Below are 117,338 nucleotides of genomic sequence, written 5' to 3' on the forward strand. Positions count from 1 at the left end.
GGTGGGAAATTACATCTATATTATTAAAACTTGGCAATAACCATAGGTTCAGGCTGTGGCCAACAAAAAATTTTTTTACATAGTGAAAAATATCCTAATTTTCTAATATATTCAGTTAATCCAATATATTGAAAATATTATCATTCCAATATACCAATGTAAAAATTATGAATGAACTTTTATATTTTTTCACATGGAGTCTTCAAAATCTGGTGTGTATTTTATACTTACAGCATATCCAGCATACCTCAGTTGGGACTAGTCACATTTCAAGTGCTTGATAACCAAGTAGTAGTCTTTGTTTATGTGTCCCTCTTACTCAACTTTGTATCCCCAGGGTCTGATGTAGCACATAATACATGTCAATAAATGTTTGTTGAACTGAAAGACCTGAAGAAACGTTTTAAAAAAGTAGTTTTAAAATCATTTGGAAAGGAAGGATTGCCAAAGTCGGTTTGCTTACACAGCAAAAGTCAAATATTGGAATTGTAAGACATTAACTTTTTCAACTGATTTTTCCTCTTGGCTCTCAGCAATTGTAAGTATTGGACAATCTCTCCCTGGAAAAATACCACTTGTAGAAATAGCTCTGGAATGGATAATAAATGGGACTATATACTCTCAGAGTTTGAGTACCCAAGAAAATGATGAGAAATGCCAGTTTTCACACATAGCTTCTCTTCTTTCCTTCATTTGTACTTATTTGCTGTTTTGAATTTATGAATTCTAATGTCTTTTTGGTCATGAAAAACAAGAACAGCAACAAGCCCATTTATTTGTTTTTTTAATTTTTAAAATTTACACCCCCCCCGCCCCCCTCCCCCATTGTCTGCTCTCTGTGTCCATTCACTGTGTGTTTTGTGTCCACTTGCATTACCTGGCAGCACTGCGAAACTGTATCTCTCTTTTGTTGCATCATCTTGCTGCATCAGCTCTCCGTGTGTGCAGCACCACTCCTGAGCAGGCTGCCCTTTTTTCAATCGGGGCACACTCCTTGTGTGTGGGGTTCCCCTACATGGGTCACGGCACTCCTTGCGTGCAGCAGCACTGCACATGGGTCAGCTTACCGCATGGGTCAGGAGGCCCTGGGGATTGAACCCTGGACCCTCCATATGGTAGATGGACGCTCTATCAGTTGAGCCACATTCACTTCCCTTATTTGTTTTCTACAATAAAATTACTTGGTTCTAGGAACAACAAACTCCTAACCCCATCAAAGTTTTGTTCTGTTCCTTTTGGCAATTATGAATAATGCTGCTATAAACATTGGTGTTGCCCCATCCCCTTTTCTTATTTTATTTTTTGTCCATCCACGTTTGAAGATATATTTTCCTTTCCTTAAATTTCCTCCTCAGTGAGCAATCAATAGTCATCCAGTAAGTCAAAACTCCCTAGTGCTACATACAAGTTCTGAAGAGATATGAGTTATTTTAAATTAATCCTGGTTCCTGAGAGTGGATAGAAGAGTCAATGTTCATTATCAAGAATGATTTAGTTTCACTGTCTTTGTTGTTTCATGGCCAACAGTGTTAACACTAATCATACGCAAAAAGGAATAAAATTGGCCTGGAGATATTTTTCATGTATTAATAATACTGATAGTGCTTAATCTCTGTCCATCCATGGATGAATGGATAAACACAATGTGTTCTGCATATCCAACGGAATTATCCAGTGGTGAAAAGCAATGAAGTTTTAATTCATGCTGCGACATGGATGAGCCTTGAAGACATTATATTTTTTTTAAATATTTTTACTATTTTTTAAAAATACATAGATCACACAGATCATACTGAGTGAAATAAGACAGACATAAAAGAAAGTAGTGTATGATTTCACTTACATGAAGTTAGAATATGCAAATTCGTAGAGACAAAAAATAGATTAAAGGTTTCCAGGGTGGGTGGTAGGAGAATGGGGAGTTACTTTTGTTTGGGGTGGTGGAAGGTGGTGACGGTAGCACAACACTGTGAATGGAACTATACCAGTGAATTGTTACATTTGAAAGTATTAAAATGGGAAATTTTAGTGTATATATATGATAGTGAAAATTGAAGGAAAAAAGGGAACTGACAAAGCAGTGGGCCCCAAAATTCTCAAAGTAGACAACATCATTACATCTTTATCTCCCTTCCCTGCTCCTTCATTTACAAGCACAAACCAAATTCTCCCAACGGTTCAACCCACGTCTGGGAAGTTGGAAAGCGTGTCCTAGCCAGCTTAGATGGACATTATCAATAGTTCCAACTTTACCTGCCTCACCTGGGGAGCTTTTTTTTTTTAAGATTTATTTTTTTCCCTTCTCCTCCCCCCACCCTGCTGATTTTGCTGTCAGTGTCCACTCGCTGTGTGATCTTGTGTATCTGCTTCTCTTTTTTGTCTTCTCTTCTTTCTCTGTAAGATTCAGAGGGATTTGATCCTGGGAACCTCTGATGTGGAGAGAGGTGCCCTGTCAATTGCACCACCTCAGTTCCTGGTCTTTGCTGAGCTTTACTTTGACTCTCCCCTTTGTCTCTCTTTTTGTTGCATCATGATCTTGCTGTGTGACTCACTGGCAAGGGCACTGGTTCACTGCGCAGGCATGCTTTCTCTACTTCTTTTTCACCAGGAGGTCCCAGGGATCGAATCTAGTTCCTCCCATATGGTAGGCAGAAGCCTTATCACTTGAGCCACATCCACTTCCCTCACCTGGGGAGCTTTTGTAAAACTGGGATTACCAAGCTCCGAGGCTGGGTAGCAGGTTTCAGAAGGCCTTGGGTGGGGTGCTGCACATTGGTAATTTTTAATTTTTATTTTATTTTTTTTTAAGTTACAGAGATCACAAAAAATATTACATGAAAATTATGAGCAGTTCCCATATATCCCCGCCCCACTCCTCCCACATCAACAACCTCTTTAATCATTGTGGCACATTCATTGCATTTGGTGAATACACTTTGGAGCACCGCTGCACTGCATGGATTACAGTTTACATTGTAGTTTACACTCTCCCCAGTTCAAAAGCTTCCTAGCCGCGATGCTTGTGCTGCCAAAGTTGAGAACTAGACAGACGAACACTGGAGATGGCGGTCCCCAAATTGTCTTGGTGGGGGGTCAGCAGACAAGAGATGCAGTGCCTCAAGCAGATGTAATAAAGATGGTAGATCTTCTGTAGCGTCACACACAGTCCGTACTCTGGAGTCCTCGCCGGGCTCCTGGATGCCACCCCAGGCTCCGTTCTAGACCCTCTCCCCTCCAGATCCCGACGGGCTCTGGGCGCGCTTGCTAAAAGACCACTCCTCTGCAAGTCCCCTCCCCTACAGACTTCCTTTCCAGCATAGTTGAGCTTGCTCTCCGCAGCGCTCCCGGGCTCGTCCAGCCTGCGGCCTGCCCTGCACCGCCCTGCACCGCCCTGCACCGCCCTGCACCGCCCTGCACCGCCCTGCACCGCCCTGCACCGCCCTGTTCTGGACTCCGCCCCACGCCCGTCCCTCTAGGCCCCTCCTCCGCCCCGCCTCCACCCCGCCCCTAGCAGCTCCAGGCCCCTCCTCCACCCCACCCACGCCGCTTCAGGCCCCGCCTTGCCCCGTCCCACGCCCCTTCAGGCCCCTCCTCCACCCCACCCACGCCGCTTCAGGCCCCGCCTTGCCCCGTCCCACGCCCCTTCAGGCCCCTCCTCGCCCCGCCCCACGCCGCTTCAGGCCCCTCCTCGCCCCGCCCCACGCCGCTTCAGGCCCCTCCTCGCCCCGCCTCACGCCGCTTCAGGCCCCGCCTCGCCCCGCCTCACGCCGCTTCAGGCCCCTCCTCCGCCCCGCCTTCTAAGCAGGCCCTGCCTCCGCCCCGCCTCCGCCCCGCCTTCTAAGCAGGCCCCGCCCGAGCCTTACGCCATCGCTGTGCGCCGCCGTCCGAGATTGGGTTGTGTGAGGTGTTTTGAGTCGCTCGGTTTTGAGGTCGGGAGCAAAAAATGCTTTCCTCTCCATGGGCGTGAGATGACCAAGTTTTTCTGTTTGGCTCACAGAGTTATTTTAGCGTCTGTGGCCTGCAATCGCTGCTGTTTCGGGGGGTTCGGGATGTTTTACGCCGTGAGGAGGGGCCGCAAGACCGGAGTTTTTCTTTCGTGGTGAGTGACCGGCTGGTCGTAGCTGCTATCCTGTTCCTAGCCTTTCACTTCCCTACCGGAACGGCCGAGATCAGTTTTTCAGGGATGATGCTTTCTGAGCTTTGCCTCCCTGAGATGCAGCACAGTGGGCCGTCAGGCTGGAAGCCGTATGTACCGTTGGCCCTGGTATGTGTAGATCGAGTCAGTGAGGAGCCCCACTCTCTTATTGACATTCAGGACTTTTGGAAGACTGAAAGGTGCGCAGCTTTAGTCCTGACTCCTGCTAGTCTCTAGCTGACGTTGGATCACTAGTTTCACGGGGTAGGAGGTTTTCGACTAAATTCAGTTTTTGTTTGGATTATTAAAAACATCCTGTATAGGTCGAGAGTTGCCAATGGCCTCTAAATTCTTCCTCTGTTGCAATTAAGCATTTCCAAAAGCTAATACATAGACCAGAAATACCAACCAGCATTACCAGAAGATTTTTCGGTACCAAATAAAGTGGAACCGCAACTCCGGTGATGCCTAATCTAACCTTCTTTGTGTTTTTAAAAGAATTTATTTAGAAACTAATAATTTGCATCTAGTAACAATCCTTTGAGGTAGGTGTGACTCTTCTCATTTTTCAGGTTGTGGTTGCGGTGGTCAGAAAGTCACAGGGCTAGTAAGTGACAGGCGCAGGACTTGAACTCAAATTTTCTGATTCTAAACCAGGACTCTTCCCACTATCAAAGGTTTGTTATTAGTATGGGTGTATGTATGTTGCTTCCTTATGCTTATCAGGAATGGTATTGAGGAAGAAGCATTTCAGAAGCTGGTCTTTTTACTGTAATGAAATGATTTCTAGTTTTATTATTTTTGTTTTGTTTTGTTTTCAGAGAAAACTTTAGCATGCTTTTGCTTGGAGGAAAGCCTTATGGTGCTGGTGTACTGTCTGGCTAGCACACAGCATGACACAGGATGTAGGGTTGGACATAAAAGATAAAAGCTATAAATGATAAGACCCTGTGTCTCCAACTGACAGCCATATCCTTTTTTTTTCTTTTTAGATTATTACTCATTTAAGAAAAAAATCTTAATTAAAAATAGGATAAGTAAAAGAGAGAGCAAGGATGTAATGTATATTCTGTTCCAGGAATGAATGTAAAGCACAAGTGGACCGTTTTCCTGATGCCAGATTTAAGAAGTTTGCTACTGAAGATGATGCTTGGGCCTTTGTCAGGAACTCTTTGAGCCCTGATGATTCAGAAGGTAGTCACTATTTCATATTAGTGTAACATTTTAACCTATTCAGAGCCTTTCACATTGCAGATCTTATTTGATCTATATAGCTACCATCTAGGCAGATAGAGGAGATATGATTGTTCCCACTTTACAGTGGAAATCAGGAAATAGGGTCAGAGACAGAACAATAGTGTTTCATGCTAGTGATTGTATTAGACATAAGCCAGAATACAGATCTTCTGCCTCCATTCAGTGTCCTTACAATTACCCTAATTCCTTGTCTTTTAAAAAATACTTTTATTTGCTATTGAGTTAAATGGGCTATAATTTTAAAGTAATGAGTATAGTTCCTTTCCCTGCATAGGTCTGTGTGATGGTTCCTTTTCTGTTAAGGACACAGTCACAAAATCTGAATTTCTTCCAATTCCAATTGTTACAGAAAGTATAGTTATTTGAAGTTTAAGGGTGATTCTGCTTTAAAGCCAGAGATTTATTTAGGTCTTCTTTGATTTCTTTGGGCAGTGTTTCATAGTTTTCTGTGTATAAGTCCTTTATGTACTGGTTAAATTTATTCCTAGAAATTTGATTGTTTTAGTTGCTGTGTTAGTCAGCCAAAGGGGTGCTGATGCAAAATACCAGAAGTCTGTTGGCTCTCACAAAGGGTATTTATTTGGGTAGGAGCTTACAAATACCAGGCCATAAAGTGTAACTTACTTCCCTCACCAAAGTCTATTTTCTTGTGTTGGAGCACGGTGGCTGCCAACGTCTGCAAGGGTTAAGGCTTCTTGGGTTCCTCTCTTCCTGGGTCTTGCTTCTGTCTGGGCTCAGGGTTCTTCTCTTCTCGGGGCTTGCTTCTCTTTCCACTGTGTGTTTACTTCCTGGTCCTCCAGCTTAAGACTTGAGCATCAGACTCCAACATCAGAACTCCAACATCAAAAATCCTCAACTCTTTTTGTGTCATCTATGTATCTTTAAATTTAAAAAAAGATAATAAAAAAAGGAAAAAAACCCTCAACTCTGTCCTTTGCTACGCCTTTTATCTGTGAGTCCCTACTCACCAAGGGGCGGGACTTAACACCCTACTGATGTCGCTCAATCAAAGCCCTAATCATAATTTAATCATGCCTAGGTACAGGCCAATTTACAAACATAATCCAATATCTATTTTTGGAATTCATAACTATATCAAACTGCTACAGTTGCTATTGTAAATGGAATGTTTTTCTTGACTTTACCCTCACATTGCTCACTACTAGTGTATAAAAACATTGCTGATTTTTGTGTGTTGATATTGTACCTTGGCACTTTGCTGAATTTGTGTTTATTAGCTTAAGTAGCTTTGTTACGGATTGTTCAGGACTTTCTATGTGTAGGATCATGTCATCTGCAAGTATTAGAGGTTTTATTTCTTCCTTTCCAGTTTGAATCCTTTTCTTGCCTAACTGCTTTGACTAGAACTTCCAGTTTAAGGTTGTGAATAACTGGTGACAGTGGGCATCCTTGTTTTATCCCAGATTTTAGAGGGAAAACTTTCAGTCTTTCATCATTCGCCATGATGTTAGCTCTAGGTTTTTCGTATCTGCCCTTTATCATATTGAGGAAATTCCTTCTGTTCCTATTTTTCAAAGTGTTCTTTAATCAAGAAAGGATGCTGAATTTTATCAAATATCCTTTGCATCAATTGAGATGATCATGTGTTTTTCATTTTGTTAATGTGGTATATTGAACCACTCTTGCATATCTGTGATAAATCCCATTTAATCATGATGTATAATTCTTTTAATGTGCTATTGGATTTGATTTGTAAGTATTTTATTGAGGATTTTTGCATCTGTATTAGAGAAATTGGTCTGTAATTTTATTTTCTCTTAGTATCTTTATCTGGCTTTGGTATTAGGGTGATGTGGTCTCAGAATGAGTTAAGAACTTTTTCCTCTTCAATCTTTTGGAAGAGTTTGAGCAGGACTGGTCTTAATTTTTCTTGTAATAATTGGTAGAATTCACCTGTGAATCCATCTGATCCTGGGCTTTTCTTTTTTGGGACTTTTACATGACTAATTTCAATCTCTTTGCTTTTAATTGGTCTGTTGAGATCTTTCTTCTAGGATCAGTATAGGTTGTGCATGTGTTGCTAGGACTGTCCATTTCATCTAGGTTATCTAATTTGTTTGCATGCAGTTCATAGTATCTTTTTATGATCCTTTTAATTTCTGTGGGATTAGTAGTAATGTTCCCACTCATTTCTGATTTTATTTAATTGTGTCTTCTCTCTTTTTTTCTTTCTTTGTTTGAGTATGTTATTTAGCTTCCATATATTTGTGGATTTTCCAGGTTGATTAACAGTGGTGACAGTGGGTCTATTAGGATTTATTCTGTTTGGTATATGTTAAACTTCTTGGACATTTATATTTATGTCTTTCATAATAGTTGGGAAATTTTGGGCCATTATTTCCTCAAGTATTCTTTCTGTCTCTTCCCTTTTTTATTTTGGACACCCATGCACATTTGCTTGTGTGCTTTGTGCTGTTACTCATATAGCTGGGACACTGCTTAATTTTTTCTATTTTTTTCTCTATCTGTTCTTCTGACTGTATGATTGATTATCCTTTATTTGTTTGTTTGTTTATTTATTTATTTCCCCCCCACCTTGTCATCTGTGCTCACTATCTGTTCTTTGTAGCTCTTCATTGTGTGTTCTCTGTGTCTGCTTGTCTTCTTTTTTCCCCTCCCCCTCCCCCTTTGCCCTGCCCTGGTTTTTTTTGCTGTCTGTGTCCATTTGCTGTGTGATCTTCTGTATCTATTTCTCTTTTTGTTTTCTCTTCTTGTCTTTCTCCTCTAGGATTTCCTGGGATTCAATCCTGGAGTACTCTGATGTGGAGAGAGGTTCCCTGTCACTTGTGCCTCCTCAGTTCCTGTTTTTGTGTGCCTTGCCTTGACTCTCCCCTTCGTCTCTCTTTTGTTGCTTCATCATCTTGCTGCACAACTCACTTGCATAGGCTCTGGCTCGACACATGGGCATTTGGCTCACCTTGTGGGTGTGCCTTTTTTTTTTTTTTTTTTACCAGTAGGCCCCAGGGATTGAACCTGGGTCCTCCCATATGGTAGGTGGAAGCCCAATCACTTGAGCCACCTCTGTTTCCCTGCTTGTCTTCTTTTAGGAGGCACTGGAAACCAAACCTGGGACCTCCCATATTGGAGGGAGGTGCCCAAGAGCTTAAGCCACATCTGCTCCCTGCTTGTATCTCCTCATCGTTTCATCTCATTGCATCATTTTGCTGCGCCAGCCCATCACATCAGCTCTCTGTCTTGATTGTCATCTTTAGGAGGCACTTGGAACTGAAGTGGGACCTCTCGTGTGGGAGGCGGGCACCCAACTACTTGAACCACATCTGTTCCCCCTATTCTGTCTTATGGTTTGCTGAATTCTTTCTTCTGCCTGTTCAGATCTGCTGTTGTATGCCTCTAGCGTTTTTGTTGTTGTTGTTGTTTTTAAGGAGGTACCAGAGATCAGACCTGGGACCTTGTACCTGTGAAATAGGTACTCAGCCACTGAGCTATACCTGCTCCCCTCTAGTGTTTGTTTTTTTTTTGTTTTTTTTTTCTTTTTGAGGAACTGGGGCTGGGGATTGAACCTTGGACCTCTTATGTAGGAAGCTGGCTCTCAACCACTAAGCTACACAAGCTCCCCCACTAGTGTATTTTTAATCTCTACTATTGTACCTTTCATCCCCATAATTTCTTTTATGTTTCTTTTTATACTATCAAATTCTTTTTGTTGACACATTGGCTTCTTAATATTCTTTATCTCTTTATACATATTTTCCTTCATCTCCTTGAATTGATTTATGAGATTTGTTTGAACATTCTTGATACGTTTTTTAAAAATCCGTGTCTCCTTGGAAGCTTAATTTGTTCCCTTGAGTGAACCATATCTTCCTATTTCTTAGTATGGCTTGTAATTTTTTGCTGATAACTGGGCATCTTATTATTTTGATGCGTTAACTCTGAAGGTCAGTTTCTCCTTGTAGGGTTTTATTTTTGATTAGCTTAAGGCTCTTTGGCACTTGGTCTTATTCCAGACCTTTAAAATAGCCTGTGTTTAACCAATCTGATTTTTTCAGCTTTTCTTCATCTGATTCTTGCCCTAGATATGTGGTGCAGTTTGTAAGATTGCACTCTTTGTGTAATTGTTTCACCTCTAGGAGAAAACTTCCTTTCCTGTGTTCCTTTTCCAGGTATCTTGTTCTGTTTTGTGTTTGTGCAGAATTTTTTCCCCAGCTCCTGTGATTTGTTTGAATCCTGTCTCTCACTTAGTGCCCTGTTTCCTTTACTCTTCAGTTCTGGGGCCCTTCTTATAGTAGTTCAATTGAAAACCCCCTCCTTTTTGTTTGTTTGTTTCTTCTCTGTTAGGATATCCCACCTCAGGGAGTCAGATAAGGTCAATCTAGAAACGTAGACCCCTCCAGAAGTCTGTTTTGCACTTAAGTTGTCCAGTCAACAGAACCTGGGTTGAAAGAGTGCAGCACTTTCCAGCTGCAGTTTTACCATGGTCTCTCTCTGTCCCTCCTGGGGGTCCTTTTGTATGCAGCTCTCCTCAGTGGCTTGTGTTCCACTCTGGGTCTTTGCGGACTTGGGTCTCTTTGGGGTTCTATGGCTGCCATCCCTGGTGGGAGGGATCTAAGCCGCTGCCTCTGAGCAACTCCCCAAGCTGTGTGGGACCGACCAGGTGAGGGAGAAGGAATAGACCGGCAGGTCAAGGGGCTGACGTTTCCAACCTGGTATTTCCCTCTTTCTTTGATTCAGCATTTGTAGAGTCCTTCTCCACCCTCTTACCTTCCTCCAGAGTTCTGAGCAAATGGGAATTGTCCTTTTATTTGCTGGATCTTTGGCAGGGTTTTTTTCTGGGGATCTCCATGTTGATGATATCTCCTATATCTATGAGTCAGACTTCAGAGTTTACAGAGACCACCAAATACATGAAGTGACATGTATTTAAATGGGGATTTAACATTTTAAATATTCAGGACATCTACGAAAGCAAAAGTGTGAACCCTTTATCCAGTTTTTCTGTTCCTTAATAATACATTTATCCTTATTTTGGAATTATTGTTTGTTGTGTGTCTTATATAAGCTGATTTAGGGTTAATTTACTCAAAGAAAAATCTTAATTACTTTGTGAAATAAAGATTATCTGATACAGGTATTTTTATCTGTGAAATCTTTCCTTTGAAATCTTGTCTGTTCTTTAAAAACTTTCAGTTCAATTTAACTTTCTCTGTTTTTGTAAGACAGACACTTATATTAAGATTCTATAAAATTGTACATATGTTTGACTTCTGTAGAGTACCTAGAAAACAGTTTCAGAGTGAGTATAAGATAACACAAATATAATAGAGTGGAAATACCAAACATTGCTCCATGTATAATAACTGATTTCACTCAAGTTTTGCCTATTACCTTAACATTTTTCTGAAAGGTGCGGCTTGAGAAGGTTTTGGTTTATACCTATGTAGTAGTTGCTCAATAAATGTTAGTGCCCCATTTCTCCATCCTTGGTTTAGGGTTTTTAAAGCTTAAAGTGATGCTGCATTAAGATGGTTATTGTGGGGTTAAAGTTAGTTGCTCCTTATTTACCCCATTCCCACTCTATAAAATGATGATGTAGGAAAAGAAATTTCTGATCCAGTGTCTCATTTTCCAGAAGATGAGAGTGTTTAAGTGAATTGACCATGTTCACAGAGTTCAAATTGAAACTTTTTAAAAAAATGGATCTAATTCATCTTATACTTCAGCTGCCATAATAATGTTAAAGAGTGAGTGAGGGAAATGGACTTGGCCCAGTGGTTAGGGCGTCCTTCTACCACGTGGGAGGTCCGCGGTTCAAACCCCGGGCCTCCTTGACCCGTGTGGAGCTGGCCCATGTGCAGTGCTGATGCGTGCAAGGAGTGCCCTGCCACGCAGGGTGTCTCCCGCGTAGGGGAGCCCCACGCGCAAGGAGTGCGCCCTGTAAGGAGAGCCGCCCAGCGCGAAAGAAAGTGCAGCCTGCCCAGGAATGGCGCCGCCCACACTTCCCCTGCCGCTGAAGACAACAGAAGCAAGCGGACAAAGAAACAAGATACAGCAATAGACACAGAAAACAGACAACAGGGGAGGGGGGGGATTAAATAAATAAATCTTTAAAAAAAAAAAAAAAAAGAGTGAGTGAGGTCCTGCTTACTCCCAGAAAACTGTGAGATAGTAATTGAGAATCTCTTCGAGATTACCTGGCTGGGCTGCTGAAGAAATAGCTGCAGCATTATAGCCCCTGCAGGGACCCATTCTCTTCTAGCATTGTGGTTGCTATTTTGCTTTCTTAACTTGCTCCATTATGTGTTGATTTAATTGCTAGACTTCCACATGTCTTCCTAGTCTCCCTAGAGGTTCTCTATTTGACATGCATGCAGTTCTAGTATTTTGAGGTGGGATATGGTGGAAGTAGGGGCCTGAACCACGGATCCCACTAATACTATATACAAAATTTGGTACTTACAATTTTCTGGTTAAAAAGCCCCTCAGATTTTCAAAATGTCATTGGTCCCTAATGAGTGAAGAACTCTTCGCATATTTATTCCTTCACCAAAACCAGATTTTGTTTTTAGCAGAAGCCTTGCTGTTCTTCATATTGAACTTGCCAAGTTTATTATGGAAAATTTAGAATTATTTCACAGGGCATTATAGCTTGAGATGGTGTGCAATGTAGAGTATTTGAGTCTTATTTAGTGATGTAAAATAACTTACTACAGTTCTTGATTCTTAAATATTTTATGTAATGTTCATTGTTTCTGACTTACGAGTAGACTCTGTCTTTCAGAACAGAAAAATAAACATGTACCAGAATCACAGGTGAAAACAAACAAGCGACTGCATAAGTCATTGGATAAAGCTGAAGATGAAAATACAGAACCGTGTGCAAAGCATGTAAAACAAAATACAGAATCAATACCTTCAGTTGACAAAGACAGATTTTCTTACATGGGTATATCTTTCTTGGATTTAAAAAATTTTAATGTAATAATCATGAAAATATATACATAATTTTTTCCACTTTTTAAAAAATTTATTTTTAAAGAAGTTTTTGATTATAAAAAAGTTACATTGAAATATAGGAGATTCCCATATACCTTACCCCCTCCCCTCTCACATTTTCTTATTATTAAACCTTACATGAGTGTGGTACATGTGTTATAACTGATGAACAAATATTGTTGATGGACAAATATTGAAATGTTGCTATTAACCATGGACTATGTTACTTTGCACCATACAACTTTATAGGCTTTGACAAAATGTATAACGGCCTGTATCCATCACTGCAATATCATATAGAACAATTCCAGTGTCCTAAAAATGCCCTCTGTTCCACCTATTCATCCCTTCCTTCAGAACCTTGGTAACAATGTATAGGGCATTTCACATGGAGCCTATTTTTATAGCAGTGCTACAAGCTCTTCTTCAATAATAACAAGTCTGCTTTGGTCCGTGGTCGTATTTCCCCTTATGTTTGTTCATTCCTCAGCCTTGATTTTGGAATGACGATGCCCACTCTGCTTTAGATTGAAAGGGGGTTTTCCATTTTCTTAATGGAGACAATTTGAACTGATGTTTAATATCTTTATTCTTATTTGAAAAGGCTAATTAGAAATTTCTAAGGTCACAATTTTATACTTGATCAAGTGGTGCAGAATCATTAAAATTTTGGGCAGTCATAGGAGAAAAATTATATAGGTCACAAATGAAAAATATTGCATTCTTAAAATATCAGTATTCCAATGAACTCAGCATTTTAGGTCACTAATTAGAGAAAATGCAAAGACTTCATTCAGCCTCTTCAAATAAGACAGGCCCTAGAAAGAGCTGCTTTTTATAATTGATTAGCATCAGCATTTTAAACTTTGATATTCAGTCTTTGAAAACATTAAGACATCCTACCTTATCACGAGAAGCAAGATAGTAATGAACTTTCCCTTCTGCCTTTTACTCCAGGATCACTGTTTATAGTTAGTGCCTTCAGTCTATACATTTACTTTTTGTCTTTTATATGTGTGAAGGGAAAGTATAAATAACTTTTATTGTCACTAGCATATTTGTAGGTTCAAAGTTTTCTCCAAGAAGAAGCCATTTTATATTTTAATTAAGCCATTTTACAATATAATTTAAGGAAAACCAGTAGAAAATGTTGCATCTTTACATTAGCTTTGCAGTTATGTAAAAAAAGCAGGAGGCCTTGATTTGGCTTTTAACCAGTAGTAATTGGAACAAATACTTGTGGAGTAATTGGGAGAGGAACCATTTCCAATGAATAAACATTACTTGGGGCACAATGTATATGACATCTAAAATAGAGCCTGACAATATAGTAAGTAGTCACCGATGAAATAAAAATAAGTGAATGTAAACGACGTTTGCAATACTGTTGATTTCAAGTTCCATTTGGAACAAGGAAGCTTGTCCAACATCTGTATTCTAATGCATTACCTACCGATACTGCCAACCACACTCCTGTCATGAACGTATTCCTCCATCCCTTCTTCAACAGCTTGCCTCCTTTTCCCATTGCCTCTGCCATGTTCAATCTACCATGCTTTTGACAAACACCTCATACATGTTGCCTCTATTTGGTCCCATACCTTTGCTCTTTAACACTTAACAATATGACTTCTACTCCCACCACTCTGTTGAAAGTGTTCTGCTGGTCTTCAGTGACCTTGAGAGTGGCCTTATACCAGTCCTTTTACACTGTGTTCTTTACGGCAATGGTGAGTCAAACATATTATTGGTGAAAAGAAGCAAAGATGGAGACCAATTTTTACTAGTGGCATATACATTTAAAAAAACATTACACCAACGTTTGTCAGGGGACTTGAACTTCTGGTAGGCAAGGTCACCATCATACTGAGGCACACTGCCATTGTTTTTGTGGAAGCACAACATTCTGATAGTGAAAGTAATTATTTTGTAGAAAGGGGCAGTTTTATTATTTGGCCTCTTTAGATTGGGATGTAAGCAGCAGTTCTTATTGCAGTTTGTTCTAGTTTTACAAAGTGATTGCATTCTCCTTTAATTTACCTGGCTTGTGAGGGTACAGTGAGGCTGAAACATGAGTAGATTCCAAGCAAAAGTGTCAAATGTACTATGCAAGGAATTGATGTTTTCCTAGATAGAAATTTTCAACAGTTTTGCAAAATCTCCTCCTCTATGTTTAAAATGCTTATTCAACCTTAGTAAAGTTTTGAGGTGAACATCAGTTTTTAGTAATGTCAATCCAGCAGTACTTAATAAATTTTTGTTTTACAGGAGAATTTGTAGTTGTTTACACTGATGGCTGCTGCTCCTGTAATGGACGGATGAGGGCACGAGCAGGAATTGGTGTTTATTGGGGGCCAGGCCATCCCTTGTAAGTAAACAAATAAAGCTAAATTTTTAAACTTAAAATTTTACCAAATCATATTTCAAAACTTGGGAAAAGATGAGGCAAGAGCTCTGACTATTTGGGAGACCTACTAAACACCATTTCCAGGGAATAGTAGAAAAACAGCTTTGATTCTTGTTGATGCCAAACAGATTTGTTCTTCAGATTGTTAAAGTACCTTAGCATTGCTTTCCTAGCCCTAAAACTTGACAAATCTCTGTCTTACTGGTAAGATTTTTACATCACAAGTATATAATTGCCTCCTTTAAAAAGTCAAAAGGTACAATAGGAAATAGTGTTGGCAAGGTGCACAAGAGTGGAGGTCACTAGACTTGGAACCCATTATAACACTAGAGTTTTAGCCATCTTTTGAAAATATGTGAATCTAGAGATGATCTCCTTAATTTTCAGAAGACACAAAGCCAAGGTGATGTGAAATGCAACCATTCAAATAAATCTAACCTTTATGTATGACAAAACTTGAAAAGTAATGGACAGCCCTAAAATTAAATATAAAATAGGGATTCGACCCTTCTAAAGTTTCCATCTCTGGTCCTGAGCCTTTTTATTCAATATTTGCAGGTGCCAGCAAGCATTGTTAAGCATATTTAATGTGAAGTGTTCAGTTGTAATGCCTCGTGATGTTTATATTGAACTTTATGCTTTACAAAGTTCTTTCACCTTAATATCTTGTTAGCTTCAAACCCTGTAAGAGAGGGCAAGCTTGTGTTATTCCCATTTTATAGGTTGCAAAATGAGTGTCAAGGAATTTTAAGTGGTGAGACCAAGATGATAGAGCTAATACATTTCAAGTCCAGCACTTAAACCTAAGATTTTGAATTCTAGCCCAATGTTTCTTAAATCCATACCATGCCATCATGCCTTTTGATAAAATGTTAATATTACTGTTTTGATTGGTGTTTAAAGGCTCTATTTTTATATGATTTATATTTTATTTTTTATTTATTTATTTATTTTTAAAGATTTATTTATTTATTTAATTCCCCCCCCTCCCCTGGTTGTCTGTTCTTGGTGTCTGTTTGCTGCGTCTTGTTTCTTTGTCCGCTTCTGTTGTCGTCAGCGGCACGGGAAGTGTGGGCGGCGCCATTCCTGGGCAGGCTGCTCTTTCTTTTCACGCTGGGCGGCTTTCCTCACGGGCGCACTCCTTGCGCGTGGGGCTCCCCCACGCGGGGGACACCCTTGCGTGGCACGGCACTCCTTGCGCGCATCAGCACTGCGCATGGCCAGCTCCACACGGGTCAAGGAGGCCCGGGGTTTGAACCACGGACCTCCCATATGGTAGACGGACGCCCTAACCACTGGGCCAAAGTCCGTTTCCCGATTTATATTTTAAATAAGTGTACATTAGCCTGTTAATCACTAAAAGACTTAAGGAATCGCTTAGATAATTAGTCTTATAATTTTATTTTCTTTTGTACTGCTTCGAAACAGAAATGTAGGAATTAGACTTCCTGGACGACAAACAAACCAAAGAGCAGAAATTCATGTAAGTTACCAGATACATTTTTTCGCTCAGAATGTATCATTCTTCAATATTGGCTATGAAAATATCAGCAAACTTTATATTGTCTATGTATGGAAGATACTCAAAGTCCAGAGGAAACTTATTTTGAAGTTTGTTACTACTCTTAATGGTAGGGATTTACTAGAAAAGTTGGAAAACTTATTCCAAAGAGATACTTAAACAGGAGAATTGCATATATAGCATTATTTCACACAGAATAAAGTCATTACAGATAGTATAGAAAAAGAATGTTTTAAACTTTGAAGTCATTATGAACATTGACAATATTGAAAACTTAACACTTTCTGTAGTATGATTATTGATTTATTTCTTCAAGGCAGCCTGCAAAGCCATCGAACAAGCAAAGGCTCAGAATATCAATAAGTTGGTTCTATATACGGATAGCATGTTTACTATAAATGGTAAGTTTTCACATATTCTTAGAGTTGTTTTTTTTTAAAAAGTAATTTAAAGGGATATAGATATTTCTTTTCCCAGTAATAGGTATTATATGTAACAGGGCAAGGCCCAGATGGTAAGTGGGGATAGCAGTGGGTGTTAAAGTACAGAGGAAAGAGTGAGGATTTTGGAATCCTATGTCTGCTACATCAATATTTACTACAGATTTATTTCATAAATGTTTTGTGTAGGCATTTTGGTAGGTACTGAAGGTACAATAATAAGATAGCTATATCTCTGATCTCATGATATTTAAGAGTCTTAAGTGTGTATAAGTACTTAAGAACTGAACTGTGTGCTAAGTGCTCCTTTGGGAAACACAGTATATAGTACTACAGGGGAGGGATGCTTAGGAGGTCAAGCAAGATGCCACTTTCTGTAGAAAGGTTGAATACCAGTTAGAGAAAAGGGAAAGAAGGGGAGTATTTCAGGAATGTGCAAAAGACCTAAGCATGGAACAACTAAGGAAGTGAAAAGTTCAGAATGACTATTTAAAATTCAGACGGGAGCAATTATAAGAGATAAATCTAAGGAGGTTAAAAAAAAAAGACTAAAGGAAGTTGAGGTGGCTCAAGTGAGTGAGTGTCTCTTCCCCCAAATGCAAGGTCCCAGGTTTGGTTTCTGGTACCTCCTAAAGAGAAGATGAGCACACAGCAAATGGACACAGAGAGCAGACAGCAAGGGCAAACAACCTGGGTGGGGGGACAATAAGTAAATAAAAGAAATCTTTAAAAGAAAAAGACTACACATTTAAGATCTTTTCACCTTTGTAAACATAGGCAAGTTGCTTAATTTCCCAAAGCCTCATTTTTCTTATCTCTAAAATGGGAAATAAAACATAACTTCATAGGGCCATTGTGATAATTAAGAGGAATTAACAAGGGTTAATCTGTCACTCTGAACTGATTGACTTTCCTAGGGAATTTTGTTTAGTATTTTGGGTGTCTCCCATAGTCAAGGGTTCCATCTGAACAGTTCTGATGGGTTTGTATCATTTTGGTGCAGCAGAATGCTAGGTATGAAGCAAAAATGACATAGTCAGAGTAAAATTATTTTTCTTGGTTTATATGAGGGCATCTCTTTCAGCGACAGAATGGTTTATTAGCTCAACCAACCAACTGGGGTTTGAGACAACTGCATATCTCCTAGTAGAGTCTTAGAATGTATAGGATTAGAGAGGAAATTAGGAAGGATGTCAGCTATCCTTTGCAGGATTAAAACCTGTGTCAATTGCTCTGTAGAACATAGGATAGAAAATAGCCTCGTAGGGAGGGAGTAAGGAGGAGCAAATTTAAGAAGAGATAATAAATATAAGAATAAAGGCAAAAAAGAAAGTGAAGCTATTTGTGAAATAATGAAGTTCATCTGTATGTATTTCTTGTAGGTATAACTAATTGGGTTCAAGGTTGGAAGAAAAATGGATGGAAAACAAGCACAGGGAAAGACGTAATCAACAAAGAGGACTTTGTTGAGCTTGAGAGACTTACCCAGGGCATGGATATTCAGTGGGTGAGTAGTTTTTAAAATATTTGTCTTTTCGCTATTATGACCACATAATCTAAGTTAACCAGAGAGGTTAATGGTTTATGTAAATGATTTAATGGCTTAAGGTAAAATAACAGTTTCCATGAAATTAATAATGTATTTAGATATATTTGCATCTTTAGATGATTATATAATTGATACTATTTTTTTCTAAAACTAGAGGTTTATAGAAAAATCATGCATAAAATGCAGAATTCCCATATACCACTCTATTAATAAATTTCTGCATTAGTGTGATATAATTGTTACAGTTGACAAAAGCACATTTTTATAATTATATTATTAACTATAGTTCTTGGTTTTGACAAGAAGGTATTAAATATATGCAGAAAATACTGGCAGTAAAGTTTGAGGGCTATTCTATCCTCTTTACATTTTTTTAGTAATGCCTAGGACAGGCATACCTCTTTACTGTTAAAATGATATTTAAGAGTCAGACCTATTTATTTCTTTGGAATCAGACATAATGTTAAATAAAACTAATTTATAGACTTCTGAGAAGATGGCAGATTAGAGAGAATCAGGACTCACTTCTCCCAGAAAAATAGAGAAGACAGGTAAAAATGACCTGGAAAAAAATATCCTAGGGTTTAGGACACCAGGGAGGGCAGGACACTATGCAGGAGAAGCAAAGAAAAAGAATCTTTTTTTTTTTTTAAAGACTAGTCACTTGAAGCAGTGGAAGTGGAGAATGAGCAAAGTAATCTGTAACTGCCTGTAATCAATCTGTTGTAACTTGCAGTACATTCAGACCAGCCAGAAAAGAATCTTGATGGGAAAATGGGTTAAAATCTGCAGCTGCCGATTCCCTGTTCTCCCACCCTTGGAGCAGACAGCTTTGAATTCTCTAGCCTCAGGCCGGTAACTGTAAACATAGGGGGCCACAGGGGCCCACCTCCCCAGGAAACAGGAGAGGGAGGGATGGAGCCTAAGGCTGATTCAGATTTTGGCCAACAAAAATTTGGTCTGTTACAAGGGATTCACCTTAGACTCAAGGATACAAACTGGCTGAAAGTGAAAGGTTAGAAAAAGATACTCCACACAAACAGTAACCAAAAAAGAGCAAGGGTAGCTATACTAATATCAGACAAAACAGACTTTAGAAGCAAAAAATTCTTAAGAGATATAGAAGGCCATTATATATTAATATAAGGTACAATCCACCAGGAAAAAATAACAGTCATATATGTCTATAAACCTAACCAGGGTACCCCAGAATACATGATGCAAACTCTGGCAAACCTGAAGAGAGAAATAGACATCTCTACAAATAATAGTTGAAGTCTTCAACACCCCACTCATATCATTAGATAGAACAACTAGACAGAAGATCAACAAGGGAACAGAGAGCTTGAACAATATGATAAACGAGCTAGACCTAACACATATACAGAATGTTACATCCCAAATCAGTGGCTTATACATTCTTCTCAAGTGGTCATGGATCTTTCTCAAAGATAGACCACATTTTGGGTCACAAGGCAGTTCTCCATAAATATAAAAGGATTGAGATTATACAAAGCATTTCTCAGATCATAATGGAATGAAGCTGGAATTCAATATAGATGGGAAAGAGGAAAATTTGCATGTGTGTGGAGGCTAAATAACATACTCCTAAACAATCAGTGGATCAAAGAAGAAATTGTAAGAGAAATCAGTAACTATATTGAGACAAATGAAAACGAAAACATGGCTTATCAAATCATGGGATACAGTGAAGGCAGTGCTGAAAGGAAAGTTTATAGCCCTAAATGGCTATATTAAAAAGCAGAAAAAGGTAAACCCAAAGACCTAACTGAACACTTGGAGGAACTTGAAAAAGAACAGCAAAGCAATCCCAAAGCAAATAGAAAGGAAGTAATAATAAAGATTAGAGCAGAAGTAAATGAAATTGAGAACATTATAATAGAGAAAAAACAATAGAGAAAATCAACAAAACCAAAAGCTGATTCTTTGAGAAAATGAATAAAATTGACAAACCCTTAGCTAGACTAACAAAGAAAAGAAGAGAGAAGATGTAAATAAATAAAATCAGAAATGTAGAAGGGAAATTATGACTGATCCCACAGAAATAAAAAGGATCGTAAGAGGTTACTTTGAGAACCTGCATGCCAACAAATTAGACAACCTAGATGAAGTGAACAGATTCCTAGAAATGTACAACCTAATTGACTACAAGAAACGCAAGAACTAAACAATAATCACATTTAAAGAGATTGAATCAGTCATCAGAAATCTCCCAACAGAGAAAAGTCCAGGACCAGATGGCTTCACAGGTGAATTCTACCAAGCATTTTGAGAAGAATTAACACCAATCCTGTTTAAACTTTTCCAAAAAATTGAAGAAGAGGGAAAATTACCCAGCACATTTTATGAAGCCAACAATACCCTAATAGCAAAGCCAGCTAAAGGAAATAAAATAAAATTACAGACTAAACTCTCTAATGAATATTGATGCAAAAATTCTCAACAATATATTTGTAAATGGAATCCAACAGCATATCAAAAAAATTATACAGCACAACCAATTGGGACTTACTCCTGGTTTGCAGTGGTGGTTCAACATAAGAAAATCAGTTAACATAATATACCACATTAACTAATTGAAGGAAAAAAGCCACGTGATGATCTATATCGATGCAGAAAAGGCATTTGACAAAATTCAGCATCCTTTCTTGATAAAGACACTTCAAAAGATAGGAATAGAAGGAAAGTTCTCTACGATAAAGGGCATATATGAAAAACCCGTAGCTAACATCATACTCAATGGGGAAAGGTTGAAAGCTTTCCCTCTAAGATTGGAAACAAGACAAGAATGCCCTCTGTCACCACTGTTATTCAACATTGTGCTACGAGTTCTATTTAGAGCAATTGGACAAGAAAAATAAATTAATGAAAGACAAAATAGGAAAAGAGGAAGTAAAACTCTTAACTATTTGCAGATGACATGATCCTATGTTTAGAAAATTCTGAAAGATCTACTACAAAGCTACTCGACCTAATAAACAAGTTTAGCAGAGTGGTAGGATACAAGAGCAACATGTGGGAAGCAGATGTGGCTCAAGCAATAGGGCTCCCATCTACCATATGGGAGGCCAGGGATCGATTCCTGGGACCTCCTGATGAAGGCAAACGGGCCCATGCGGTAAGCTGGCCCACTCAGGAGTGCTGGCCCATGTGGCAAGCCCTAAGTGGACAGCTGGTGCAGCAAGATGAGGTGACAAAGAGAAGGGACAATAAGAGATGCAGCAGACCAGGGAGCTAAGGTGGCACAAGAGATTGAGCACCTCTCTCCCACTCTGGAAGGTCCCAGGATCAGTTCCCAGAGCCGCCAAGAGAGGAGACAAGCAGACACAAAAGAATACACAGCAAATGGACACAGAGAGCAGAGAATGAGAGGGGTGGGGAGAAATAAAAAAATAAATCTTAAAAAAAAAAAAAGGCAACTTGCAAAAATTAGTATTGTTTCTCTACACTAGTACTGAACAATCTAAGGAAGAAATCAGGAAAAAAATTCCATTTACAATAGCAACAAAAAGACTCAAATACCTAGGAATCAATTTAACCAAAGATGTGTAGAACCTATATTCAAAACTACCAAACATTGCTAAAAGAAATCAGAGAAGCCGTAAACAAATGGAAAGATATTCTGTGTCATAGATTTGAATACTAAATATTTGTGAAGATATCAGTCCTAACCAAATTGATTTATAGATTCGATGCAATACCAATAAAAATTCCAAAAGCTTACTTTACAGAAATAGAAAAGGCAATTACCAAATTTGTTTGGAAGGGAAAGTGCACCTGAAGAGCTAAAAAGCATACTAAAAAAGAAGAGTGATGTGGGGTATCTCACTGCCTGACCTTGAAACATTACAAAGCTACAGTGGTCAGAATGGCATGGAATTCACATAAAGATAAACCCATTGATCAGTAGAATAGAATTGAGAGTCCAGAAATAAACCCTCACCTCTGCGGCCAAATGGTTTTTGATAAACCTACCTATCAGAACAAAACAGTCTCTTCAATACATGTTGCTGGAAAAAGTGGATATCCATGACCAAAATAATGAAAGAGGACCCCTATTTCACTCCCTGTACAAGAATCAACTGAAAATGGATCAAGGACCTAACTATAAAAGCGACATCCATAAAACTCCTAGAAGAAAAGGTAGGGAAACATCTTCAACATCTTCTGATAGGTGATGGTTTCTTGGATCTTATACCTAAAGCACAAGCAGCAAAAGAAAAAAAATAGATAAATAGTACCTCCTCAAAATTAAATACTTTAGCACCTGAAAGAACTTTGTCAAAAGGATGAAAAGGCATTGACTTAATAGGAGAAATATTTGGAATTCACATACTGGTAAAGCTTTAATATCCATTATATATAAAGAAATGTTATAACAACAATAAAAAGACAAATCATCCATTTAAAAAATGGGCAAAAGACTTCAATAGACATTTATCCAAACAAGGCAAAAGACTTCAATAGACATTTATCCAAACAAGACATACAAATGGCAAAATATGAAAAAATGTTCAACATCACTAGCCATTAGGGAAATGCAAATCAAAGCTACAATGAGATTTCATTTCACACCTATTAGAATGGCCACTGTTAAAAAGATGAACAGCTACAAGTATTGGAGAGGATGTGGAGAGAGAGGAATGCTTACTCACTGTTGTTGGGAATGTCGAGTATTATAGTCCCTGTGGAGGTACTGTTTGGCAGTTCCTAAGGAAGTTGAATATAGATTTGCTACATGACCCAGTAATACCACTACTAGGTATATACGCAGAAGAATTGAGAGCAGTAACATGAACAGACATCTGCACACTGATGTTCATAGCAGTGTTATTGACAATTGGCAAAAGATGGAAGCAACCGAAAAATGAATAAACAAACTGATGTGTACACACGATGGACTTCATAGTGTTTGTAACTAGCAGTACTGTTATATGGGTATGACAGTGGTTAAAAGGGAAAGTCTAAGGCCATGTATATTCTAGAAGGAAAGCTAAAAAATGTAACATGGGGCTGTAGAGCATAGTGAGACCCCGTGTGTAATAGGAATATGAGTAATATTGCATATATAAGACTGTTTTCCTTTGAATCAGAACAAATGTACCTTAATTATATTACAAGATGTTAATATCAGGCAAAAATGCAACCAAAGCAAACTATTGACAGTAGTATATAGTAGTATATTAATAATTTTCCATTAAGGGTGAAAAAAAAAAAAGGAAGTAAACTAGGGGAAAGAAACTAGACACAAGGTACTACATCTTGGCTTAACTTCATTTATACAAACTATAAATACTAATAAACTATGGAGACAAATAGAATAGCAGCTATGTACAGCAGGGGAAGCATAGAGAGATTGAGAGGTGATGAGGTTCTTTTTTGTTTGTTTTTTGGTTATTATTGGAATAATGAAAATGCTCTATTAATGATTGAAGTGATGAATGTACAACTATATGATTATACCAGCTACCATTGATTATACACTTTGAATGAATTGTGTGCTTTATTAATATGTATCAATGAAATTGACTTGTTTAAAAAAATTCTGTATGAAAAAAAGTAATAAATTTGTATAAGACCTTAGTTATATGATTTTTTAAATAAAATGGAAGTATTTTTCTTATAATAGATGAGTTTTGTTAATTTTTTTCAAATGATACAAGTTAAACTGTAACCACTGTCTCATTTCTACCTTTCTCTCCTTCCCCTAGTGAGCTGACATTTAACTGTCTTTGAGCAACCAAGTATAAACAATGATTAAATCAAATAAATGCATAAATAAATAAAAAGAATAAAAGGTGTGTGTGTATATATTTTATACATATACATACATATAAACAAGCACGTTGCTTGGAAAGCTTCCAACTGTCATTGTTTTTTTGTGTTTAGGAGGTACTGGGGATTGAACCCAGGACCTTGTATGTGGGAAGCACGCACTCAACCACTGAGCTACAGCCACTCCCCAACTCTCATTGTTAAGTAGGGAAGAAAAAGTAGTACAAGCAGTAACATCCAATTTCTAGAGAAACAAAACAAATCTTTGTAAATTTATGTATTGCATAAGTGCATTGTAATAGGTCTGTAAGAATACACATCATACTGTTTAAAATTAGGTTTGGGAAGAGGACCTCTCAGTATATTCTGTAGTTAAAATTTTTGCCATAAGAATATAGCCATGTGTTGCTTGTGTAAAAATTAATAAAAATAAAAATTTATTTTAACAGATGCATGTTCCTGGTCATTCGGGATTTATAGGCAATGAAGAAGCTGATAGATTAGCAAGAGAAGGAGCTAAGCAATCTCAAGACTGAATTAATTCTAATACTTGGGAATATTCGAGTGAGTGGCTGTTCATTACTTTTACTTGTATGAAAAATGAGACTATGGGAAGGACTATTGTAATAGATGTGGCTGGCACAATTTTTAAATTAAATCACAAAGACAATATGGCATTCTGTGAAATACATTTTGATAAAAAGTGAATATTTATTTATAACAAATTGACCATCTTTTGAGATTTGAGTATTATTTTAGATTTCAGCATTATGCTTATTGGGCTTGATATCTGTTCTCATATGTTTTATTGCGGTCTAGCCCAGAATTATAGGACTTTGACTTTAATTATAATGAATAAAACAGTTCGTTTAAAAATTCAGAGAAGAAGTATAGATATATCCTAGAAGAGTTCGTTTGTTTTTTCAGTTTGCAGAATTGAGTCCTGTGATTTTAAAGTTGATTTGTGCCTTTGTGTAAATTAGAGGAAGCAACCCTTCCTTTGGGCAGGTGCAGCCCCATGTTAGGGCATAGCACTTGACAGACAGAATGTGAGCTCCATCTTGGTCCCACTTGCCTGTGTGGCGCTGTGCTTTTGTATAGAGCAAAACTTGCATGGAGGTAGCCCTGCCTACTAATCTGTAATATAGGAACAGTTACAACTTTTAAAGACTTTTAAATGTGTAAAATAAATCTTTAAAAAATTTCTCTGGATGTTTTGTTAAAAATACTGTGTAAATTTAAAAAATATATGATATGATCATGTATTTATTTTAAAACCATTTATTATAAAATAAAAACATAGAAAACTATACAAACAACTGTATAACTTATTGAATTATTACTATTATTATAAGGTGAATACCCTCGTAACCATCATCCAAGTCAACAACTAGAAATTTGTCAACCACCCTAGAACACTCTCTACATGCCCATTTAATCACAGCCCCCTCCCATCCTCCAAAGTAACCACTATCTTGAATTTTTTAATGATTTTTTAAATTAGAGAAGTTGTAAGTTTGTAGAAATATGCAGAAAATAGGATTCCCATATAATGTCCCCCACCATTATTAACACTTTACATTTGCATTAGTGTGGTACCTTTGTTAAAATTGATTAAAGAATATTATAATTATTTATTGTACAGTTTACAGTAGGGTTCACTCTGTTGTACAGTCCTATGTTTGTTTTTTTGTAATTTTCTAGTAATATACAACCTAAAATTTCCCCTTGTAATCACTCAAATATATAATTCAATGCTGTTAATTACATTTACAATGTTGTGCTATCATTACCACCACCATCCATTACCCAAACTTTTCCACCACTCAGACAGAAATTCTATACCAATTAAGTATTAACTCCCTGTTTCCTGCCCTCACTCCATCCTGTTAACCTGTATTCTAGTTTCTATGAACTTACTTTTTCTAAATATTTCATCATATGATACAATATTTGTTCTTTTGTGTCTGGTTTATTTCACTCAACATAATGTCTTCAAGGTTCATCCATGATGTCACGTGTGTCAGAACTTCATTTTCTCAGCTGAATAATATTCTGTTGTATAGATATACCATATTTTGCTTATCCATTCTTCTGTTGATCGACACTTAGGTTGCTTCCATCTTTTGGCAGTTGTGAATAATGTTGCAATGAACATTGGTGTGCCAGTATCTGTTGAAGTCTTTGCTTTCAGTTCTTTTGGGTATATACCTAGAAATGGGATTGCAAATTCTATCTATACTTTCTAAGAAAATGACAAACTGTTTTCCATGAGGCTGTACCATTTTACATTCCCACCAACAATGGAGTGTTCTATTTCTCCACATCATCACCCACTCTTGTTTTCCATTTGATGAATGGTAGACATTCTAGTGGGTGTGAAATGGTATCACATCTTAATTTGTATCTCCCTAATGGCTAATGAAGTTGAGTATATTTTCATGTGCTTTTTTGGCATATGTCTATGTCTTCTTTCTAGAAATGTCTATTCGGGTCTTTTGCCTAATTTTAAAATTGAATTATTTTACTTCTTGTTGAGTTGTAGGAATTTTAAAATATTCTGGATATTAAACTTTTATTGGAGATGTGATTTCCAAATATTTCCTCGCATAGTGTAGGTTGGATTTTTATATTCTTTTTTTTTTTTTAATTATTTATTTATTTTTTTAATTACATTATGAAAAATATGAGGTCCCATTCAACCCCACCGCCCCCGCCCCCCACTCCCCCCACAGCAACACTCCCTCCCATCATCATGACACATCCATTGCACCCGGTAAGTTCATCTCTGAGCATCACTGCACCCCATAGTCAATGGTTCACATCATATATATTCTTGATAAATATCTTATGTGCACAAATTTTTAAAAATTTTGATGCAGACCTATTTCTCTTTTTCCTTTGTTGCTCATGCTTTTGGTGTAAAGATTTAAGAAACTATTGCCTAACAACATTCTGAAGATGCTCCCTGATGTTGTTTTTCTTCTAAGAGTTTTATAGTGTTAGTTCTTATATTTAGGTCTTTCGTCCATTTTGAGTTGATTTTTATATATAATGTGAGGTAAAGGTCTACCATCATTTGTTTGCACTTGGATATACAGTTTATCCAGCATTATTTGTTTTGTGTTTTTTAAAGATTTATTTATTTATTTCTCTCCTCTTCTCCACTCCTCGCCCCCCCCCCAGTTGTCTGTTCTCCATGTCTATTTGCTGTGTGTTCTTTGTCTGCTTCTGTTGTTGTCAGCAGCACGGGAATCTGTGTTTCTTTTTGTTGTGTTATCTTGTTGTGTCAGCTCTCCGTGTGTGCGGCGCCATTCCTGGGCAGGCTGCACTTTCTTTCGTGCTGGGCGGCTCTCCTTACGGGGTGCACTCCTTGCGTGTGGGGCTCCCCTACGCGGGGACACCCCTGCGTGGCACGGCACTCCATGCGCACATCAGCACTGCGCATGGGCCAGTTCCACACGGGTCACGGAGGCCTGGGGTTTGAACCGCGGACCTCCCATGTGGTAGACGGACACCCTAACCACTGGGCCAAGTCCACTTCCCAGCCTTATTTGTTGAGGAGTCTATTCTTTCCCACTTGAGTAGGCTAGGTACCCTTGTCAAAAAACAGTAGGCTCTAGATGTGAGGGTTTATTTCTGAACCTCCAATTTGATTCCCATTGGGCTATATGTCTGTCCTTGTGCTGGTACCATGCAATTTTGATTTCTGTAGCTTTAAATAAGTTTAAAATCAGAAGTATGAGTCCTCAAGCTTCATTCTTCTTTTTCAAGATTGTTTTGGCTGTTTGGAGTACCTTACCTTTCCATTTAATTTGATGACTGATTTTTCCATTTCCTCAAAGAAGGCTCTTGGAATTTTGATTGATAACACTGAAACTGTAAATTACAAATGTATGCCTTTGTAAAATTCACATCATAACAATATTTAGTTTTCCAATCCATGAACATGTCCTTCCATTTATTTTAGTTCTTCTTTGAATACTTTCAGCAATGTTTTCTAGTTTTCCATGACAAGACCTTTATATCCTTGGGTAAATTTATTCCTAGTTATTGACTCTTAGTGACTATTGTAAATGGAATTTTTTTCCTTGATTTCCTCCTGAGATTGTTGATTGCTAGTGTATAGAAACACAAATGATTTTTGTGCATTGATCTTGTACCCCACCACATTGCTTAACTTGTTTATTAGTTCTGCTAGCTTTGGTGTGGATTTTTCTGCTAATATGATTATGTCATCTGGAAACAGTGAAAGTTTTACTTCTTCCTTTCCAGGTTAGATGCCTTTTATTTCCTTGTCTTTCCTAATTGCTCTGGCTAGAACTTCAGTACAGTGTTGAGTAACAGTGGTTACAGTGCGCATCCTTGTCTTCTTCCTGAGCTTCGAGAGAGAAAGCTTCCAGTCTTTCACCATTGAGTATGATGGTGGCTGGAGTTTTTTCATACATGTGCTTTCATGTTGAGGAAGTTTATTTCTATTATTGTTTTTCTAAATGTTTTTTAAAGAAGGGATGCTATATTTTGTCCAATTCCTTTTCTGAGTCAATTGACATGATCATATGGATTTTTTTTCTTTGTTCTGTTAATATGGTGTATTATATTAATTGATTTTTTTGTTCTGAGCCAGCGTCGTATACCTGTGATAAATCCCATTTGCTCATGGTGTATAATTTTTTTAATGTGCTGCTGAATTTGGATTGCAAATATTTTGTTGAGGATATTTGCACTATATTTAAGGGACATTGGTCTGTAATTTTTGTTGTAACTTTATCTGGCTTTGATATGAGGGCAAGGGACAGAGATGAAGAACCTGAAATGACAACTGTGAGTTACTACACCCCTTCAGTGCCAGGGAAAGTTACTCCCCCCACCCTCAATGCTCGCAGCCTGGTTAAAACCTGTAGATTACTGCAACCGACTGAGAGGGGAGCAGATGTCTTCCTCCCTGGGAAGAGGGAGGGTGTGGCGGAGGGTGGAGAGTGGTTTCTCTTCAGTGAATTTGGCCAGCAGAGTCCACTTTGAATCTCGCCTCTGGCCAGACTAGAAGCACAGGCTCCACCTCTCTGTGGAAAGGTTCACTAATGAGCACCATCTGCTGGCTGACCGAGAAACTCCAAGGAGAACAACTGCCTATATGTCTCTTAGCCCAAACCCGTGAGAGAAAAGATGCACCCCATTTGTGAGTCCCTGGCCCAATTTTAATAACTTAATCTGGGCAATTTTAAAGACTGAGAATAAGTTGAACAAAAAATCAAAGAAGAACCGTGAAGAAAACACTAGGAAGAGAGAGAAATTGACTGTGCAAGTAAATTCACCAATATATTTAGATGCCTAGACATCAGCAAAAAAATTACAAGCCATACTAGGAAACAGGACAAGATGGCCCAGCCAAGGGAACAAACCAAATATCCTGATGAGATACAGGATTTAAGACAATTAATCAGTGATAATCACAAATCTCCTAAATCAATTCAAACAGTTGAAGGAAAATATGACTAAAGAGATAAAGGATATTAAGAAGACACTGGATGTAGCAGTTTGATATAGTTATGAATTCCAAAATAGATATTGGATTATGTTTGTAATCTGGTCTATTACTGGGCATGATTGAGTTATGATTAGGGCTTTGATTGGGTCATGTCATTAGGGCGTTGAGTCCCCACCCCTTGGTGCATGTGGACCCTCAGGTAAAAGGAATGGCAAAGGACAGAGTTGGAGCTTTTGATGCGAGGGTTCTTCATATTGGAGTTTGATGCTGAAGTCTTAAACTGGAGCCCCAGAGAAAGAGACAGAACTGTTCGCCTGATAGTCTACAGCTGACCTTGTGGAGAGAGGCAAAGCCTAGTCTCTTAGTCTACAGCTGACCTTGTTGAGAAAACAAATTTGCTGAGCCAGTAGGAACCCAGGAAGCCTGAAACCTCGTAGAAGTCAGCAGCCATCTTGCTCCAACATGTGAAAATAGACTTTGGTTAGGAAAGTAGCTTATGCCTTATGGCCTGGTATCTGTAAGCTCCTACCCCAAATAAATACCCTTTATAAAAACCAACCAATTTCTGATATTTTGCATCAGCATCCATTTGACTGACTAATACACTGGTAAGCATAAAGAACAATTTGAAAGCCTGCAAAGAAAAGTAACAGTGTATGGGAATGAAAGACACAATAGATGAGATTAAAAAATACATTACAGGGAAGCAAACTTGGCCCAGCGATTAGGGCGTCCGTCTACCACATGGGAGGTCTGCGGTTCAAACCCCGGGCCTCCTTGACCTGTGTGGAGCTGGCCCATGCATAGTGCTGATGCGCGCAAGGAGTGCCGTGCCACGCAAGGGTGTCCCCTGTGTAGGGGAGCCCCACGTGCAAGGAGTGCGCCCCGTAAGGAGAACCACCCAGCGCCAAAGAAAGTGCAGCCTGCCTAAGAATGGCACCGCCCACATGGAGAAATGACATAACAAGATGACGCGGCAAAAAGAAACACAGATTCCTGTGCTGCTGACAACAACAGAAGCTGACAAAGAAGACGCAGCAAATAGACACAGAGAACAGACAACCAGGGTGGGGGGGAAGAGGAGAAAAATAAATAAATAAAAATATATCTTTAAAAAAATACATTACAGGCACATAACAGCAGATTTGAATTGCTTGAAGACAGAATTAGTGATTTCAAAGACATAATATCTGAACTGGAAAAGACAGAAGAAAAGAATAGAAAAAAATGAAATAGGTTTCAGGGAATTGAATGACAATGTGAAACACACAAACATACATGTTATTGTTGTCCCAGAAAAGAACAGAATGGAAAAGGGGCAGAAAGAATATTTGAGGAAATAATGACCAAAAACTTCCCAACCCTAATGAAAGACATAAATACCAATATCCAAGAAACACAACATACCCCAAGAGAATAAATCTGAATAGACCTACTCTGAGACACCTATTATACATGGAGATGAAACAACATACTCAGATAACCAGTGGGTCGAAGAACTTGCAAGAGAATTCAGTAAATATGACAAATGAAAACGAGAACACAACATATCAAAACTGGGGGGAGTGGGTATAGCTCAGTGGTTTGGGTATCTGCTTTCTATGTCCTGGGTTCAGTTCCTGGCACCTCCTGAAAAAACAAGCAAACAACAAATGAAGGTCTAACTGTACACTTGGAGGACCTAGAAAAAGAACAACAAACCAATCCTAAAGCAAAAAGAAGGAAAGTAATAATAACGATTAGAACTCAAATAAATGAAATTGAGAACAACAAAAAAATAGAATTAACAAAACCAAAAGTTGGTTCTTTGAGATCAGCTAGGACTGACAAGGAAAAAGAGAAGATGGAAATAAAATCAGAAATGAGAAGGGGAATATTTTCACTGATCTCAAAGAAATGTGAGATCATAAGAGGATACTATCAACAACTGTATGCCAAAAAACTGGACAATAGAGATGAAATGGACAAATTCCTAGAAGCACAAAAACAACCTACACTTATCCTAGAAGAAATAGAAGACCTCAACAAACCAATTACAAGTGAAGAGATTGAAATCAGTCATCAAAAACTTCCCAAAGATGAAAAGCCCAGGACCAGATGGCTTCAAAAGTGAATTCTACCAGTCATTCAAAGATGATCTAACACTAGTCTTGCTCAAACTCTTCCAAAAAATTGAACAGGAAAGAACACTACATAACTCATTCTATGGAGCCAGTATCACCCTAATACCAAAAGTTAAAGATACTGTGAAAAAAGAAAATTATAGGCCAATATCTCTAATGAATATAGATGGAAAAATTCTTAACAAAATACTGCAAACCAATTCCAAAAGCACACTGAAAGAATTATACACCATGATCAAGTTGGTTTTATCCCAGGTATGCAAGTATTTTTCAACATGAGATAACCAATTAGGGTAATTAGTCACATTAATAAATTGAAGGAAAAAAATCACAGGATCCTCTCGTTTGATGCAGAAAAGGCATTTGGCAAAATACAGCATCTTTTTTTATTATCTTTTTTTTAAAGATGCATAAATCACACAAAATGTTACATTAAAAATGTAAGAGGTTTCCATATACCCCACTCCACATACCCCACACTCCTCCCACATTGACAACTTCTTTCATTAGCGTGGTACATTCATTGCATTGATGAGTACATTTTGGAGCATTGCTACGCAGCATGAATTATAGTTTATGTGTTGTGTTTACACTCTCTTCCAGTCTATTCAGTGGATTATGGCAAGATATATAATGTCCTACATCTGTTCTTGCAGTATCACTGAGGACAACTTTCTTGATAAAAACAGTCTGAAAGATAGGAATAGAAGGAAACTATCTCAACATGGTTAAGTGCATACATGAAAAGCCTACACCTAGCATCACACTCAGTGGTGAAAGACTGAAAGCTTTCCTGCTGAGATCAGGAACAAGACGAGGATGCCCACTGTCACCACTGTTAAATTCAATATTGTGCTAGAAGTTCTAGCTAGAGAAGTTAGGCTAGGTATAAGAACTAAAATGTACCCAAATAGGTAAGGTAAAAGGAAGACTTCCACTATTCACTGATGATATCCTTATTTATAATATCCTGAAAAAAAATCCACAACAAAATTACTAGAACTAATAAACATGTTCAGCAAAGTGGTGGGATAGATTAATGTGCAAAAATCAGTAGCATTTCTATACATTACTGATTAACAATCTGAGGAGGAAACCAGAAAAAAAAATTCCTCTTATAATAGTGACTTAAAAATAAAAATATTTAGGAATAAACTCACCCAAGGACATAAAGGACCTGTATGCAGAAAACTGCAACGAAATAGTGTTAAAAAAAAAAAAAACTTAAATAAATGGAAGGACATCTGTGTTCATGGACTGGAAGACTAAATATCACTCAGATGTCAATGCTATCTCAATCTACATACAATATCAGGAGTTAAAAATGCTTTTTGACCTGAATAAAAGGGGGAAATGGAAAGGACAAATGAGTTTATATGGCTATGAGTCTCCAAAAAGAGCCGGGAGGTCATCAGAGAGGTTGCCCTTATGTACACCTCAGTAGAGTCCCAGAGACAGATAAAGTAGACACAACCCCAGGTATTGATTCTTCTGAGGGCTACAGAGACCCACAGGTTCTATGGTCATGGCAGATGGAGTTCAGGGCCATGTCAGTTGGCCCTACTTTGGAGTTTGTGTTTCTGTGTGATGGAGCTGGACTCAGATGTGATCTTTGTTCACAAGCCTCTCCTGTTACTTTTACCAGAACTGTAGTTGGTGCTAGGGCTTAATGTATACCCAGGGCACCTGAATCTCTGGACTGACCATGTGATAGCCAGGCCCTGAACCTCAACAGACTTCAGCTCCTACACTCTGGTTTATTGGACTTAACCTCACTCATTTAACATGGAGGTGAAGAAAGTCAACCACCACACCAGGGAGCCAAGAGTGCCTACAACTGAAAGCAGGAGGATTGCATCCAGCATCCATGTGAAATCTAAGCCCCTTCCTGATATAGATGTGGAGTGGACACAACCATTCCAAGGTCCACAGAATGGAGGAATAGAGTATGGATTAGAGTGGACTTACTGATAATCTATTCATGAACTATTGTGATTAGTAACCAAAGAAAATGTGGCATTAGTGTGGAGAAAGTGGCCATGGTGGCTGCTGGGGGTAGGGAGTGGGAGGAAGAGATGTGATGTGGGGGCATTTTCGGGACTTGGAGTTGTTCTGGGTGGTGCTGCAGGGACAGTTACCGGACATTGTATGTTCTCCCATGGCCCACTGGGTGGAATGTGGGAGAGTGTGGGCTATGGTGTGGACCACTGACCATGAGGTGCAGCGGTGCTCAGAGATGTATCCACCAAATGCAATGAATGTCTCATGATGATGGAGGAGATTGTTGTTATGGGGGGAGAAGTAGAGTGAGGGGGTAGGGGTTATACGGGGACCTCATATTTTTTTAATGTAATATTAAAAAAATAAAGACCAAAAAAAAGTAAAAAAAAAGATGTCAATTCTACCCAAAATGATTTATGGATTCAACACAATCCCAGTAAAAATCCCAACAGCCGTTTTGGCAGAAATGGAAAAACCAATTATCAAATATATTTGGGAAGGGTAAGGGGCTTTGAATAGCCAAAAATGTCTTTAAAAAGAATGAAGTTGGAGGACTCTTACTTCCTGACTTTGAAGACTATTACTTAACTACCGTGGTTAAAAAAAAAAAGAGTACTGGCATAAAAATAGATTGACCAATGGAACCAAATTGATGGCCCAGACATAGACCCTCACATCCATGGTCAAGGGATTTTTGACAAGGCTATGAAGCCCACCCACCTGGGCTGGAACAGTCTGTTCAACAAATGGTGCTGGAAGAACAAGATAGCCATACCCAAAAGAATGAAAGAAGACCCCTACCTTATACCTTATACGAAAATTAACTCAAAATGGATGAAGGACCTAAATATAAAAGCAACAATCATAAAACTCCTAGAAGAAAATGTAGCAAAACATCTTCAAGATCTTGTAGATGGTGGTTTCCTAAACCTTACACTGAAAGCCCAACCAACAAAAAAACAAATAGATAAATAGGACCTTCTCAAAATTAAACACTTTTGTTCTTCAAAAGTCTTTGTCAAGAAAGCAAAAAGGTAAATATTTTGAGTATGAGTTTTGGTTTGGGATGATGAAAATCGTCTGGAAATGGTGGTGAAAGTTACACAGTATTGACAATGTACTTAATGTCAAAGAGTTGTCCATTTAAAATGGTTAAAATAATTTTTATGTTATGTATATTTTACCACAAATGAAAAGAAATTATTTTAAAGAGAGAGAATTAAAGCAATAAAAAAAAACAACAAAAAACCCAGGTGAGTGACATGCCTCTGAGTTTCCAAATACTTCTGTCATGGCGTTTATTAAGATCAAATATAGATGCTGCTTTTCCCAAGGTCTTCCACCACTGCACTGTTCATCCCTCCAGGGCAAGGGTTATACTTTATTCACCTCTGTACTTAGTTCAGTGGCTGGCTGTAATAGGTGCTCAATAAATGTGTGTGTTTTTTGTTGTTGGTTTTTGTTTTTTTTTAAAGAAAACAAAATAGGGAACCCAGTCAATGGGAGAAAATATTTGGAAACCACGTATCTGATAAGGGTTTCATATCCATGTTATATAAAGAGATTGTACAACTCAGTGATAAAAGAAAAGTCACCCAATAAAAAAATGGGCAAAAGACTTGAATAGACATTTCTCCAAAGAGGAAATACAAATGGCCAAAAGGCACATGAAAAAATGCTCGACCTCACTAGCTATTAGGGAAATGCAGATCAAAACTATAATGAGATGGGAAGCAGACTTGGCCCAATGGATAGAGCATCTGCCTACCACATGGGAGGTCAATGGTTCAAACCCAGGGCCTCCTTAACCCATGTGGAGCTGGCCCATGTGCAGTGCTGATGCGTGCAAGGAGTGCCATGCCACACAGGGGTGTCCCCCGCGTAGGGGAGCCCCACACACGAGGAGTGCGCCCCGTAAGGAGAGCCACCCAGCGTGAAAGAAAGTTCAGCCTACCCAGGAGCACACCCCACACACGGAAAGCTGACACAGCAAGATGACGCAACAAAATGAAACACAGATTCCCCGTGCCGCTGACAAGGATAGAAGCAGTCACAGAAGAACACACAGCAAATGGACACCGAGACCAGACAGCTGGGGCAGGGGGGAAGGAGAGAGAAATAAATCTTTAAAAAACAAAAACAAAAATATATATATATATATATATGAGAGGCGAGCAGATGTAGCTCAAGTGGTTGAGCACCTCCTTTCCATGTATGAGATCATGGGTTCGATACTTGGTACCTCCTAAAAAAACCAACAAATGAATTAACCAACTCTTGTTGGGGAGTGGATGGAGCTCAGTGGTTGAGTGCCTGCTTCCCATGTACGAAGTCCTGTATTTAATCCCTGGTACCTCCTAAAAAACAAAACCAAACTACAGTGAGATACCATTTCAGCCCTTACAGAATGACCATTATTAAAAAAGAAAGCTACAAGTGCTGGAAAGGATGTGGGGAAACAGGAACACTCCTTTACTGTTGGTGGGAATGTAGAATGGGGCAGCCTCTGTGGAAGACAATTTGGCAGTACCTCAGAAGCTGAATATAGAACTGCCGTATAATCTGCCAATCCCTTACTAGGAATTTATTCAGAAGAACTGAAAGCAGGGACGCAAGCTGACATTTGCACACCGATATTCATAGTAGCAGCATTCACAATTGTTAAAATATGAACCAGCCCAAGTGTCCATCAACCAATGAATGGATAACAAAATGTGGTAAATACACACAATGAAATACTATTCAGCTGTAGGAAGAAATTAAATCGGCATGATTATGACAACATGGATGAATCTAAAGGATACTATGTTGAGTGAAATAAGCTAGACACGAACAAATATTGTATGGTGTCACTAATATAAACTAATATGATGAATAAACTCATGGAGTTAAACTCTAGGGTATAGGAACTAGAATGTGGGTTGAGAATGGGAGCTGATGCTTTATGTATGTAGCATTATTATTATTATTTTTTTAAAGATTTATTTATTTATTTAATTTCCCCCCCTCCCCTGGCTGTCTGTTCTTGGTGTCTATTTGCCGCGTCTTGTTTCTTTGTCCGCTTCTGTTGTCGTCAGCGGCACAGGAAGTGTGGGCGGCGCCATTCCTGGGCAGGCTGCTCCCTCCCTTCACACTGGGCGACTTTCCTCACGGGCGCACTCCTTGCGCGTGGGGCTCCCCCACGCGGGGGACACCCTTGCGTGGCACGGCACTCCTTGCGCGCATCAGCGCTGCGCACGGCCAGCTCCACACGGGTCAAGGAGGCCCGGGGTTTGAACCGCGGGCCTCCCATATGGTAGACGGACGCCCTAACCACTGGGCCAAAGTCCGTTTCCCTGTATGTAGCATTATTGATAAGTTTAATTGTAAATGAATAGAGTTGAGAGTAATATAGTGAATATAACTAATACTCTTGATTTATAAGTTAGATTGTGGGTGAAACAGGTAGTCTGTGGGCATAATTGTCCCTTGCAAGGAAACTAGACAATAATCTGGGGAATGTATAATAGTGATTTCAGTGGTACATGAAGAGTGTAGTTAATAGTATAAATATAAGAATGTTCTTCTTTTACAAAGTGCTAAGAATATGGTGATACACAGGAAAATTACAACTAATATAACTTATGGATGATAATTAACAGTGATATTGTAATATTTTACAGCTATGGCTGGAAGATATTATGTCAATAGGCAGGGACAACAGTAGGAGGTATAAGGGGGTATGGGATTTTTCCTTTTGGAGTAATGAAAACAGTCTAAAATTGAAATTATAACAGCACAATTCTGTGATGAAAATAGGAGCCACTGAGAATACACTTTGGATGTACTGTACAAAGGATGGGACTGTATAGCACAGAGAATCCAGTGGTGGATGATGAACTGTGGTTAACAGGACAAATATGAGAACATTTTCTCCTGAATGATAACAGATATATAATACTAACAGAAGGTGTTAATAATTGGGTGGGTTGGGGGAAAATACACCAAATGTAAGATAAGTTAGTAGTAGCATTTTTTTTAGCAGTAACATTTTGATGATCTTTTTTAAAAGTCAATTTTATTGATACATATTAATAAAGCATACAGTTCCTCCAGGGTATATGTGATGGTTAGGCTAGTGTGTGAACAGGTAATTGTGCCCAGTTGTTTGGTCAAGCAAGCACTGGGCTAACTAATACGAGAGCATTTATGGACTTTAGTCACCATTGACTTTACTGCAGTGGTAAATCATAGATAGCCAAATACAGTTACATCAGTCAGGGAGATTGCCATCAGCAATGTGTGCCGCTTAACCCAATCAGTTGAATGCCTTAAAGGGGAAGTGATTCCAGCACTGAGTGAGAATTTCCCAGCTTGTCTTTGGACAGCCAGCGTCTCCTAGAACTCGTCAAGAACCTTCATTGGACATTCATCGGAGCCCTGGTTGCAGCCTGCCTGCGGAACCTGGACTTGTGCATCCCCAGAGCTGCGTGAGAAACTCTTATAAAATCTCCTACTATTAACAGATATCTCTTGTTGATTCTGTTTCCCTAGAGAACCCTGACTAATACAGTGTACAATCACTGGTATTTGCTATAATCACGTAGTTGTGCATTCATCACTTCAGTCATTATTAGAGCATTTTCATTATTTCAATATTAGTAATAATAAACAAAAAAACAGACAAACACAAAAATTCCCCACCTCTCAATCTCTCTATGCTTTCTCCACTGTACATAGCTGCTGTTTCTGGCTAGTCTATCCAAAGTGTATCATCAAGGGTTTTTAGTATAATCCCAATGTTGCACAGTCATCATCCTAAAAATTCTAGAATAATTTCATTACTCCAAAAAGAAAGACTCCAAACCCCCTAGCATACCTTCCTCAGACCTACATAACAACTAATCTTTCATCTTTTTGAATGGATTCATTTTTACTTTTTATATAAATGGAATCATACAATATGTAGTACTCTGTATCTGGTCTCCTTCACTTATCATAATGTGGATTTTTTCCCCCTGAATTAACATTGTGTAATATTAAGTTACATTTGTTCATCTTCATGGAAAAATTGCATTATATATACAATTCTACCCATAATCATATTTGACATATTTATATTGCACTTTGTATTTAGTTCATAGTTGGACAATCATACAGTATTTTTCCTTTTGTCTGGCTTACTTCACGCAACATAATGTCCTCCAGGTTCATCCATGTTGTCATAGGTTTCACAACTTCATTTCTTTTGTTTTTTGTTTTTTACTTCATTTCTTCTTACTGCTGCTTAATATTCCATCATGTGTATACCCCACAATTTGTTTATCCATTAATGCTTTTTTATAGTTTGTAACAAATTGTCTCACAACAATGCAAGGTGGTGATGTGGAAAAGTGTGGGAGCCTTGCATAATGGTGTGCATGTTTATTTTGTAAACTCACAAATTTTACTATACACTTATTTTTTATGTTCATGTAGTGTAGCACTTTGATATGGTTATGAATTCCAAAAATAGATATTGGATTATGTTTGTGACCTGGTCTGTACCTAGGTGTAATTAATTTATGATTAGGGTTTTGACTGGGCCATGTCATTAGGGTGTTGAGTCCTCACCCACCAAGGGGTAAAAGGCATGGCAAAGGACAGAGTTGGGGGTTTTTGATGTTGGAGTTTGATGCTGGAGCCCCAGGAAGTAAGCTCGCAGAGGAAACAGAAGCAAGCCCCAGGAAGAGAGGAACCCTGAGCCCAGGAAGAAGCAAACCCTGGGAAGAGAGGAACCCTGAACCCAGAGAGAAGCAAGACCTTGGAAGGGAGGAACCCAGGAAGCCTGAACCCTCACAGACATTGGCAGCCATCTTGCTCCAACACGTGAAAACAGACTTTGGTGAGGGAAGTAATTTATGCTTTATGGCCTGGTATCTGTAAGCTCCTACCCTAAATAAATACCTTTTATGAAAACCAACCAATTTCTGATATTTTGCATCAGCACCCATTTGGCTAACTAATACAAGTAGGAATGGTATACTTCAATAAAATTTTATTTAAAAAAATAATTATAAAAGCTCTCAGCTGCAAAATAACAGATATTTTTGGTGTAGTCACCCAGTAGGTTCTTTTTTTAAAAATTTTTTTAAATTTAATTGCCTTTTTTTTTTTAAGATACATAGATCACAAAAAAAAATGTTACATTAACCCAGTAGGTTCTTTATAGACCACTGACGGTGTATTAGCCTCATTCAGAAGTATGCAGAATAGGATTTAGGGCTGCAACCTGTATCTGGGCCTCTTTGGGGTCCTACCAAGCCTTTGTGCCCACCCACATCTCTAAAGCACCACACTTGGAGCTGTGCTCCTTGCTCCTTGGCACCTGGAGTGTGAACTCCTCTGGCAGCCCCTGTGGTACAGTCTGTGAGGACACAACGCAGTCAGTTGCTGGCTGCTGAAGTAAAAGTCCACTAATGCTCCTTGGCATCCAGCCTCTGACTTTTAGGACCTCTCTCTTAACCCCTTGGCATTTCTCTGTGTCTGCTTTTTTCTGTGTTTGCGGCTTTTTAGATCTCCATTTGTAAAGGACTCCAGTAAGAAGGATTAAGACCCACTCTGGGGAAGCAGATGTGGCTCAAGCGATTGGGCTCCTGCCTACCACACGGGAGGTCCCTGGTTCAGTTCCTGGTGTCTCCTAAAGAAGACAGCAAGCTGGCGTGATGGGCAGGTGCGTACAGCAAGCGGACATAACAAGTTGATACAGCAAGAGACACAAGAAAAACATGATGAGAGACAACAAAGCAGGAAGCAGAGGTTCCCAGTACCTCCTAAAAAGGACTATCAGGACGGCGAGCTGATGAGACAGGCAGGCATGGCAAGCTGACGCAACAAGAAACACAAGAGGAAAAACAACAAGAGACTCGCAAAGCAGGGAATGGAGGTGGCTTATGTTATTAGGTGCCTCCCTTCCACATTAGAGGTCCCAGTTTTGGTTGCGGGTGCCTAAAGAAGCAAAGAAACAGACACAGCAAGTGAAAACAGTAAGGGGTTGAGGAGAGATAAATAAAATAAATCTTTAATTTTTTTAAGACCCACTCTGAGTTCCTCAATCCAATCAAAGGCCCTTACCTGCATCTATCTTATCAAAAGCTCCTTTAACTGAATCTAATCAAAAGGTTTCATCTGCAGTGGGTTTACAGACACAGGAATGGGTTTGCTTTAAGAACAGGATTATCTGGGATCCACAAAAGAGTAAAAACAGCACAGGTGCCCAGGCATTTTTTTCTCAATGGTGCTTCTTTGTTAAGAAATCCAAGCCCCCGCCTCTCTCTTTTTTTTCTTAAAGATAATTTACATGTACAGATGGCATGTTTCTTAGTTCATGCATAACATTACTTAAAAAAATTTAATAGGAAATTTTAAAATATACATAAAAATACGTTTAGTGAACTATATACTTCCAGCACCCAACTTCAATAATTATCAATATTTGATAACAAATTTGAATAATATTTTGTCAGTGTTGTTTTTTTCATATTTATTATTAGGCATGTCTGATACACAATCATATTAAAGTCTTTTGCCATTTTATATACTCTTCCATTAAACTTTACAGATTTTCCTTGACTTGTAGTATATGGGATAGTCTCACTCATTTTCAATATAAAGATCTTATGATAGTTCTTGTTTATTTATAGATGTACTCTTTTTAAAAAAGATTTATTTATTTATTTTTTCCCCCTTCCCCGCCCCTGCCCCACCCTGCTGTTTTTGCTGTCTATGTCCATTCGCAGTATGATCTTCTGTATCTATTTCTCTTTTGGTCTTCTCATTTTTTCTCCTCTAGGATTTACCAGGATTTGATCCTGGGGACCTCTGATGTGGAGAGAGGTTCCCGGTTAGCTGCGCCACCTCAGTTCCTGGTCTCAGCTGCGCTTCACCTTGACCCTTCCCCTTCGTCTCTCTTTTGTTGCATCTTCATCTTGCTGCGTGACTCACTTGCACGGGCACTCTGCTCACCACGGGGGTCCTTGGCTCACCACATGGGCACTCAGCTCGCCACACGGGCACTGGCTTGCTGCGCAGGCCTGCTTTCTGTTCTTTTTCACCAGGGTCATCGAACCTGGACGTCCCATATGGCAGGAGAAAGCCCTATCACTTGGGCCACATCCGCTTCCCTAGAGATGGACTCTTGTGTTCCACAGCAAACTTTCGTTTTTAGCTCTTTCTTTTACAATGCTCTTGAAACAGTACTTTTTATGCAGGTGCTTCTATTTAGCTTCTACCTATTACTATGTCTTTCATTATTTATTAGACTTCATTCTCCCTCAACATTATCTATATTTCGTAGAAAGCCCTCTAAGTTGTTTCATTTAGAAGACAGTAACTCATTTTTTACCTTAACAGAGAAAGTACTTTATATGCAGGGTCTTACATGGAATTGATTCTATTCTTGCATTGCACAAACTAAGTTTCTAGCACTGAAAAACTGTAGGGGTAAAGGACCTGAAGACACAAATGAGAATATTTAGTTTTATTTTCTGTTTATTAGAAACACTTGAAAATTAGATAATGAACATCTGTTTTAATGGTCTGCTCAGCACTCTTTTCTCTCCTATCTTGAGGATAGGGCGCTTTCCCTGTGCTGATCATGAGATGTGATGGGGCTGCCAAATAGCATATCTCCTCTGCTGGCTGCCAGGGCAGGCACCTTTACCTGACAGGAGCACCTGATACTTGGGGTTTCTGGTTCCAGTAGAGATCTAAGGGTAGACATATGACTCAAGCTGGACCATCTGGAAGTCTTCTCTGAGATTTGGTGTCATGAGAATTGCTTATAATTTAAGAAGAAAGAGCCGTTTTTTCTCGAATTATAAGCAATTATAGTGTTGGAGATATTTGTGGATATTTCCTGAAATATGCAGAACTCTATTATAGTAGATGAGAATTACACCAGGGCACAGAGAAAAGAGAATTGAGATATAGAGAGCTGATACATTCACTGAGTCCTCAATCTATCATGTTTGGGGGCAAAAACCCCTTTAACTCTTCTGTATCTGTGTGTCTGCTTGCCTATCTGTCTATCTATTATCTATGTATCTATGTATCTATCTGTATTTATTGATACTTTTAGTTAAACAACTTGTTGAATTTGTGTCACCTGCAACCTAAAGTTGACTGAACAATAAAGGTAAGTGCTGGAAAGCGGACTTGGCCCAATGGTTAGGGTGTCCGTCTACCACATGGGAGGTCCGCTGTTCAAACCCCGGGCCTCCTTGACCGTGTGGAGCTGGCCCATGTGCAGTGCTGATGCATGCAAGGAGTGCCCTGCCACGCAGGGGTGTCCCCGCACAGGGGAGCCCCACGCACAAGGAGTGTGCCCCATAAGGAGAGCCACCCAGCGCGAAAGAAAGTACATCCTGCCCAGGAATGGTGCCGCACACACGGAGAGCTGACACAACAAGATGACGCAACAAAAAGAAACACAGATTCCTGTGCCGCTGACAGCAACAGAAGCGGACAAAGAAGAACACGCAGCAAATAGACACAGAGAACAGTCAACCGGGGTGGGGGGGAGGGAAGGGGAGAGAAATAAATATAAATAAATAAATCTTTAAAAAAAATAGATAAGTGCTGTGGTTCTTATATGGAGGTGCATGAAGTCAAACTATTTTTTTAAACAATACTAGGATGTTATTTGCCTTTTTCACTATTCACTAATTGTGCAAAATCAATGATGCACAATGAACCCTAATGTAAAATACAGTTAATAGTATAATTATAATAATATTGTTTCATCAGTTGACATGAAGGTACCACTAATGTAAAGTGTTAATAAAAGGGAGAACTGCATGCATGATGGGACATTATATGATTTTCCTTTAAACCTACAATGTCCCTAAGGGGGGGTAAAATCAATGATGGGTACAAATGTTGCCACCTAAGCAATGAATAATACCATGACCCCAAACTGTACAGTAGTCCTGGTGTTCTTCACATACTTGCATTAAAAAAAAAAAGTCTCTTAAAAATATCCTGTATGAAGCAGTAAAAATTATAAATTTTATTAAATCTTGACTCTTGAGAAGACATCTTTTAATATACTCTTTGACAAATGGGAATTATATATACCAAAGAATGATGGTTGTCATGAAGAAGAGCATTTGTGCAATTGAGTCGTGAGCATAACTAGCCAGTGAATATGGTTATTCAGACTTGTGTATTTGGCAGACATTTTCTAAATAATGAACTAAGTGAGCCTTTCACTTTAGGAAAAACAGCTAAAAATATTTATGGCCAATGATGAAATCCATGCTTTCAAAAGAAAATCAGAATTTTGGAAAATTTGTATCTGGTTCAGGAGCTTGTCAACTCCTTAGACTTGACTGTTGCGACCTATGGTGATAGTAACAAATGCTGTTTTTAAAATATTATATAGCGAAATGTGTTAATGTTTAGAAGAGATGCATAACTCAGTGAATCAATACTTTCAAAATACCCAAGTGCAACAGCAAAGATCACCAAGGAAGGATGATCCAATAATGAGCCCTTGATAATGATGACTATGCTTAGAAGCCTGTGTGCCTGAAATATGACCTAGGCCTAGAGCTGTAGGGTGCCTAAGAGTTACTTCCTCAGAGCCTCCATGTTGCTCAAATGTGGCCACTCTCTAAGCCAAACTCAGTACGTAAATGCATTACCTTCCCCCCAGCATGTGACATGACTCCTGGGGATGAGCCTCCCTAGCGCCGAGGGATTACTACCAATCACTAACTGGAGAAGCAACTAGAAAGAGACCTCGAATAAAAGGGTCAACTCAGGCAAGCAGAATATCTCAGCCTACCTGTTGGATCAAGTGTTAAACACTGCTCTTTGACCTTGAATAAAAGGGGGCAATGGCAAAGACAAATGAGTTGATATGGCTAAGAGTTTTCCAAAAAGTCAGGAGGTCATCAGAGGGGTCGCACTTACGCATACCTCAGCAGGACCCCAGAAAAAGCCAAAGTAGATACAATCCTAGGTACTGGTTCTCCTGAAGGCTTCGGAGATCCACAGGGTATTTAGTCATGGCAGATGGATTTGCTATGTCAGAGGACCCTACTTTGGAATTTGTGCTCCTGAGTGTGATGGAGCTGGACTCAGATGTGACTTTTCTACACATGCCTCTTCTGTCACTTTTACTGAACCTGTGGTTGGCACTAGGGATGGTCTATACTCAGGAGACTTGAATCTCTGGACTGCCCATGTGCCAAATGGGCCCTGAGCCTCAGCAGAGTGGCGACTCCTACTCTCTGATTCGTTGGTGTTACCCAGGTCAGCTAACGGAGGTGAAGATGGTCAACCACCAAAGCAGGGAATCAAGAGTGCCTACAACTGTAAGCAGAGGAATTGCATCCATCATCCATGTGGAATCTAAGTCCCCTCTTGATCTAGAGGTGGAGGGGACATCACCATCCCAGGGTCCACAGAATGGAGGAATAAAATATGGACTAGAGTGGACTTACTGATATTCTACTCTAAAGCTATTGTGACGAGTAATAGAAGAAATAGAAGAGTAATAGAAGAAATAGATGAGTAATAGAAGAAATTTTAGCATCGAGGTGGAGAAAGTGGTCAAAGTAGTTGCTGAGGGCAGGGAGAAGGTAGAAGAGATGTGATGCGGGGGCATTTTTGGGATTTTGAGTAGTCCTTAATGATATTGCAGGGTCTGATGCGGGACCTTTTATATCCTGCCATAACCCACTGAATGTACTGGGGGAGAGTGTGAACTACAGGGTAAACTATTATCTGTGTAGTGCAGCAGTGCCCCAAAATGCATTCACTGAGTGTGATGAGTATGCCACAATGATGAGGGAGGTTGTTGGTATGGGAGGAGTGGGGTGGGGGGTGGGGGGTATTCAGGAACCTCTTATATTTTTTAGTGTAACCTTTTTTTTGTGATGTATATATCTTCAAAAAAATACAATTTACAAAAATGTGGTGGGGGTGGGGAGTGGGTTATATGGGAACCTCTTATGTTTCTTGTTTTTTTAGGTAACATTCCTTGTGATCTGTTAACTTTAATTAAAAACATTTTTAAAAAAATATCAAAATGGCTGATGCATGATATTACAAAATCATGCATGGGTTAAAGATTGACTCAATGTATAAGACAGACTTTTTTAAAACTTTATTTTGTATATTTATTAATTGAAATATAAACAATTAAAAACTAAAAACACAGTTGAAGAAAAACATACATTTCTCAATTAAATGTACTGGTTACCTATAAATTTTTTTTACTCATACAATATGTTACACAATATGTTTGATTCCTAGTAAAAGTATTTGTCCTTTTGTGTCTGGCTTGCTTCGCTCAACATAATGTCCTCCAGGTTCATCCATGTTGTCATATGCTTTTGCCACTTTATTTCTTCTTACAGCTGCGTAATATTCCATCATGTGAATGGACCATAAGTTTGTTTATCCATTCATCTGTTGATGGACACCTGGGTTGTTTCCATCTTTTGGCAATTGTGAATAATGTCGCTATGAATATCGGTGTACAGATGTCTGTTTGTGTCACTGCTCTAAGTTCTTGTGGGTGTACACCCAGTAGTGGTATTGCAGGGTCACAAGGCAAGGCTATATTCAACTTCTTTAGGAACTGCTGAACAGTCCTCCACAGTGGCTGTAGCATTCTACATCCCACCAACATTCCTATCTGTCCACATCTTCTCCAACACTTGTAGTTCTGTCTTTTCAATAGTGGCCATTCCGATAGGTGTGAAATGATATCTCATTGTAGTTTTGATTTGCATTTCCCTAATCATTAGTGATGTTGAGCATTTCTTCATGTGTTTTTTTGCCATTTGTCTTCCTTCTTTGGACAAATGTCTATTCGAGTCTTTTGCTCATTTTTTAATTGGGTCGTTTGCCTTTTTATTGTTGAGTTGTAACATCTCCTTATATATCCTGGATATAAAATCCTTATCGGACATATGATTTCCAAATATTTTCTCCCATTGAGTTGGCTGCATTTTCACCCTTCTGACAAAGTCCTGTGAGGTACAAAGTGGTTTAATTTTGAGGAGGTCCCATTTACCTATTTTTTCTTTTGTTGCACATGCTTTGGGTGTAAGGTCCAAGAAACCACCATCTACTACAAGGTCTTGAAGATGTTTCCCTACATTTTCTTCTAGTAGTTTTATGGTCCTGACTTTTATATTTATGTCTTTGATCCATTTTAAGGTGATTCTTATATAGGGAATGAGATAGGGGCCCTCTTTCATTCTTTTGGTTATGGATATCCAGTTGTCCCATGACAATGGATTTTAACGTAGCAGAGTATAATATTAATTAATGTTTTCAGATTCCATATTGCAATTAACCTTTAAATAAACTACCACATCATGTTTTGATGCCTGAATCTATAAAATTTCCTTTGCTTTGATGCCAACTTAATAGTTATACAAACTATGTTCTTACCACCCCTCTGTCTTCCACCTTTATGTAGTTCTTGTCACAGTCCACTAATTTATCATTACGTTTTTATGTATTTTCCTTTTAGATTCTGTAGGAAATAAAAAATGGAGTTACAAACCAAAAAAAATACAGGAATACTGGCATTTATAATTACCCCTGTCCTTACCCTTACCAGAGATTTCTATTTCTTCATGCGGCTTCAGTCTATTGTCCCTTCCTTTCAACCTGCAGAACTCTCTTAAGCATCTCTTGTAGGGCTGGTTTAGTGGTGACAGATTTCCTCAACTTTTATCTTGGAATGCCTTGAACTTACCCTCTTTCCTTTTTTTTTTAACCCTCATTTTTGAAAGACAGTTTTGCCAGCTATAGACTTCTTGGTTGGCAATTTTTTGCTTTCAGTACTTTTAATCTTAATGAGGCTTCCTTGTATGTTACATGTTGCTTCTCTCTTGCACCTTTCAGAAGTCTCTCTTTATCTCTGGCATTTAACAGTTTGATTATAACATGCTGCAGCATGGATCTTTTTTTGGTGTATCCTGTTTGGAGTATGCTGAGTGTCTTGGATGTGCATATTCATGTCTTTCATTAAATTTGGGACGTTTTCAGCCATTATTTCTTTGAATATTCTCTGCCCCTTTTTCTTCTACTTCTGGGACTCTCTTTTGTACATATTGGTATGCTTCATGGTGTCTGTGATGGTTAGACTATTGTGTCAACTCGGCCAGGTAATTGTGCCCAGTTATTTTGTAAAGCAAGCACTTGGCTAATTGTAACACAAGGACATTGATGGGCTTTAGTCACCATTGACTTTACTGCAGTGGTAAATCATAGATAGCTGGTTATAATTACATCAGTCAGGGAGCTTGCCATCAGCAATGAGTGCCGCTTAACCCAATCAGTTGAGTCCCTTAAAAGGGGAAGTGATTCCAGCATTGAGAGAGAATTTCCCAGTTTGTCTTTGGACAGTCAACATCTCCCAGAACTCGTCAAGAACCTTCATTGGACTTTTATTGCCTACCTGTGGAACAAGGACTTGTGCATCCCCATGGCTGCATGAGAGACAGATAGCCCTTGTTGGTTCTGTTTCCCTAGAGAACCCTGACAAGTACAGTGTCCCGTAGGCTTCTCAGGCTGTTTACTTTCCTGCATTCTTTGTTCCTTTCAGACTGGATGATTTCAGTTGTCTTATCTTCAGTTCACTGATTCTTTCAGTTCCAATCTGTTGAATCCCTCTAAGAATATATAATTTCTGTTACTGTGGTCTTTAGCTCTGTTTGGTTCCTTTTTGTAATTTCTATCTCTCTATTGAGATTCATTTTGTTTTCACCATTTGTTTTCCTGATATCCTTTAGTTCTTTGTCCATGTTTTCTTTTTAGCTCTTTGAGCATATTTAAGACCATTTTTAGAAGTCTTTGTCTGGTTGTTCCAAGTCTGGTCCTCCTCATTGCCTTTTCCTAATGCTTTAATTTTGTCTTTTGCCTGGGCCATCACTTCCTGTTTGTTTTGTAGTTTTTTGTTGAAACCTGGATATTTTGATAATCGAATGATGTGTTGTTGCTGGAATTTAGACCATGAGGCCTCTGTTCTTTGAGCTTGTATCTAGCTAGTGTTATAAAAAAGAAAACACCTTTCCTAGTCTTTGCAGATTGACACGGGCAAGTGTCCTTCAGGGTTTATCCAGACAATGAGTTGAGAGACTAGCTCAAAGGAGCCTCCCTGATCCTTTCTGTGCTTGCATTTTGTCTTGGGCTTGCTCACCTTGGCCTTAGGAATTCCCTCATTTACAGAGTTCTGCAGGTCTCCTCTTCCCTAAGGAAAGTTTCCTCACAGTCCCAGGCACTGCACTCTGTTCTCCAGCCAGCACTCCCTTGTCAAGTTAGCATGACTTGACTGCTCTCTCACAGTGTTCTGGGAGAGCACTCTGTAGCTGCCTTCTACATGCAGGGCAAGTTCCTCAGGCCACTACCAGACAGGCTGGGTCAGACATACATGATCCCAGTGTGTCCACAAGGGTTACTTTGCTCTCTCATGAACAGGACCATATGTCTTCACTGGGAGCATGGACCAGCTCCATGCTGAGCCAGTGAGCTGTGGGGCAGGGACTGTCCAGGGCACCACCTCATCCTACCATTTTTTTCCTTTTTTTTGGAGGTACTAAGGATTGAACCCAGGACCTTGTACATGGGAAGCTGGTGCTCAACCACTGAGCTACATCTGCTTCCCTACCACTTTTAAGTAGCTTTTTCCTTGATTTGAAACTCATCCTGTTACTGCAGTCCTTTAACTGTTTTTTGGAACTTTGAGAAAGATATTTCTGACAGTTCTTGCTGGTTGTTCAAAACTTCTGTAGGGAGACAGGGCCCTAAAGCATCTCATTCCACCATCTTCATCAGGACAGGGACGCATGGCTACAATTCGATGGTTGTTGTAGGCGATAAATGGATACATAGTGTTCATTATACTATTTTCTTTATTTTTATAAATGTTTGTAAGTTTCCACAGTAGTAAGTGAAAAAAAATTTAAGAGTTTATAGAAAAATATGCAGCAAAGAGGCTCATAACATTATGATTTTAGGATGGTTCATAAATTTTACAAGTAGTTCATGTTACCTTATAATATTACTATAATGTATTAAAGAGAATACACAGATAGATGAATTCTAAAAATTTACATACATCCACTGGTAAGTTCAACTTTTCAAATTCAATGCATCATTCCCAAGATAGGTTAAAAGGCATACATTTTAAACTCATGGTCTTAGAAATACACATACATTACACTAGAGACCACCTGCAAGCTTAAGAAATAAATTAAAAAATAAAACTAACCTTTTCTAGTGAGTTTTCTGCTTTGTTGGAGTTCATAATTCTTAGATCAACACCTTTCCCAGACACCTTTCTATGAGGTCGTTATTCACCTGTTAAATATATATATATTCAACAGATATTGAGTACCTATATTAAGTCGTAGGCCCTGTGTATACAAACCTTATCCTCAGGAAACTTTTGCTTATAAACAGGCCATTACAACAAAATGCCCTAAGAGTCTAAGTATATGTGTAAAAACTGTTATTTTAAAGAAAATTTTAAGGTTCAGAGGTCATCCTGAGACAGCAGATTACATTTGATTTGAAGAAATATCTTAGGTGCTCTCATTCTCAGTTCTGAATGCCTGAATTGTTATATCTCAGAGAATCTGGTTCAAATGTTAAATTTAATGCTAAGAGGAAAAAGAAAAACTGGAATTGGTGTGAGGTGCTACAGCTACATTTCAAAGCGTTTTCTGTGAAATGTAATCCTGAGAGTTTCTCTCATCCCAAACTAAAGTCACTTGTTTTACCATTACTAAACCACTTCTGACACAGCCATGAAGTTCGTACCTGGCATGGTGAAAAACACGCTGTGGACAGTATCTTCATGCCCGTAAATGATTCCCTAAGTCTGGCCATTCCACAGTGTATGTGTGTTGGCTTGTTTCCTAAACACCTTCCCGCCAACCACAGTACCTTCAGCACAGCACACGCCTTCAGCACAGGTTCATTCTATATTCAAAATGTTCAATTTTAGTGCTCATGCTGCCATTTTTGTACTATAACAGGTATGAATGATTCTCTTTCTATAGTCTAAAACCAACCACGTAAAGAAGAAAGTAGACCCAGATATAACAAAACGTTTCATGCTTAAATGCAAATGTATTCAGTTCCTTTCCATGTAACCTCTAACAATTTATCTATATGTTATTTCTTTTTCCAAATCAACAGTTTGGAGCAAACTTTGAGGTTTCATTCTTCCTCCATGGTGAGGCATCTTGCGATGTGTTCATATGTAGGGAGGAAAGAAGCATTCTTGCTGACCTATATGAGCCAAGTACAAGTGTACAGTAATGTCTGTTGTCTGTTCCGACACCATCAAGCTCAAATTAGGACCAGCAGTTAACCTGTACCAAAAATTACCTACAGAAAACTATTCAGATCTGCCACTGCAGGAAGGAAGGTATGAGAGAGGAGGAGAGACTCAATCTCCTGTGACGGATGATCTGTGATGGAGTGTGGAGGCTGCTGGCTGGAAAAACACAACTGACACTTGCCAATGAATGATGGAAGAAAAACAGACAGACAGGAACAAAGCAAATGAAGTCCTCCTTAGGATGCCATGCCAAGCAGAGAGCCTCCAGAAAATCCCCCAGTCACGAGAACGTTCTTCATAAATGATCCCACCTTCTCAGTCTTGCTTTTGCCTTCAGTAGGTATTTGGTTGCTCCTATGGATTTTCAGCTGCTGCTTGACTTCTTTGATATCCTTGTCTACTTGCTGCCAGTCAACTTTGATGAACCCAGTATGATTTGTAAACTGAAGGAGAGAAAATCCACCTCCCACAGCTGTTGGAGCCAACTTTCCAACCTTCTGGAATATGAAACCTGTGCACCATCCAGTGACACTGCCAGTTATCAGCTGGGTCGCCACACTATACTTTTCGGCAGAGGGTCCAGATTCCTGCCTGAACAGCTTATGCCACCATGGCTGCTTTTTAGCCACTTCTAAAAGGCCAAGTGATGCAAAATTTCAGTGTTTTCTTGACTGGACATGGCCATTTTGGTGAGCTTGTCTCACTCATTAACTTTTTCAGTTTGTAAAATATAATTATTTTTTTCATGAAATTATTATTTGTTAACATGCAATTGGTTTTTATTGATATTTTATTTTATTTTATTTTTTTAAAGATTTATTTATTTATTTAATTCCCCCCCTCCCCTGGTTGTCTGTTCTTGGTGTCTATTTGCTGCGTCTTGTTTCTTTGTCCGCTTCTGTTGTCGTCAGCGGCACGGGAAGTGTGGGCGGCGCCATTCCTCGGCAGGCTGCTCTTTCATTTCACGCTGGGTGGCTTTTCCTCACGGGCGCACTCCTTGCGCGTGGGGCTCCCCCATGCGGGGGACACCCTTGCGTGGCACTGCACTCCTTGCGTGCATCAGCACTGCGCATGGCCAGCTCCACACGGGTCAAGGAGGCCCGGGGTTTGAACCGCGGACCTCCCATATGGTAGACGGACGCCCTAACCACTGGGCCAAAGTCCGTTTCCCTTTATTGATATTTTAAATGAACTAATACATTTATATTTTTTCTCAGGTTCCATTTCTCATATATAAATATTAATAGTGAAAACTCATATAAACAAAAGCCCCTTGGGGTCCTCAAAATATTTAAGTGTAAAGGAATCCTGAGACCAACAAATTTGAGAACTGTGAAGGAGAGGACAGAAGCAATGAGAGGGAGTCCATGAATGAAGCCGTTTTAAGCAATTGGGTTTAGAAGGATCTGAAATACAATCGATTCATGTTTCCTTAACACATACTCTTTTGATCAGCACAAAATATCAGGGAGAAAGGATTACCAGTACTAGCAAGCACCTACCCCAATAGAGGGCTCAGGGAGGTTCAGGTTATTCTTTTAAACCCCCTATGTCACCCCAACCCCACCCTTTTTTTTAAAGATTTATTTATTTCTTCCCCCTCCCCTTGTCTGCTCTCTCTGTCCATTTGCTGCACGTTCTTCTGTGTCTGCTTGTATTCTCATTAGGCAGCTCTGGGAACTGATACTGGGAGTGGGAGAGAGGAGATCATTCTCTTGTGCCACCTCAGCTCCCTGTTCTGCTACTTCTCTCATTGTCTTTCCTCTGTGTCTCCTTCTGTTGCATCATCTTGCTGCGTCAGCTCTCCTGCATTGGCTGGCACTCCTGCATGGGGTGGCACTCCTGCGCAGGGCAGCACTCTGCATGGGCTGGCATTCCGTGTGGGCCAGCTCACTGCACGGGCCAGCTTGCCCACCAGGAGGCCCTGAGCATTGAACCCTGGACCTCCTGTTTGGTAGACAGGAACCCAATTGCTTGAGCCACATCCACTTCCCCCTACCTTTTCAAAAGACTGTTAGTCATGAACTGTAAAATGACTTCTTCCATTCCTGATTTCCAGAACTCAGAAAATATCCTCAAGTTACCTCAAGTTCTCATTAAATGGGATCCTGAATGAAAAGAGCTTAGCTTACAGTAAGCATTCAATAAATGCTATTTAGTATTATTGGTAATAGCTTATTATTATTATTATTATATTCTTAAAATTGTACTGGCTTTTTTTAAGAATCAAACTACAAGAAAAAACAGAAAACAAAACCTTTCCTCATTGCCACAAATTTAAATTGACACCAAAGAGCTAGTGGTTCCTTATTTTATCATAAGCAAAATTTAAAATATGGTCTCTGCCTTCCATACCAGTGAGTTACCACTTCTGTAATCATAAGAAGACGACTGAGTCAAAATATGGTGTCTGGTTAACTTGTACCATTTGACTTAGTACGCATCACCAGATTTTCTCATACCTTTCTTAGATACACTACAAAAAATATACATTTTCCCATGTTTATGGTTTTTAAGAAGGATCAGACTAGTGCTTGTGGATTCCTCATATTTTTCTGTCCACTACTCTCCCCTAACTTACACAATACGTTCACTCCCAACCCTAAAAATACACTTTTCTTCAACCTCTATGTGATGTTGTAAACTTGTAACTCTGAATGTTCATCCCTTTACAACTTCTTGAAAAAAGATGTATTTTGCTATTTTGCCTTCAGTTACATTTTTTTCAACCCAAGCTTTCACTTCCTTTTGTTTAATCTTATTCTCTCCTCACCTTGCTACTAAATTTCCAGGAGGAGAGAGCAGAAATTTTATCAAGGGAAGCTTATCCTGGTGTTCCAGGCAGTGTGATTAGCTGTTTGTTGAAAGTTTCTTCAAACAAAGTTTAACTCTACTTAGCTGCTATAACTGTAGCTGGGCTGCAGGACTGTTTGAACACAAATGGGAACCTTAAAGGAAGAGCTCTTACCAATGACATTGTTACTTTTGCTATCAAGTGTAGAATCTTCCCATCAAAAAAAAAAAAAGTGTGATTATTTTGTGTAGCTTGCTTACAAAGTTTGGTAAATTTTTTGTTTCAATAAAAATTTTGGTTATTCTACTTTGCCTTTGTAGAGTTTACTTGATTTAAAACTATTTTCCTAATTAACAATCTTTTAGAATTTTAACTCCAATGGAACATTTACATTGGTGTCATTGGAAAGTAATTGTATTACCTGCAATTGGAAGGTAATAAAATTAATATCCATTTAAAAATTATTTTAAAGAAACTTTAGATTACATAAATCTTACATAAAAAATATAGGGGATTCCCATATGCCCCGTTCCAACCCCTTCCCCAATTAGTGTCCATTTAATTTCCAAAGGACAGGACTGAAATGTGCAAATAGCAAGGAAAGAGTCCTGAAAGAATGTTGGGAGACAATTCTCTATGGGTTTCTCACATTTCTGTACATCTTCTGCAAGTGGCACTGTCTGTCCTTGGTTCCAAAGTATCTTTTCAAAGGTGCTAGTAAAGTGAACAGCTTTCAAGGATAGAGAGTCTCCTTCTGGAGCAAAGGGCAGGCATGCTCATAGCCCAGTATAATAAAGATTTCGGTTTCCTAAATTCAGGGTTCCTTTCCTATAATACAACCCACTGCGAATGTAGGTATTATCTGACCCTCTTAATGTTCCCGGATCATAATTGGTGTTTGGGGAACTAGTACAAAACTGCTGATACTCTGGCTACTGCTACTGCTATGAATAATAAACTATCCTTTGTCTCTGACCCAGGAATCTCTTGTCTTCTGTCAGCATTCATGAATCTGTGGAAGGTTAATTTGTTAGCTTGCAAGTAGGGTAAAAATCTCCAAACTTTCATTGTTCTTCCCACAGGCCAGAAGTAAAGCACACTTGATGGTCCAATAAAATTTAAATATTATTAGTGGTATAGAGCAGTGAACAGCAAATGCCAATCTGTGAGCCAAATATGGCCTGCTGCCTGTTTTTGTATGGTCCATGAGCTAATAATGTTTTTTATATTTAAAAATTATTGTTATATGTATATATTATCTTGATTTTGCTTTTGGCCAGCAAAGTCTTAAATATTTACTGTTTGACTCTTTACAGAAAAAGTTTCCTGAGCTCTGGAATAGAGTCTTGTCTATGTCCTTCTAAATGTTTTGGAAGCTTGCGTTTCTCTGGTCTTCCACTTCTCTGCTACATCCCTACATGTTTGCTAAGGGAACCTCTGGATTGGGAGAACTTCACAAGGCCTGGATGGATAACAGTATTTTGCAATGTTTTGAAAGACTGCCTGTCTTTCAAAACATTGAACAGTTTTTACCAAGTTGCCTTTAGAGTGATAAATTCTGATCGTGAAACATTTTTGAGCTGCTGCTGGGTGTTCTTCTGGAAGAAATAGTTCAAGTTCAAAAGAATTCCCTTCAAAAGGACAAGCCCAGGAGCTAGCAGCGTCCGTATGTAAATAATGAATGCTGTTCTCTTCTGATTCTGCCTGCTTGAACTAGTTCTGACAGCAATGCTGGGTTTTCTTGATAATTCTTCATGGAATCCTGCTTAACTTGCTTTTCCAAAGGTTTGTTTTATTTATTGCATAAAACAGCTCCCCTCCCTGCCCCAATAGAAAAAAAAAAGAAGACATCTGCTTAAGAGACACCAACAAATGGTAGTGTTGTGGAAGCAGAGAGATTCAGTGATGGTGTATGGAAGGCCAGGACTCAGGAATGTTCTTGGGAAGGAAAATTTATTAACGACTGGCCAGGCTCAGGGACTCCTGTTCAGACTCAGGGACCTTAGAATGGTTGTGTCCACTCCACATCTATATCAAGAGGGGGCTTAGATTCCACATGGATGCTGGATGCAATTCTCCTGCTTTCAGTTGTAGGCACTCTTGGCTCCATGGTGTGGTGGTTGACCTTCACCTCCATGTTAGCTGAGTGGGGTAAGTCCAATAAACCAGAGTGTAGGAGTTGCAAGTCTGTTGAGGCTCAGGGCCTGGCTATCACATGTTCAGTCCAGAGATTCAGGTCCCCTGGGTATACATTAAACCCCAGCACCAACTTCAATTCTGGTAAAAGTTTAACAGGAGAGACTTGTGGACAAAGATCACATCTGAGTCCAGCTCCATCACACAGAAACACAAACTCCAAAGCTGGGCCAACTGAGATGGCACTGAATTCCATCTGCCATGACCATAGAACCTGTGGGTCTCTGTAGCCCTCAGAAGAACCAATACCTGGGGTTGTATCTACTCTATCTGTCTCTGGGATAATAGTATTATTAACCACCCTTAAGGCTATTAAAAGGTTTAAATTGGGGAACCACAGGACAAACTGATTTTTAATTCTACAGCCTAGATGATTGTTTTAATCTGCCACACCTAGCCTGAAAAAAGGATATTTAAGTCAAAATCAGAAGTACGTATAGGAAAAAAGGATTTGGGGGGAAAGCATTGCTGGTGAAAAAACCGCATGGGTAAAGGCCTGAGGCAAGTAATGGGCTATCAAAGACCCTGATGGCTAGTGTCTGGAGAGCTGAGAACAAGCTGGGAAGGTGGTCAGGGCCAGACCTCACATGACCTTGGAAGCCAGGGGAAAACACGAATTAAGTTCAAAGGAAAGCCCCTGGAGGGTTAAAGCAGAGAAGTGACATGATCTGAGCTGTATTTGTACAAGGTCACTCTGGCTGCTCTAGATAGAATGGATTGCAGTTGTGGCAAATAGAAGCAGGGAGGTGATTTCAGTAATCAATTTCATCAGTCAAAGGGATGGTGGCTTGGACTAGGGTGGAAAGAGTTGGGATGGCGAGAAGTAAAAGGATTTGTGATGTTTTGAAGGTTAAAAAACAGGACTTGCTGATAGATTTGATACTGAGCAAACGGATTAATGAAACGGATGCGTTTCATTAATGACCAATTCCTGAGTTTCAGTTGGGTTTCAAAGAGAGAAAGAGCTTATTCACTTGCCTATAGCAAAGGAGGACAGTGGCCTAAGGGCCCCCAAACTGCCTCCCAGAACTGCAGTAATCCTGGTAGTTTTGTAATATCCAGGCTTAATAATTGGGTGGGGCTGGCTCAGGTTCCTTCAGTCATAACCATCAAGGGGCTGAAGGGGATGGGGGTGGGCGAGAAGCAGGGGTGAGCCACGGGGTTATTAACAAACACAGAACAATCGTTATCAGAGATTAAGGCATCTGGCGATAGTGAGCTACAGAACAGGGATCAGTTACAAGGTTTTCTTAGGGATTTCAAATGGGAGGGCAGAGTGGTTACCATTTCAATAGAAATGTTCATATACAGGCGTACAGTCCTTCTGGAATAATCATCTCAATGGTAGGTTTTAGTTGGGAATGACCATATACAAAGTGTGAAGTTAGTCTAGCCAGTTAAGTAATTTCATATGTTAACCTTTGGCTTTTATTATATACTCAAAGTAAAAGGCTATAAAATGATTCCATAATCATAATTATTTTTGTTAATTCTTAACCCTCAGTTGCAGATTGGATTGGCGGTTGAGGGTGAGGGAGAGGGGAGATAGGAAAGTTTCTAAACTTTTGGATTACATCACTGAGTAGCTGCTGCTACTTTTTTACAGAGATGGGAAAGGTCAAGGGGAAACATGTTTGGGTGTGTGTGAAGAATCTAGAATTCCGTTTTGGCTATGTTAAGTATGAGATATTTGTTGGCCATCTTTGTGGTAATACCAAGTTAGATAACCAAGTCTGAAGTTGAGTAAAGAGGTGCAGGCTGGAGACACACATGTGGCAGTCATCAGCATACCAAGGACTAAACAAGGTCACTGAGAGTATGTGTACATGGAAAACAGGACAAGGAGAGGGGCCTGGAATGCTCCAGCATAGAGAGATCAGACAGGAAAGAAGGAGCCAGAAAAGGAATGGAGAGGGAGTAACCAGAGAATTGAAGGAAATATGAGAAAAAATGTTTTTTTTCAAAAACGGGTGTTGGCAACTGTGATGAATGTTGCTGATAAGAACATAAATGTAAAGATTGGATTTGGCATTAATGAACATTAAAAGTCTTTCAGAGTGGTGAGAACTAGTACTGGGGTAAGGAGAGAATGTGACAGAGGAGAGACTGCCTTCAGAGACAACACGCATGAAACTCTGCTACGAAGTGCAGCAGAAAATGGGGCAGGAGTGTCTAAAGTGGAATTCTGAGGGATGAGTAGTAAATGGTCGTAAAGAGGGGGAGGGGTAGGCTCCAGGATGTGGGTGTGATATCTGCAAAACCAGTGGCGCAAGAGAGAAGTGCATACATGCATTCTGCATATTTCCGAAAGTTCTAGACTAGATTGTATGCTTTGGGGGATACGTTCCCCTAGAGAAGTCTCATTTATATCCTATAGGTTTTCCAGTTACTGTTACTGAGCAAGGACTCGTTACCCAACGTTCAGGGCACAGAAGTCAATGCCGTGATATGCGGATTTTGAGAAAAAGAGCTTTCATGCAAGGTCAACCTGTTAACGGATTTTGTTTAGGTTCTTGGCTATGCTGCTGAAATGAATTTCAAGAGCACGCCGGGTGAGTTAGGTCAGTAATTTATTCAGGTAGGGAGAGAAAAGAAATGGGAGAAAATAACAGAGCAGGGGTCCCAGGTAGAGAGGAAGGGGGCAAAAAGGGATAAAGAGGACTGACTTACAAGCTACAATTCCCCATTATAGATTATAAATGCCCAGGTTTACTTGCATGGCCACATGGTGGAGGAAAAATGGTGACAGTGATGCACAGAGGGGAGGAACGGGTCCAGAGGCAAGAGAGAGCACTCAGGCCTCACGGTCTGTTTTATAAACTATTAATTATTCCACCTCTTTGTTAATGGCAGGGGAAGGGTTCCAGCTATTTGGTGTTTTGATTGATTACCCCACCCATCAATCCCCCAGTAAGGACCCAATGATACTTTTCCTTGCTCCCAGAAGAAGTCTTTGTTCTGGATAGCAGAATCCCGGGGGAGGAGTCCTCCGGCAGCCATCCTGGGGGTTACTGATGTCCACGTGGACTCTTTGCCAGGTTCCAGGTCCGTTGATTTATTCCCTATCTTATTAGTCTGCTTCAAACTGAGAGACAGGACCCCACTCCCCCACCCCCAAATCTGCCTTTCCAAGTTTAAAGAGCTTAGAGTTTTTATGATATTCAAATACAGGAAGGTAGGAGATAGTGACGTTATTTAAACTGGCACATACTGATTTTGTTTCAGTTAATAGGGAGTGTGCAAGTGTGGGCTGGGAAGCCCTTGAACACTGACAAAAGCCAGCTGGGGTAAATAGTGTCCGTAAAGGAAGACAAGCATTTGGTTAAGGTTAAAACAGTTGGAAATAGCCGGGTTAGCATAAGATAACAAGTAAAGGAATGGAAATAAGCTAAACAAACTGGCTATAAGTGAGGCACCAAAAAAACATCTGGGTACAGCAATGTTTTAAATCCCTCAGTTAACATAAATTAGTAGTCAGTTACAATATCTCCACAAATCGGTTTTTCAATACTTCGTGTTTGAGATTGTCTTCCATTTATTCCACGTTTAAGAAATTTCAATAATCTGATTTTCTTTTGTTCATTACTTTGAGAAAACCAATTTCGGCTGATAGTGCAGTTGTCTTCTTTTTCCTGTTCTTATCTGTTAAATCGATATTCAGTATTGAGAAAGCTTGATTTTATTCTAAAATGTAACACATTATATGGGGAAGGGCAATGGAAAGAAAAAGGGGAAAAGGGAGCAGCTTGAAATTAGTAGGGCAGACTGTTGATATTGCCAAAATCTGGGGAGTGCGAAGGGGCAGCACAGTGTCCTACCCTGAGCTATAACCGAGGGAAACACCCGTGGTGACCCAAGCTGGCTGCAAGTCACAGCTGTACCCCGTATTGGCCGAGTTCAACAAAATCCCTGAACTTCGTTAGCATTTGCGTTCCTTGCCGTGAGACAAACAAATTGCTTAACCCCGCTCTGTTCACAAGATTGTTCTGAAGGTCAAATGAGATAGTAGCCAAAGAATTTAACTTAGCCGCCTCGCCAGAGACGACCACGCCGCCGAAGAAAGGGCCATCCGTTACCCGAAAGCGCACCTGGGGCGCTGCCAACACTACCCGGCACGTGGGCGGCCCCGGCGCGGGGGCGCTCTGGGGTTGGGGGCGGGGCCGCCGCGGGGGCGGAGCCACAGCCCCACGTGGGGGGCCGGGCGGTCTGTGGCCGTCCCTCAGAGAGCCACTCGCGCAGTCCCTGCGTCCTGCGGCCTCCAAGCGACCAGGCCGGCAAGATGGTGGAGGCGTGGTACATGGACCAGTGCCCGGAAGACCAGAGGAAACCCCACCGACAGGACCCCGGCCACGCCGTCCCCCTGGAGCAGCTGCGCCAGCTCGGGGTCTTTTACTGGAAAGTACGTTGGGAGGAGAGGAAGGCGGCAGAGTTCAGGGAACGGGGCTCGAGGCAGAGTTCGACTACTCAGCCTCCTGCAGCTGCTCCAGGAGCGGTGCCCAGAGCGAACGGGGGGTGCGCGGAGAGGCGTGTTCCCCGGGTTTCCTCCATCCCAGTCCGGTTTTTCCTCATCCACCGCGCACACCCGCAGCCAGGCGCAAGGACTGGGTGCAGCGGCCATCACGGCGCAGGCGCGGGACTGGGACGCTCGCGGCCCCGCCTCTGGCACCCTGGGCGCGCTGCGCATGCTCCACAGCGGGGCTGGGCCCCTCGGCCGGCGCGGGTTGGCTGGGACCGGGGCCGGGGGCGGAGCGAGCCGAGCGTCGGAGGCTTCTGGGCCTGTGGGGTCCTTCCGGCGGTGTGATGTCTTCGCCTGCCCCGTGCTTCCTCCTTCAGGGCTCCGCGGTCTCTGTCGAGATGCGTGGGGTTTATCCGGAGTGGAGGACGTGCTTGTTCTGGAGTTGCCCTCAAAGGGAGTGAGGAGGCGAACCACCCCCCAAAACGAGACACTCAGGCCGAGGGCGTGCAGGGGATGTTGAGGGGGAAGGAAATCAAGAGAGTCTGGACAGACACAGTAACTTTGGGGTTTGGGGTGGAAGGAGGCAGGTGGTTTTAGGCAATAAGAAATAAAGGAAAGAAGAGTTTGTGAAGTGCCTTTTCTTCCTTCAGTACCCATTTTATGCTTTTGAGCCTTAAACTTTTACAGACGCATTATTCTGAGTAATTCACTATCAAATGCGGTGGACTAGCCGGATAGAAGATCATAATCTGAAAGAATTTTTTTTTTTCCACAAAAGAACGTTGTATGAATGTAATGAAGAAGCTGGATTTATTCTCCATTCTGTGCGGATCAGTGGTGCTCCTGCACTGATCTACCCTTCTGTAGAAATGCTCTTTAATTTTGGCTTTAGAAAAGCTTTGCATTTAAGCATTCTTAAATCTTCAGTGCTTACATAATACTCTTCCTGATCGTCCCAGTTTGTTTACTTTTAAATGGTTATGTGATACCAGGGTTTAGTGCACCTGGGAGGATTATGTAAGAGGCTAGGTTGAGAGGTGACTCTAGATCAAATCTTTGGGTGTGTTTTGTTTTTTTAGGAGATATGGGAGATTGAACCCAGGACCTCCTATAAGGGAAGCAGGCACTGGAACACTTGAGCCACATCCGCTCCCTTTGGGTATATTTTTGATTGCTAATCTGCATCTTGCATGATCAAAATAAATTTCAAACAGACTCCCCGCCCCCCCCCCCAACGTGGGTAAGGGTCATAGAATATTCCAGCATAAAATATCTTTAGAGATCATCTGGACCATTTTCGCACATCCTGTTAAGTAGAAGAATTTAACTCTGGGATACCAATGCCAAGACTAGTGTTCTTTCCATTATAAAGTGACTCCTCTCTAAGGTAAATATTTTGGTATTGTGTGTATGTTGATTTTTACCTAGCATTTATCTTTTACTGGGTTAAAATGTAACAACCTATTGGAAACAAAGTTTCTATTGTAAGAAAAAGTTTTGTTTTATAATGCAGTCCAATTTTCCCACAATCCAAACAACCAGAAGGGTCAAATTATTGCTTTTCGGAGGTTTCATTTGCATTTGCCAAAAGAACAGAATGAAATTACAAGTCAAGGCTGACATGTGCCCAAAGAATAAAAGCATCTTTTGGGTTGTCACAAACCCACTTTCTTTTGCCTTTCAGTTCTGTTCTGGGTGATAACTTAAAAGACTCATAACTAAGTTTTTTTAGTTTGTGGTTTTAATGTCCTGTGTGTTTTATTCCCATTCTTTGAAAATTGGTAGTATATATGTTTTCTTGAGGAAAATAACCATTCTAGATCAGTGGGGACATTTTTTGCCCGTGGTATTACTGACATGGCAGAGTAATAGAAAGCTCTTACAGGTCCTCACACAATTAGAAGTTAAATTGTCTAAAGGTTGGAATAGTATCGTGTTTGATTTGCTGATTTTTTGAGTCATCTTAGTGGAATGTATTGATGACTAGTACTTTGAATTATTGGAGCTTGCTGTTTAGTAATAATGATAAAATGTGTATTTTACTGCAACAAAAAGAAAAGTTTGTTAAGTGGCTAAGTGTGTTACAAATAGTTCTAAGTAGGGGTTAAGCTTAATTCTGATGGAGGAATGTCTGAAGAAGCTGACAGTAAAATTGGACCTTAAAGAACGTCAAATAGAAATGGTGAAAGCGCATTCTAAGCCTAGGAACTGGCATGAGCAAGGGTGTGGGGATGTGAAGCGTGAAATAACTTTGAGGACTACCAAATAATCCTATTTGATTTAGAATATAGATTTTTTTTTTTTTTTTTTTTTTTTTTTGCGGTACCGGAACTAGGGATTGAACCTGGGACTTTGTATGTGGGATGCTGGTGCTCAAGCACTGAGCCACCTCGGCTCCTCTGAGTTGGCTCTTTCATTTGTTTGCTGGTTGTTTGTTTTTAGGAGGCACCAGGAACTCAACCATGGACCTCCCATGTGGGAGGAGGGCACTCAACTGCTTGAGCCACATCCACTCCCAGAATGTAGACTTTTTAAAAATAGGAAAATTAGAGGAGTAGAAAAGACAACTGGGGCCCCATCATATAAGGCCTCTCGTGTTAGCCTAATGAACTTGGCTTTTATTTGGAGGCAGTGAGGAACACCACATGTTTTGTCTCAGGGAAAAAAACTACCAAAAAAGTTACCCTAGTTCAGTTTGGCTTGTAGGGCAGTTTTGTGGTAGAGAAGGAGAATGCTGGTGAGGGAAGTGTGTCATTAGATAGGTTTGAGACAACGAGAAGTTGAATAAGGCTTGTGGCAGTGGAACTAGAAATATGAAAAAAATCTCCCAGGCTGGACTTTTGGAGGAAATGGAAGTAGGGATCAAACATAACTCCATTATTTGTAGCTGTGTTTCTTGGAAATGGAAAAAAAGAAACAGAGAAAATAGGTGGGGGAGAATAAGTTTAGGACTGAGAAAGGAATAGATGATGACATTAGATAAAATCATATTGGAGATCCAGAAAGATAATTCTTTTATCTCTCTGAATTATTGTGACCTCCTTTTTGTTGTTGTTTACACTCTTTTAGCTGGATGCTGACAAATATGAGAATGATCCAGAATTAGAAAAGATCCGGAAAGAGAGAAACTATTCCTGGATGGACATAATAACCATATGCAAAGATAAACTTCCAAATTATGAAGAAAAGGTAAGGGAGTCTGTTTTAGTTTCCTGGGCTGTTTAAGTGAAGACCATGCAATGGGTTGGTTAAAATAATGGGAAATTATTATTTGGTCACAGTTTCGAGGCTAAGTGAAAGTACCAATCAAAGTACAACATCAAGGCATTTCTTTCTTCCTCAAGACTGGCCAGATCTGGGACTGGCTGCTGGAAATTCTTGGTGCTGGGCTACCCCTTGGCAATGCACTTGGCTGCCTCTCCTAGCCTATTTGTTCTCTTCCTTGAATTTCAGCTTCTTGCTTCCTGTGGCTTTCTCTCTTGTCTTGTCTGATTTTTACTCTGCTTATAAAGGTCTACAGTGGGTTAAGACCAGTCCTGAATGAGATGGCACACCTTAACTGAAGTAAGCTCATCAAAAAGTCCTAGTTACAATGGGTTCACACCCACAGCAATGGCTTAAGGTCAGGGACATGTTCTTCTGAGGTACACCACAGAGTCTTTTAAACTATTTGGAAAGGGGAAATTATTAAATCTACTACCAACGCAGGAGTTTTCTTTCTTTTTTTTTTTAATGCCTTTGTCTGGACTTTGCATTTGGATAATGGTGCCTCATAGACTGAGTTGAGAAGTGTTCCCTCCTTTTCAATATTTTGGAAGTCGTGTGTGCAGAATTGCTGTTGTTTCTTCCTGTAATGTGGGTAGGATTCACCAGTGAAACCATCTGGGCCTGGTGCTTTCTGTTTTGGAAAGTTAAGAATGATTCAATCAATTTCTTCAAAAGATAAAAGCCTCTTCAGATGAACTATTTCTCCTTGTGTGAGTTTTGGTAGTTTGTGTCTTCATTTCATCTAAGGTATCAAATTTGTGTACTTAAGAGTTCATAATATTTATTATCCTTTTAATAGTCATGGCATTCCTAGTGATGGCCCTTCTTACATTTTAGGTATTAGTAATTTGTCTCCTCTCTTTTCTTTTGTTAGCCTGGCTAGAGGTATATCGATTTTATTGATCTTTTCAAAGAACCTTTTGGTTTCATTCATTTTTCTCTATTTAATTTCCTGTTTTCAATTTCAGTGATTTTTGTTTTCATTTATGCCCCACCCCCCATGCCCCAGATGGCTCCCTCATCTGTTTGCTCATTGTTTTGCTCATTGTCTGTTACTTTTCTTTTTTTTCCCCCTTCTTTTCTTTTCTTAAGCTCTGAATCACTGGGAACCAAACCCAGTGGTTAATTTTTAATTTATTAATTAAATAATTTTTAATTAATAAATTTTTCTTGCAATTCTCCTTTGACCCATATGTTATTTAGAAGTGTGTTATTTAATTTTCCAGATATTTGAGGATTTTCCAGCCATCTTTGTTACTGATTTCTAGTTTAATTCCATTGTGATCTGAGAACATAATTTGTATGATTTCTAAATTTTTTAAATTGTCAAGGTATGTTTTATGGCCCAGAATTTGGTCTATCTTGGTGTATGTTCAACATGAACCTGAGAAGCTTGTGTACTCTGCTGTTGTTGGGTGAAATGTTCTAAAAATGTCAATTAGATGGAGTTGATTGATTGATGCTGCTGTGCAAATTAACTACATCCTTACTGATTTTCTTCCTGCTGGATCTGTCAGCTACTTGTAAGACAAGTGTCAAAGTCTCTAACTCTTAAGAGTTGTTTTGTCTATTTCTCCTTGCAGTTCTGTCAGTTTTTCCTCATATGTTTTGACACTCTTATTAGGGGCATACATGTTCAGGATTCTTGTGTTTTCTCGAAGAAGTGATCCCTTTATCATCATGTAATGCTCTTCTTTTTCCCTCATGATTTTCCTGGTTCCAAAGTCTGCTTTATCTGAAATTGATATAGCTATTCCTACTTTCTTTTGATTAGTGTTAGCCTCCACCCTTTTACTTTTAACCTATTGTTATCTTTATATTTAAAATGGATTTCTTGTAGACAGCATAGAGGTTGGGTTTTGTTTTCTATCCTTTCTGACAGTTTCTGCATTGTAATTGGTATACTTAGGCCATTCACATTTAAATTGTGTATTGATATAGTTGGATTAATATCTACCATATTTGTAAATGTTTCTTTTCATTGCATTTTTTTAACTCCCCTCTTTTTCTACCTTCTCTGGTTTTAATTGAGTGTTTTATAGGATTCTATTTTCTCACCTCTCATAGCTTATTAATTATACTTTTAAAACATTTTTAGCATTTGCTGTAGAATTCACAATATAAATTTACAACTAATCTTAAGTTCACTTTCAAATAACACTATACCACTTCATGAGTGGTACAGGTGTCTTATAAAACAGTACTCCTAATTCCTTCCTCTCATCTCTTATTACATTTCTATCATTCATTTCACTTACCATATGCTATAATAATCCTAAACACTTTTAATATTATTACTCTGAGCAAGTATTTTATCTGTTATATCAATTAAGAATAAGACAAATAAAAGATTCAATTTTACCTTCATTTATTCTTTCTCTGACATACTTCCTTTCTTTGTATAGATCTGTATTTCAGATCTGTGTAAAATGCTTCATCTCTGAAGAACTTTATAACATTTTTTGCAGAACAGGTCTGTTGGCAACAGATTCTCTGTTTTGTTTTGTTTTTTTAAAGATTTATTTTATTGATTTATTTCTCCCCACCCCTTTGTTGTTTTTCACTTGCTGAGTCTGTTTGTCTTCTTTTTTCTTTAGGAGGCACTGGGAGCTGAACCTTGGACCTCCGATATGGGAGGAGGTGTCTAATCGCTTGAGCCATCTCTGCTCCCTGCTTTGTTGTGTCTCTCATTCTGTTTTTCCTCCCTGCATCTCTTGTTACATCATCTTGTTGCATCAGCTTGCCACATCTGCCCGTTGTGTCAGCTAGTGAACCTCTACTCCTACTTTGTTGTATCTCTCATTATGTTCTTTTCTTTTTGTGTCTCTTGTTGTGTCAGCTTGCTGCACCTGCCCATCGCACCAGCTCACTGTCTTCTTTAGGAGGCACTGGGATCTGAAACAGTGGTAGGCAGGAGCCCAGTCACCTGAGCCACATCTGCTTCCTACCTTGTTTTTGTCTGAGAAAGTCTTTACTTCTCCTTTACATTTGAAGGATAATTTCCCTGGATAAAGAATTTTAGGTTGGTGAGTTTTTTCCTTTCAACACATTAAATATTTCATCCCATTCTTTTGTTGCTTGCATGATTTGTGATGAGAAGTTTGATGTAATTCTCTATAGGTAAGCTCTTCTCCACCCCTGCCCTGATGTCTTTCAAGATTTCTCTTTGTATTGGTTTTCTGCAGTTTCAAAATGATGTGTCTGGGTGTAGTAATTTTGTGTGTGTATGTTTTACTCTACCCTAATTGGTATTCTTGAACTTCTTGGGTCTCTGGTTTGGTGTTTGATATTAATTTTGGAAAATTCTTAGCCATTGTTATTTCAAACATTTCTTCTCTTTCTTTTCTCTTCTGCTGGTGTTTCAGTTATGCATATGTTGCACCTTTTATAATTGTCTCACAATTTCTGGATATTCTGCTTTTTTCCCTATTTTCTCTTTGCGTTTCAGTTTAGGAGATTTCTACTGACATATTTTCAAGGTCACTAATTCTTTCCTTGGCTATATCCAATCTCAGCCTGCCAAAGTCACTCTTTCTTTCTGTTATGGTATTTTTAATTTCTAGCATTTTAAAAAATTCTTTAAGTTTTCATCTCTGCTTACATTACCCATCTGTTCTTATAGCATGTTGTCTATTTTCTCCATGAGATGCCTTAACATATTAATAATTGTTATTTTAAGTTCCTATCTGATAATTTCATAATAGTTTCATATTTGAGTATGATTCTGATGCTTTGTCTCTTTAGACTGGTTTTCATGTCTTTTAGCATGCTTTATAATTTTTTTCTTGAAAGCTCGGGACAATGTATTGGTTAACAGGAATTGAGATAAATCAGCCATTAGATGGAGAGTTTATGTTCATCTGGCTAGAAGCTGGGCTCTGTTTAATGTTTTTGCTGTAGCTGTCAAGTCTTTAGTTTCCTCTAGTGTCCTTGGTTTGTGTTTCTTCTGTTGTCTTTGGGTTTCTCTAAGAACTTCTTAAACAGGTTAAGAACATCTTTCTTGCAGATCTGTCTTGCAGATCTTTCAGTTGTAATTCACATCACTTGTTAAAGTGATGGTAAGATATGGGGGATGAGAAGTATTCTATAATTTTTTGATTAAATCTTAGTCTTATTGGGCCTGGGTCCTTGGGCTGTGATCTTTAGAATTGTTTCTGGTGAACAGTATATTGTCATCTTTTGCTTTGTATTTCTTATATAATGTGTCCTTTTTCTCTTGCTGCTTTTAAGATTTTCTCTTTATTACTGGTTTTGAGCAATTTCATTATAATGTACCTTTGTATAATTTTCTTCACATTTCTTCTGCTTGGTGTTTGTTGAGCTACTTGGATGTTGGTGTATAGTTTTCATTAAATCTGGAAAATTTTCATCCGTTATTTCTCCAGATATTTTTTTCTCCCTCACCCTGCTTTTGGGGACTACATTTACAAATATAGTAGCCTACTTGAAATCCCACAGCACACTGATGCTATATGTTTTTGTTTTTTTTTCCCCCATTCTCTTTCTGTACTTTTTTTTTTTAAGATTTTTATTTTTTATTTATTTCTCTCCCCTTCCCCTCCCCTCCAGTTGTCTGCTCTTTGTGTCCATTCACTGTGTGTTCTTCTGCGACTGCTTTTATCCTTATCAGTGGCACTGGGGATCTGTGTTTCTTTTTGTTGTGTCATCTTGTTGTGTCACCTCTCCCTGTACTTCATTTTGATTAGTATCTCTTTCTAGGTCATCAAGTTCACTGATCTTTTCTTCTGTCTTTAACTTCTTGATCAGGAAAACATTACCCATAATGAGGAGATAAATCACTTAACCCAAACAACCCAGAACTGGCACAAATGTGCCAGAATAAGATGCTAAAACAATTATAACGGTATTCCATGTGATCAAGAAGTTAAAGACATGGAAGATCAAAAAAGATCCAATCAAACTTTTACATAAAACTATATCTGCAATTAAAAAAAAAATAGTGGATGGAATAAATGACAGATTAGACATTGCCACTACTGAGGCAAGATTAATCGGTATGCAGTACACAAAACTCATGAATTTTGAGTTTTCCAGTCCAATTGGTGGGTGCTATTCCTGGCCCTGCATGGTTGCCAAGCACTGTTACCTCTAATTCTTTTGGGTAGTTCTTTGCAGATCTCTGAAGTTTTCTTTCTGTGCAGCTCTCTAGTACTCTGTCTTGCAAACTCTAGCTGCCTTGGTCTCCTCAGACTCTCAGGTCCCTCTTCTCAACTCTAGTTGTCTGCTAGGCTCTGTCTGGGTTTCTCTTCCTTGCAGTATGCTCTGGAAATTTTCAAAGTGATAAGCTGGAGCAGTTGTAGAACTTAATTCATTTGTTTCCTGTCTTTCAGGAACTTTCTCTCATTTCCTTATGTGCGGTGTCTTGCAAACTTTATTTCATATATCTTGTCTGTTTTTTGGATGTTTCAGGCAGGAGGGTAAATCCAATCTTACTCCATTTTGGTGGAATTTGGGATTTTTTTTAGCTGTAATTTTTATGGGGATTCTTGAATTCCTATTAACAAAGAAACTTTCACTGATCTATGGCAAAATGAGAAAAGATCTAGAGTATGGAAATTTTTTAATAGAGCTAAATTTTTTTTCAATATAAAGGGCTGCTTTTATTTCAGAGTTGTCTACTTTCTTGGGAATAAGTTGACTCTTTTGAAATGATATTGACAGTATTAGTTGTTTTGCCAAAATTAGGCAGCTGTGTCAAATTTAAATGAAAATCAGACTTAGTTATGAAATATTAAATTACTGCATTAGGTCACTTAGTTTCAACTTCTTAATTCTATACTTAAAAACTTGAAGAGGGTGAAGGACTCTCCCCAAGGTCACATTGGTAAAGCAAGGCCTAGAACATAGGTCCTCCTTGATCCCATGGTCCTTCTACTGAATCCACTTTGAGGGCTGCCCCTGCCCAGACAATTCTTCCATTAGCTTGAATTTCCTCTGTTTGTACTTCTAAAAGGGCAAACATTAGTAGATGGACCAAGAATGACAAGTTAAACTAAGAACAAAAGTACAGGGGAGTGGATGTGGCTCAAGCAGTTGAGTGCCCGCCTCCTACATGGGAGTTCCTGGGTTCCATTCCTGGTGCCTCCTAAAGAAAAAAACAAGGAGCAGACAATGAGCAAAACCAAACAAGTAAACAATGAGCGAACAGATGAGGGAGCCAACTCACGGGAGCCGATGTGGCTCAGTGGTTGAGCACTAGGCACCCACATATGAGGTCCTGGGTTTAATCCCTGGTCCCAGTTCCTCAAAAAAAAAGCAGAATACGGAAATTATTTAAATATAGATGTTTTGTGTGATTAGCTCTTATTTTGTTTTAAATCTCTTTTTGTCTAATTATCCTTGCCAGTCAGAGTCCAAATGTTGTAATATTTTACAGAATTACTTTAATTCTCACTAAGTGACGTCATGATTCATTAAATTCTCTTGGATTTAAATGGCATGATTCTTACTTGGAATTTTAGAATATCCAACCTCTTCTTAGCAGTTGTTTTATCTTATGTAGAAGATATTACCTGTTATTAGTGTTAGTAGGTAGTTATATTATTTTCTTCATCTAGACGCAAATATAGTCTAGAAGCTTCTCTTCTATTGCCACTACCATGTTGTTAGGTTTCATAAAATACTCTAGCTCCTGAACTCCTTTACGTATTATAATAATATCTGGTCTATTTAAGATTTAGGCTGGTGGGTGGGTCTGGGTGAATTTGTATGATATTGTCTCTAGCAGACTTATAGAAATTTCCCTCTTACTCTAGATTAAAATGTTTTATGAAGAACATTTACACTTGGATGATGAAATTCGATATATCTTGGATGGAAGTGGGTATTTTGATGTAAGGGATAAAGAGGACAAGTGGATCCGGATTTTCATGGAGAAAGGAGACATGATAACACTTCCTGCAGGAATTTATCACCGTTTCACACTGGATGAAAAGGTAGGGTTCATTGTTTATTACCTTTTTTTTTTTTTTTTAAGGTGCTGGGACCTGGGGTTGAACCCAGGACCTTGTATGTGGTATGCTATATATGAGCTGCACTAGCTCCCTGTTTATTACTTTTAATTCTGGGAAATATATAGATTCCAGAAGCTTGTAACACTGCTATTAAAAGCAGTGTTCTCACCAGCTCTAGTCCCTAAGAAATGGTTGACTATTAAAGTATGAATGGTCATAGCTAATGACTTGCATAGCTTTTTGCTTTAAGAAATCCAGTTGGAGGCTCTAACATGGGACTCCTGAGCTGTGTATTTTATGTTAATAGTCTACTGGTTAATTATCTCCATTTGTTCTCCACATATTGTTCTTAGTGAACAGTAATACACAGTTTAAAAATACATACCACTGGCCAAACAGAGCCTAAGCAGTTAACAGGAAAATGGTAGTGCTCCTTTAATTGAGAGAGATTCTCCCACCTGTATTTTGTTATTAATTCTGAGGGTACCTAACTGTGAGGCATCTCTAGGGTTGTTACTTTGTCATTTTTAAGAGCATTACAATTCTGGAATTTAGCAATAGTGCAAAACAGTCATTAGGATTAGCAGTAAAAACAAGGTTTTTCTTATGTTTGGTAGATGTGATTTAGATTAAATCTGAGACTAGAGGAGAGTCTTTGCAGAGACTATTTCTAAATATTATTTTCTAGGTAATAGTGGTGAAATATTTTTAAAGAGGTACTAAGAGGGAAGATGGAGAATTACGTCATCTCTTTAAATACTGGATACATTTTATTCTTACTGACTGCATTTAAAATAGTTTACATATACGCTTTATGGCAACCTTGCCTACATTTAATGGTACCACCTTCCCTTGTCACTCACCCTAAATCCTGTAGCCCTCCTTATCAGGAGGCTTAGAAAATACAAACATCTATACTCACAACCACAGTGTTCATAATTCCCTTAATTACACAGATATGTTTATTTTCATATATATTTTAAACTGATTTTTAAACAGATAGTCAATTCTTATAATTGCAAAAATTTAGATATGAAAAGTCTTCATCTCACCTTTGTTAGCAGTCATCATGTTTCTCTCCCTGGAGGGTAAATAGTATTACATTAAAAAATAATACTTTCCTGGCAGGGGAGATACCAGGATCACGAAGGTGGTTTTCCCAGGGCCAGGCTTATCCATTGCACTCTGATATGCTGACCCCTGTGATTTCCCCAAATGTGGGAAACTTGACTACATAATTTGTGGTAGTTGGGGACTGTATTCACGACCTCCCTTATTAAAAAAAGAAAAAAAGAGTTTTTTTACATGGATGTTAGCAGACTAAATACATAGTTCTAAATTTTACATTTTTCACATAATATATTTTGGAGATTGTTTCATATCACTATATAAAAAGCCTCATCTCTTACTTATAGGTTCATACTATTCTATTGTTGAATGGACTCTAATTTATTTAAGCATTAATTTATTCCACTGAGTGGTGATGAATGATGATCATTTCCAATATTTTGCTATCGTAAAAACAGTGTTGTAATAAATAGCCTTATGCATTTGCCACTTAGCACTCATGTGAGTTTATCTGTAGAATAAATTCCTAAAAATGAAAATTCACTTAAAAGCTATGTGCATTTTTAATTCTTTTCCCTTGGCCACCAGCACGGGTCTCAAGACTAATTCTTAGGAAAACTCTCCCCAAAGGAAATAGAATAGAGGGGTGGAACAAACTCATTAGGCATCTTGCCTGAGTTTCATCAGTCACTAGGCTCCTGGGTCAGTGCTTGTTTTCAAAATTGATATGTTTATAATGAGACATGAAGTTAAACACTGAGCTTTAGCTGCAGATGCTTTTGCTTGTGTGAGTATAACTTATTAATTAGCCATACCCCATCTGATACTAATTTTTGTTCAGATGATAAAATGTAACCTAATAGTATTAAGTCACAAGAATAAAAACAGCAGAAAAATTTATCTTGATGGTTAAAATAGGAATAAGTAAAAGAGTCCTCTGGTTTAAAAAGTTGCTGGACTTGTTTGTTTGTTTTCTAGAACTATGTAAAGGCAATGCGGCTTTTTGTTGGAGAACCAGTGTGGACAGCATACAACCGACCATCTGACCATTTTGAGGCTCGAAGACAGTATGTGAAATTTTTGACGCAGACAGCATAGTGAGGCTCTCTGGAAAATAATACACAACTTATAATGGTCTCTTTTTTTTTTCACATTTAGTAATTGGAAATATAGACAATTAAAAACTAAAAACACAGTTGAATAAAAACATACATTTTTCAATTAAATATACTAGATACATATACATTTTTTAAAAACCATACTATATGTTACACAGTATATTTGGTTCATAGTAATGCAATCATAGTATTTGTCCTTTTGTGTCTGACTTGCTTCGCTCAATGTAATGTCCTCCAGGTTCAATCATGTTGTCATGTGCTTTACAACTTCATTTCTTCTTATAGGTGTATGATATTCCATCATGTTTGTAATGGTCTTAAACATGATAATTGAGCAGCAAGTCAGTCGTTTTCTTTTTGCTTTTATATTGTAGACTTGAGGCTAGGTTGTCTTTCCTTTGTAAGATTATTAATAAGAATATTTTTAATGAAAATAATACAACATTTTTACATGGAAGGAACTGTAAACAAGTGGATATATCACATTCATTTTCCTTAACTAAATTAAAAATAGTGGTTTTGTAGTCATGTGTTAGTATAAGCAATCAACTTTAAACCAAATGAAAGTTAATCTCTTAAAATGTAACTCTGTAGCATATTCTATCTGGATATGATTCTTAGATTTTAAACCAGATATCAGTCACTGCCATGCCTGTCTTATAAGAAGAAGGTATAATAATAGATAATATAACTAATCAACTAAAAGATACGTCCCAGCCCCTCCCTCCCCAGCCCCCCAGTTTATACTTGGGTTAGACAGTAGAATAGGGAAGAGCCTCTCCTATTATGGCTATACTCTTAGGAGCTTATACCACTTTCTTGTAAAATAACTGTCTTAATTGCATGCTTATGGCTTGCAGTTACCTAATATTCAGGTATATAGGGTATTTTTGCCTGGTTTGTTAAAATCACTCTTGTTTAGTGTCTTTGTTATGATATTAACATAATTTATATAATTTATCTAATAAATATATCACTTTTATGTATGTGTAACATATATAATATAAATGTATATATAACATTTATAATGCATACTAATAGTAGTGTTTTTCCAGTTTGGATTTCTAAATTAAACCTGCCTACTATACCTTTTTCACAATCAAGCCTTGGAATTTTAATAAGAAAACTAGTATACTGTTTTTCTACTGAACAATTCTGTGATACAGTTATACCTAATGTATTATAATCATAGGAAAAAACACAAATCAGCCTAAGTTTTTGAAGGGCAGATTGTTTCTAAATATTTTTTAAAAACTGGTTTAAAAATTTTCATTTAAAAAGTAGTCTTTCATCACCTCCACATTGGTCTTGGGGATTAGTTTCCCCCTGAATAGAGAAAATTCATCTATTAGATATTGAACTGACTGCTTTCTGAATTTTAGGAATAAAATGTACACAGGCAGCATGGTAAGTACATAAATATCCCAGGACTTTCTTCTGTCAAAAATTACTTTCTCTTGGGAAACGGACTTTGGCCCAGTGGTTAGGGCGTCCGTCTACCATATGGGAGGTCCGCGGTTCAAACCCCGGGCCTCCTTGACCCGTGTGGAGCTGGCCATGCGCAGCGCTGATGCGCGCAAGGAGTGCCGTGCCACGCAGGGGTGTCCCCCGCGTGGGGGAGCCCCACGCGCAAGGAGTGCGCCCATGAGGAAAGCCGCCCAGCGTGAAAAGAAAGTGCAGCCTGCCCAGGAATGGCGCCGCTGACGACAACAGAAGCGGACAAAGAAACAAGACGCAGCAAACAGACACCAAGAACAGACAACCAGGGGAGGGGGGGAAATTAAATAAATAAATAAATCTTTAAAAAAAAAAAATTACTTTCTCTTAATAATTAAATTAACTGCATGTGTACTGATTTTTAAAATGGCTTATATTATAAATGATGATTGTAAATGGAACTTGTTCATTTTAAGATTTAAACATTAAAAAGAGACCATCACTTTTTATGCCTTTTTGCTTAAAACAGTTTTTCCTATTACGGTTCGCAGAACTTTTTAACTCCATTTCCTGCTCCAAGCGCACCGGGTCGGCTTCTCGGTGACTCACGTTCTCTTTCCGTGAGGGGCTTCTCGGGTTTCTTCATGCTTGAGCTATTTTCACAGGCAATGGTTAAGACTTGGGCAGTTAGGTAACACAATTCTGTCAAAACACTCAAGGTGAAATAGCATTTTGTTAGTTTCCTCAGAGCACCGTTCAGATCTTTTGGTTTATTTTAAAATTAACTCTGAGGTATAATTTACTTACAATTAAAATGCACCTATTTTAGGCACATTTATATTTGACAAATATATTCGATTATGTAATACCACCTCAGTCAGTATGTAGAACATGTCTGTTATCCCAGAACCTTTCTTGTGCCCCTGCTCAGGTCTCCCACACCCACCCGCGGCCCAAAGCAACCACTATAGATTAGTTTTGTCTTCTCTAGCATTTCATATAATTGGAATCATACAGTATGTTCTCTTTAGTATCTGGATTCTTTTGCTTCTGCTTCTATCTTCTAATCCTGTAGTGTTACAATTTCTTTTGTGTTCACTCATTCTCTTCTTATTAGTATCTTAAACACTGGAATGGTTTTTAAAGAGCTTAAGAGTTTACAACCCCATTTAAGCAAGGTGAAATCAACTGTAGTGACAAAACAACCCTAGAAAAGTAGAGAAAATCTGTGAGGCAGGGATTTGTGGTAATAAAGGGTTATTCTTTCTGAAAAAGATATCACTTTTAAAGAGTTGAGGTCTTTAGTTCAAGGTCAATATTAAAGAAGATGGATCATTTACAAACAAATTCATTAATATTCTAAGTCATGTAATTTTCCCAAAGAACACAAGTGTTGGTCTTCCAAGTAGAACAGCTGCCAGTTTTCACTTTCTCCAAATTTGTGTAAATTGTCAATTTAGAGCATGTCTATTAAGTAAGATATATTTAAACACATTTGTATTATTTTTCAACTGTGTCCTTTTTTTTTTAAGATTTATTTATTTCTCCCTGCCCTGTCGTTGTTTGCATTTGCTGTGTCTGTTGTATGCTCATCTTCTCTTTTTCGGAGGGACTAGGAACTGAACCTGGGGACCTCCCATGTGGGAGGGAGGCCCTAATCGCCTGAGCCACCTCCACTCTGCTTTGTTGCATCTCTCATTGTGTTTCCTTGCTGTCCCTTGGTTGCGTCATCTCACTGCGTCATCTTGTGGTGTCAGCATGCTGCACCAGCAGTAGTTGTCAGTTCGTTGTCTTGCTCGTCGTCTCCAGGAGGCACTGGGAATCGAACCTGGACCTCCCATGTGGTAGGTGGGAACTCAGTTGCCTGAGCCCCATCCGCTTCCTTGTCCTGGTTTTTTAAGGTATATTGACTGTATGAATCAGTATGAATGACTGCATTTTGGTATACGTTTCAAACTCGTTTATGTGTTGGCATTTTAATAAAATTTCCTTTTTTTCCTAAATGGGTTGCTGCAGAAGAGAAACCCACACCTTTAGGAGCACAGACCAGTCAGTGAAAGGGGCCAGCCTAGTGTCATGGCCTCCATTACTGTTTCTCACTGAGAGGAAGACTTGGCTCATGTAAGAAATTTTCAGCCTTGTTCCATTTTATCCAGATTAAACATTTTATTCCAATGAAATTTTAGCCTAGGATACTTTCACTTGTTTGAAATCTAGCTTTTTAAGACTCCATTTCTAGGTTTCACTTTTTTTTTTCCCCCCGAGGTACCAGGGACCTCATACCTGGGAAGCAGGTGCTCAACCACTTGAGCTACATTCACTCCTCGCTTACTTGGTTTTGTCCACATTTCCTAAGTGAGAAGGATCATCTCCACTGATTTTTATTCCCCTTCCTCTTATGCATTTTTCTTTGTCCTTATCATTTTTGTCTAGAAGAGAGTTGGTAAATGAGTAGAGAGCTCTGCTGTCTACTTAAAAGCTATTATTAGATGCATCTTATCAGCCAGATGCTTCAGTAATTGCTACTGTGTATGATCAAATTAAAAATGGTTAGAGCTTTGCATATATTTTGTTATTTCTGCCCTTCAAATAAGGAATTCTCATCTATCAATTTATAATCCTGAATTCTTAATTTAAAAAATCCTAAATTGACCTATTATAGAACAAAGGAAGCATGGTAGACTCAACAGAATTGGAATAAAGATAAAAATACAGGTAACAGCTAAAGTTGTAATTATTGCATATCTCAGTTTATTTTTTCAGTTTATTTTTTATAGTCTCTATTCTGGTCATTTCTTTGTGCCATACACGAATAGACCATGTATCCTAACTTTTGGCAATTTGGTACAATTTTTGTGCAAAATAGTAGCTTTAAAATATAAAAATTTGATTCTGATCTTATCAGAAATGAATAAAGTTTTTTCAGGGGTTCTTTTACATTTGTGGCCTCTCACCAGTTAGCACCTCTAATCTCCTACCTGTACCTTTTTTTTTTTTTAAGATTGTATTTATTTATTTCTTACCCCCCTCATTTGTGCTCACTGTCTGTTCTTTGTGTCTGTTTGATGTGTGCTTGTCTTCTTTTTTTTTTTTTTTTTTGAGGCACCAGGAACCAAACCCAGGAACTCCCACGTAGGAGGGAGGCACGCAATGGTTAGAGCCACCTCTGCTTCCCGCTTGTATCTTTCATTGTGTTTCCCCGTTGTGTCTCGTTGTTGCATCATCTCACCATGCCAGCCTATTGTGCCAGCTTGCTTTCTTGCTTGTCTTCTGCAGGAAGCACTGGAAACCGAACCCGGGACCTCCCATATGGTACTCAGATGCCCATCTGCTTGAGCTACATTCTCTTCCCACCTAAACTACCTTTTTAACTATGGTTTAGAGAATATCCCCCCACTCTCCTGTTGGTTTACCACTGATAAGGAAATCCAGAAATTTACACTACGGAAGCTTGTGTAGTTAGTTCATAGGTGAATTTGGAGGAAGTATTCATTGTTTAAGTGTTGATAAGCCAGGCAACTTTTCACCTTCCTTCAAAGTAGTTATCTTGAGGGGAATGTTGGGTTTAAACTTTAAGAAACTAGAAAATTTGACAGTAGAAATGGAAACAAGGGACATTTTTATTTACTGATTTGCAAGAAATAAAACCAATTCATAAATAGATTGATTTTGGTTTTGATGCCCAGATAAGTGCCTGTGTGTGCATGTGCTTTGGCCCTCCAGAGTCAGCCCTGGGGGCCCTCTAGGGAGCCTGACGAGCTAAAAATTCAGGTTTTCTTTGAACTTTACTGCCTTTTCCTTCCAAGGAAGTGGCAGATAGTGTAATCATTTCACAAGTTCTATACTGTTTCTCTTGTGAGGAGATAATGTAGTTCTGTTGATGGGTGTTTTTGCCTAATTACACAGGGACGTTTGCAGTTTCAGAATTTTCATTTTCATAACACAGTTTTGGCAACTAAAATGACACCCTTGTGCTTATACTTGGCTTAGTGCATTTGCGAAGAGCGGGACCTCAGGGGGCTGAGAGCTATTGATGTGTTGTTGGATTATGAAATTTGATGAAAGCAAAACATTTTACCTGTGATGGATATAAAGAAATGCAAGTGACTTAACTATAGGAATTTTGAGTAATTTGCCAGTGTAAGGGTCTTGTGTCTTCCAGTGCTTGGGTTATGGTAGAATTCAGTAAACTTTGGTTGGAGGATGGATAACTGATGAATCTGATTCTAGTCATACAGATAAAAAATGTTAAATACCAATGAGATCTAAAAATAGTCATTTTTAAAAGCTGTTTTTCATTGGAAAGTATATTGTGCAAAGGTTTTTAGAAACCTCAAATGTTTTAAGTTATACAATAACAAATTAATTACTCCAGCATTCTAAAGATTTCAAGATGAAAAAAGGAATGAAGTAGAAGTGTTTTGTCTGATATTATTACTATTGCATTTCGAAGGGATAACACACTTGGAAATCTTTCAACAAGTCTTGAAGAACTGTAAAATGTCAGTGTGGAAGTGGACTTAGTATTTCCTGGTGAAACTGGAGTTAGTGTTTTCCTGTTTTAGAACAGACAAGATAGGGGGGAAACAACACCAAATTTGAGAACAAATTATGCCTGTGGCTATTGTGCCTGTTTGGGGAGACTCATATCTCAGTTAAAATTTGACCTGTGATTTCCCGAGCAGCTGATTAGCCTCCAGCCTCTTCTGTTCCACAGTTCCCAGGGTGCTGACAGACAGGCTTCCGTACCCCACATCACCCATTGTTTCACTGCTTTTAGCTTTAAGAATTAAAAGCCTCTGGCTGGTGTAGACTGACTTGAAGTTAGTGGCTTTGTACATTGATGAGTATGTGCATTTATAATCAAGACTATCTGAAAAAAATGTTAAGATCAGCACATGATAGGAAATTAGATCAAAATGACAAAGGACATAGCTTCCTTTGTCCCAAATCTAGTGAAATGTCAAGTAATATATATATATATATTTAAAGATTTATTTTATTTATTTCTCTCCCCTCCCCCCGTTGTCTGCTCTCTGTCCATTCACTATGTGTTCTTCTGTGTCTGCTGGCATTCTCAGCGGCACCGGGAATCTGTGCCTCTTTTGGTTGTATCATTTTGCTGTGTCAGCTCTCTGTCTGTGTGCTCTACTCCTGGGTGGGCTGTGCTTTATTTTTTTCATGCAGGGCAGCTCAGTGCGGGGCACACACCTTGCATGTGGGGCTCCCTTATGTGGGGGACACCCCTGTGTGGCACTCCTTGAGTGCAGCAGTGCCACGCGTGGGCCAGCTCACCACATGGCCAGGAGACCCAGGGTTTGAACCCTGGACCTCCTATTTGATAGGCAGATGTTCTATCAGATGAGCCACATCCACGTCCCACAAGTAATATATTTTTAATTAAATAGTGGTTTTAAAAATATGTGCATAAATTCTTCGACAGCCTTCCCCTCAGAAGATGGAGCCTAATCCTTCTCTTGAGCATGGGCTGGACTTAGTGACTCACTCCTAATGACTAGAGTCGGGTAGGAGTGACCCAGACTAGGTCTTCAAAGGCATTGTGGCTTCCTGCTTGCTCTCTTGGATTACTCACTCTAGGGGTAGCCATCTGTCTTGTCATGAGGATACTCAAACAGCTGTAAGGTGAGGTCTGAAGCTTTCTGCCAACAGCTAATTCTAACTTGTCGCGTCTCTGAGTGAGCCATCTTAGAGATGAAGCCTTCAGATGAGTGCAGTGCCAGCCAGCATCTTCATTACAACTTCAGGAGAAACACAGAATCCCAGAAACTGCAGGCCATGATACATGTTTATTGTTTTAGATCATTAAATTTCACATTAATTTGGTTATGCAACATTGAAAACTATACATTAAGTATAAATCCTTAACAACAGTGCTCCTCCTCCACCCAAAAAAAGGTGTTGCTGGTGAAGTAGAAAAAAGGTAACTTCCCATCATATAAACTACCCTCCCAAGATGGCTCCCTTGTCTGCTTGTTTTTGCTTGTTGTTTTTGATCACTTTTTGTACTCTTTGTCTGCTTGTTGTCTGTGTTTGTTTTTATTTTTCTTCAGGAGGCATCTGGAACTGAACCCAGGACCTCCCATGTGGGAGGTGGGCACTCAATACTTTAGCCACATCCACTCCTTGCTCATTAGTTTTTGCTCATTGTTTGCTCATTGTCTTTGCTCATTGATTTGTTCATTGTCTCCTTGTTGTTTTTGCTCATTGTCCATTATTTGTCTTCTTTAGGAAGCACTAGGAACTGAACCTGGGGCCTCCCATATGGGAGGTGGGTGCTCAACTGCTTGAGCTGCTTCCCTTGTCATAGAAATTAAAAAAAAAAATTGATTGATTTCCCCCACACCTCACTGTTTTGCACTTGCTGTCTGCTTTCTGTGTGTTCTTCTGTGTCTGCTTGTCTTTTCTTTAGGTGGCACTGGGAACTGATCCTGGAACCTTCTGGAGTGGAAGAGAGGTACTCAATCTCTTATGCCACCTCAGCTCCCTGGTCTACTGCATCTCTTATTGTCTCTCTCTGTCTCTTTTTGTTGTGTCATCTTGCTGTGCCAGCTTTTCCCATAGGCCAGCCCTCTGCATGGGCCTGCTTTCCATGCGGGCCAGCCTACCATGCAGGTCAGCCTGCCCCCCTGGGAATCAAACCCTGAACCCCCTAGATGATAGATGGGAGCCCAGTTGATTGAGCCACATCTGTTCCTCTCCATCATATAAATTTTGATGAGGTCCCATTAATATATTTTTTCTTTTGTTGGCTGTGTTCTGGGTGTAAAATCTTATAAAGTATTGCCTAATACAAAGAAGGTCCTGAAGATGCTTCCTTTTATTTTCTTCTAGGAGGTTTATAGTTTTGTTCTTATCTTTAGGTTTTTTATCCATTTTGAGTTGATTTTTGTATATGGTGTGAGGTAGGGATTCATCTTCATTTTTTTGCACATGGACATCCCATTTACCCAGCACCACTTGTTGAAGACATCATTCTTTCCCCACTGAGTGGACCTGGCACCCTTATCAACAATTGGCCATAGATGTGTGGGTGGATTTCTGAATTCTTAATTCAATTCCATTGATCTATATGTCAGTCCTTAAGCCACTACCATGTAGTTTTGATTATTACGGCTTTGTAATATGTTTTAAGATCAAGAAGTGTGGGTCCTCCAACTTGGTTCTTTTTTTTCAGGTTGCTTTCACCATTTGGGGCCCCTTATCGAACCATATAAATTTTATGATTAGTTTTTCCATTTCTGAAAGAAGGCTCTTAGAATTTTGACTGATTATGTTGAATTTGGGTAGAATTGACATTTGACAATATTTAATCTTGTAATCCATGAACACAAAATGTCCTTTCATTTATTTCGGTCTTTGATTTCTGTCTAGTGTTCTATCCATTTTGAAATCCCCTATTATTGATATAGAGCTACCGATTTTCCCATCAAATCTGTCAGTATTTGCTTAATATATTTGGGAGCTCTGCTGTGTTAAGTGCATATATATTATAATTGTTATGTCTTCTTGTAAATTAGCCCCTTTATCAGTATATAATGATCTTCTTTGTTCCTAGTAACAGTTTTTGACTTAAAGTCTGTTTTATCTGATAATAGTATAGCTACCCCCACTCTTTTTGGGTTGCTACTTGCATGGTATTTTTCCATTTTTCACCTTCAGCCTATTTATGTCTATGAATTAAGGTGACTCTCTTGTAAACAGCATATAGTTGGGACATGTCTTTTTTCCAATCCATTCTACCAATCTTTGCCTTATAACTGTAGAGTTTATTCGACTTAACCAATAACTAGTAATAAGTGCAGTACTTTCTTCTGCTATTTTACTATTTTGTCTTTGTAAGTTTATACCTTTTTGACCCTTAATTCTTCTATTAAGCCAATTTCCCTATATGTATTTTATTTATTTATTTACTTTTTGGTATTGTACTATTATGAGTCCCTTCTCATTTCTTTCTGAATACATTTTTCATTTTCTTTTTGGTTACTGTGGGGTTAAATTTTAATATCCTAATTCTCTAACGATCATATTTGATTTGATACCAACTTATATTCAATAGAATATACACTGTTCCTTTACCCCTCCACCTCCCTACCTTTTTATTAAGGACTTTTTCTTTTTAAGACTTATTTTATTTCTCTATCCCCCTCACCCTCATTGTTTGCAGTTTCTGTCTGCTCTCCGTGTCTGTTTGCTGTGTGCTTTCTGTGTCTGCTTGTCTTCTCTTTAGGAGGCACCAGGAACTGAACCTGGGACCATCCATTTGGGAGAGAGGCGCTCAGTCGCTTGAGCCACCTCAGCTCCCTTGGTTTGTTGTGTCTCTCATTGTCTTTCCTTTTTGTCTCTCTTTGTTGCATCATCTTGTTGCATTAGCTTACCATGCCTGCCCGTCACACCAACTTGCCTTCTCCAGAAGGCACTGGGAACTGAACCCAGGACCTCTCATATTGTAGGCAGAAGCCCAATCGCTTGAGTCACATCTGCTTCTCCCCCTTTCTTTTTATTTGTAGTTGTTATAAATTATGTCTTGGTATATTGTATTTCCAAAACCATTAATTTACCATTATTTTTTAGACATTTTAACACGTGTAGCAGTTTGATATTATTGATGAATTCCAAAAAGAAATATTGGATTATGTTTGTAAACTGATCTTTTCCTTTGGGCATATTAGATTATATTGGATTCAGAGATTTGCTTTATTAATTAATCATGTAAACCTCCTGAGCCAGTATGGCATTGAGTCCCCACCCCTTAGCATGGCAAAAGACAGAGTTGAGGGCTTTTAATGTTGGAGGTTTTTTTTCTTCTTTATTTTTTTAATGTTACATTAAAAAAATATGAGGTCCCCATATACCCCCCCACCCCCCTCACTCCATTCCTCCCCCCATAACAACAACCTCCTCAATCATCATGAGACATTCCTTGCATTTGGTGAATACATCTCTAAGCACTGCTGCACCTCATGGTCAATGGTCCACGTCATAGCCCACACTCTCCCACAGTCCACCCAGTGGGCCACGGGAGGACATACAATGTCCAGTAACTGTCCTTGCAGCACCACCCAGGACAACTCCATGTCCCGAAAACGCCACCACATCACACCTCTTCCTCCCACTCCCTACCCCCAGCAGCCACCATGGCCACTTTCTCCACACCAATGCCACATTTTCTTCGATTTCTAATCACAATAGTTCATGAATAGGATATCAGTAAGTCCACTCTAATCCATACCTATTCCTCCATCCTGTGGACCTTAGAATGGTTGTGTCCACTCCACATCTATATCAAGAGGGGGCTTAGATTCCACATGGATGCTGGATGCAGTTCTCCTGCTTTCAGTTGTAGGCACTCTTGGCTCCCTGGTGTGGTGGTTGACCTTCTTTACCTCCATGTTAGCTGAGTGGGGTAAGTCCAATAAGCCACAGTGTAGGAGTTGCAAGTCTATTGAGGCTCAGGGCCTCGCTATCACATGGTCAGTCCAGAGGTTCAGGTCCCCTGGGTATACATTAAACCCCAGCAACAACTACAGTTCCGGTAAAAGTAACAGGAGAGACTTGTGGACAAAGATCACATCTAAGTCCAGTTCCATTACACAGAAACACAAACTCCAAAGTAGGGCCAACTGATATGGCACTAAACTCCATCTGCCATGACCATAGAACCTGTGGGTCTCTGCAGCCCTCAGAAGAACCAGTACCTGGAGTTGTATCTACTTTATCTGTCTCTGGGACTCTGCTGAGCTATGCATAAGGGCAACCCCTCTGATAACCTCCTGGTTCTTTTTGGAGACTCATAGCCATATAAACTCATTTGTCCTTTCCATTTCCCCCTTTTATTCAGGTCAAAAAGCATTTTTAACTTCTGGTATTATATATAGACTAAGATATTCTGCTGGTTTGAGTTGACCCTTTTATTCAAGGTCATTTTCTAGTTACATCATCAGCTGGTACTTGGTAGTAATCCCTCGGCACCAGGGAGGCTCATCCCTGGGAGTCATGTCCCACGCTGGGAGGAAGGCAATATATTTACATACTGAGTTTGGCTTCAAGACTGGCCACATTTGAGCAACACAGAGGCTCTCAGGAGGTAACTCTTAGGCACTCTGCAGCTTTAGGCCTTGTTCTTATTTCAGGGGCACAGGCTCACATGCATAGTCTTTAGTATCAAGGGCTCATTGTTGGACCTTCCTTCTTTTTTGGTCTTTGCTGTTGCACTTGGGGGATTGTTGCTGAAATGTTGGGAGTTTTGATGTTGGAGTTTGATGCTGAAGCTCTAGCCCCGGGGAGAGAGAGAGACAGAGAGACAGAGGCATTCGCCTGATAGTCTACAGCTGACCTTGTGGAGAAAACAGAGTATCTGAGCCCAGAGGAACCCAGGAAGCCTGAACCCTCGCACATGTCAGCAGCCATCTTGCTCCAACATGTGAAAATAGACATTTTTTAAAAAGATTTATTTTATTTATTTACTCCACACCCCCCACCCCTGCCACTTGCTTGCTGTTTGCTGTCTGTGTACATTCGCTGTGCGTTCTTCTTTGTCTGCTTTTCTCTCTTTGTTGGGTCATCTTGCTGCACCAGCTCTCCGCAGCGCAGGCCATCAGTTTTCCGCAGGCGCGGGCCAGCTTGCCTTCACAAGGAGGCCCCGGGACACGAAGCCAGGGTCTCCTATATGGTAGACGGGAGCCCAGTTGGTTGATCCACATCCGCTTCCCATGAAGATAGACTTTGGTGAGGGAAGTAACTTATGCTTTATGGCCTGGTATCTGTAAGCTCCTATCCCAAATAAATACCCTTTATAAAAACCATCCAATTTCTGCTTTTTTATAACAGCACCCCTTTGGCTGACTAATACAACAGTTATAAGAAATACGAAGTGGATTTACATAAAAAAATATGGTACAGTAGTATTGGCATTTATAATTACTCGTGTGGTTGCCACAGGTGTTTTAAAATTTCTCCTCACAAACCTGGAGATAATGGTTTTCAGACAGAATTTGGAGAGGGAATGAAATAATCTGGTTTAGAAGAGTACATCTTTTAAAAAAAAATTCCCCCTAGGGTTTCTCATCTTGTTGTTTACTGAGTAGGAGAGTGTTTATTTATTTATCCTTCCCACCACCATCCCCTGCCCCATTGTCTGCTCTCTGTGTCCATTGGCTGTGTCTGTGCAATTTTATGTAATTCAGGATAAATAAGAATTCTTAATCTTGGTAGAACATAGTTGAGTTCTCTCTGAGTTTAGTTATGCCTTAGTTAAATTGGATCACTGAAATGCCACACAATAGAAAAACTGGTATTATTCAGTTCCATTGGAAATCAGGTGCTAGTTATAGCTCTCAATATTGTGACAATATGAAGACTTTAAAGTGGAACTGTTTTTTTCCTTTCTTTACGGTAGGTTGGTATTTTCCTCGCCTTTATAAGTGAGCACATTGGTTGGGAATGTTTGGGATAACGGACAAATGAGGAGTCAGATTTCTAATTTGTGTTCTCACTAACCCCCTCCTCTCACCAACAAAGTGGGGGCAACAACGCCATGTGTGCCATGCACAGAAGACTCTACCAGCCTAGTAAATTGACTTTGGCTTGCAAGAAGAAATTAAATGCAGTTCAAAATAAAAAAGCAGCAGGAAAGTAGGACTTACAGCAAAATAAATAATAATCATGAGCCAGAGTGGTACATTTCTTTGGGCTATCGCTTCTGAGGCCCTTTGCGTACCTCTGTGTTCTGGCTAACACAATTGAGGGCCATTGCCCATTTGAGCAGGTGCGAGCATTATCTGGAAATTACAAAAAGAAACACAAAGGCTGCCCTTGTGGAGCAGGAGTCCCAGGGTGAAAGGGGAGTTTGAGGAGGGAGACACCCAATAGGGCCAGTGCAAGGCCCTGGGGCTCCAGGAAAGGCCCTGGGGCCCCAGGAAAACCAGAATTGAAGTTGTTGCCGCATGGTGGGACCTTAGGGGTAATATCCACTTTACAAATTATGAGTTAAATGAGATTATACATAATGCTGTGCTCTCATTAGCCACCTCTAGAACTGGCAAGGGTGGAAGTGGCAACCTAGAGAGTGGAACTCAGTGGCAGCTTCTGAGTCAGGGCAGCACACAAAATGGCAGCCACTGCCACTTTCAGAGGAAGAACTGCTCCTAGGGATTCATTCCTCATTCTCTTCAGAGGGACTGTGTCTCTGCCACGCGGGGACAGTTTGAGATTGGGGCAAGCCAAAGAAAGGAGAAACTGGAGAACTTTCCTTGGGAAAACTGCAATTGAAGTTCTTTCTGTTGGTTGTAAACACAAAGCCCTTTCTGGCTTGCCCTCACACCTCCTGATAGAATACTTATTGGGTGAGGATAAAATTATGAAGCTGATGAACAAGAGGGCTTGAGAAGCTGGGAAAGGAAGGCTTCCAACTGGCTGCTGGAGGAGGAAATGATTTATGCTCTTAATTAGAAAAGGGAGCTGTGCTGTTTCCTCGTGTTTGACAGACAACATATCCGCCTGTGCTTATCAAGCAGCCCTTAATCCTGCTGACTAAAACTTGAGAAAGAAAATCTCCATTTTGAAAAAACATTAGCGTGATTATGTGTGGGTGGGGAGCTTGTTTGCAGCCCAGGGCCTGGCCACGGAAGCTGGAGAACTTTCCAGTCACTGGCTGTACATCCTGGTCAGCCCAGAAAGAATCCTCTCACCCCTCACCTGCCTCCACAAACAGCCAGTCCCATGCACGGACGAAATGGATCTGTGAGGTACGGGTGAGGGACTCCCAAATGCTTCTCTCCCGTCCCTGACCAGTCTGCGGTGTCGTCTGAAAGCCGCCGCCACTTACCAGGCCTTCCATTAAATTTCGTCGGTGAACATCCATGGAGAGCTCGGAGTTACCTGCTCTGTGAATAAGCTGAATAAGAAGATGGCAGCTCTGAGCCGCAGGAAGCCCAGGCTAGAGAGGAAAACAGACAGAATGAAGCAGCAATTCCAGTGCAGGGTGGCACGTGCTAAGTGAGCAGTGAGAAGGAACCCTTAGCTCTGAGGAGAGGGGCCTGGGAGGGCGATGAGGGGGTGGGGGGGGGGGGGGTGGGGGATGTGGGAGGAGAGAGGGGGCGTCGTCGGGGCAGTCACTGCAGGCCCGAGTCTTTACACGAGGAAATGACTGGGCAGTTGGGGGAGGGTGCAGATTCAGGGGTCTTTACCTGAGCGTTTTAGCCTCCATCCTTGATCACAGTTGCGAGCTGCGCCTCAGGCCGGAAGAAAAGCTTGTCTGAAGGCAAGGGGCTGCACGCCAGGGCACTGGGTGGTGGGGGAGGACAGGCCCCAGCTAATGGGGGAGAATGCTCTGAGCAGCTTCTAGGAGTAGGTGTGCCCCGTTTTCTGGTGGGCCTCCCTTTTCTGAATTGCTGTGTTTTCTACTCTCAGCCTTAGGAAGTGAATTTTTTAAAGATTTATTTGTTTATTCCCCCCCCTACCCGTCTGCTCTCTGTGACCATTCGTGTATGTTCTGTGTTTGTTGTAGTCTCATTAGGTGACTCTGGAAACTGATCCTGGGACCTTCTGGAGTGGAAGAGAGGCGACCATTCTCTTGCACTACCTCAGCTCCCTGCTCTGCATCTCATCTCTCTCCTCTGTGTCTCTTTTTGTTGCGTCCTCTTGCTGCACCAGCTCTCCGCGTGGGCCAGCACTCCTGCGCCAGGCAGCACTCTGCACAGGCCAGCACTCCACATGGGCCCGCTCTCCACACGGGCCAGCTTGCCTTCACCAGGAGGCCCTGGGAATCGAACCCTGGACCTCCCATGTGGTAGATGGGAGCCCAATTGTTTAAGCTACATCCACTTCCCGGGAGTGAATATTTTTCAAAACATTCCCTTAAATGCCGCGGGGTGCCGAGGCACTTGCAAACAATCTAGGCCGGAAGACGAAACCCCAGGTTTAGTTATTCACGCGGGGCGCGGGGTGGCTGGGAGCTGGCAGAGGGCCCCGCCAGGTCCGGGAATCCAGTGGATTCGGAGGCCGCGGTCCCGTCAGCAGCTGGTCCCTGCCGCTCAGCCGCCTCCACGGGGCGGCCGTTTCCCCTGCACGCCCGCCTCGCCTCCTGAGGCATTTGTTCTTACTGTCCTGGAAAGGAGTGGGCCTTCCCTTTTATCCACCAGGACCCCTCTCCTTTGCCTTGTCTGCCATTATGTTTTATTTTCTGTGTTTAAAATGCTTGATTTTATTTTGCACAAACCTTAAAAAAAAAGAAATCAGCCATTCTAAAATCCAAGTAGAATTTCATCTTGAGTGATATAACAGCCTGGCAAAGAACAAATCAATGAAATCAATATGATTTGCTTTAACATCTATATATTTTTCGGGCCTGCCCCATCATTAATTAATCCTTATAGCTCTCTGGTGAGGCAGGATGCTTGTGTCGCCCCAAGATTATTGATTGCCCCTGCAGGACACGGAGGGGGAGTGCCTCACCCAAGGACACGAGGACGTGACTGCAGAGCCGGGAGAGACGCATGCTCTCCTGCAGAGCCGCTGCCTTCTGACCCGGGCCCACAGATTCTAGTCACTCTCTCGGCTGGGGGGGACCTTTCAGTGCACACCTCCCCCCCCAGAATTCCTAGAAGAGGGGTCCTAGCAACCCAGCACGACCTCCCTTTATTTCCAGAGACTTCCCTGTTATCTTTAGGGGTGGAGCGTAGATGAGGAAAGGGGCATTTAAAACTCAAAGACCTCACAGAGACTGGGTAGAGATGAGAGTGGGTAAGAGCACGGGTGCTGGAGCCATTGTTTGAAGACCCTTTAATAGCTGGGGGACCTTGGTCTAAATACTTAAACCTCTGTGCCTCCATTTTCTCATCCGTGAAAGGGAATGAATAAAAATGAATAGAGCTGAGGGGAGGATTACACAAGGTCACATCTGAAGAACACCTAGAGATTGTGGCACAACTCCCCAGGATGGGGACTGGATATTCCGTCAGTTATTGTTTGGGTCTCCACCCACCATGACAATGCCCCATGAACACCTGAATTCATTCATGTGCCTTGCAGGTATGCCCCAGGTGAGCCTCCTCCCATGCGTCTCCCATCTCTGACACCCAGCACCAATGATCCTCCCCTGCCACTGTTGTAACCCTTCTGTGATTCAAAACTTGTTCAAAAAGGAAGCCAACAAAATATCTAAGTAAAATAAATAGGAAAATGAAATAATGATAGTTTTAAAAATGACAAAATACAAAAATTAAAAAATTTTTTGAAATAAAAAAAGAAGCTTTTGGTTACAGAAGTCATGGACAGAATATAGGGGATTCCCATATACCCAACATCCTCCCCCTTTTCCCCTTTCCCTATTAACATTTTACATGTGGATGGTACATATGTTACAATTGATGTACACGTAGTGAAACATTGCTACAAACCATGGTCAATGATTTATATTATGGTTTACATTTTGGACCATACACTTTTATAAATTTTGACGAAATTTAACATGGCCTGTATCCGGCATTGCAAGATCACGTAGACCAATTCCAATGCCCCAAATGCCCCATGTTCCATCTATTCTATTCCTCCTTCCTCCTCCCCTCAGGACCCAGAGCAACCACCAAGCTTCACTCCTGGACGAACAAGATTCACAGTTACTTGCAACAACATTAAGAGCTTGACCTACTGGCCTGTGCTCCCCTATTAGGCACTGCCTATGCTCTTGAGAGACTCCTGCCCCTCTATTTGAGAACGTAGCAGGGAGTCCAATACTTTCCTGCTCATTGTGTGTGTCTCCACCCACCAATACAATGCATTTTGACAGGATGAACACTCACACACTCCCTAAAAGCCTGCCCCAGGTGTCCCCTGGACATCATAGTTTCAACCACATAACTGCATATCCCCTGATTTGGGGCAGTGACTAGTGAAGGAGGATGGACCATTGATGGGCCCTTGATATTGATGACTGTACTTATGAACCTTTTCTTTTGAAATTGAAACTTAACCTAGTATTATAAGGTCCCTAAAAGTTACCTCCTGAGAGCCTCCTTGTTGCTAAAATGTGACCTCTCTGTAAGCCAAATTCAGCATATAAATACATTTCCTACCCGCTCCCCCCACCGCCCTGGTGTGGGGCATGACTCCTGGGGATGAGCCTCCCTGGCACTGAGGGATTGCTAACAAACACCAACTAGCAAAGCAACTAGAAAAAGACCTTGGCCAAAAGGGGGAAAGGGTAAAGACAAATGAGCTTATATGGCTAAGAGACTTCAAAGCGAGTCAGGAGTTCATTCCAGAGATTACCCTTATGCATGTCTCAGCAGGATCTCATTGACTCCCACAGTAAATATTGCCTCAAATAGCAGCACTCCTGAGGGCTCTGGAGACATCCAGACAGTATAGGGAGGGCAAACAGCTAAGGAGTTTGGTGCCCTACCAGTTGGCCTTACCTTGGAATTTATGCTCTCCAGAGTGACAGAATTGGACTTCTTTGTGGTTTCCCTACACATGGTTCCTTCTCCCCTTCTTTTTGAACCTATAGCAGAGTTGGTAGGTGTATGTCCAAGAGACTTAAATCTTTGGGCTGTTCTGAATCTCAACAGAATTGGGCCCTGAATCTCAACAGTGTTCCAACACCTACTCTCCAGTTCACTGGACTCATCCAGGACAATTAACAAGGAAATGATGATGGACAATGACCATCCCAAGGAACAGAGAGAGTCTACAACTGTAAGCAAAAGAATCCCATCCATCTGCCCCATGGGGTCTAAGGCCTCTCTCAATTAGAGGTGGCATGGGCATTACCTTCCCAGAACCCTCAGGATTGGTGAATGAATGATGGACTAGAGTAGACTTACTATTATTCTAGACTTATTGTGATTTTAGCAATGGAAGAACTTTTATCATTGATGTGGAGGTAGTGGAGTTTCTGAGGGGAGGGAAAGGGGAAAAATAGATGTAATATGGGGGCATTTTTGGCACATTGGAATTGTTCTGAATGATGTTGCGGTGACAGATACAGGCCATTATGTATCTTGTTGTAACTTACAAAATTATGCAGGAGCGAGTTTAAACTATAATGTAAACTATAATCCACACTTAGTGGCAATGCTCCAATATGTGTTCACATTGTAAAAAATGTACCACACTAATGAAGGATGTCGTTAATGTGGGAAGGTGTGAGTGGGGAGGGAGTGGGGCATATGGGGATCCCCTACTATTTTTATGTATCATTTATGTAATCTAAGTATCTTTGGGAAAAAAACCCTTGATAGCCACCACACCACCAAAAAAATAAAGAAATAAAAATAAAAATCCCTTTTAACCATGTGAGTAGCACATGGTAAGCATGCTACAACTGTTCTCTACTATTTTTTTAAGATTTCTTTTATTTATTTATTCCCCCCTTGTTGTCTTGTGCTCGTTGTCTGCTTGTCTTCTCTTTAGGAGGTCCTAGGAACCCATCCTGGGGCCTCTGATGTAGGAGAGAGGCACCCAATTGCTTCATCCACCTCCGCTCCCTGGCTTGTGTTTCCCATTGTCTTTCCTCTGTGTCTCTTTGTTATGTCATCTTGCTGCATTAGCTCACTGCACCTGTCCAACATGCCAACTTGTCTTCACCAGGAGGCCCCGGGAACCGAACTTAGGACCTCCAATGTGGTAAACGGGTGCTCAGTCGCTTGAGCCAGATTCTCTTCCCTCTGTTGTTATTTTTTAAATCTTACTGAATCCTCAGGACTCTCTGAGGTAGGTATTTGTGCTGGGCTAATGAGGGCTCCCAGAGATATACAGTCCTAGTCCCAGGATGCCGTAGATGTGATCTTCGGAGAAAGTGTCTCTGCTATTGGGATTAAGAGGATTTTGAGATAGGATTATCTTGGGTTATTCAGGTCAGCCCTACATGCCACCACACGTGTCTCACATGAAAGAGAGAGAGAGATTCGAGATAGAAGACAAGGCGATGTAAGGACAGAGCAGAGAGAAATGTGGCCACAAGCTGAAGGCTGCTGGCAGCCACCAGAAGGTGGAAGAGGCAAGAAACAGATGCCCCCTCAGCCTCCAGACCCAGTGGGCTTTGCAGACGCCTCGGCTCGGACTTCAGAATTCCGGCCTCCAGAGCTGTGAGAGAAAAAACTGTCTTAAGCCACCTGGTTTGTGATACTTTCTTAGAGCAGTGCTGGGAAATGAATACAGCGTTGTTTCTCCGTCTTTCAGACGAGGAGCCCGAAGTTCAGCAAAGTTCAGTTATCAGTCGCCAGAGCAGGGGGAGGACTCGGGGCCCAGCCGCTGGCCTCTGCCCCAGCCCGTCCTCTCCCGCTTGCCTCTCAGCAGTGCCTCCTGAAAAGCGTGGTGAGGAGCCCTGACCCCTGACTCAAAGACAAATGAGCCCTGCCCTTTTTTTTTTTTTTTTTAAGATTTATTTTCCATTTATTTCTCCCCCCTTCATTCCCCACCTCCCCTTGTTGTCTGCTCTCTGTGTCCATTCAATGTGTGTTCTGTGTCTGCTTGGATTCTTGTCAGCGGCTCCAGGAATCTGTGTCTCTTTTTGTTGTGTTATCTTGCTGCATCAGCTCTCTGTGCATGCAGTGCCACTCCTCGGCAGGCTGCGCTTTTTTCACATGGGCAGCTCTCCATGTGAGGCGCACTCCTTGTGCATGGGGCTCTCCTACGTGGGGATGCCCCTGCGTGGCAGGGCACTCCTTGCGCGCATCAGCGCTGCACATGGGCCAGCTCACCACACGGGTCAGGAGGCCCGGGGTTTGAACCCTGGACCTCCCATATGGTAGGTGGATGCTCTATCAGTTGAGCCAAATCCACTTCTCTGCTCATTGTTTTTGCATTTTTTTTGAGACGCTGGGGATCGAACCCGGGACCTCGTACACGTGAAGCAGGCACTCAGCCATTGAGCTACGCCCTCTCCATCCTCTGAGTATTACTATTAATTAAACCTGACATCCTGATGAATAACTGGGAGCAGTAGACACCGCCTTCTTTGCTACATGGTGGGGGAAGCTGAACTGAGCACGCCTTGATGCCAGAGAGAAGGTGGCAAGACTGGAGTGGAACAGAAGTGTAAGCCCAGCTGTGTTGCTTGAAGGAGTTGGTAATTAAATTCTCTTGGGGACGGAGGGGGAAGCATTGGAGCATGCTTCAGAGAGAAGACAATCTAGCCCCTTCCTGTCAGACAAATAGGTTTAGGGGCATTTGAGGTGGAGAGAGGAATGACTATCAAGATGGACCAGAAGTAACTGGGAGTCGAGGTAATGATGGGTCATCCAGAGTGGATGACTTGGCTTCTCAGGGTCAGAGAGCAGGACCGAGCAAAGCCTCATGAGCAGGTGCTACTGCATGGATGCACTGTGACCAGACCACATGGACCGTGATTTCAGACTTTTCCTATAGATGAGAATTTGGGGCAGGACAGATATGGAGGTGAAGTTAAAAAAAAAAAAAAAAAAAAGATAAACCTATGAATATACCCCAAATAAAATGAAAGTATAGTCCCAGAGCTAGAAAAGAATTAGTAAGAATTTAGTGCAGGCCTCTGAACCAAGGGGTTTCCTCCAAAGTCACACATTTTGTTGGGGGTGGGGGTGAGGTGCATCGAGATTGGAAGAAGAATCCAGTTTCTTTTTTTCTTTTTTTAAATTTATTTCTCTCCCCTTTCCCCTCCCCCACCAGTTGTCTGCTCTCTGTGTCCATTTGCTGTGTGTTCTTCTGTGTCCGCTTGTATTCTTGTCAGTGCACCAGGAATCTGTGTCTCTTTTTGTTGCATCATCTTGCTGTGTCAGCTCTCCGTGTGTGCGGCACCATTCCTGGGCAGGCTGCACTCTCCTTCGCGCTGGGTGGCTCTCCTTATGGGCACACTCCTTGCGCGTGGGGCTCCCCTATGCGGAGACACCCCTGTGTGGCAGGGCACTCCTTGCGCGCATCAGCACTGCGCATGGGCCAGCTGCACATGGGTCAGAAGGCCCGGGTTTTGAAGTGCGGACCTCCCATGTGGACCTCCCATGTGGTAGGCAGATGCTCTATCCGTTGAGCCAAATCCGTTTCCCAGAATCCAGTTGCTTGATTTCCCCACCCTGTGGACTTCCCACACCAGGCCACTGCCCTAGAAAAAGCACGGGCTTCAGGAGTGGCACATCTGATAAATACATGGGAGCTAATGCCTCTGCTCTGAAGAGGAGCACAAAGATGGAGAAAAGCTTGATGAGCATTAATCCAATTAAGACACAATCTGATTCCACCCTACACTCCCCCCCACTCCCCCCCCCCGCCATGCTGGGCTGTCATTTTAGGGAAAAGAAGCCCCCCACCAAAGTCCCTAGCAAAGGTCTTCCTTACCAAGGATCTCACATATTTCTTTTTTTTTTTTTTTAAGATTTATTATTTTATTTATTTCTCTCCCCTTTCCCCCTGTTGTCTGCTTTCCATGTCCATTTGCTATGTGTTCTTCTGTGTCTGCTTGCATTGTCAGGTGGCACTGGGAAACTGCATCTCTTTTTTGTTGCGTCATCTTGCTGCGTCAGCTCTCCGTGTGTGTGGTGCCACTCCTGGGCAGGATGCGCTTTTTTCATGCAGGGCAGCTGTCCTTGTGGGGTGCACTCCTTGCATGTGGGACAACCCTACGTGGGGGACACCCTTCCATGGCATGGGACTCCTTGCGTGCGGCAGCACTGCACGTGGGCCAGCTCACCACTCGGGTCAGGAGGCCCTGGGTATCGAGCCCTGGACCCTCCAGATGGTAGGCGGATGCTCTATCAGTTGAGCCACGTCCACTTCCTCTCACATAAGATTTCAAGAACTCACACCTACTACCCTCTACCTTCTGGCCTCTGGTGCTGACTGTGCAAACCAGTCTGCTCCTGTCCCATTTCATCGCAGTGACCTGGGATGATCCCACATATTAACAGTCCTCTGGTCGAATGCTGAGCAGGATCATCTTATGTCTTTTCTCCCTGCCTAACTTCTCTTCTTTCTCCTGAAAAAAAAAAACCCCCAAAAACCAAAGGCTGCTCATAGTGTTTTCCTGTTCGCTCTTGTGTCAGAACAGGCTCCCGTCCTGCCTTGACTTAGGGGGTCTTTTCTGGAAGCAAGGACTCCTCTTCCCTGCCCCTCCCCCTGCTGCAAAGGACGAGTGTGTGCGTTCAGCCACAGTGGAGGTCTGCGGAGGAGGAGAGCTGCGCCAGCCGCCTCTGCTGATTTAGAAGGGCTCTGGGGCGCGCTGGGAGTTCTCGGAGCCCTTCGAGGTCCCCTCGGGAGCAGGCGTCCCGCATGGCAGCTGAAGGGGGGAGCAGACTCTTAGGGGCCGGGGTGGCGCCGCTGCACCGTGGCGAGAGGCTGGCATCTGAGCCCGACGCGCCAGGCTTGCGTCCTCTCCCTGCCACCATTTGGCCTCGGGTAAGTGACTCACCATCCTTGGGCCTGGCTTCCTCTTCTGGAAAATGGGGGTAATAAGTGCCTGCCTCGTCGCGCAGCTGTGAAGACTGAAGGAGTGAATTCCTGTGACGCTGCTGGACAGGCGCTCGGCCCGCGGTCAGCCCTGCGGATCGGCAACGGCGGCGGGTGTGTCTGACGTTGAGCCCCCGCCTCCCCACCTAGGGGAGTCACCGGGCTTTGGGGGCCGAAGATTTTCTCCTATCTCAGAGGAGAATTAATAAGACTCGACTCGCAGGCAATAGGACAGATCGCCCAAATTTGGGGGACCAGGCCCCGGGAGTTGGGGGAGTGGGGAGCCACTTGACCCCCCAGTTTGGGTTTTCAGAGAGAGGCCGAGAGATGCGCCCACTGGGACACTCTGCGCCGGTGTCGGGGCGGGTGGGGGCCGCCTGGGGACCTTCTCTGGGAACCCCAGCTTGGTCGGGAGGATCACATCGCCCCCAACCTTGGCCAGTGAGGAGACAAGCCGTTCATTTGACTTAGGAAAATCCGCGAGGCTGGGTCATTTATTGAACAGGTACTTGTTGCCTGGTTCTGGCTGCCTTTTTCCTTTTTCCGGACAGGAGCCTCCGGCCTGTGGGAGTTTACTCTGTTAATGCGGCCACCCCAACCCTAATCCTCCCCTAAAAGCCCTTCCCCTTGCCTCCCCCTGGGCTTCCAGTTCCTGCCCCAGTTCAAATCTGGATCTGGCAGGTATGCCCACCGTCCCTCTTTCTTCACTTGCCAACCCCAGCTCGTCCCCTTGCCCCCCGCCGAGCCCACGCAGCCTGCCCACCCCTGGAGGGGACAAAGCGGAGAGAAAGAAACACACAAGTTCAGCCCCTGCAGGAGGCTGGGGGGTATGAGGCAGAAACTGCTTGCCACCTCCCAGTTGTAGGAAACCAAGCTCCTCTGGGGGATTTTTCTAGAAAGGAAGGAAGAGACAGCCCCATTCAGAAAAGGGGTCATTGGTTTTACGCCCTGGCGCTACCCGGGGAGGTGGCCAGACCTCGGGGACACGTGGCAGAAGCTGCGGCCGAGGCTCCGGGCAGCCTTGGCCTGGCAATGACTCCGAGGCCGGCCTCGGCAGCAGGAGCCTGCCGCGCTTTGCCTGCCGCGCTTTGCCTGCCGCGCTGGCGGTCAAGGCCTCGCAGCCCAGGGCTCTCCCCCTTTATGGGGACCACAAGGGCACCCCAGAATGAATACAGCCCCACAGGATGTCCCCTTGGAGTCAGATTTGAGCTGAATTAGAGACGCCAGAGAAATCAGATGTTTCTTGTGCACGACGCCTCATCCCTGCTGCGGGACAGTCTGCCCTTTCCGGCACTTAGCGGTTATGAAGCGCCTGCGTGTTTGTGGCAGGTCGTTCGCAGGTGCTAGCATTCCGGTTCTGTTGCTCCAACGAAAGGAGATGAGGGATGAGAACACTTGGCTCAGGGTTTAGCACAAGGCAAGTGCTCAATGTTAGCCTTTGTTACTTGTGCTTTAGATTACTCTAAAGGCCATGTTGTATTTTGCAGTCCAGCAATACTTTCATATTTTCCAAAGTACTATGCATTGCATTTTTACACACTAAAAAAAAAAAGCTTATTGTTTCCATATTTCCTTCTATTTCCTGCTGTCTGCTGTAGCAGCAGCTTCTGGCATTTAAGCAAGCCAAGGACCAATAAACCACCAAACCACCAAATAGAAATGAGAGAGACCCTTGTCAGCTCTGCCTCCCAAAGCACCTGTTGCTTTGCTTCCCCAATTCTTTTCTCAGCACCAAACACACCAGCTTCATTTCTTGCATCTTTTTTTTTTTCTTGTTTTTTTAAAAGATTTATTTATTCCTGTCATCCCCTCCTCAATTGTCTGCTTTCTGTGTCCATCCACTGTGTGTTCTGTGTCTGCTGTCTTCTCTTTAGGCAGCCCTGGGAACCTATCCTGGTACGTTCTGGAGTGGGAGAGAGGTGCTCGATTCCTTGCACCACCTCAGCTCCCTGGTCTGCTGCTTCTCTTATTGTCTCTCCTCTGTGTTTCTTCTTTTTGTTGCGCCATCTTGCTGCACCAGCTCTCTGCTCAGGCCAGCTCGCCTTCAGGAGGAGGCCCTGGGAATCGAACCCTGGAGCTCCCATATGGTAGACGGGAGCCCAGTGGCTTGAGTCACATCTGCCTCCCTTCTTGTTGTTTTTTCATTTATTTTTTCTTAATTTCTTGTATCTTGAACTTCCCCACCTCCAAAGCGGAAAGAGTGGAGGACAGGAGAAGCTGTCAGTCGATTTTTGCACGCCTGTGCCATGCCAGGCACTGTTTAGAGGAGTGGTGTGGCAGTCTGATATGGTTATGAATTCCAAAAATAGATATTGGGTTGTTTGTAATCTGGGCTGTACTTGGGCGTGATTAAGTTTGATTGGGCCATGTCATTAGGGCCTTGAGTCCACACCCCTTGCTGGGTGGGGACTCACAGATAAAAGGCATGGCGAAGAACAGAGTTGAGGGTTTTTGATGTTGGGGTTGGATGCTGAAGCCTTAAGCTGGAGCCCTGGAAAGTAAGCTCACAGAGGAAAGAGAAGCCAGCCCTGGGAAGAGAGGAACCCTGAACCCAGAGAGAAGCAAGCCCTGGGAAGGAAAGAACCTTGAACCCAGGGAGAAGCAAGACCCTGGAAGGGAGGAACCCAGGAAGCCTGAGCCCTCGCAGAGGTCAGCAGCCGTCTTGCTCCAACACGTGAAAATAGACTTTGATGAGGGAAGTAACTTATGCTTGTGGCCTGGTATCTGTAAGCTCCTACCCCAAATAAATACTCTTTATAAAAACCAACCAATTTCTGGCATTTTGCGTCAGCACCCCTTTGGCTGACTAACACAAGTGGTTTTCAAAATGTGGTTGCTGACTACTCGCATCAGCTTCACTTGGGACTTGTTAGAACTGCAAATTCTCGGCCCCACCCCAGACCTAATGAGTCAGATCCTCTGGGGACAGGGCCCTGCGGGGGACCCTGATGCACACTCAAGTGTGGGAGCCCCTGGTTTGGAAGCAAGGGATCCAGCCTCGAACATGTCAGACAAGGTCCCTGCTCCCCTGAGTTTACGTAAAGAGGCAAGAAAACAAACCTGCACATAAATAAGCCCGATCACCGGAGATGGTAGTAAAAACTACGGAGGAAAGAAAACAAAGTAACTGGTGGGGAACGGGCTGGTCCTGCTTTGAGCAGATGAGGCAGGCTTTCTTGAACACGTGGCCTCTGGCTGTGCGTAGGTGTGTGTGGGGGGGGCACATTTCAGACCAGAGCGACCGTGAACGTGGAAGGCGATACCTGGGCTGGGGCTTCCTGGAGCCAGCACTACCCTCCCGTCGCTTTCTTGTTCTGTGAGGCCGCGTCCTGGCAGTCCCAGTTGGCAGAGCTAACCAAGAAAAGAAGCCACAGGGCGGGGTCTGACTCCTGAGTCGTTTATCAGCTGGGCGACCCGAGGCGGGTCATCACATCTCTTGGCTGTAATGCTGGAGACCCAATCCTCGGGCTGCCTCAAGAATTCCTGGCAAGTTTGACCTAAAGTAAGGGGGAAATGGAAAGGAGAAATGAGTTTATATGGCTACGAGTTTCTAAAAAAGAGTCTGGAGGCTGGCAGAAGGTTTGCCCTCATGCACAACTGAGCAGAGTCAGAGAGACAGATAAAGCAGATACAACCCCCAGATATTGGTTCCTTTGAGGGCTAAAGAGACCCATGGGAGTTATGGTCATGGCCGATGGGGTTAACTACCAGGGCAGATGGCCCCTCTTTGGAAATGGTGTTTATGTGTGATGAATCTGGACTCAGATGGGATCTCCCTTCATAAGACTTTCATGCTAATGTGCTGGAGGTGCAGTTAATGTTGGGGTTTAAGATATATTTAGGGGATTTGAATCTCTGGACTGACAATGTGATAGCCAGATCCTGAGCCTCAACAGACTCCAGCACCTACAATCTGATTTATTGGACTTACCACACTCAGCTAAGATGGAGGTGAAGAAGGACAACCACCACACCATGGAGCCTAGAGTGATTACAACTGAAAATGGGAGGATTGCCTCCAGCATCCAGGTGGAATCTGAGCCTCCTCTTGACATAAAGGTGCAATGGACACAACCAATCCAGTGTCCACATAGAAGAGGTGGCATTGGATTGGGAAAAGTGGACATAATGGACAAAGGGTATGGGGAAAGGCAGGAAGAGATGAGAGGTGGAGGCGTCTTCGGGACATGGAGCTGCCCTGGATGGTGCTTCAGAGGTAATCACCGGACATTGTAAATCCTCACAGGGCCTACATGATGGAATAGAGGAGAGTATGGGCCATGATGTGAACCAATGTATATGAGGTGCAGAGGTGCCCAAAGATGTACTTACCAAATCCAATGGATGTGTCATGATGATGGGAACGAGTGTTGTTGGGGGGGGGGGGGAGAGGGGGGGTGGGGGGGTGGGGTTGAATGGGACCTCACATATATATTTTTAATGTAATATTATTACAAAGTCAAAAAAAAATAAAAAAATTAATAAAAAAAAAAAAAGAATTCCTGGCAAGGGAGCGGGTGTAGCTCAGCGGTTGAGCACCTGCTTCCCATGTACTGGGTTCAATCCCCAGGACCTCCTAAAAAAAGAGAATTCATGGGAAGATCAAGGTCAATTTAGACGAAAAAAATTTTGTAAAAATTATCAATTTAGAAGACAAGCGAAATGTGCCTTTTTTTTTTTTTACATGTTTATGTTAGTAGGTACATTAAAATCTGTTCTTTCTCTCCTTCCTAATCTCACGCTAAAAGCTTTCCTTTAAGAAGTCTTTACCAACAAAGCAGTCTTTAATGAATTTTCCCACTCGTAAAGATATCTGGAAGGGGTTTCCTGTGAGTCACTTTGGTCCAGAAAAGAGAGGAGTAATGGTCAATTCTCACATTAGGATCCTTGTACTTTTCTTTCTAAAGTGGACCATTTGGGTTTTAAGTCAGATATTTCTTCACCCAGGTCATTAGAGTCCCAGAATAGGTAGCAATGTGTTTGAATGATTCAAAGAAGGTTTGAATTCTTCACATCCTCCAGAATTGTATTTTTATTCCTCTAGCACTTGTGATCAAAGTATACAGTTCTTAAACCTGCAAATCGTTGTTGCCTCCCATTAGAAGCACATTTGTAAATGCCTAATTATTCTTCTAAGCTATATGGCTTTAACAGCTTGCTTGATCTTAAATGACAACATTTGAATCTTTGATATGAAGGGTTCAAAATAGGCCCCACCAACCCTGAGAAGGGGAAAGTCTGTCTCTGTTATGTTTGCTGTAGACACAGGAAACACCAGGTAACCAAGTGGCCAAGCACCTTTTCCCAATCACAGAAAAATAGCCAACCCTCCTCTGGCTCCATCCCATATGCCACCCGCTGAACGGTCTTCTTTCTGTGAGAGGTGGTGTACTGAGTGGGTTGGCAATAACAAATGCTCAATAAAATTAATGATAGGTGCCCAATAAACCTTACATTCCTTTTCTCTCTCTGTTTCTCTTTCCTTGTCTGTCAAAGGAAAATAATAATGGAAAAAAAGTGAAAAGACATAAATTCAAGTGCCGTACTAGTATAAGGTATATTTTTTTGCTCATTGTCTGCTCATTGTTTTTTGCTCGTTGCCTGCTCATTGTTTTTTGCTCATTGTCTGCTCGTCTTGCTCACTGCCTGCCTATTTTCTGTTCATTGTTTTTTCTTGTTGTCTGCTTGTTGTTTTTGCTTGATGTCTGCTCATTGTCTGCTTGTTGTTTGTTTGTCTTCTTTAGGAAGCACTGGGAACCAAACTCAGGACCTCCCATGTGGGAGGCCGGTGCTCAACTGCTTGAGCCACATCTGCTCCCTCTGTAAATGCTTTTTAAAAATTAAAAAAAATTTTTTCCCTGCAAATGTCTCTTGTCCCCAGTGATGGTACTGCCTGGGTTTTAGGAAGGTGCAGAGAAGATAGTATGATAGAAAAAGCAATGTACTAATTGCCAATAATGCTGAACTCTAGACTTTCTTCTTCCCCTAACTAGTTCTATGACCCAGGGCAAATCCCTCAACCTCTGTGGCAAAGGTGAGTGCTAATCGTCCACCAACTCCCACTTCCGCTTGTGTAATAGGAGACTTCCTGAGTGTCAGCTGGCACATGACTGCTCAGCTAGAGACCACCTCTCCAAACTCTTTGTAGCTGGGTGTGGCCATGTGATTGAACCTGGCCCATAGCATGTGGGAGGAAGACACCTTATGATGATGGGAATCTCACCCCATAAAGCTGAGCACCTGTGAACTGCCTGCGCCTTCCCTCTTCCCATTGGCTTGGAAAACAGGAGAACTGGGAAGGGGTCATGGCTCAACTGATAGAGCATCTGCCTACCCTATGGAGGGTCCAGGGTTCTACACCCAGGGCCTCCTGACCCGTGTGATGAGCTGGCCCACGTGCAGTGCTGATGCGCGCCAGGAGTGCTGTGCCACGCAGGGGTGTCCCCCACGTAGGGGAGCCCCACGCGCAAGGAGTTATGTGCCCCACAAGAAGAGCCGCCCCGTGTGAAAAAAGGCGCAGCCCACCCAGGAGTGGTGCTGCACACATGGAGAGCTGATGCAGCAAGATGACACAACCAAAAAAAGGAAAGACGCAGTTTCCCAGTGCTGCCTGATAATACAAGTGGACGCAGAAGAACACACAGCGAATGGACAGAGAGAGCAGACATTGGGGGGGGGGGGGGGGGGAGGGGGGAGAGGGAGAGAAGTAAATAAAATAAATCTTTAAAAAAAAAAAAAAGAAAATATGAGAATTGTAACTGGCATGTTGGCTCCAGAGGTGGAAGCTGTGTGTTGAGAAGGCAGAGTTGTCCTACCAGCCTTCAACTGCCTGTTATTGAACTGTTACGTGAAATAGAAATAAACTCTCGTTTAAGTCACTGTATTTTTATGCCTCTTTTTTAAAAAAATCACAGCTTTGCCTGTACCTAACTAATGCATACTATTTGTGCCTCAGTTTTTTTCATTCAACAACGTATTGAATGTTGAGATTCCAGTCTTCTTTCTCTCACTGTGTTTCCAGATGGCTGGCAGCCAGCCTAATTAATAACTTCCAGGCAGGAGACTGGGAGATCCTTCTCTTGGGAATGTGTCTAGACTATAAAAAAAACAAAAACAAAAAAGCCAACCAAACAAACAAAATCCACCTAAAGGCACTGATATAAGAGATTCCCCAAAGAAAGGACCCTAAAGAAAACAGTCTTTGGATGTACAGGGTGGAGGACGGTTTGGGAGTCTAATTGCTTCTTTTTAAAAAAGTTTTATTATATTTTTATTTATTCTCCCCCTCCCCCTGCCACCAGTGCTTGCTATCTGCTCTCTGTGTCCATTCGCTGTGCGTTCTTCTGTGTCTGCTTATCTTCTCATCTTCTCTTTAGGAGGCACCAGGAACCAATCCTGGGACCTCTGACGTGGGAGAGAGGCACCCAATTGCTTGAGCCATGTTGGCTCCCTGGTGTGCTACATCTCTCACTGTGTCTCCTCTCTGCCTCCCTTTGCTGTGTCATCCTTCTGCGCCAGCTCTCCGCGGCGCAGGCCATCAGCTCTCCACAGCACAGGCCAGCTTGCCTTCACCAGGATGCCCTGGAAATAGAACCTAGGGCCTCCCATATGGTAGACGGGAGCCCAATTGCTTGAGCCACGTCAGCTTCCCTAATTGCTTTTTTTTTTTTTTCTCTCTCCCCTTCCCCCTGTTGTCTGCTCTCTGTGTCCCTTCACTGTGTGTTCTTCTGCATCCGCTTGCATTCTCAGCGGCACTGGCAAACTGTGTCTCTTTTTTGTTGCGTCATCTTGTTGTGTCAGCTCTCCATGTGTGCGGCACTATTCCTGGGCAGGCTGCGCTTTCTTTCCCGCTGTGCGGCTCTCCTTGCGGGGCACACTCCTTGCACGTGGGGCTCCCCTACGCGGTGGACACCCCTGCGTGACACGGCACTCCTTGCGCGCATCAGCACTGCACATAGGCCAGCTTCACACAGGTCAAGGAGGCCCGGGGTTTGAACCGTGGACCTCCCATGTGGTAGACGGACGCCCTAACCACTGGGCCAAGTCCGCCACTAGAAGTGTGTTTAGAGATAGCACTTCATTTAGTCATTCCCTCATCAAATATTGATTGCATCCTCACTATAGGAGGGGTGTGATGGGGCACATAAAAATGTGTAAGACACGACTCTGGCATGCAAGTAGGTTATGGCTTAGCAGGCGAATAAGTATATCATACACAAAAAGCTACGTTACTAGGCAGGATAAGTTCTATTAAGTTCAGAGCTGTGTGAGCAAAATTCAGGGGCAAAATGTCAGAACAGTTTTGAGATGTGTTTTAAGATGATTTCAGAAAAGCTTTGTGGAGGAGGCAAAAGTTGAGCTGGGCATTAGAAAGAGCCAGGATTTCAAGGTTAAGTAGTGCTGCTTAGAAGAAGAATCTACTGCACTGAAGGAGAAATTATAGCTTTAGAAATAAAATGTGTTGTCAGTGAATTCAACAAGGTAAGACTAGACTAAGATAACAAGGAATAGACCATAGAAGGTTTACAGTCTCAAGACCACGAGAGCGAGGGGAGACCTAAGGACACAGGGGAGGGCTAAGCGACACTGAAAAGAGCCTGCCCCGCTGGCACCCACCGCAGGGAGGAGACCTTGCCGTATGTGCTGCTACAGTGATATTCTAACGAGGCAAACCGTATGCAAATAAGGCAGATGGGGATCTCAAGGACGGAGAAAACCCGTAGTCGAGCTAATGCCCTCTCGGCAGGAAGAGGTCACGTTTGGGAGGTGAATGTGCAGCAGGAAAGAACGAGATGACAAGGCTTGGTCTTGAATTTAGATGCCGGGGTCTTCGCTGGCCCGTGGACTGGGGAAGCCCGTAGGGTCGCCTCTGACTTGTCAGCCCAGGAGGCCTCAGCTGTTCTTTTGTGTTTTTTGCCTGCGTTTTAGGAAGGCAACCCTGTAGGGGCAGAGCAGCGGAGTGACTTGGAGATGGTGGTCAAGGGCATTTCCACGGAAGGGACCATCCTGAGCACAAGCCCCGAAGAGGGAGGCCTGGGAGCAGAGGAAGGCCGACGTGTTGGGTGGTGGAAAAGGCATTTGGAGGAGGGAGAAAAGCCAGGTCAGGGCCGGGTTATGGGGGTCTTGAATTGGCTTCAGTCACTAAGTAATAGGACCCTGTAGCAGCGTGCTGTTATTTATGGAGTCCAGAAAGAAGTCGAGGTTATGTTTGCAAAGTGGTCGGTGCCTCTGGCGTGGCAGCCCTTTGGCTGTAATAGATTCAGCTGAGACGTCTGATTAAAATATGTTAAGATTAGGGCTCTGTCCAACCACGTCATTAGAGTGGGACTCAGAGTCGAGCCCTGGCCCCCTTGGGGTAATGAAGCAGACTCACAGGGAAGCAGACGCGCAGCAGCAGATGCGCAGGAAGAGGTGCTCCATAGTCGCAGCCCGGGAGAAAGATGAGCCTGCGCCTACAGCTGACCCCGTGGAGACACCGGAGGCACCGAGCCCGGAAAGGAACAAGCCCCAAGGCGAGAGACGAGGCTTGCGCAGCTGGGATGGGAAGAAGCTGGGACCACGGAGCCGTAAGAGGAAGAGGAAGGCTGAGCCCTTGCCGGATCGCCCGCCATCTGGCGTCAACGTGTGGGAACAGACTTTGGGTGAGAAAGTTCCTCCTATGGTACCTTGAGTGGGACTCTTTAGAGCCTGGTAAGTGTAAGCTTCTACCCCAAATAAATACCCTTTCAAAAAGCTGACAGAGTTCTGGTACTTTGCATCAACACCCCTTGGGCGGACTAAGATAGACCCTTCACAGCGTGGGGCGGGGAAGGGAGGCAATGCGAGTTGGGGTGGGCGGGGTCCAATGCCCCAGCAGCACTCGGTCACCAGCTCTAGGGGGCAAATCTGCGCCTCGACCTCAGGGCCGACCTCAGGGCCCGGCTCCGCGGAGGGTGGTTGGCAGTGCTGGTCAGCTGTGACGGGAAGACTCAGCTCAAAGGCAGCTCTCCATGGCCTGCCCTAACATGGACCTGTGAAGACATTTGTGCCCACAGGCCTCTTCTCACCCGAGGATAGAAAGAACAACCCTGACTCCACATCTCCGCCATCCTTTTTCTTTTTTTTATTTCTCTCCCCCCAGTTGTCTGCTCTCTGTGTCCATTCGCTGTGCCTTCTTCTGTGACTGCTTCTAACCTTATCAGCGGCACCGGGAATCTGAGTTTCTTTTTGTTGTGTCATCTTGTTGTGTCAGCTCTCCATGTGTGCGGCACCATTCCTGTCGCACTGGGCAGCTTTCTTTGGGCTTCCCCTATGCAGGGACACCACGTGGCACGGCACTCCTTGCGCGCATCAGCACTGCGCAAGGGCCAGCTCCACACGGGTCAAGGAGGCCCGGGGCTTGAACCGCGGGCCTCCTGGGGTAGACGGACGCCCTAACCACTGGGCCAAGTCCGCTTTCCTTGCCATCCCTTTTCAGTCGGCTGAAGATGCATTTGAGAGCACTCGGTGGCCTCCCTCAGAGGGAGCCTCCTCGACGCGAGGGCACCAGGATTTGGGGGAGTATCGCCCCCTGGTGGCTCTTCCCCAGAGTGGCAGGAGACGGCCTCGAGGGCAGCACCAGGTAGGATAACTTGAGTCTGCAAAGCCACTCCCCAGAGAGCTAGAAGGAGACCCTACCCAACAGTGAGCTCAGCTCTGACCACCTTTTACGCTACAATAATGTTTTTATCTTCTAGCACCCTCAATTACACCAAGGGGCTCTGAATCCAGGGGCACACTAGAATTTAGGGAAAAGCGTCACAGCCCTAGTTAGAATACTTCTCACAAGGCTTATCAGCTGGAGGGCAGCAATTTCCTTCCCTTCGGGGCCCTGAGTCCGTGAGTCTACGTTGTCTGGAAGACAAGATGTGAAATAAGCACGTGAAGGACTGGAGTGACAGTGACAGACAGAAAAATCAGTGTATTTCACTCACAGGTGGCCCGTTCAGGTTCTCACTGCGAGTTGACTCACCAAATCAGATAATCAACAATAATCATTATTTGATTTTGTATGGCATTTTACATTCTCTTACAAAACCCTGTGAGGTAAATAAGTATTATTGTTCCCACTTTACAGAGGAGGAAATTGAGTCTCAGGCAGTAATGTGATTATGTCTGAGTTGACTCAGCAAATAAATGCTAAAGCTAAAATACTGATTTATCTATTTATTTATTTAATTAAATCGGTGTTGCAACTTACTCCATTAATACAAGATAGTAACTACAATAACAATAAAACTGCTTTGGCCTGTGGCTTCCTCAATCTTCAAAGATTTGGGATGATGTCCGCCCTGAGTGTAAAGCTAAAATCTTAACCCTTATGAAACGAATCCCTAAAATCGGTTATTTGTGAAAGAGAACTGGAAACTATTTGCAGGTGTGCCTATAGTCACGCATCTGTATACACAGGTGAAGTAATGTCATTTTACAAACAACTCCAGGAATTTAAAAAAAAAAAGATTTATTTATTTTTTCATTCCCCCCTTCCCCTCTTCCTGCCCTGCTGTTTTTGCTGTCTGTGTTGTCTTCTCATTTTCTCTCCTCTAGGATTCACCGGGATTTGATCCTAGAGACCTCTGATGGGGAGAGAGGTTCCCTGTCAATTGCGCCACCTCAGTTCCTGGTTTCTGTGGTGCTTCGCCTTGACTCTCTCCTTGTCTCTCTTTTAATGCGTCATCATCTTGCTGCAGGACTTACTTGCGCGGGCACTGGCTCACCACATGGGCACTCGTGTGGACACGCTTTCTCTTCTTCTTTTTCACCAGGAGGCCCCAGGGATCGAACCCAGGTCCTCCCTATGGTAGGCGGAAGCTCTATCACTTGAGCCACATCCGCTTCCCTCCAACCATCTTGATGGTCTAATTCCTAGTCCACAGCCAACCAGACAGGAAAAAGGGGCAAGGTAAATGGCAGGCTATAGGCATGCATGATCCCAATAGCCAAAAGTCATAATTTACACCTAAAATTCAAGGAAAAATGAAAGCGGAAAAACAACCAAAAATTTAGTGGTCATTTAATTTAGGGATAAACAGTTCTAAAACTCCAGCAAGCCTCACAGCCATATTACATAAAAAATAAAATAAAACAATTCATGTCACAATCACCGTCGAATTATGAAAAAAGGTCAATTGTGTTGTGAGTAGTCTATTTGGGAAGGCAAGGGAAGATGGCCAACTGCATTGCGCACTGCCGGGAGAAGACCCCTTTCTGAGAAGGCTTTCCAGAGGACAAAAACAATCGACCTGCAGGGGTTTTTCTGAGAAAATGGAACAAACCCTACAGGGTGGCTGATAAGCAACATACCACAAGGTGATAAAACTAGTTTAGGGCCAGTAGAGATAAGTTATCAGAATGGACAAACACAACATACTAGTCGATGTGTCTCTCCTTCTCACTTGCTAAGATCCCCCTGCTTAAAATGGAAACTTCATGCCAGCCCATCAGAACATTTCCCCACTTGCTAGGGCGTTCGCCCACACGAGCTTCTCTTCACCCCCTCGTGGAGCTTCCTTCTGCATTCCAGTGGGGTGCTGCCCAATTCACGAATCGCTCGGGAAAGACGTGAGCTCCTAAATTGCATGAAAAGTTTTTCTTTTATCCACATTTTAGGAAAGTCTCCTCTAAAATGATTAACATGGTATGATTTGGTGTTTAAAAGCCATCTAGCAATGTTAGTTTCCAAAATGACTTTCCCAGTGGGATCGGGCCACATGAGAGTTTATTTTTCTTTTGAATCAAATTTTTCCTGTCATCTTTCCATTAAGCCCTAGAGTACAACCAGGGAGCTGTGACAGCTGTCAGGCAGTGAGGGGCGGGTAAGAGGCAAGGGGAGGTAGAATCAGGAGATTAAGAAGGAGGCTGTACAGAGTTTCTATTTCGGATGATGGAAAAGTTTTGGAAATGAATGGTGGTGATGGCAGCACAGTATCGTGTACCGAATGTACAGCAATGAATTGAATATGGCTAAAAAGGGAAATTTTATGTGACTACAATACAATTTTTAAAACCACAACAGAACTGTAAAAACAAACAAGAAACAAAAAAGACAAGAAAAAAGAAAGACGCTGCCACAAAGTTAAAAAAAAAGAAGCAACTGCTGGTTTGGTTCAGCCACCAGGTGCCTGTCAGTGTGGGGGCAAGCAGTGGGGCACGTGCCCCCTGGGAGAATTCCTTAAAGAAAGAGGCAAGAGGCAATGGATGGACCAGCCAGTTCAGTTAAAGTAAAAGCCGAGCCCTAAGTATTCCCAGAGGGAATCACTGTATAGCAAGTGGTGCTTCCATCAGAAGGAAAAGGTTAATTTACGTCAGTGTACTCTGTTTATTGACCTAACTCGGTTACTAAAAAAAAACATCAAAACACAACCTGGTGCATCCCTTGGCCAAGAGGAAAGTTGTCACCTGGAAATGTCTTTCCCAACAGCACTAAATAAAAGAAATTATTTTATATGCAAAAGAAATAGAGTGGGGGAGTTGTAACTCTACGAGAAGAAACCCAGGTTCTGTTTCCAAAATGCAAACCATTTCTCAGGAATAGAACAATGAGTCTATCCCAGGATAGGTGATTTCCGGTCATGACCTAACTAGAGCACACTCGGGTACCAGCAGTGTCCCAGGCATTCAGCAGAAGCTCAGATCACACCCACATCATTTACAGGCTCAGGCAGCGCCCTAATGACTCTCACTCAACTCCCAGCTCCACTTCCCGGAAGCCACACTGCACGTCTGTATTTTTGAATAAAATTTGGGAATGGGGGCTTGATTTTACTGAGCCGGGCGCTCTGCTAAGTGCTTTCAATATGTTATATCCTTGTTCCTTTCATCAACCCTCTGTGATAGGGATCATACTCTCATTTTTAAAAAAGGGGGTACAGAGGCTTAGAGTGATTATGAAAATTGACGAAAATGAGAAAACTAGTAAATGGCAGGCTGTGGTTTAACTACCAGTCTGCTCTTTCCTGGGTGCGCTTCAGGGAATCATGGGGCAGAAGCAGAATGTGTCATCAAGTGTGGTCTAGAAAAATCTGGGACAGGAGATTCCCATAATCTGAGCCTTTGTCCGCAGCTAGGGCTGGGCACGGTCTCCCTTGGGCACCGTCTCCATTGCTCTCCAAAGCGCTTCCCCTTTCAGCATCCCGGACTTACCTTTGCAGTTCTTATTATACAAAATTCAGGCCTAACTCGGGGTACGCCAGGGCTGGAGGGAGCTCCTAGTGGGGGTACATCTGCCGCCCCACGCTGCCAAAACCAGGTGCCCTAAACCCTTCTCGAGGGTTCTCTCTCGTTTAGGGAAACCTTCGGAATAAAATGCATTTAAATCCATTTCCATTTTAAACACACCCAAAATAATATCAAGCAGCCACGCCAGCCGCCCAGCGCCCGCGGCCTGCGGAAGGCGGGGGTCAGGCCCCGGGGCGGGAAAGGGCCGAGGCTTCCGGGCTGCCCGGGCACGTCCCGGCGGCGGCGCCGCCCCAGGGGCGCGAGCGGGGAGCCCCGGGCCCCACCCCGGCCCCCACCGCGGCCCCCACCCCGGCCCGCCCCGGCGCCGCCGCCCCCCGCGCTCGGCGGCGCTGTCTCCCCGCGCACAGCGAGGCTGCCGGCGGGAGCGAGCCGGGCTGTGGAGCGCGGGAGGGTGGGAGGTCCCCGCTCACCCCGATTCCGCTCGGACGAGGCCGGAACCTCCCCGGCTTCTCCCTCGCCCGGGGCCGCGGCGCCCCCCGGAAGGGGCCTCCCCGGGGTCCGCGCGGCCGGCGGCGCAGTCCCGGCCTCGCCCACCAGGGGGCGCGGCAGCCCCGCGCGGGGAGGCCGGCGGGGGGTTTTGACACTTTTTTTTTCTTTCGGAGAAGAAGGAGAGAGAGACGCTTCTCCAGTGCGTCTGCATCTCCCCCGCTCGCGGCTCTCTCCTCCCAGCCGCCTCGGATAGCTGGAGGAGGAGGCGTGAGTAAGGCAGGGGACACCGAGCCGGGCAGGGCAGGAGGCGGCAGGAGAGCCCCAGAGCGCCCCCGCCAGCCCCGCGCGCCCCTTCGGCACCCCTCCTTCCCGAGGCTGACACGTTGACACGACTGTGGGGGGCGGCCAGCGTGTTCGGCCAGGATGGGAAGAGTGGGCGCTTCCTTCCCTTGAGCTTTTTATTTTAGGAGGTGCCGGGGATTGAGCCCAGGAGAAGCAGGCGCTCAACCACTGCGCTACGTCCGCCCCCCTCTCCCCCCAGCTTCTTACCCTCCTCCCCGTCTTACCCCGGCGGGAAGCTGAGCCAGGGCAGGCGGGTAACCCCGGCAGGCCTGTGTGCCGGCAGCGGAAGGCCAGCTCAGGCCCCTCGGCCGTGGCGGCCTCGGCGAGGCTCCGGGAAAGCAGGCTGTGGGGCAGAGAGAGGCCAGGGGCGCTGGGACAGCGGCCTGACGGGCCTCAGGGGGCAGCGCTGTCGCCTGCTGGCCCGGGCCTGGCCCTGCCCGGCTGCCCCTGGCCGGCGGGAGCCAGGCGGAAGGTGTGCCAGGGTTGTGCCACCTCTGCGCCACAGGCACTGCCCCAGCAGGGCTGCGTTCAGCTCCTTTCTCCTCCTCGGCCTCCAGCCCCCGTGCCCACTCCCGGGGGCAGAGGTTTGGTTTAGTTTCCTCTCACGTGATGGTGTGAGAAACCTGCAGGAAGGTTTCCTCCCAGTGTGGAAGCTGCTTCTCTCTCTCTTTTAAAGATTTATTTTATGTATTTATTTCTCCCCCATTATTCATGGTTTGCACATTCTATGTCTGCTCCTCTTTTCTTGTGTCTTTAGGAGGCCCCAGGAACTGAACCTGGGATCTCCGATGTGGGAGGGAGGCAACTCATTGCTGGAGCCACCTCCATTCCCTGCTTTGTTGTGTCTCTCATTATCTTTTTCTTCTTGTGTCCCTTGTTGCATCATCTGTTGTGTCAGCTTGACGCCCATCGTGCTAGCTTGTTGTCTTTTTTTTTTAAGATTAATTTTTTTGAAATTTCTCTCGCCTTCCCTGCCCACACCGCCCCCCACCAGTTGTTTGCTCTCTGTGTCCATTCACTGTGTGTTCTGTGTCAGGTTGTATTCTTGTCAGCGGCACCCGGAATCTGTATCTCGTTTTCTTGCGTCATCTTATTGTGTCAGCTCTCCGTGTGTGCGGTGCCATTCCTGGGCAGGCTGCACTTTCTTTCACGCTGGGCGGCTCTCCTTACGGGGTGCACTCCTTGCGCGTGGGGCTCCCCTACGCGGGGGACACCCCTGCGTGGCAAGGCACTCCTTGCGCGCATCAGCACTGCGCATGGCCAGCTCCACGCGGGTCAAGGAGGCCCGGGGTTTGAACCGCGGACCTCCCATGTGGTAGACGGACGCCCTAACCACTGGGCCAAGTCTGCTTCCCTCGTTGTGTTCTTTAGGAGGCACCGGGAACCGAACCAGGGACCTCCCATGTGGCAGGCGGGAGCCCGATCGCTTGAGCCACATCCGTTTCCTGCTTATCTCTCATGACTAGACGTGTGTGTGTGGAGGACCTGCTTCGGGCTCAGCACTGGGCGAAGTCCCAGGGGTGCAGAAACAAAGGACACGTCCCCGTCCTTGAAGCTCGTGGGCTCGGCGGCCTCTGAAGTGACCATGCTGAGGCCCACGGGGCCCTATCAGGCAGGGGCACGGGACAGTGGGGCCACCCCCTGGTTTCCCTGGACCGAGGAGGGCCTGGGCTGCGGCACTTTCAGCGCTGACACCAGGCGGGTCCTGGGCAAACGTGGGTGAGCGGGTCGCCCCGGTGGAGCCTCGAGGCGGAGGCCGGTGGTCGGCCCTGCTTGGGAGGTCGCGGCCAGCTTCCGCGGGGCGGGGGGACGGAGCCCAACTGGTCAGCATAGCAGAAGTGGGCAAAGGCCTGGAGCTGGGGGGGACCTGGGCGCCGGAGGGGCAGGTGAGGGGCTGGGGAGAGAGGGACCGTGGGGCCTCTGTGGTGGCCGTGGCCGGGACGGCGCAGGGCTTGTGGTCTTGGGGCACGTCCAGGGCCTCAGCCCCGGGGTCCTTGTGACCCTGACCGTGGGGCCCTCTCGGGGCATCGGCAGGGACTTGTGTCTCACGTCCGCTCCTGCTGGCTGCTGGAGGCAGGTGTTGGCGTGTTCTGTGCCAGGGAATCCCAAGTGGGTGCAAAGAGCAAAAAACTGGTTTTGTGTGATCTATGTATCTTTAAAAATAAAAATATTAAAAAAAAAACAACAGAACACGGGGCTGCCTGGTGGCAGGTCTCGGCACGGTACTCCTTCCAGAAGAAGCACATGCCCGCACGCATCCCCAGCGCCCTGAAAAAGCGACAGGGGCCTTTCCTGAAGTCTCTCGAAGAGGAGGCCGAGGGCACAGAAGAGAGCCAGTGGAGTGACAGCACACAAGGCAAAACGTGTGCAAGTCTTTATGCAGCTCTCCCTGTGCACCCCACGCCTTCTGGTGGCTGCTTCCCTAACTGGAGTTTTTTCCAGAAACTTCCCCACCCAGCAAGGGCTGTCTTCAACCCTCCTTGCCCCTGATACTTGCCCCTGCCTGGAGCAGGACTGGATATTTAGGGAGGCGCTCCCTCTCAGGGGCCAGCCCCACACGCAGACCCCGAGAGCAAGGGCCTCGGTAAAGTTTGCCCCCAGGGAAGCGGATGTGGCTCAAGCAGTTGGGCTCCCGTCTACCAGAGAGGAGGTCCCGGGTTCGATGCCCAGGGCGTCCTGGTGAGGGCAAGCTGGCCCGTGCAGTGAGCTGGCCCATGCGGAGGAATGGTCTGTGCAGGAGTGCTGGCCCACATGGACAGCTGGCACAGCAAATTATCATTATTTTTAAAAGATTTATTTATTTATTTTTATTTCTCTCCCCTTCCCCGCCCTACCCCCTCACCCCCATTTGTCTCCTCTCTGGGTCCATTTGCTGTGTGTTCTTCTGTGTCTGCTTGTATTCTTGTCAGCGGCACCAGGAATCTGTGTCTCTTTTTGTTGCATCATCTTGCTGTGTCAGCTCTCTGTGTGTGCGGTACCATTCCTGGGCAGGCTGCCCTTTTTTTCACCCTGGGCGGCTCTCCTTACGGGGTGCACTCCTTGCGCGTGGGGCTCCCCCACGCGGGGGACACACCTGCATGGCAGGGCACTCCTTGCACGCATCAGCACTGCGCATGGGCCAGCTCATCATGCGAGTCAGGAGACCCAGGATTTGAACCCTGGACCTCCCATGTGGTAGGCCGACGCTCTATCCGCTGAGCCAAATCTGCTTCCAAGCAAACTGGCACAACCAAAAGAGACCCAGAGAAGAGACGCAGCAGACCAGGGAGCTGAGGTGGCGCAAGAGAATGATCGCCTCTCTCCCACTCCAGACATCCCAGGGTGGGTTCCCGGTGCCGCCTGATGAGAAGGCAAGCAGACACAGAAAAACACACAGCGAATGGACACAGCGAGCAGACAATGGAGGAGAAATAAATAAATAAATCTTAAAAAGCTTGCCCCTAGCCACCGGGCTCGCCTCCCCCTCGTCGTAGCACCGGCTTTCTGGGCTGACTCTGCTCTTCCCAAGCAGCCTCATGCTTCTGCCAAGTCTCCCTCCAGCTCTTACCCCAACCCCCACGACGAAGGCGCAGGAGGACAGTGGGGCCAGCAGGGACTTCCCCGAGCAGCACAGGGGCCTGGACCGTGCTAACACTTTTGGGCTCTCGCACACACACGGATCTCGTCCTGGCCGGCATGCGCAGATGTGGACAACCTGGTCCCGCCTGTGAGGACTTCCCAGGTAAGCCAGGAAGCTTTAGGTGAGCACGTGTGCAGCCGAAGGGAAGTGAATAGGTTCTCACCGTGTGGCGCAAGCGTCAGGTTCCGGAGGTGCAGACGCCCTGGCGCCGAGCAGCTGGAGAAGGCCCCAGGGAGCAGCTGGAGAAGCGAAAGGAGCGCTGAGACCTCCTCGGGGACCTGCCGCCGTGACTGCTGGGGCCTCCGCTGCCTCGGAGGCGCAGGGCAGTGATCTCTAACGTTCAAAATGAGGGCTCCGAGCCCGCCAGGTCCTCAGTCGCCAGCCAGAGAGTCACTTATGTGCATGCGCCCCCACCGCGAAATGCAGTCTGCGGGCCACATCGTCCAGCCCATCTTCCCCAGCTTTGTGGAGATGACGACTCACCCACAGCTCTGGGAGAGCCAGGGGTGTCTGCAAAAGTGCCCCCCAGCTGAATCTGTATTTTCCTGAAGGACTGCAGAGAACAGGCCATACTGCTGCGGAGAGCAGTGGCATCGCAGCATGAGCCTAACAGTTTGGCCACCGCGGGAAGATCAGGAGCAGATTATTTAAGGATTAGCCTGGTTTTGAAAGGCTGGGTTCACGGTTGAGCAATGGGCCTTCCTTAAGCAGCAGCAAGAGTCAGAGTCCAGGGAGGCGGACGTGGCTCAACAGATAGAGCATCTGCCTACCACATGGGAGGTCCGCGGTTCAAACCCCGGGCCTCCTTGACCCGTGTGGAGCTGGCCCATGCGCAGTGCTGATGCATGCGAGGAGTGCCCTGCCATGCAGGGGTGTCCCCCGCGTAGGGGAGCCCCACGTGCAAGGAGTGTGTCCCATAAGGAGAGCCGCCCAGTGCAAAAGAAAGTGCAGCCTGCCCAGGAATGGCGCCGCCCACACGGAGAGCTGACACAGCAAGATGACACAACAGAAAGAGACACAGATTCCCGTGCCGATGACAAGAATAGAAGTGGACAAAGAAGAACACACAGCAAATAGACACAGAATGCAGACAACTAGGGTGGGGTGGTGGTGGAGAGAAATTTTAAAAAAAAGTCTAAAAAAAAAAAGGCAGGCTCCATAGCGTTCTGTCCGCAGCCCAGAGATTCCTCCAGGGCTGTGCTTTGGGTTGAGAACCCAGAGGCCCTTTGCGCCCCTGTTGGGTTCTCCTGGCGTGACCTGGGAGGCCGTGAAGCCAAACTGGAGCTTAAGGCCAAGGGCTACCCCAGCTTGCAGATAGACTGTAATTAAAGGGCAAGGTTTTTTCCACTGCCATCTTAGACACACTGGGTTCATAGAGTTTTATTAATGTCTTCCCAGCTGGAAGTCCGGCTTCGCCTGCTGTACGAGGGTGGTTAGGGCGCCGTGTGGGAGTGGGGCTGCTGGGGACTTGCGAGGGCTGGGTGGAGAATGAAGGCAAGAGTGCCCTCTACCGATGGGGGTAAAGAAAACGGGAGCAGGGGACACGTGGTTCACGAGGTTGAGTGCCTGCTTCCCACATGGGAGGTCCTGGGTTCAATCCCTGGGGCCTCCTAAATACAACAATAAAAAGCAAAACAGCAAGCAAACAAAATGGAAAAAACCAACTCGGGAGCCGTTGTGGCTCAGTGGTTGAGCACTGGCTGTCCACATAGGAGGTCCTGGGCTCATCCCCCGCCCTGGTAATGGGAGGGGTGTGGGGTGTGGGGTGTTCCCGTTGTCTCAAACCCCTCATCAGGGGAATGTTTTGGACCCTAAGGTGTGCGGAACGGGGGGAGGAGCCAACACTCTGCTTCCTCACCCTCCTCCAACCAGCTCCCCCCCCAGCCCACGCCCAGGGCTTGACAGGGTCTCCTTCCCTCCAACAAGCCGGAAGCCGAACACGGCACCTTCCCTTCCACTCCCTGCGTCTTGGGGTCGTCGTCTTGGTAGATGGCACCCCTTCTCTCAGACACCCAGACCAGACACCTCAGGATTGTCTCCCACACTTTCTTCCTCACTGCCTGAGTCCCCGTGCTCTACCTCAAAGAGGTGTCTGGTGTCTGTGAACGCTTTTATGTTTTCACACTCTTGGTAAGATTTCTTTTTTTTAAAGATTTATTTCTCTTCCTCCCCCTGTCGGCTCTCTTGTGTCCATTTGCTGTGTGTTCTTCTGTGTCTGCTTGCATTCTTGGTGGCACCAGGAATCTGTGTTTCTTTTTGTTGCGTCATCTTGCTGTGTTAGCTCTCCGTGTGTGCTTTTTCAGGTGGGGCAGCTCTGTTTGTGGGGCGCACTCCTTGTGTGTGGGGCTCCCCTACGTGGGGGACACCCCTGCATGGCACAGCACTCCTTGCGCACATTAGCACTGTGCGTGGGCCAGCTGCACATGGGTCAAGGAGGCCCTGGGTTTGAACTCCAGACCTCCCATGTGGTAGGTGGATGCTCTATCCGTTGAGCCATGTCCGCTTCCCTCAATAGGATTTTCCCAGCCTCCAGTGCCTCTCTGTCTTCAACACAGCCGCACAGTTTTTAAGACTTAGGTAGACCCATGTCATTCCCTTCCTAAAACACTCTTAAGGATGCCCACTGGTTATATACAATAAATTTCAAAGGTATGAGTTTGGCGTTCGGGTTGTCTGTGACCCTGCGCCAAGACTGCTTTCCTGCCCGAGGTCCTGCTCCATCTCTCCAGCCTGCTCCACTGAGCTGCCCAGTGTCCCCAAACCTGACATCCACTTTCTCACCTCTAGGCGTTCCTTATGTCATTTTCTCAACCTGGAACACATATTCCTCAATTCTCTACTCTGAAAAATTGTGTTTTTCTTTCTCTTTTTAGCCTAGAAAGGAAAAGAGGATTGACTTGCTGGCAGGAGACCAGAGAT

General features: G+C 42.5%; 2 protein-coding genes, 1 long non-coding RNA gene, 1 other non-coding gene and 1 pseudogene across 6 annotated transcripts; 3 read left to right on the plus strand and 2 right to left on the minus strand.

Moving 5' to 3' along the window:
- The first annotated feature begins 3,860 nt into the window (after nucleotides 1-3,860).
- On the plus strand, nucleotides 3,861-54,128 carry RNASEH1 (ribonuclease H1). 3 transcript variants are annotated; one of them, XM_071211845.1, is made up of 9 exons: nucleotides 3,861-4,099; nucleotides 5,214-5,329; nucleotides 12,153-12,317; nucleotides 14,636-14,735; nucleotides 16,203-16,257; nucleotides 16,613-16,697; nucleotides 18,119-18,243; nucleotides 24,531-24,645; nucleotides 50,884-54,128. In XM_071211845.1, exons 1-8 carry the CDS (start codon nucleotides 3,969-3,971, stop codon nucleotides 24,615-24,617), a joined length of 864 nt encoding a protein of 287 aa, XP_071067946.1. In that variant the 5' UTR covers nucleotides 3,861-3,968; the 3' UTR covers nucleotides 24,618-24,645; nucleotides 50,884-54,128.
- LOC101441632 (FUN14 domain-containing protein 2 pseudogene) lies at nucleotides 51,231-59,018 on the minus strand (annotated as a pseudogene).
- A 1,138-nt stretch (nucleotides 59,019-60,156) lies between these two features.
- On the plus strand, nucleotides 60,157-74,847 carry ADI1 (acireductone dioxygenase 1). The gene is made up of 4 exons (XM_004480929.4): nucleotides 60,157-60,417; nucleotides 63,544-63,663; nucleotides 70,518-70,697; nucleotides 72,762-74,847. Exons 1-4 carry the CDS (start codon nucleotides 60,298-60,300, stop codon nucleotides 72,879-72,881), a joined length of 540 nt encoding a protein of 179 aa, XP_004480986.1. The 5' UTR covers nucleotides 60,157-60,297; the 3' UTR covers nucleotides 72,882-74,847.
- Nucleotides 71,829-71,989, plus strand: LOC111761261 (U1 spliceosomal RNA). Its single transcript, XR_002794673.1, has one exon. It is a non-coding gene; the product is annotated as a U1 spliceosomal RNA (small nuclear RNA).
- A 32,388-nt stretch (nucleotides 74,848-107,235) lies between the features above and the next one.
- On the minus strand, nucleotides 107,236-110,528 carry LOC131276000 (uncharacterized). The gene is made up of 2 exons (XR_009183473.2): nucleotides 110,440-110,528; nucleotides 107,236-110,083 (listed from the first exon to the last, which is right to left on the minus strand). It is a non-coding gene; the product is annotated as an uncharacterized lncRNA (long non-coding RNA).
- Between the last annotated feature and the right edge of the window lie 6,810 nt (nucleotides 110,529-117,338).

This window comes from Dasypus novemcinctus, chromosome 25 (genome assembly GCF_030445035.2).
Source record: "Dasypus novemcinctus isolate mDasNov1 chromosome 25, mDasNov1.1.hap2, whole genome shotgun sequence".
NCBI classification, from domain to species: Eukaryota; Metazoa; Chordata; class Mammalia; order Cingulata; family Dasypodidae; genus Dasypus; species Dasypus novemcinctus.

Coding starts and splice junctions, on each gene's coding strand:
- ADI1 (XM_004480929.4), top strand. CDS start 60,298: ATGGTGGAGGCGTGGTACATGGACCAGTGCCCGGAAGACCAGAGGAAA. Junction 60,418..63,543: donor TCGGGGTCTTTTACTGGAAA/GTACGTTGGGAG, acceptor ACACTCTTTTAG/CTGGATGCTGACAAATATGA. Junction 63,664..70,517: donor TTCCAAATTATGAAGAAAAG/GTAAGGGAGTCT, acceptor CTCTTACTCTAG/ATTAAAATGTTTTATGAAGA.
- RNASEH1 (XM_071211845.1), top strand. CDS start 3,969: ATGACCAAGTTTTTCTGTTTGGCTCACAGAGTTATTTTAGCGTCTGTG. Junction 4,100..5,213: donor ACCGGAGTTTTTCTTTCGTG/GTGAGTGACCGG, acceptor ATTCTGTTCCAG/GAATGAATGTAAAGCACAAG. Junction 12,318..14,635: donor AGACAGATTTTCTTACATGG/GTATATCTTTCT, acceptor TTTGTTTTACAG/GAGAATTTGTAGTTGTTTAC.